The sequence below is a fragment of the Homalodisca vitripennis genome, chromosome 3 (genome assembly GCF_021130785.1).
Source record: "Homalodisca vitripennis isolate AUS2020 chromosome 3, UT_GWSS_2.1, whole genome shotgun sequence".
Lineage (NCBI taxonomy): Eukaryota > Metazoa > Arthropoda > Insecta > Hemiptera > Cicadellidae > Homalodisca > Homalodisca vitripennis.
Genome location: NC_060209.1, coordinates 170,136,035 through 170,280,213, shown reverse-complemented (window position 1 = coordinate 170,280,213; position 144,179 = coordinate 170,136,035).

Genomic DNA, 144,179 nt, shown 5'->3' with positions numbered 1-144,179 from the left:
TTTATTTTGAGAATAAAGCCCAGATTCATTAACGAAAACAGTGTTATTTTGGAAGTTTGAAGGTAAGCTATTTATAGCCCCCCTTATATTTAGATTAAAATAGAAGTTTTTATCATCTTCGTCAACGTTTATTCTGATCGTTTGCATAGTATTTTCATATTCTAGAATTTTTGCTACGTCTTTAGCCTTAAACCAGATCACATTGTTTTCGTCAACAATCGTTAAAGATATGTTTGTTATTGAATTTTAGTTGATTATTAAGTAGGTCTACAACTGACTCCATTTAGATAGAAATAAAATTTAACAAGCAATTTTTATTTTGAGTATAAAAGTCCTGATTCATTGATGAAAAACAGGGTCAGGATGAAGATTTTTGAAAGAGTCGCGATTCGATACCCTTGTCAGAATCTATGTTTTCAAAGCTTTTTTTGTATTTTTCTTTAACATTGTCTTTATTCGTATTTTTTGTGAATATTTGTGAGGTGGCCCTCGAGGGCTACCTTATCTTTTAGATAAAAGTATTGGTATTTATCATCATTATCAACTCGTTTTGAAAGTTTTGAAGGTAAGAACGATTCGTTCCCCCCTTGATTCATCATTCTTTCGACAATCTTAAATATATTGTTGTTTTACTCTCATTATTTATTAAATTTCCCTCAGAGTCTTGTATAGTTAGAACGATTTTTTGAATTCTTTTAATATTTTTTCTAATTGGAATATAATCGATTTCATTCGGTTTTTCACTGATTTTTGATCCATAAGCAACATTTGGGAAAAAAGTGTACAAAAATTTCAGATTCTTTGTGTAAATGTTCGGTTATGATTTTCAAAACTAGGTTCAACGAGATTACAATGTACTTCAATTACATCAAACGGTCTAAATTTTGGCGTTTTATTTCCTAAATATACCTGATTTGGCTCAATAGTTTCTTGAACAAACCCTAACAAATCTACAATAATTGCTGAAAACATTATTCTTACTGGTGATTTTATTTGAATTTTATTAGAGAGATAATTTTTTTGCATTTCAAACTTGTTTTTCGTCAAAGTTTAAAGATTTATCTGATTGTTTGAATGTTTTTAGATAATTTTTTAAGGGAATTTTTAATTTGATCGAAAGTATAATATCCTTTGTTTAAACCATAATATTTTGTTATGTTCTTCTCACTAAATCCTATACAATAAGGAGAACTTTCACTAATATTTATTACAAAATTGTCAGAATAAAAACCGCTTAAACCGATGAAATAATTTGATTCTTCCTCTAAGTGTATAGGATGTTCCAAGTTTAAAACTAATTTAGAGCTTTCTGAAGTCAACTTGAACAGCTTCATTTTCGCAAAGCGTTGCTTCAAGATGAAAAATATTCTATTTAAAATGGAGAAATTTTTTAAAAAGCAAAAAGATCAGATAAAACTTCAAACGTTTGAAGAAAATAAGAAAGATCAACCAATCAGATTGTTAATTGTTGGTTCAAGTGGATGTGGAAAAAACAACTTTACTATTGAATTTTATCTACAATAGGTTGATTCCTTATTCCAATTTGTATGTTTTTAGTAAATCTTTAGAACAAGACGCCTATAAAAAATTACAAGAAAGATTTGAAAATATTGAGAAAAACTTAAGCAAAAAGGTATCACATTTTTATAATGCTTCTGAGGACATTGTTCCGTTAAGCGAATGTAAAACCCAATTCGTTAATCGTTTTTGATGATTGTATTTTAGAAAATCAAGACGTTATTAAGGAATATTTCGTAATGTCCCGTCACAAAAACATATCTTGTATCTATTCTTTCCCAATGCTTTTCAAAGGTTGATAAACAAGTTATTAGAAATAATTTGAATATGTTGTGTGTTTTTAAGCAAGGACGATCACTATTCGAGAAAGATTTACAACAATTATGTGGGATCTGATATGAGTTTTAACCAATTTAATGAGCTGTGTGATAAAATTTGGAAGGAAGACTACGGATTTTTAACTATTAATCTAACTTTGAAGCCTAAAATGGTAAATATTTGAATAAATTTTCTAATATAAATGCTGCTCAGTGGTCTGGCAAATCTACTTGATAAAATATTTGTTACAATTATTTTTACATTATCTTTACTTTTTATTTACATTATGAAAACAACTGAAAAACGGTAAATCTGTTCACGTTTTTACGTTCCACGTTCACGTTTTTTACGTTCCACGTTCACGTTTTTACGTTCCACGTTCACGTTTTACGTTCCACGTTTCGTGTTCCACGTTTCAAAATTTTCCTAAATAAATGGTGAACGTAACTTCTGAAGAAGCGAAAAAACTTGATCAAATCGAAAAGAAATTAATCAAAGAATTTAAAGAAACAGATTCGAATTGATGAAGAAGAACAAGAACTTATTCAAAAAATTAATCAACCTGTAACATCTGCAATAAAAAATGTTGAGGGCAAAATTGAAAATGTTTTAAGCGATAATCAAAATTTGATGAATTTGGTTCCAGTTGTACGACAATTTGCTGATATTTCGATACCAGAATCTGAGTTTGAATTGCCAAAATTACCATCTTCAACACCATTTAGACCTCGAATCATTGAAGACTCTACCATAGTTGAACCAATAAGTCCTGGAACAACGGATATAATAATTGGTGAAATTGGTAAAAAATTTCTTCCTAGAGCAAAGGATGATAAATTTGGTTTGTATTGGGACAGAAAAAAGAAAAGTTTTATGATTGGAAATTTGCCCGTGAATTTTGAGCATAATGATATCATTATTAATGAAAAAACATATGAAGGAACTCAAGGTTTATGGAGATTATTAACAGGCACTGATGTTCCAAAAGACGGTTTATATTCTGAAGAAGACTTGAAAAAGTATACTGAAATTTTATGGAAAATCTGATTCAATTTACAAAAATAATGATCCATCAACTAAGAAACCAAAGTCAAGTAAAGGTAAAAAATATTCTCAATTTGATTAAACCAATTTGGGAAAAACGAATCGAAGGATCAGGTGTGAGAAAATACAGTGATAATAAGATTGAGTACAGATATATCAACGATTTGACAAAACTCGATGGAATTATTAATTATATTTATGCTCAAGAGAAGGCTGGAAACAACAATTTTTTGAATGAAAAGAAAGCGATTAAAGATTTTATTTCGAACAAACTTGATGAAATGATTGAAAAACCTGATGGAATTAAATATTTAAAACGAGTTTTGCCGGCAATAAGTTCATCTATGATTGAGGGTAGTGGACTTTTGAATGATTTTATCAACAATTTACCTTTTGAATTACACGTACCAACTTATCAGTATCTGGGGCCTGGCACAAAACTCGAAAAAAGACTAAAAAGAGGAGATCCTGGTATAAATAAATTAGATCAAGCTGCTATGGAACACGATATTTTTTATGCAAAACATAGTGGACACAAATTCCAGACATATAGCAGATAAAGTTTTGCAAGATAAGGCAATGGATAGATTTTTATCAAAAGATGCTAGTTTAGGTGAAAGATTTGTTGCACTTCCAACAGTTGGAGCAATGTTTTTGAAGAGAAAACTAGGAATGGGAATTGAAGAGAACTTGAAATTTTAACTATATAAATGGAGGTGAACGTAAATTTCAGCAAAAATCAGAAAGAAAAAAATAAAATCCGCTTTTAAGAAAAAAATACCCGTTAGTATTCAATTTAAAATAGATCAACTAAAAAATGGCGAAGATAAGATATTTTTAACAAATAGACAATACAATAAACTCGAAAAACATAAGAAAAACAATAAAGGAACCAGAATAGAATTTTCTTATAATCAGTTGAAAGAACTTAAAAATGGTGGACTTTTGAAAGATTTATTAGATTTTGGAGAAAATATTCCAGTTGTTAAAAATGTTGTTCCTTATGTTCGTAAAGCTGCTCCAATCGTTAAAAAAGATGTGATTCCTATTGTTCGAAACATTTTAAATTGGTTAGATAAAGAGTTGGAAGATGTTACAGGATCTGGATTAGATGAAAAAACTTTGAATTACGTGAAATCAAACATTAAAAAAAATTTGAACCCTTAACATTCGGAGAATTGGAAGAAATCTGCAAAAAATATTAAACATTTTAGAGGAATTTTCATGAGAGATACATTACCCGAAAAAGTTAAGAAATTTGAATGTGGAATTGTGAATTTAGACTCGATTTTGGGGAGTGGAACGCATTGGGTTTGTTATTATAAAAATGATAAGATTGCGTTTTATTTTGATTCGTATGGAAGAATTGAGGATAAACCACCTATAGAATTGATCAAATATTTGAAAAAATCAAGCGTCTACTACAATGACTCTCAGATTCAAGACTATAAAGATCCCCCAATTTGTGGACATTTGTGTGTTTTTGTGTTGAATGAACTGAGTAATGGTAAAGATTTTAAAGAAGTTGTTAACAAATTATTGCTTAATAAATATGGATTCATAAAATATTTTTGACGTATTTGGAACACAAATTATTCAAAATGTAGATAATAGTTTCAATTTTGATAGTTTGAGAAATGAGTTTTGATAACAAATTAGAAAATTTATTACAAAACCTTCCAGATTCAGATATGTTTGCTGACGAGATTGAAGATTTTAAAGCAGAATATGATAACAAACTTGCAAAATTTCATGAGTTCAAATTGAAGTTGCTGATAAAATAAAAACATTGGAAAAAGAAGTTGATGATGGTGTAAAAAAATTATTTACCAATTTAATGTCTCATATCGAAAAAGCTGATGAAATTACTGAAGCGATCAAAGTTGAAAAGAATTATGTTAGTTTGGCTAATAAGAAAAGAATTGTCGGTGTTCGACCTGGTATTGACAAACATGATGTTGTTGTTAAAGAACAAAATTTTAAAACCTCTAAAATTATCAGAAAACATCGATATTGTTGAATTACATGATCCGAATGTTAAAAATGCCTTAGATTTTAAAGGAAAAAGAATTAGCGGTGTTAGTAAAGGAATTAATCCATTTGATGTTGTTGTAATGATTCAATTAGAAGATCCTATTAAAATGTTTAATGAACTAAAACAAAATTATGAGAATCATAAACAGCATGTTAAAGATTTTACAACAGAAGTCTATGACAAGTTAGAAGCCAGAAATAGAAGATCAGTAGACGATGTTGGTGAAATTAATGAAAAACTTACTAATTTTAAAGAGTCTTTTGATAAGTTTAGTTTAGATGCTACGAAAACTTTTGAGAATATTGGTCATAAATTTGTTGAATACAATGATTCTTATGCTGTCAAATTTCAAAAATTAGAAAAAAAACTTAATAATATGGAGGAAGATCTTACTGAAATAGGTATTCGCGTAGGGTTTTATGCATGATAAAATTTCCTTATATAAATGGCGCTCATATATTGTGTGAGATGTAAAGAAAAAACTGCAACAAATGATATAAAATACTATGCAAAACATCAATGGAGTTAAAAGAATTTCGGGAAAATGTGCTGAATGTAACTCAAAAAAGAGTCAATTTATAAAAACTTGAAATTTTTTCTTAATAAATAGAGATTGGCGGGACATTACAGTGCTTTCGATCTTTTTATAATGCAACACGAAAGAGATTTGAAAAAAGAACATTGGGATGACATTTCTCAAAAATATGAATTATCCGAAGATATGATGAGATTATACGTAAACAAATTGAATTGGTATAACATTGCTAAATATCAAAATCTGTCCCCAGAGTTCATTCAAGAAAATATACATTATTAATTAAAAGATCATATGTCTGTTCTTTGTCTCTATCAACACTTGAGTCTAAAGTTTTTGGATGAAAATAAAGATACAGTTGATTGGAACAATATTATAGATAGCGGTTACTATCCTGTGCAGATTTTATTGAAATATGTGACCGAGATCGCAAAATTTAAGGAACAGAATCCTGAATATGACGAAGTAGATCATTAAAAAATGACTAAAATCTTTTCTTATCGACTTATACATGATGTTTAAAATTTCTAAATTTTCTCTTATTAAATGGTGGACTACAAAAAGTATTCAGGCGATATTGAAAGGGCGGAGTTTAAAAATTTCTATCCAATTAGTAAACAACATTTGAATGAACCGAATAAAAGAACTGAGTTTAATATTGATTTTGGAGATAACTTTTGCTCGTCTAACTTCCAGTTTTATATTTCTGGAACTTTAACAAAACAAGATGGTCAAGCATATCTTGGAACTGATAATGTTAGATTAATCGATAATTTTATACCGTTTTTATTTTCTAAGATTGAAGTAAGAAAACACAATAAATTGATAGAAGAAGTCGAAAACTGTGGCCAATTAAGCACTATTAAAGGAACCATTTGTTATTCCAAAAGTGATGTATTTTTCAAACAGTTTTGAATCAACTTTTAAATTTGGACAATTTGAAGCGGTCGGTGATTTAGCACATTTCGGCTTAGGATTTTTTGAAAATGTTACTATTCCGATCTATAAAGGAGGATTTTATCTAAGTTTTATAAGAGCAGAAGACGATGATGTGATTCTGAAGACTGCAACTGGAAATGTTATGCCTGTTGATGGAAAAATAACAATTACAGATTTTTTTATTAGAGTTCCAATGATTGATTACAAAACCACGAGTAAAATTCAGTTGATTGATGAAATTATAAAATCTCAAAACATTATGTTTAATTTTCTAGATTGGCAATGTATTGAACAAAAAGGTATTTCCGGAACAACTTATTCGTTCGATATCACAAATATTTATAGAAATATCTTCAATCCCAAGTTCGTTATCATCGGTTTTCAAACAGATAGACAGAATAATCAAGAAAAAAATCCTTCAAAGTTCGATAGTTTGGATGTAAAAAATATCAGAGTAAAATTGAATGGTTCTTATTATCCAGATGAATTACAAAATTTAAACATTTCCGGTGGTCTTTTCAGAATCATGTATCAGATGTATCAAGATTTTAAGAAAGTTTACTACAAAAATATGGAAATGTATTACAACCCCAAAGAATTTATAGCAAATAGACCCATTTATGTCATTGATACAACAAAGAGTTTGACAAATATTTCTAGTTCAAAGAACGATATAATTATCAATATGGATTTTCAAAATGCTGTTACAAACGCGATTTGTTATGTGGTTGTGGTTTCTGAGAAATTTTTAGCCTATGATGTGATTAAGAACGATATTAGAGAAATTCAGTAGTTAATGATGTTCATATTGTTCTCTTTCATTCCTTCTAAAACTTCAAAAATATACTCTTTCGCTGATGAAAAATCTCGATTTCTTCCGGAATAATCTTTGTAATCATAAACAAAATATCCTAAATAGTTGTACAATAGAATGAAATTATTTCTTTTTATCTCGGTAGTTGAAATATAAACATAAACATTTGCGCTGAAAAATTTATATCTCGGCAGACTTAGTTCCATAGCTTCCATTTATTCTTTTTGTAAATGGAAGAGTATAATGCCAACTGTTACAAGTGTTATAATAGAGGAGAAATTATTGATAAAAGATTAGTTTGTAGAGATTGTAATTTAATTTTGTACGAAAGACCTAAACCTAAGAAATTTCGAAATAAGCTAACACATTTGAATAATCTGCTTAGAAAATTACAATATGGAGATAAGAAGCAAACAAAATTTGTCTCAGAATTTAGAAAAAAGAACAAAAAATTTTTACTTATCTCTTGGAACCGTTGACAAAATTATTTTCCTTTTCAAAGAATACATTAGGTTTGTAGGTTTAAATACACACGTTTATTATGAGAAGATTTTACCTGTATTTTTTCATTATCTGGATGTTGAATTTGTCTACGATTTTAAGCCAGAAATCCTCGATGATTTTATAGTACATTTGGAGAAAGTAAATGAAGAACCTCGTGAAAAGAATGCGGTTTTACTCACATTCTCCCCGGTTTCTCGAGTGATTGTTAGCAAATTTCATTATTTCCGTTTATAGATTTTTTATTAAGATTTCTGGATTTTTTCATTAAAACAGCTTAGAAATTAGAAGCCTACAATGAACAGTAAAAACAGCTATAGATTCGGTTAATTTTTCATTCGTGAGTTACAGATTAGTTTATTGTCCTTTAAACAGTATTTTACGTTGATTTTCTGACTGTCCCAAAAGTGAGCTAGAACCGCCTTACTGTTTGATTTTACAGATTCGTTTATTGTCCTTTAAACAGTATTTTGTATGGAATTTCTGTCTGTCCCAAAAGTGAGCTAGAACCGCCATATTCATATCTACTTATATATATATATATATTATATATATATATATATATTCTATCTATATTATATATATATATATTATATATCAATATATATATATATATATATATATATATATATATCCATATATACCATTTATAAAATTTTAATGCCACAATTAATTATTAATTTGACATAAAACTATTATTTGATAATGTATTACTGATAATAGATTTCCTAATATAACAAGTTACTATTTTCCTAAATTTAATCCAATTATAAATGCAGTTTAAATATTATGAAACTACACTACTACTGGACACCACTTTATAAACATTATCTAAACACTATCTAGGAAATTACGTATGCTGCAATCGTACCATTACAAACGTACGTAATTATGTTCATTGAAGAATAACAAAGCATTTATCAACTGTTGTTATAGAACCATGTCCGATACAAACCTGTTTACATAAACTTTACGGAAAGATCAAAGTACCGGATACATTGCGTCATACACTAGATATATAACCTCTCTCCTCGGTATCGTAACAGTGTAGACGGCCGCTTGAATAAAACATGACACTAGCCTGGGAGCGTGAATACTCAAACCTCCATACATTTCGTAACCACACAAGCACGTGTACAGCTTTTGACAAGATCCCTCACGTCGTATACCCTAATTTTAATGCACGAAATTATGACTTGATATTAAAATATTTTTTCAAGATCGTAACAGTGTAGACGGCAGTTTGAATAAAACATGACACTCACCTGGAAGCGTGAATACTTAAACCTCCATACATCTAGAAACCACACAAGCACGTGTACAGCTTTGACAAGATCTCTCTCGTCGTATACCCTAATTTTAATGCATGAAATTATGACTTGATATTAAAATATTTTTTCAAGATCGTAACAGTGTAGACGGCCGCTTGAATAAAACATGACACTCACCTGGAAGCGTGAATACTCAAACCTCCATACATCTAGAAACCAAACAAGCACGTGTACAGCTTTGACAAGATCTCTCTCGTCGTATACCCTAATTTTAATGCATGAAATTATGACTTGATATTAAAATATTTTTTTCAAGATCGTAACAGTGTAGACGGCCGATTGAATAAAACATGACACTCACCTGGGAGCGTGAATACTCAAACCTCCATACATCTAGAAACCACACAAGCACGTGTACAGCTTTGACAAGATCCCTCACGTCGTATACCCTAATTTTAATGCACGAAATTATGACTTGATATTAAAATATTTTTTCAAGATCGTAACAGTGTATACGACAGTTTGAATAAAACATGACACTCTCCTGGGAGCGTGAATACTTAAACCTCCATACATCTAGAAACCACACAAGCACGTGTACAGCTTTGACAAGATCCCTCACGTCGTATACCCTAATTTTAATGCACGAAATTATGACTTGATATTAAAATATTTTTTCAAGATCGTAACAGTGTAGACGGCCGCTTGAATAAAACATGACACTCACCTGGGAGCGTGAATACTCAAACCTCCATACATCTAGAAACCACACAAGCACGTGTACAGCTTTGACAAGATCTCTCACGTCGTATACCCTAATTTTAATGCATGAAATTATGACTTGATATTAAAATATTTTTTCAAGATCGTAACAATGTAGACGGCCGCTTGAATAAAACATGACACTCACCTGGGAGCGTGAATACTCAAACCTCCATACATCTAGAAACCACACAAGCACGTGTACAGCTTTGAAAAGATCCCTCACGTCGTATACCCTAATTTTAATGCACGAAATTATGACTTGATATTAAAATATTTTTTCAAGATCGTAACAGTGTAGACGGTCGCTTGAATAAAACATGACACTCACCTGGGAGCGTGAATACTCAAACCTCCATACATCTAGAAACCACACAAGCACGTGTACAGCTTTGACAATATCCCTCACGTCGTATACCCTAATTTTAATGCACGAAATTATGACTTGATATTAAAATATTTTTTTTTCAAGATCGTAAGAGTGTAGACGGCCGCTTGAATAAAACATGACACTCACCTGGGAGCGTGAATACTCAAACCTCCATACATCTAGAAACCACACAAGCACGTGTACAGCTTTGACAAGATCCCTCACGTCGTATACCCTAATTTTAATGCATGAAATTATGACTTGATATTAAAATATTTTTTCAAGATCGTAACAGTGTAGACTGCCGCTTGAATAAAACATGACACTCACCTGGGAGCGTGAATACTCAAACCTCCATACATCTAGAAACCACACAAGCACGTGTACAGCTTTGACAAGATCCCTCACGTCGTATACCCTAATTTTAATGCATGAAATTATGACTTGATATTAAAATATTTTTTCAAGATCGTAACAGTGTAGACTGCCGCTTGAATAAAACATGACACTCACCTGGGAGCGTGAATACTCAAACCTCCATACATCTAGAAACCACACAAGCACGTGTACAACTTTGACAAGATCCCTCACGTCGTATACCCTAATTTTAATGCATGAAATTATGACTTGATATTTAAATATTTTTTCAAGATCGTAACAGTGTAGACGGCCGTTTAAATATATTATGATACTAGCCTGGGAGCGTGAAAACTTAAGCTATTATACACATACTACAATGACGCTTGCAAACGCAATATTTAATGTCCAACAGCAATGAAGAAATTGGAACACTCATGTACATTAATTGCCTTCGCTTTTTCTTTGTACAATATTTGGAAAGATTACGGAGTGTATGAAGGTATTAACCAGCTTATCGTAAGAATTAAGGTTCGGTCCTACAGTTTCTTCCAGGATAATAACATTGTAAAGGGATGCACTCTAAAACTTTCAATTGGCGCCATTTTATGCTGAGTTAAGATTGAGACCTCTAGTTTCTTTGTTAGTTTTATTTCATCACGTCTTTAAAATTAAGGATCGCTCTAAGGGGCTTTTCAATTTCAAGATCGGAGTTGCCCCCAGAATCCTCTGTTTTGGGTTTGTGAACGAAGAAGTAATCATGGTCAAAGATTACTTAATAACATAACGTACCTTATGGCATAATGTTAAGAAGTTGTTTTTATAATATCAACCTTTGCAATATTAACAGGGGGCTTCCATAATATTTATTATTCCTGTATATGGGATACATTTAGATGAACATATTAATACCAATTTTATTACGCTACGACAAATAACAACCGAACTATAATGTGTTTATTGAGATAGTTAATAATAAGCTAATTTATTTGTACGCTCACCAGCAGAAAATACCAGCTTGTTCACATTTTCTCCAATTGTAAAACATTTGTTTTAATGCAATTCATGTTTTTTCCTGAATTCCAAAATTAAACTTTGTTTTGTTTATTAACTGCAACCGAATTTTATTTCTTAAATACTAACAATTAGTCGTGGTTTTTGCGCATGTATAAGCACTTCTGGTTCCAGTGAATTATATTTACGACAACAATGTTGAATTTGTCTTTTCGCCACTTGATAAGGAAAAAGCTGCCAAAATTGTATAATAGCGTTTTAAAATTTACAACTGTCTTATAATTTTCATACCATAGATGGGTTTTCCTTGTTTTCCCGATCAAGAAAATATACATATATATGCAGGTTAGAGAACATACTTTTGTCAAAAGTATGAGTTGTATAACAGTCTTTTAATTAATATTAAACATAATATATTGTTTTTTTTTTACCTGTATTACAGCAATGCATACTAAATATTTGCTAAATATTACAATAGAAGTATATTTTAAATAAAACTTATTTTATCCTCTTAATATTCTCTTACTCTGTCCTTAACACCGGTTGGAGATAAAGAAAGTTAAAATGAGAAGTGCTGTTTCAATTAAGCTTACTCTATGCTTTCACACTATACATGTAAACAAATTGAAAAAAGGTGGTTTAATTAATTAAACTAATGATTGTGCTGTCTTAAAACAATGTTTAAACAGATCAACTAATTACAGGCAGACTCCTATGTTACAAGCGTCCATAAAAAATTATAGTTTCTTTTAGAATACACTAATATTACACACTAATAATAAAACACTAATATTTTTAAACAATAATATATATTAAAAGAATAAATTTTAAACCTATTAGACTTGGAACTAGCTCATACACGTTATATGAGTGTTGGCTGTGTTTACAAATGTGTAACTGTGTACTTGAAAAAAAAAAAAACAATTAAGCTAAAACTTTTTCTAGTCGAATCTGTTCGGCGTGTCAGGGACCTGGTCTGCTTAGTTTACTCTGGAATATGTGTGACACAAACACTCTTTACAAATAAAAACTTTGTTGGCTAGAAACCTGTGACAATTATACCGTATCTCAAAATAAACAAAACTTTTTCAACTTTTATGCAGAAAAATGCGATGCACCCCTAAAAAGGAATGTATATTATTCATTTCATCGTTAAATGCGACTCGAATAAGAATGTTTAAAAAATTTTTAAAGTATAAATTATGATTTAGGAAAGAAGAGCAACGTTGTAGCTATAAAGTAGACAAACATAGACTCATTGTTTTACACAAATCGCATCTTGGACTAATAATAAAATTAAACTAAACTGAATATTTGTTTCATTTTTTTATAGAAACATACTGTGTACACAAGACATTAACAAAAATAAAATCTCTCACAAAACTTTTTATGATAACCACCAGAATATCATCCATTCTAATTTTTTAATACACCCTCAATTTAACTTGTATTTTTCCTTAAAGTTTATTGTAGAAAGTATAAATTTTAATCCTGTAAAGTATAGGCCCTGACAATTGGCTTTAAACTATTACACGAATAAAGACCTACTGATATACGGTATATTCCTCAGGCAAGACCTAAAAAAGAAGATATCAGGATATTGAAGAAGATATAAGACGGAAATATTGGAAAGGCAAACTAAGTTTTAACTCTTTAAAGCCGTCTGAAATGCCTCAGTTATTGAAGAATTGGAAATATAATTGAAGGCACAAGAACTTACTAAACTAAAAAGGGGGCACAATATAAAAATTATGTTTATATTGGTTTTTAAACTACTGTCGCAAATTGTTTAGTAATTTCTTTTCAACCACCGCCATTCTGTTGCCATCGATTACCATACGTGACAAACTTGTGTTGAGGTGTGTCTTTATTGACTAAAGGAAACGAAAGTTCACACGCAACGATGATTGGAATGGTTCATATTTTGTTCCCTTATTAGAACGAACTACATATGAACAAATATCTTTGGAAGGACGTTAGTTTAGCACAGGAGAGTGTTGAAGTTTCAATGCAGCGTTATTTATCACCAGTGCAGTTAGCATGTTTTGCGACGGCTGAAGAAGTTATAGCGATGGGACAATGCTTGGTTACAATATTTAGTGTTTCCTCCTATTAATGGTGTTGAAAAATTACTTTGTTTTAAGTAAATACAAATTCGCACTGCAACTGTATGGCGGACAACTATGTCCATTATTCGGCCAGGAACGATAACGTGAACGAGGTTGTGGCGAACAAGTTACTTCTTTCACCTCCATTTTGATTTGATGGACTTACACCTTAGGCATCTATTTTAGTACTTTTTCCAAGTCAAGTTCTAGGATTCTAGATATATTTCGTTCGTGATCCTGATAGTAAGAGGTAGTATTACGTCACACTAAGTATCACATAAGATGCAAAACTTGAAGATACCAATAAAAATGGTGCAAAGAAAGTCACACAAGTTTAACTTTGTAGACTGGTTCTACAATTAAACCACTATACTGACTGGTTCTGTAGTTAAATTATATCTGGTTTGACACATTTAGAAGCTCATTTGACTAGGATCAAGTCATTTGTTACTATGCTATAAGAATCTAATTGTAGTTTATAAGTTTGTTTAGTGAGGGATTTTCTCGTTTCCATCATGGTTCCCAATAAGACTAATTTAACAATATTATCTAACGCTAGCCAGATCCCATGGAGTGACATGAACTATCATAGAACTAGACGTTGCTTTTACAGACATTTAGCTTCCCATAAAATTCCAAGCCACACACACACACACACACACACACACAAATATATATAACTTCTGCAAAATAATTTCCACATTTGCAATTTCCGTTTTCCACCATAAATTCTCCTTCTTTATATTTATTACATAAAAGTGAGATGCATTACTGCAGCTAGTCTTCTACACGCCAGAGGTCACAGTTTATGCACATCTCTGCTATAAACAGTAGTATTGTGGCGGCCCGTAGATGTGCAGGTCATGTTCTCCCCTTTTACTGCTTAAATTATGTCTCTCACTCCAGCATTAGGTGCTTCAACTGTCTTTGAAAACAAACTGTAGGAACAAAACTGATATGTTTAAATTTAGAGCGAGGCCTACAATATGGATCGTAGCACAGTAATAATAGGCTCCCTAAAGAGTTCTAAGTTTTCAATCAATATTACGATATTTGCCGTATAATGGACCTTATATTGTATGCGGTGTTTATTGAATCATAACAACTATGTACTGATTTTTACAATAAAATTGTTTGATTAATTTTTGTACTACAATGGATATATTTATATTAATATAAATGGAGGGAATAACTTAATTTAGGAACAATCTAATGTAGGAAGTATTTATGCAATATAAATAGCAGGGTATGCGTATATAAGTAATAATAGTTGTGTGAAATTTAGATCGTCTGGATGTCTAGTAGAAAAATTATAGAATAAATCAATACAAAAATTGTGTAGCTATGTACTTTTCGTATTCATCAATTTGATATTTTTACATTCTGTGGCTTCCAAAAATGTGGTTCCAACTCTAGGATTATTTTATACCTTTACTTTGGTATCTATCTAATCCCAAACATAACTAAAATCTTTGATAGTCCTCAATAAGTAATGTTTTGCACCCTTACACCCCCCCCCCGCCGACAAAACCAGTATCATGGCTTCAAATATTATCCACACTTTCATCATTATAAGAAAACGTAAAAAAATTTCAATTAGTATTTCAAGCTTTTTATCCAATATTTACGAAGTGTTGAGTCCCCGTGTGTAATATCACATGTAATATTAAGGTCTCTCAATTGCTTAAAAATGAAAAAAGTGTATCTATAGTCTCATGGAGGATCCTAATAGCAATTTTGATGTATTAAAAATTGTAAATGAAAAATCACGTATTTTTACAAATTATCCACGATGAGATGAGAATTATCCAAACCCATTTTTATATTAGGCGAAATATGTAACAAACATTCCATCTAAATCAATTTATTAGTTTTGGAGATTTTGTGATGATTCAGTCAGTAATATTGACTTTGATGTATATGTATTGGTTGATAAATATACGCCACGTGTGAATCATAAAAAGTATTTAAGTTGTTTTTAAAAGTTCAGCAAATTTCGTCTGTATTGTACAGAACGATGTTGGGAAACTGGAATCTGGATAATAAACAGATGATACTAGATGTAGTTAACAAGTTAAACTACAACATTATGTTTCTAACTACAGTGTATGTGAACTACTTAAAACGTAATAGAGTTGGTCGAAACATAATAATGTAGTTATGTCGTCCCACAATTTATACAGTTTCATAATGCACGAGAAAATACACTGATAGGTACATGAGGATTTTTCAGGTCGTTTTATAATAGCATAAGTTGTTAAGAAACAATTGCAGCGAGCAGCACAGCCAGTCGACATTAATGTACAATAGACACGCAATGCGCAAGTGTGGCATTGTTTCATCTTATCAGACTACGCTATCAGATCTTGCTTAACAACACGAGAACATGATTTTCCCGTTTCATCTGTTTAACTGTGTTAAATACGATTACCGTGTTTAGTTTGTACAATAATATAACTGTTTACAGTATATATAATAATGAATTAATAAAATCAATGACTGTTCATATCCAACCATTCATAGAAACTATATTACTGATTCTTTATTAAACATTGGTTTGATAATAATGAATAATACATATGAAAATACTCCAATATCACACATTTATACTATATTAATTAAGAAGAGTAACAATATGTCTTAAAAAAAGAAATATGCTTGAATAATGCGTAATAATCGATAGAGACGTTTCGTTTGATTAAATATTATACACATGTAATGTATTCACACTGTATTATTTACACACACACAGTATTAATTGGACATATATTTTTATTTATTTATAGAGATGAAAATATTCAATTTATGCTCGTTTGCTTAAAAACATTGGTATGCAGAAGTTAGATGAAGATAACAGTAGTTGCAAACTGTTGACGAGTCCATGCATCTGCGGACCGAATATATAACATCGAAGTTGGGTGAGCTTAACTGATTAGCCAGTGAACTCACTACAACAAAGATATGTAGTTTACTGTAGCACCACTATGGTTTAGAAATTGAATGTAGTTAGCAGTTGTTCCAAACTGTTGATGAGTCTATGGATATGCCGGCCGAATATATAACAGCTGAATACATTGAAGTTGGTTAGGCTTAACTGATTAGCCATTGAACTCTTTACAACAAAGATATGTGTAGTGTACTGTGGCACCACTATGGTGTAGAAATTGAATGTAGTTAGCAGTTGTTCCAAACTGTTGATGAGTCTATGGATATGCCGGCCGAATATATAAAAGTTGTATACAATGAAGTTGGTTGAGCTTAACTGATTAGCCATTGAACACACTACAACAAAGATATGTGTAGTGTACTGTGGCACCACTATAGTGTAGAAATTGAATGTAGTTAGCAGTTGTTCCAAACTGTTGATGAGTCTATGGATATGCCGGCCGAATATATAAAAAGTTGTATACATTGAAGTTGGGTGGAGCGTAACTGATTAGCCATTGAACTCTCTACAACAAAGATATGTAGTTTACTGTAGCACCACTATGGTGTAGAAATGGAATGTAGTTAGCAGTTGTACCAAACTGTTGACGAGTCTATGCATATGCCGGCCGAATATATAACAACTGAATACATTGAAGTTGGGTGAGCTTAACTGATCAGCCAATGAACACACTACAACAAAGATATGTAGTTTACTGTAGCACCACTATGGTGTAGAAATTGAATGTAGTTAGCAGTTGTTCCAAACTGTTGATGGGTCTATGGATATGCCGGCCGAATATATAACAGTTGTATACATTGAAGTTGGTTGAGCTTAACTGATTAGCCAGTGAACTCACTACAACAAAGATATGTACTTTACTGTGGCACCAGTATGGTGTAGAAATTGATGTAGTTAGCAGTTTTTTCCAAACTGTTGATGGGTCTATGGATATGCCGGCCGAATATATAACAGTTGTATACATTGAAGTTGGGTGAGCTTAACTGATTAGACAGTAAACTCTCTACAACAAAGATATGTTTAGTTTACTGTAGCACCACTATGGTGTAGAAATTGAATGTAGTTAGCAGTTGTTCCAAACTGTTGACGAGTCTATGCATATGCCGGCCGAATATATAACAGTTGTATACATTGAAGTTGGTTGAGCTTAACTGACTAGCCATTGAACTCTCTACAACAAAGATATGTTTAGTGTACTGTGGCACCACTATGGTGTAGAAATTGAATGTAGTTAGCAGTTATTCCAAACCGTTGACGAGTCTATGCATATGCCGGCCGAATATATAACAGTTGTATACATTGAAGTTGGGTGAGCTTAACTGATTAGTCGGTGAACTCACTACAACAAAGATATGTAGTTTACTGTAGCACCACTATGGTTTAGAAATTGAATGTAGTTAGCAGTTGTTCCAAACTGTTGATGAGTCTATGGATATGCCGGCCGAATATATAACACCTGAATACATTGAAGTTGGTTAGGCTTAACTGATTAGCCATTGAACTCTTTACAACAAAGATATGTGTAGTGTACTGTAGCACCACTATGGTGTAGAAATTGAATGTAGTTAGCAGTTGTTCCAAACTGTTGATGAGTCTATGGATATGCCGGCCGAATATATAAAAGTTGTATACAATGAAGTTGGTTGAGCTTAACTGATTAGCCATTGAACTCTCTACAACAAAGATATGTGTAGTGTACTGTGGCACCACTATAGTGTAGAAATTGAATGTAGTTAGCAGTTGTTCCAAACTGTTGATGAGTCTTTGGATATGCCGGCCGAATATATAAAAGTTGTATACATTGAAGTTGGGTGAGCGTAACTGATTAGCCATTGAACTCTCTACAACAAAGATATGTAGTTTACTGTAGCACCACTATGGTGTAGAAATGGAATGTAGTTAGCAGTTGTTCCAAACTGTTGACGAGTCTATGCATATGCCGGCCGAATATATAACAACTGAATACATTGAAGTTGGGTGAGCTTAACTGATCAGCCAATGAACACACTACAACAAAGATATGTAGTTTACTGTAGCACCACTATGGTGTAGAAATTGAATGTAGTTAGCAGTTGTTCCAAACTGTTGATGGGTCTATGGATATACCGGCCGAATATATAACAGTTGTATACATTGAAGTTGGTTGAGCTTAACTGATTAGCCAGTGAACTCACTACAACAAAGATATGTACTTTACTGTGGCACCAGTATGGTGTAGAAATTGAATGTAGTTAGCAGTTGTTCCAAAACTGTGTGATGGGTCTATGGATATGCCGGCCGAATATATAACAGTTGTATACATTGAAGTTGGGTGAATTTAACTGACTAGCCATTGAACTCTCTACAACAAAGATATGTTTAGTGTACTGTGGCACCACTATGGTGTAGAAATTGAATGTAGTTAGCAGTTGTTCCAAACCGTTGACGAGTCTATGCATATGCCGGCCGAATATATAACAGTTGTATACATTGAAGTTGGGTGAGCTTAACTGATTAGCCGGTGAACTCACTACAACAAAGATATGTAGTTTACTGTAGCACCACTATCGAGTAGAAATTGAATGTAGTTAGCAGTTGTTCCAAACTGTTGATGGGTCTATGCATATGCCGGCCGAATATATAACAGTTGTATACATTGAAGTTGGGTGAGCTTAACTGATTAGCCAGTGAACTCACTACAACAAAGATATGTAGTTTATTGTAGCACCACTATGGTGTAGAAATTGAATGTAGTTAGCAGTTCTTCCAAACTTTTGATGAGTCTATGTATATGCCGGCCGAATACATAACAGTTGTATACATTGAAATTGGGGTGAGCTTAACTGATTAGCCAATGAACTCACAACAACAAAGATATTTGTAGTGTACTGTGGCACCACTATGGTGTAGAAATTGAATGTAGTTAGCAGTTGTTCCAAACCGTTGACGAGTCTATGCATATGCCGGCCGAATATATAATAGTTGTATACAATGAAGTTGGTTGAGCTTAACTGATTAGCCATTGAACTCTCTACAACAAATATATGTGTAGTGTACTGTGGCACCACTATAGTGTAGAAATTGAATGTAGTTAGCAGTTGTTCCAAACTGTTGATGAGTCTTTGGATATGCCGGCCGAATATATAAAAGTTGTATACATTGAAGTTGGGTGAGCGTAACTGATTAGCCATTGAACTCTCTACAACAAAGATATGTAGTTTACTGTAGCACCACTATGGTGTAGAAATGGAATGTAGTTAGCAGTTGTTCCAAACTGTTGACGAGTCTATGCATATGCCGGCCGAATATATAACAACTGAATACATTGAAGTTGGGTGAGCTTAACTGATCAGCCAATGAACACACTACAACAAAGATATGTAGTTTACTGTAGCACCACTATGGTGTAGAAATTGAATGTAGTTAGCAGTTGTTCCAAACTGTTGATGGGACTATGGATATACCGGCCGAATATATAACAGTTGTATACATTGAAGTTGGTTGAGCTTAACTGATTAGCCAGTGAACTCACTACAACAAAGATATGTACTTTACTGTGGCACCAGTATGGTGTAGAAATTGAATGTAGTTAGCAGTTGTTCCAAACTGTTGATGGGTCTATGGATATGCCGGCCGAATATATAACAGTTGTATACATTGAAGTTGGGTGAGCTTAACTGATTAGCCGGTGAACTCACTACAACAAAGATATGTAGTTTACTGTAGCACCACTATGGAGTAGAAATTGAATGTAGTTAGCAGTTGTTCCAAACTGTTGATGGGTCTATGCATATGCCGGCCGAATATATAACAGTTGTATACATTGAAGTTGGGTGAGCTTAACTGATTAGCCAGTGAACTCACTACAACAAAGATATGTAGTTTATTGTAGCACCACTATGGTGTAGAAATTGAATGTAGTTAGCAGTTCTTCCAAACTTTTGATGAGTCTATGTATATGCCGGCCGAATACATAACAGTTGTATACATTGAAATTGGGGTGAGCTTAACTGATTAGCCAATGAACTCACAACAACAAAGATATTTGTAGTGTACTGTGGCACCACTATGGTGTAGAAATTGAATGTAGTTAGCAGTTGTTCCAAACCGTTGACGAGTCTATGCATATGCCGGCCGAATATATAATAGTTGTATACATTGAAGTTGGGTGAGCTTAACTGATTAGCCAATGAACTCACAACAACAAAGATGTGTGTACTTTACTGTGGCACCAGTATGGTGTAAAAATTGAATGTAGTTAGCAGTTTTGCCAAACTGTTGATGAGTCTATGCATATGCCGGCCGAATATATAACAGCTGAATACATTGAAGTTGGGTGAGCTTAACTGATCAGCCAATGAACTCATTATAACAAAGATATGTGTAGTTTACTGTGGCACCACTGTGGTGTGAAAGTTAGATTGTAGTTAGCAGTTATTGGTAACTGCTGGCGAGTCCAGCAACTCTCAGCCGAATACATGCATGTTATATCTGCCAATAGGAAATATCCTCTACTTATGAGAAAAACAAGTATATGATGGTGAGATTATTTTTTCTCTGTTCATAAGATCATGGATCTGTTGACTAACAACATTAAAACTGATGCATCTGAAATCCGGTTAGCTCAGATGAAATGTAACATATCTGAGTATATTATGCCAGAACTGAGATGTTCAATAAGCTTTTAGTCGCAATTGTTAAAACAGCTGAAAAGTTGTGTGTCTGTGAGCCAAAGATATACAAATTGAACTATTAAGCATTCGGTAACCTGACCTAATTTTGTGTGATATCTACATAATATCCATATAAGTATATCCCGGCAACAGTTATATGCAAGTGCAGTTTTTAGCAATTGTTACAAACTCCTGACCAGTACTTGTGCCTACTGCCTGAAACTGTTACAGCTGTTATGATTAGTTGGTTTGCTCAGGTAATAAGTAGTACGGTTCTTCTATCTAATACATATACAGCCGCACGTGTTACTTGCTCACGTATACAGTGAGATATTCACGAAAACTGATTTTCGTGACGTTTTGACCCTTATAACCTTTTTTAGCCGGCACGATATCAATGTCGATTTTTTACGCCTTCATTAAAACGCTATAATGAAGGTGTATACAAAAATTCAGCTTAATAAGAATTTTTCCGCAGATAAAACCTTAAATGACTGGACTATATTCAAAATTTGTTTTGCAAGAATTCAAGCCGACGGTTCCGTTACAAAGACTTGTGCAAATTATCCAAAAACAATCTGGTTGATGCTGACTGCTCTTTTGGATATGGATGGCTTTGATGATCTTAAACCATTAGCACATTTTTATCATTAAAATATTTTGCATTTGTGTGAAATTTATAGTAAACGTTGTAGGCCTACACACTTTGTTATTGAAAGAAAATATTTAGTCACTCCTGGCATAACCTGCGGATAGTTTCTAAAACTGCCGTTCGATATTCTAACATTCAGTTAAAGCACATGATTTAAGGCAGTTGTTCCATAACGGATTAGCACTCATGGAATATTGCAAAAATTATGGTTTAGAGAACTGGGTACTCTACACTTCGTAGCTTTTACATTCTTGAGTTGTACCGTAGTCTAACAAAAACGTGATTAGCAAGAGCAAAAGAGCACGCTGTTATTCAATGACGTTTAATTAGAAATGAAAAGTCTCCAATTAAAATTTTATTCTTTGAAAGAAAAAAAAAACACAAATAATGAAGCTATTAGTTTTATTTGGGTTACACAATATGTAGTGGGGAAATTATATAATTTTGAATATCAACCGTTATATATTTATTTTACTAAACTTTTTAAAATATTTGGCTGGCGTACAAGATTTGTTGCATATGAACTAGGATAGGAGAAGCAAAATGAACTTAATAAAAATAAAGAAAATACCTGCTATTCAGCAATTATGAGCGGTAGTCTAGAGTAAATATCTAAAGAAATGTGAAAAATGTAAGTGATGGGGTAGGGACCATTTATAACATCCTGGTTAATTTATTCCTATTTTAATGATATAACAGTTCTGTATAAAGAACTCGTAGCCTCCAGGTGAAATTGCGAGTCAGGTATTAATTACGAACTTCGTTTCCGGTGCTCATACAAAGAGCGTGTTTTCACAAGCTATGTTTCCAGCCTTTGTCAGGTCATGGTCTATATAGAGAATACTGCACTGATATTGAACACGGTACACGTCTTTGATGTCTATACGCGCTCAGGCTGACCTCTACCGGTGATTTCCTGACGCTTTAAACCGAGCAACATCACTGAAAACAAACCAAACAACGAGGTTCAGTCAGGCCATTTTCTTCTGTTCTCGTCAATTCAGATTTTAATGAACGTTATAAAGGGGTTTAAAAGACACAAATGCCCTGTTACTCAAAAACTAGTAAAAGTTGTGAAATTTAAAATATTAAATAAAACTGCGGGTTATAGTAGTCAATATATTTACATACATGCCCAGCAGAAATGCAACTAAAACAACGGGTTATAGTAGTTAATGTATTTAATTATGCTCAGAGAAAATACAACTGAAACTGTATGTCATAGTAGGAAATATATTTACTTATGATCAGCGTAATTGAAACCGTACTGTGGGTTATTGTAGTTGTATATTTATACACCGAGATAGATTTGGAGGATGGGAAGAGGTGATTCCAGAAATGATAGATTATTCACGAACAGACCTTACCATGTTCAGGATATTATGTCGTAATTATTAGGACATGCTGTGTCACTCCCTGATCGACTGTGGAAGTATGGTTCTATTATGTCACGACATGTTATTTGATCCTGAATTGCTTCAGTCACGCGACCAGAAACGGTAAATTTTAATGTGGTATTAACAAAAAAGTTTATAGAGGTATCTATTACGGTTGTCACAGCAATTTCATCTGCATGAATAATACATCTGCAGACTGGTTTAACTTTTTACTAGCAGTAAACACCTGTATTATTAAACTGTTATTTTAATGGAACATATTACTTATTTTCAATACCTATTTAACTGTACATTGCGCAGTTTCAAGAAAATGTTTAGTATTACTTTAAATAAACTCTCCAATAATATAAAGTTTTATTGACAATGAGTCCGAAGATGTACTCATTGAGTACGAAAGGCCTCACAAGAATAAAAACTTTATATTATTGCAGAGTTTGTTTAAAGTAATATATAATTTCCAATAAGACATGAGCTTCAAGAATGTATGTTTAGTATTGTTAACTCCATTGCAATATACATTATTAATATAATATGTAAATTTTATGAGATTTAGTCTTTTGATGTATATCACGTGGACTGTATTTAAAAATAGATAATAATTCACAGATCGTTAAAAACCGCACAAGACTGAGTTCGTGTAATTTAACGTCCTCATTAGGCCTGATTAAAGTGACGCAGTTTTATGCACTTGTAGCTGATCTTAAATGGTACAGATAGTTATACGTCTCTACGTCTCGATGAAGTTAGTAACTGAGGCCAGTCAACAGAAGTCATTAGTAATGCGTTGGGTCTCTTCATTGGCAGTAAGACGCGTAATTCTTAGATAGAATTGTCAACAATAGTCCCAGAGAGAATTCTGTGCATTCTCCTTTGTTTTTTGTTTTATTTTTACCTTCCTGTGTTAGTACAAGTCGCTATGACATTCCTCGTTACCAATAAATATACTTTAAAAATAAAATAAAAGCTTGTCGCATTCACAAACTGATTAACGGTACTTAAGATCGGTTTCCCCGGGTTACCCCATTTTCCTGAATTAATTTTGCATTTAATTCCATTACAAGTACCCAGACAACAAAACACACACACACACACACACACACACACACACACACACACCATTCGATTTGTAAATACTAGTGTAGATTGCTATTACTGCTAATAATTGTTATATGTATTTTTAGAAGAATTCAATGTTCAGAGATTATCTAGAGAATAAAATAACTTAATAAAATGAGGTTCCAATAATGATCGACGGTAATTACAGTTAAAATACACTAAATAAGCTAAACATTACTTATATTTTGAAAATGACAGCCAATAGTGATAAAAGTTGCAGTGGTTATAACAGAATTTAGCAGAATGGAGATGTTTGCTTTCCATGATTGTCGATGTCAGATGTCTTGAGTGTACCTGCCGAAAGTGGAGCAGCAAAAGAGAGAGCGGATAAACCGTTTAAGAGCCAGTGAACACTGCAAATTGGTTCTCAGCTCTTAAATTGCAAACCTTTAGTAAACTCCGGGTTGAATTCATCGAGAATGCAAACCCTTAAGTTTAAAAACGTAAAGTGTGTCTCATACTTGTAGCCAGTACACGAATTATTTTAAAAGGAAAGTCAATGAGGGGAAAAACCAACTATGGGACGTTGTTCGGTGTACCTGGTTTGGATAACATATACACAATACAATATACAATATTGGACATTGGACCACAAGGAGTGAGACAACTAACGTTTAGACGACTATGAAATATCGGACACTACTCTAGCATGGGTCCTTTTCAAATCTTTAAGTTTCATAACATACACAATTATTAACACAACAGTATGCTAGTAAAAGACATTTTTATTTTAGATGTAGTGCAGAAAAGTACTGATTTATATAAATATAACCAATTCTATTAAGCAATGCAATTTTAATTTAAATAAAATAGTTTTCATTAATTAACAGCCGAGATATTAATTGGAAAAATGTGTTTTCAGCGTATTAGTGTCAATACTTTGTAAATTGTACAACGAAACCTTTGTAAATATTAACTTTTTTAATATCACATATTTTTTTCAAATTGCTGTTAACTTTTGAACATCGATTTAAAATTCGAAATCGAAATGAATACTTGTTTGGAATAAGGTATATATTTTTTATTAACAATTAGCCTTTATTTTTAATTTTACTTTTTTCTTCCCTCCCTCAACCAATCCTAATCAACTCCATCCTCCTCTGATCATGGCTGAAGTGTAAGTGCTATTATGTGCAACGAGTTGAACGTGTACAGACAATAGTTTAGTGACCTAATTCCTGTCGAAATAGCTCATTCCATTAAAAGTCCTTAAATCACTCAAACTTTTCTTAAATGATAAAACATAAACTCATGTTGAAATAGTTTTAATTCTCTACTGGGTTAACTGATTGTTTCATGTATGTGTATATAGCGATTCTTAAACCACAATACGTTAATGTGAAGTCAAAATATTCACTATATAATAGCTTTTTGTAAGCTATTACGTTTTCTCAGTATTAAAAATAATCATAACATTTGTAAATAGTAAAAATTAAAATATCTATCAACGATATGTTGGAATTTATTACTGTCTGTAACGTTTTTTTCGGTATTTCGTTTTCTGTAATAGCTGAAATAACGCATTTCATGACTATATAACTTAGACAAACCTTCGCAAAGTTTTTGGCGGTCAGCATCAATTCATATTTATATCTGAATATTATTACAATGTACGGCAGACTGCCTCTTTCCTGTACACTGGTAGTCTGGATAATACATTTTTACATTTTGTGCCTAGCTGTCAGCCATCTCATCTTGTACGCTGACAGTATGGATTTCTAATAGACTACAGAGTCTGCTTCCATTTTCTTTTCACAATGTTACTTTAATTGCTAACTTTGTTGTATGTACTACTATTCTAAAATGTATAAAAGTTTCACAAGGCTTTTTAATAAGTTATACAAAAAAAATAATAATATTAGCAATATCAAACGTCTTAATAAAAATACACAGTTTATACTAAACTAGAAGAAGCATGGGTTGGACTATTATATGAAACAAATATTTTCAAAGCGTTGTAGGTATACAGAGTTGTCCAACGATCTATTGAGCAAAATGGAATACCCACAGCGCTAAGTGAGCAGTTTATTTTTGCAACTCCTTGGAATAAAATGCCTAAACCAAATTTAAGAAGTGGTAAATCCTGCTATCACAAGTAACATATGCATCATATTTGAATCTTAACATTGAAGCACTTTTCCTGTTTGATATCTTTCCGGAGGAGTTGTGATATAAATTTCTTCACTGTTTATCAGTTTCTTCACTGGTTTTAGGGCTCCCATACATCAACTAAATATTGTTACTTTAAATTTGCTGTCAAGAAATATATCTTATCAGTCAAACAAAATTATAGTCGTATAAAAGTATAACGTGACGCTTGGAAAGAGTTTGAGATCTCATTGTAATGGACATAATATCAAAAGAATATTCCAATACCTTTTCCTCGCTAGAGAATCATTTTACTTCAAACTATTGGCGGATGTAATTTTCCCAGTCCAAGCTAATTATCATAGTTGGATCTTTGCTCTAAAATCTCCTACAACGATCTCTTAGTTTAAATCGGATTAAAGAAAAATCGTTGTATTGTATCTAATAATCTGCTGAATTCATTTGTACCACACGTGCGTTTCCATCTTGTTTGTAGTAATGTTTTACTAATTTAATTTATATTAACTTCAAAATATCAGGGCCATTATAAATGAATTAAGTGCTACAATACGGTGAATTGTACAAATATACGAGTTTAAACGTGATTAACCGAAGTTTCAAATTTGTCAATGTTGCATTTCAAACGTTTTAAAATCTTCAAACTTAAGGATGCTAAATGTTATGTATCGATAGTTGTGCCAATCACGTTGGAGTTTAATACAAACATTAAAACACAATTGAGTACTGTTTTTTTACTAATTTTTACGACAGCATTGTAATTTATACATCATACAGCGAATCTAAATTTACCAAAATGTGTGTACTAAATTTAAATTTGACAGAAAAGAATCATAATTAGCACTAGTTTCGTTAAACGTTATTTATACATACAATGGTTATAACTGAGAGGAATATGCAAAGCATGATTTGATCAATAGACTTGAAATGTTGTAAACTTGCCTATGCTGCCAAATGACAATGCTTTTTTTTGTGTCTGTCTGTCTAATTGTTTATCTCTTCTCCGCACGTAATCTCGAGGACAAACTATGGAAATTTAAAGCAACTTCAGAGAAGCCCTTGTCGTATGTTGTCTATCGTGTAGTCAAAGCAGAGATTCCTTACGTTTATCTGGAAGAGAATGACTGTAATCCTGTGACTAGAGTATCAAGATAACAAAGGTATATCTATCCTATATATTTGTAACAAATTGTCATAAAAGCGGAGGTTACTTACGTTTACTACTCAAATTATAATGATAAATCATGACTTTTCACTGTGTCAAGTAGTTTTACACCAAATTTAATACTTTTTAATACATACAATATCCATGCACTTAATCTACGAGTAATATGTACATAGCCAAAACCGAAAAGTAAATTTAAAGCAAAAGTTTTCCTGGCAATGCTTTATGAAAACATGCATATATAAATAACAAAACATATATATGTATGTATTACATCGTGCGTTAAATATTATTATGTTACATATAAACCAAAACCACATAATTTTGTTTTTTCATTAAATTACTTAGATTATAATTTTTATGCTTAAATTAGAAATTCAAGGCAATTTAATTACAGGAGTATAATGGATTTATTCGTATATTAGTTTTGATATACACAAAAAAACATAGGTTGCCTCAAAATAAATTTAAATAAAAATTTATTTACTACGTCAAAACAATATTTTAAACTATACTGCTCAGTTTTCTGTCAGTCTGTTTGTGTTCATTCAATTCGAATTTTATATTTACTAGCAGTTACCTTAGCCCGTAATACCCTGATGAGTAACAGATGTAATAGGCACATCCTTTTTTTAATGGAATACCACACAATTGCAACTGAAAGATATTCCAAACCTTTTATCCATTTAGTAACCTGAAGATTTTGAGTTTAAAGACGGGTGTTTGGAAGAGAAATAACGTGTTCGAAGCAGTGAAACACCGGTGACTATGACCATTGAATGACTGGAATTTCTCTGGTCAAACATTCCATGGTATTTCATTGAAAGTCTTCAAAAATTTCACTAACACTCGAAACATTTTAGGTCGTTATCGAGCAATCCTTACCTCTAGTCTGTATATAATTCTTAAAAAAATTACTTAAACTTTGGATATGAATAATATGTACCTCTACATTTGACTTACATATTAATATTTTGCAATTATTTTAATTCTCTAAAAGGACACATATGACTGTTTTCGAATATCTTTTCAATATTGCTGTATTAAATTTAGGTATTGTATAAACTTGTATATCCCTAATAAGTGTAATATCCCTAACATTTAAGTGCAAACCGGACCAGCTGTCCAGTGAAAGTAAATTCGAGGTGATTTCTGCGTAGTGCCTTACAACATCTTATTAATCTTACAACAATAAATCTATTAACAGACGAAGAAAGATTTAAATATCGTCCACTATTAGAAATAACACAATTTTTTAGAGCTTATAACAGCTTTGTTGCAATAAGTTTTTAAAAACAAAAAAGCATTTATGGCACCTTTTATTTTAGGTGTCAATTATACATACAATATATATATATTTTTTAAGTTCAAATCTCACATCTTATAGCGAAAGTCTAGTATTACAAATAACAGCAACTTTATATATTACCACATCTTTGTTGCAATAAGGTTAAAAAAAGGATTTTTGACACATTTTTTTTTGTAGATTACTCATACACTTTATGTGTATATTTATGTTTGTGTATAACTATCGAATCGCATTCGGTTTCAAAGTTTAAGAATCTAAAATATAAAAAAACAAAGAAAAGTTGGGTCACATGAAAAATAAACGTCTACCATCAGAGCTGGGCAGCGAGACGGTCAAGGCGATACATCATACATGTACATATTTCATATCTTACTCACTCTTTATAGCGAGCATAACATTGCAAATTTATTTATATTCAACTTTCACTAATTTTATTTTATTATTATCTGATGTTTCTGTATAAAAAATTTAAGATTTTTATACATATATATGTTCAACCTTGGCGTCGGAAATGTAATTAATTCCAACCGAAAGTTCTAACACAAGCAAAATGCCTTAAATAAGGGCAATTAACAATTTCGATTAAGATCTGAAGCTGTTGACCATGACCACTGACATAATCATGTAAAGGTATTTACAATGTTATGATGGACGAATCAACAAATTCAAACTAAACGTAAGTTTTGGAAAAATTATTTGAACTTGTAACTGAACAGGCTGAATTTATGTAGCTGTTTCTACCATTTTAGTTTAGTAATTGTGTATTATATAAGTTTTTCGTACTTTATGCACAGAATAGCATATATGTAAAATATATATGAAAAGATAAATATTCTTGTCCCTAAAAATACGTTTCATTACGCATTTTGATGTATACATATTCGGAAACCCGAATCAGTGTACAAGATGGCTGACGGCTATCCATCCATTCAAGGGAGTTCTTCGAAAAGAAGCAGTCATCAACGGGACTTCATCAAACGAACATTTTTTACCCATGGAAGACAACTCACAGAGCTCAACCCAAACCGAATGCTAAGACCGCAGTCTCCGGATGACATTCCAAGGACTCAAGAAGATAACAACAGTATGAACTTAGTGTTTTTAAATGTCCAAGGCCTCAAGGATAAATCTGTTATATTGGAGGGTTTTTTACTTGGTCTAAGAGTGTCTGTTGTTTGCATCTCGGAGCATTGGCTACAATATGATGTGGTTAGTTTTTTCAAATCCTATAGGCTACTCTCTGATAAGTTCCTTTTGTCGTTCAAATTTTAAAAGTGGTTGTTCTCTAATATTTGTGAGGAATGATCTAACTTCTAACGCCAAAGAGCTAGATTTAGGTTTCCTATGTGACGAAATGCATTTTGAAGTTTCCGGGATATTCATACAGGTAGATAAATTTAACTTAATTGTTGTCTCCGTATATAGGTCACCCGATGGCAACCCCACGGTTTTTTAGAACAGTTAGAGCGTTTACTATTGTTTCTTTCCAAGTGGCACAACTCCACGTTTGTGGTGGGAGGAGACCTTAACGGAGAATTTGACATTATTAAATGTACTAAAAATAGTGTTAAAACATTTTTGAATTTATTAAGACAACATAATTATCACTGTGTGAATTATTTACCAACCAGAAATCAAAATTGTCTGGATAATATTTTTTATAATAGACTTCCAGCTACTGAAAGGGCGATCTGTGAAGTAATCTCCTTCCCTTTTTCTGATCATATGCCCTACTATTTAATTTGAATATTAAGTTTATTGTATCTGAAGGAAACAACATGCAGGAGAGGTCTTTTGGCTTCTTTAAAATGGTATTACCTGTGAGGAAATTTAGTTGTGTGGCAGAGATGCTTCTCTGTACTTATTGGGACCTAGTATTCAGCAATAATTTCAACACCACTGATTTATTTTCAAAAATTGTTCTCAAAATTACCTCAGCAATACATTTTTATTGCAATCTTATTAAATTAGATTCCGGCCCAGTAAAATCAAAAACAGATGGTTTTCAAAAACAGCCCTGGTATACAAAAGAATTAACATGTATGAAAAATAATTTGATTGTTTTGAGCCAAATTTTGAAAGATACATCTTCGTCCAATTTGATACAACAGCTTGCCAATTCTAAACTAAAGTACAGAAAAGCTATTTCTGAAGCCAAGCAGGCTTATTACAGAGAAAAAATAGAAGGTAGTAAAAATAAGTGTAAGGCAGCTTGGGATTTAATAAAAAAAGACACTCAAGGTCATACTAGCAATAGTAGAGTTGGAATCTCACCCCAAGAATTTAATGACTTCTGCATAAACTCAGTTAAAAAACTAAGGCAAAGTGCCACTAATCCTAATATAACACCCCAGTGTTATATGTCAAAATTAAATGTTACTCCTGCTCAGTCCTCTTGGAAATTAGTTACTCAAGAAGATGTTTTAAAAGCAGTTAAAAGATTAAAAAATTCAAATAGTTGTGATTTTTACAATATGTCAAATAATTTATTAAAACAAATAGTTCCATCCAGACTACTTCAATTGACTTTTGTATTCAACATATGTTTGGCCAATGGTGTTTTCCCTGCTGAACTGAAAATTTCTCGGGTCTGCCCAATTTACAAAAAGGGTCCAAAAAAACCAGCCGGAAAGCTATAGGCCAGTCTCAATTGTACCTGCTATATCTAAGTTGCTTGAACTTCTTGTCTTTGATCAAGTTAATGAATTCTTAGAACATAATAATCTGCTTTGCACATTACAGTATGGTTTCCGTAGTGGCAAGTCAACCCTATAGATCACGCCATAGATGACTTGGTGCGAAATGTGATTGAAGCTTTTGAAAATAAGGCTTTTGCTCAGGCCGCCTTTTGCGACCTGAGCAGGGCTTTTGACTGTGTCGATCACCAGGAATTGTTGTTAAAATTAGAATTTTACGGTATTAAAGGATCTGCCCTACAATTTTTTTAATCATATTTAACCAATAGAGAACAGCTTGTTTGTATTAATGAAGATTGGTCAAACAGGGTGAGGGTGGAGCATGGAGTACCTCAAGGTTCTGTGCTTGGACCCTTAATTTTTTTTATTTCAATAAATGAATTACCATCAAATATTTCATATCCAGTTAAATAAATTTTATATGCGGATGACACCACCTTTTTTGCAGCCGCTGGCATGATGGGTGAACTTTCCCACCTAATAAACAGTACTGTAAATGATGGGGAAATCTGCTTTAAAAGCAATAATTTCAAGGTGAATTCTGATAAAACCCAACAATTAGTCTTTAGTTTGAGGCCTTTTGACCAAAATTTACAACCCAAGGATGCGTGTGTCAAGTTTCTTGGGATGCATTTAGATAGCAAACTTCAACGGAATTCCCATGTAGATCATGTGTCAATTAGGCTATCTAGAGTTGTCTATCTGATTAGACGTCTTAAAGCCCTTGTTGATGTGAGATATTTAAAAATGGTTTATTTTGCGTTCTTTCAAAGTATCTATAGATATGGCTTAATTTTCTGAGGTGGTTGCAGTAGAACAAAAGAGATTTTAATTATTCAAAAAAAGGTTATTCATATTCTCGCAAATTCAGTAGATGATGCCCACTGCAGGCCGCTGTTTCAATTATTAAAAATTCCAACAATAATTAATTTGTATATTTATGAACTTTTATCTTATGCACTGAAACAATGCCCACTTTGAATTTTTCAAAATGATGTGCATTCTTATCACACCAGAAATAGTAGTAATATTTCAAGGACGCATTCCAGGCTAGGGAAAACACTCAATAGCCACGTAGAAATGTCTTTCAAAATCTATAATAAAATTAATAAATATATTAAAATTAGCAATTACTTAAACAATCAAAAGTTCTTATTAACAAAATTTTATGAATGGCTGTTGAATAATAACCCAGTCTATTCAGTTCAAGAATTTTTGCTTTTGGAACAAATAGATATTTTTTAGATAACTGTATGCCTATATTTATACTTGTGATACATTTAAATTTCTGAGCTGGTGCAATATTGTTGTATATGTTATATTTAAACTTTTATGTGCAGTTTTATTTGTTATTTGACTTCAGTGTTTTTATGCTATTTTGTCTTTCATTATAATAATTTTGTCTGTGATAATTTATTCTTATGTACGTTACTTTTATGTGCAATATCTATTTGTATGTGCAATATTTATTTATTATAGCCTAGTAAAACTTAATACCCATGCCTGTTAGCTAATGATATATTCAAATATTTATAATTTTTTATGTAATAAATTATTGAAGAAAAATTGACTGTAGCTAATTCAAGCTGTAATATGACTTTGTCAATGCATATGTATTATGTCAAGTACAAAATAAAGATTCTTGATTCTTGTACAAAGGTATTAAAATCCAGACTACCAGTGTACAGGCAATAGGCAGTCTGCCGTACATATAATAATATTCAGATATAAATATGAATTGATGCTGGCCGCTGAAAAGGTTGCCAAGGGTCGTCTGTCATAAAATGCGTTACTTCAGCTATTACAGAAAACGAAATATCGAAAACACGTTACAGGAGTAATACATTCCAAGAACTCGTTGATGGGTATTTAAATTTTTACTAGTGATAAATTTTATGATTATTTCAATTACTGACAAAAATAATTGCCTACAAAATGCTATTATAAAGTGGGTATTTTGACTTCAAATTAACGTATTGTGGGTAAGTCACAAAACGAATCTATACAATTATAAATCCAATGAACCACCTGTGATTTACAATACATATAAGAGAAGAGGTGAAAGTCTAATGTCTACTGCCCCAGCTTCTGTCAGTCACAAACCCAATCTATACAATTATAAATCCAATGAACCAACTGTGATTTACAATACATATAAGAGAGAAGAGGTGAAAGTCTAATGTCTACTGCCCAGCTTCTGTCAGTCACAACCCAAATCCGTACAACCCTTAGTCCAGGGAACCGCCTGTGATTTATAGGCCAGAGAGGAGAGTATATGGCACCCTAGGGTATACGGTGCCCTACATCTACCACTGTTACTGCTTTTCGAAATAAAAGGTTTGATTAAAGTTTTAATCTCAGATCTAAATTGTGTTTACATATTTATAATAAACTGAAGTTCGTTGTTAATAATATTCTAAACGTTAATAAAGTGTATAACTTACTTTTTTATGGAAGAAATATTCAGGTTAAATTAATGAAATAATAGAAAATAATCTTTTCCTATTTTTCTATTATTTTATACCAAGAGTAATTATTTAAAGATTTGTCGTTAAAAAGTAAATTAAGAGCTCTCCCTTTTTTAGAACTTGAAAACTCACTTGCAATGAATGCAGTTATAGAAAAATATTTTAAAATACGTGATTACTTTAGTTTAAAAGATTACATTTTCATTACAATTTACGGGTTAATTTCAAATATTTTTGAGACATATTTGGTAGTACTCAACTATATTGAATAGTTTCTTTTAGGAAATTAGTAAATTATTGTACGTGCAATCAAATCCAAATCTCAAAGATGGACTTTTCAAAGATTAGTGTACACAATAATGAACGTTTTATATAATCTTAGGATGAAAAATATAACATGACAAAATTAGTGTACTTTAATTAAGTATATTGTAATTTAATAAATATTACAAAAACTAGTTATAATTAGTGTAGTCTATATATGTAAAATCCAAAAACTATTGACTAATCACATTTTCTAAAAAACCACACGGCTTCGGACCATGTATATTAGGACAAGTATTTTTTATACAGTTCCTCATAATACATGTACTACCTAGGAAGCTGAAATTTGCCATAAATAATGTTCTTAGTTGCAAAATGAATAGTATAAATATGAATTACAAATATCCTTTTAACATCTAAATATATAACACAAATAGCTCTTTTATTTTACGAGATAGAAATTAATTAACCTCGATAATCCAAGATCAGCATGGGGTTTGTTACAGCGAACGTTTCCACTACCATTTGATTTCAGTTGCCTAATGGCAAAATACAGTTGCCTATGTATGTAGAAGTATATTTTTAACATAAATACTAATAGTATAATTAAACCTAAAACATGATTAATTCTCACAGCATCAGTTTCAAAGTAAAATACTACAATTCCCAGTCAAACTCAGTGTTTCTATGACAATGAATAAATCTCCAGAGAAATCGTTGAAAATGGCTGGAGTGTCCTCCCCCCCCCACTTAAGTGCCCTGTTTTAAGTGGGCTAGCACACAATAATAGTTGTCACATAAAAAAATACGTGAAACTAGTTTATGCGCAGTTATTCAGTTAGTTACTCATACATATAGATATTGATGTAATTGTTTGTATTTATTTCATATTACAATTTATTAAACTTAATACATTATAAATTGCATAATAATCCAACACAGGCTACTTAAATTTAAAAAATTTAGCATGTTTACTTAGATTACATCTACCTCTACAACTTAAGTGATATTTGAAATGTCTTTTTATTTTTAAAAAGAGTATTGTTTAAAATCAACATTAGAATAGCCCCAACATAGAACACGGCGGAATAAATTAGCAATATCGTTCAAGAGGCAGTTACAAAATTCATGACCGTATTGTGTTATGGGTAAGGAAATGTTTTATTCAGGCAGTCTTGTGTACATTGTTACTTTTGCCTGCGTTTTTGTCAGTACAAAATTAAAATTCAACTAGTTAATATTATTCGTTTATATTGCATCTCTACGGCACATAAAAGAGAAACTGTGCCTGACTAGTGATAAGACATCAATGACGCTCAACCAAATTCTATGGTTGGACGTGCACATCAGAGCAATAATTATAGTCTATATAGAAATGAAATTTATTACAAAACAAGTCTATTATTGTAATACTAGAGGTGGAGTTAAACTTGATATACACCCAAATGTCTGGCTAAAACTTTCTCAACTAAACCTTATTAATATTTTTAATAAGCTGCCTAACATAGTTTGAATTCGTCACTGCTGCCATCAATACTGAAAGTTAGACAATACTAACCGTCATACATATTTGCAGCACAATACGTCAGATGAAATGTTTTGGGCATGCAAATGTAAAATTCTCGAATAAATATGTTATAATATATTGTATTATTCCTGATTACAAATAGATATAAATTTGTGCATGTTTCATCGTTATATCTAAGCAATATACATTTGTGTATAAATCTGCCCAATAGATTTTGGGTGATTTGAGTACCAAATATTCAAAAATCTTCACAAATTTTTATAATAACAGGATGGCTTTTATTACGTAAAACAAACTATAAATATTCTTATGGAATGAACTTAGCCTTAATATCTGTCCCTTATACCTGATGTATGTTAAAAGCATCGGCAGTAGATTGAAGCAACGAAGAAAAATAAAATAAAAGTCAGAAATAGATCGGAAGTAGATTAAGAAAAGGCCAGTTGTGGACGCTTTTAAAAAGAAGTTGATTTCGCCGACTTACATGTGTACAGAGTTTCTTTATCGGTATAATAACATAAAGTACATTGTTTGAACGTAAATAAATGAGATCAGAAGTGAATTTAAACGGCCGAAATAGACATTTGTGACCGCAGTAGGCTTCTCAGTCCTTTTTATGTAATACGGTGAATTTTTAAACTATCCAATGTTTAGATCTTAGAAAGTATAAATCTGAGAGCAAAATTATAATGAGGAACTTTAATATATTTTACAGACATCTAAAATAGGTGTTCTAAACTTTTACAACTGCTGCCATTTTATAATATTGCACAAGTTGAAATACCCGTGCGTTAATATTAATTTTGAAAAAAAAATCATTTTAAAACTGTTTCATTCTTGGCAATACTTATTATTTTCTTTCATAAAGAAGATATGAGAGCTCAAAGTGTTGATACTTTTCACAGAGGTTAATATTAAGCAAAGCTCTTTATAAACAGGCGTCGTTGAGTATTGTAAACTTTAAATCTAACATCCAAATTTTGGGTATTTTTCCTTGAGAAAAGAAGTTTTCAGTTATACTGAAATTTCTGTTATTAAACTCGTTAAAACAATTTTTTAACTCTTAAACACGATTTTAAATAGCAACGTTTTCTATGCATTTAGTACTTCAGTGAACTATAACCAGTACTAACCCAGTATACGGTACCAGTGAACAACGTCTACATTAACATACAGTCCTTAAAAATAAAAATGTATTAATTTTTATAAAAATATTATTTTAACCGTAAGGAGCCAAACAGCATATAATAGTCCAGAACTCTTTTACCAAACACAACAAAGTACAAACTTATCATTATGAAGTAATTTTATAAAATTATAAAGTTTAAAACAATTTTAACTGAAGGAAGAAAACTATTTTTGAGAGTGCTTTGAAAATAACACAATTTCATTGTTAGTAAAATAAACGTAAACTGTGGTAAATCTGTGATTTATACTTTTAGACAATATTGAATTACGAAACGGTTAATAAAAAAACGGATAATAATATTATTAAATTACTAAACACTTAAGAAAACTGATCGGCCCCGCCGAGATGTGTTTACGTGTAGGAAATTAAAACTTTCTCTGCTCTCCTACACTCTCTTGTAAGTCTCTCTCGTTGTATTTCATTTCAAATATATTGAGTTAGTAAAATAATGTTACCTTTACTATGCAAGTCTGATAAGCAACTACAGACACTACATTATATGGTTGTTCTGTTAGGTTATGTGGATTTATTTTAACATAGTCCATTATACGTAGCATCGTTCACAATCAAACTTACCTTCAACGAGAAACCAAAAGCAAAAACTCCAAACACAGGGGCTTTTGTGATTTTACTCTTATATTTATTGTTCAAGACATTATCTTGAAAAGCTCTAGGAAATTTTTGCGATAGTAAGATTCCTAGAAAACATATAAAACGTTGGAACTGCTTTCCCCATAAAAGTATGATCTTATCGGCAATAAAAACCTGTCTCTGTAAAGGTCTTAATACAGAGTGCACAACTACAATTCCGACCTCGACATTATATTGCATAAAATCTGGATACCAAGCAGACAAGTTTACTCCCTTACCAACAGTATTTCTTTATATCATTGTATAATGTTTTTTAATTGAGATAAAGATATTTGTACAAATTCGCGACTGTTTTATTACACAAACATGACTTTCATACTGTACACTACAGAGCTATCTAGAATTTACATAACGCTCAACCTCAAAGTAACAATGTACTCGAATTTTTGTCCCAAAACGTATCGGTAGTCAGACTCTAAAAATATAAATAAAAGTATAAATATTTGGAAAGTTAACATTTCTGGTGGCATATCTTGAATGAAATGGGTCCCATGATATTATAAGTATAAACAAATGTTAGCCACTGAGGGAACCAACACGTTGTGACCACTTGTGACAGTTTCGATTGATTAATGAGGATACATGCGTTTTGTTGGTGAATTCTGTTTTATCAAGCATAATGCGGCTACACACACACACAAACACACAAACACACACACACACACACACACACACATAACACACACACACACACATATCTAAATATAAAATCATAGATACAGGATTAAATTATGGTTTATTTTCATGAGACGGGTTGACTTTAAAAATGAAATAGATCATGTACCTTCGGAGAAAACTGTTTTGCAGCATATTTTACAATCTTTGTTGATCAAAAGTGTAGCTAAGTATTTACACTTTCCGTCTCTGAATGTTACATCCATACATACAGTTTTTTCTAGAATATAGAAGGATGGAATACATTATGAAAGTTAATAGTGGGATATACGTATTAACGAGATTTACATAAAAGCAAAAATACAGTGTCAGAAAGTATGAGTGGCTGTTAATGTTACTGTATTCGTTAATATGTTTCAAATAATTTAGGTTAGTAATACAATAAAACTGTCTAAACCTTATTTATATAATTGTGAATTGACCTCCACTTTTATACGTAGTTTATATTTTAATATTTTTTGCCTAGAACCACCCTTGCAGGCTATACAAGATTAAACGTTAGTCGTAACGCCATTTAAGCGTTAAATCCACGTAAAATAATATGCATCATAAGCAATTCTTTTATCTTTAGAAATGCTCCTAGGTTTCTGACAAACACCCTTGTACTAAAATTAAACTTAGTTCCTTAAATAGGAGGAAAACTGAATATTTTCGATGTTGAGTTTTTGAGTGTTACAATAACGCTTTTTTTGCTTTAAGAATCTTTGATAAAACACTGTTATTTTTTATATCCTCAGTGACTAGTCTACTACGTACATTCAACATTTATGTTCTGAACACTCCACAGTTTTATTTATCTCTCAGCGTATCCCTAAATTACGCACTCAGGTCAGGTTTTTTAAGCCTTATCCATTCCTTATGTTCTTTCCGTGACTTGCCTTCTGTCTTGGTATCCAATCATTTGGATTAATATGTTGATTTCTCTCTAATCGTTTGATTGAAAACTATATTGGATTTTAAAGGATTAATAGCGTAGTAACATCAAGTATACTCATACATATGAAATTTAGGATTTATATGGTTATGTTTACAAATATTAGACTATACATGTTCTACAGTTATGTTATTATACATTATTGATGTCCAAATGAATAATGAAATGTTCTTAAAGATCCGATTTTCACGAGGAAACTGATCACATTATGAGTGATTGGTACTCAAGATACTATCTGAAGCTATGAGAAGTTACCAATCGTGACACGAGATCAGTCATACAAAAATATGTCTACATAATTTATTTATAAATTAAATTTGGATGATCTCTAAAATGTTTTGAATGAAGACTGTAAATTGAACCTTATAACTTTGCTAACATAGTCGATTAGTTTTCCATATGTATGTATATATATTTTTGTATGACTGATCTCGTGTCACGATTGGTAACTTCTTATAGCTTCAGATAGTATCTTGAGTACCAATCACTCATAATGTGATCAGTTTTCCTCGTGAAGATCGGATCTTTAAGAACATTTCATTATTCATTTGGACATCGATAATGTATAATAATATAACTGTAGAACATGTATAGTCTAATATTTGTAAACATAACCATATAAAACCTAAATTATTATATTATATATATATATATATATATATATATATTTACAAAGTTTATATACATTTAATTTATCAGCCGACCAAAAATTAATCATGCAGTTTTTTATTTTATATATTTAAGAAATAGTAAGTAATATAAAGGGTACAATGATACGGAGGAATACAGTTTTGTAAATTATGATACGGTAATTGATTGTCTACCTTGCTTTTTAAATTTTTAAAATCAAGAATTTTACAGTTTTCATTTGCTATAAAGCTAAATAAATTTTGGTTTTGAAATCTAGATTCTCAAATATGTAAATAAGAAATAATTGGGGTTACAGATTTCTGTTTCACCAATAAATGTTTCAAATTATATTTAGCTGATTGTGCAGCTACGAAAACTCTAAATCTTATAAGTTTTACCTCAACTTTTAACCAACTCCAACTTCTCCCCTTCAGAACCACTTACTTGATTGGTCCATTTCTTCTTCGAAAATCACTTCGATTGTAACTCACTCTTTTCCTCACATGGTCATATTTCAATGGGAATCATGTATTGGTATCGAAAGAGGTTTATTTTATTGGGATATTCAGTCTTATTTCTAATTATTAATTTTTATCACATCTAAAATGGACTATCTATTTTTATTTCTGAATATGACAGTTTAAGAAAAAACATTAAACTTAGATATCAAAATTATTATATACTGAACCTTGGGAAAAAAGTTCGTATATTTAATGGTAAATATTGGGTAGTTGGAATACTTCCAGTAGGAATCGATTTTGGCCGGGATAAAAAATCCTTCCTACCAGTAAGAATATTGATAAGTTAGAAATATAAATTTTTTGTCCCTACAGCTTCTCAATGCGAGCAGGAGAAAGGTTCTTACCGGAATGCTTCTTTAACTTTTTGAGTCCCAAATATTTGTGCCCAGATATTTTGCCTGGATCGCGTGCAAATTATGGTGGTGCGAGAAGAATCGGATCTAAATTACCCATATGGTAATTGTTTTATATGTTTTGTTTCATTGAAAACGTGAACACGGATTTTTCTGTCTCTTCATAACTCCGACCTAGTTACTATATATATATGAACCATTTTGTAATTTGTCAATCATTTAATTAAGACATGCAATGTAAAAATCCACCATTTGTTACATTTTTTATTGTTTTTGTATATATATATATATATATATATATATATATATATATATATATATTTCTGTCACTTTAAAGCTATCGGCGGCAGTATAAATGTGAATGTTCATGAAACACCTGAGAAAATGTTGCTCTATAATATAATGTTCTCTTTATAATGTGACGCATTGTTTACTTTAACTGTCTGCAAAAATTATAGTATTGAGAGAAAATGTGTATTAACCTAACTGGTAAATTATACACCTATCAGGCAATTACCCGTGGCTTCGCTCCAAATTTAATTTTGAAAGACAGGGACACAATAAGCATGTTCTAAATGGCAGTCCAAACAATCATGAGTTCAGTAATAGTAACTGAAAACATATTCCTATCTCATCATAAATTTTAAATATAAGTTCAAAGATGGAACTCTGATGTCGGAGAGTGAATCGGTTTTATAAGTACTTCTGAAATGTTCTGAAAAGTTTGTCTGAAAGCTTAATACACATTTTCTCTTAATAATATAATCTTTGCAGACAGTCAAAGTAAACAATGCGTCACATGATAAAAAAGGACATTATATTATAGAACAACATTTTCTCAGGTGTTTCATGAACATTCACATTCATACTGCCGCCGATAGCTTTAAAGTGACAGAAATAAGTTTTGACATTGTGGATGTAACGTCTACCAGAACGTAACCGTGTAGGCAGCTGATTGAATAAAACATGTCGCTCGCCACAGGGCGTGAATACTCAACTCCCATTCATCTCATCTTGCTTCTATATGGGTGTCGCATTAGACTTGTGACGAGGCTTGTAGCAGACAGATCCATTAAAATTTAATGCTTTACTATTATCGTCTCTATACAAAAATAATATTACACATAATAATATTTTGTTTACTATTTTTGATGTATCAATAATGTTTTTGTAGTGACTCGTGTAAATAAATAAGATCTGATAAATGACATCTAGTAATAACTTAGTATTAAGCCAATAGAGAAATTCATTATCATGTTATGACTATCGACACCGGCTCTGCAATTAATTTTGGGTTTGAAAATTAATACTTCGTGTTTTATTCTATATTTTTATATAAATTTTATGAAAATAATATAAAATATGTTTTTACACACAACATTGATTGCGATATATATATATACACACAGTGTTAAAAATAGAAATTAAACTACTGGTAGTATTTATAATTATTTAATACCTTTTTAATTACAAGTATTAACTGTTTTAATTATATATTTTCATCTTTAATTTTATTTATCAGTCAGTCGATTATCCCATTACAAATTTTGCCTTACCCTATATTGCATCCCTATTTTCAGGAAAAAAGAAGGTAACTGTAACATTGATCATAAATATATCGTCGGAGAAAACATGACATTTCTCAATCATTAAAATATTAAAGGGGAGAAGTGGAAGTTGTTTGGGATACACGGCGTGTTTGTCTAGTTTTACGATATTGACCTTATTTAAAACAGTAATATTTCCCACTAAAACCACAATCGAGTCACTAGTGTTTAACTGCAATAGCACTGCAAACGTAACGTTCAGTATTTTATTTAATGAGTAATTTAGTTAGGGAAAGTTACTGGTTTCTTAGTGTGTGTATGATCAAGAAAAATATTAATATGTAAGGTCTTCTACAAAGGTGGGAATGAAAATTTACCCCCTAACCTGCAGTAAATATTATAGTTGTATGTCCAACCTTAGTTTCATTGTGCATTTTCAAAAATACACATGTACAGTAGTGTTCAGACATTCTGTCTTTCTAACAAAATTAAGATTATTAACCCATAAAAATAATCATATTTGATACTAATTTTAAAATTCATTGTCATTATTTGATAGTCCAATCTTTCTCGTTTAGTCAGAAAACTCAAATGTAAAGTTTTACGTTACAAAACTCAGTTACCACATCCAAACACACGTCATTATGCCATACAACAATAAACAGGGGTAAAAAGCCGCAAGTGTCCCCTATCCAATTCCTTTCAGTCCCAGTCCTCATCCTGTAGTCTGTACAAAACACTAGTGATATTCGTGCTCCTGGAAACTTAGCATTGAGGAAAATAAAACTTTTTGACAAACAAAATTATACTTATCTAATAAAACATTGTACTACTCAGTAAATGTATAACTTAACCCTCTCCCTTATTGTTTATTTTAGGATCGCTTTATTATATGTAATAGCCGACTGTTGCTATTAAGAAAGTTCAAAATACTCGATTTACAATCATATTAGTAGGAACAAATTTAGAGTGCAGTGGCTATAATATTATTTCGAAACTAAATTTTAAGTTGTACATTCAGGTTTTTTTCTTTTTTATTATTTATTTATGTTTTATAAAATTTAAGGTGGAGTTATATTGTATTAAGTATCTATAAGTATTAGTTGATTACTTTACCAGAGAATAAATTAGCGTAATTAAATTAAATTGAGCTTTATTTATTTAATTTATATATTTAGTTTCAGATTTGGTTTTAATACGGAGCATGCGTTATTAGATGTTATTACAAAAATATATGATGGTATACCTGAAAGTAATTTTGTTAGTGGGATTTTTCTAGACGTAAATAAAGGTTTTGATAATTTTGACTACAGAATGAATTATGTTATAAACACTATTTAAATGTGGTATTAAAGAAGTTATTCATAACTGGTTTGAAAATTAATTAATTGGTAGGAAACAATGAGTCAAAATTAAAACGGTTGTGAGTGAAATAGGAGAAATTAAAATCTGTGTTACACAGGGATTTGTTTTGGGAGCGATTTTCTTTATTATTTATATAAATGATCTTTACAAAACTAGATTTGAAGGCAGTGCAATATCTTTTGCAAGTGATACAGCTCTGTTTCACTGTAAAATAAATTGGACAGAAGTTTAAGTAGCAATGAATAAAGACCTTGAGTTAATACAATGATAGTTTACTTTTGACTATATAGTGCTAAGTACTAAATATGTTACTTTTTGTCTTAAACAAATATTTTTGATATATACATTTTTTTATCAATGTGCGCATTGTATAGAGGAAACCAGATTCTGTGATGTGAACAAAAGTAATGTAAACTTTTGAAAAACACTAATGCAATAAAGTGTTTAGGTTTTGTTTTTGATGGTGAATTGAATTGGAGAGTTCAAATCGGTAAACTTAAAATTAAAAGAAACTACAGTACAATGAGAGAAATTATTGCATTTATAAGACCATAATTTGTTTTCTATTATCAAAATTGCTAGTACAATAATTTAAGTAAACAGGATAATATTTTTTTTTTCTCAAAATTGTATTGGAGTTGAAATAATCTTGGCCAGGTAATTTATTTTTTCAGCTTTGTGTTGGTTTGGATTTACGCTTATCCTTCATTTTTCAAATTTAACATTTGCTTATTTGTAATTATTATTTAGTTCAAAATATAACTATTTAATTCATATGTCGTTTTGTCATTTTTTGTTTAAGTTTTATTATAAGCGTGGACATTTTAATTTGTGTTGTTGTTCTATTATTTTAAATTTTACATAATTTTTCTAAGTTCAAATTAGATAGTCTAGCTATAACAACAAAGTAATTATTTATAATAAATGTTTCTAAAGAAGAGTAAATTAAAATATCAAAAATGATGAGACTTTCTAGGATATTCTTAGCATTTACAGTATTTAACTAATATTTCAATTTATAATGTATTTTTTAGGTGGAGGCAAAAAATTTCAAAATCTGAGTTTTTAGTAAAATCTAAAAATATTATTTGCTGACCGAATATATTTAGACACAACAATCAACAGCAGTATAGTAATTTGCAAATTATAACGTATCTAGCCGATTTTATTTATATGCTGCTAAATTTAAAACAAGTTTGTTTTTAAAATAATATGCTACAAAAACCACTTTAACTCAATTTTAAAATCACCATTATCTAATATTTTGCCTTATCCCTCAAAATGGCATATGGGTGCTACAGGTAAGTATGGACATAACCTTACAATAAAATGCCGGTCTGAATGAAGTGCAATGACAACTATTATCTTTTTTAAATTTATTTTATATATTTAATACCCCTGACAACTAAACCACTTTGTTTAAGTTAAAATCCCCAGTGTTACTTCTCGATAAAAAAACCAGCCAACACAAAAATAACATTTGTATCAAAACATTTCTGAATAGTTGGGTTGTAGCACTACGCCATGTATGACAACATATTAATATTTAACGCCATGAAGGTATCTAGGCGGTGGGATATGCAAGGAATATATCAAACATAAACCTTCTCCCCGAATGTGGCACTTTTTATACATTCCCATGTACCATTCGCTCTCTGTAATTATGTTTGTGAAACTTCGATAAAGTGGCGTTAAAAGCAACCCTCATTTACATTCACAAGACTTAAGTTTTATAATGAAACACGCGTATCACACCACGTAAATAAATTCTCACTCGGGTTAAAATTATAACATAATTAATAATGTAGCATTTCGGTTAGTTCATGAAAACTTGTTAATTCAATAATTAAAAGAATAAATCGTGACGAACGCAATACCTAACATTATTTTTATTATTAATTTTGATACCTTGTTGCTAATCAGCGTGTCAGTTTCGAATTGAAATCAAATTCTGCAAACCGAAATTTTCAAGGAATTATCATAATTATCTTTCATCTTATTTTTTAGTTTGTTTTAACAGTTTATACAATAATTAGGGCACGTTCATGAAGGCTGAGAATATTATCTGGGCATTTAATAGTGCTGGATCTGCGCTACGGGTAACAGATCGTAGGCTTCATTAGAAACGTATTCGAGCACCTTACTTTGTATTGATTGAATTCTTAACTCACCAGAACTAACTCCGCCGAGCATGGAACTTCCTCACTCAGTACATTGTTAACTCCCTTCCTCAATCCAACTCCCTAACTATCCGACTTTGTACGTTGTTTGATTCTGCATGGTCGAATGACAAACCGGGTTGGACAAGGGTTTGAAGTATGTACGCAGTAGACAGCGAACCACACAACAACAAACCGGTGTCAGCAAACATAGGTCAGTTTTGCTTCTCAATTTGGAAAATTTCGAAGATATATATTAAATTCGATTGCATTTATCACGAGCCCTGACTTAAAAACACAGAGGAAAACCTATTTTTGGGATGAAAAATGTTTAAAAAAGATTACAGATGCATGAATTGGAATAAGATACGTTCTTCATAACATTACAAACAATTTTTGTTCGTACGTGTGTTAAAATGGTGATTTTTGAAAAAGAAATTTCAAATGATAATTAATTTGTATGCATTCATAGACGCGTAATTGGTGTACACAAATTTCAATAATATTAACTAATTAAAACTGTGTAAAATATTAGTTAGAAATAATAGTATATTTCGTTACCCGAGGTATTAAATTAAAGTTTTTACTAAAACCAGATTTTAATTTATTTGACACCAGTATAACACGCAAATATCGACATTTTTAGCAATTAATATTTTTTTGAACGATACATCCTTTCATACAGGAAAAGAAGTATCTATATGCCATGATCAAGAAAGTGGAATCTTTAATCCCTCTTTTATTTTATAGATCCAGAACTCTTTTTGAGTGCTTATAAAATATGAGAACAAAGGTTGATTGGTAAAAATGTTTGAATTTAAATAGAGATAGTAACTGGGCAACAAACAATTGAGCAAAATCTCGTTTATAATAGGGCAGACTATGATGTGCCTTAAGGAGGGTTGATGAGGGATGTGAAGAGTTGTTGTGAACAGAACAATCTCTGTATCTGATCATCTGTCAACACTCGACATGAGAGCCGTTCATGTTCAACAAGTACTCTTCCCTCGTGATTCCACTTTATCATCGGCCACTTTAACTACTTTTGTATTCTGTTACTTCATATAACCCTCCTGATTATCTCTTTAATAATATAAATGTTATAATGTTTTGTCTCTAGTAATATAACTATTTATAACATTACCAAATTACAGAGTGCTTTATCACTACGCACTGCTTTGGTCTTATTTTTTACTTACCTTTGTAATATTCCGTAATATAAACCATTATTATATCTCCACAACCATTGTTTTTGTTCACTGATTAATTATATCTTCATAAGGTTATACTGTACTCACTGATGTAAGCAGTTTCAAAATTTCCACTCATATTACTTCTTAGATTCAGTGAGAAATATTTACACTATTTTGAGTAATCTACTTCCGGTCAAAGATGTCTCCAGTGCCATATGTTGAATTGGCCTTGTTTCAACTGCAGTCTGCGATTAGTCACCATAAAGTGCTTGTGTATATTGCTCGAAGCACATTCTACTTCCACAAAAACAACTTTTAAATATACATATTTAATGGGAATACTTTGAAATCAGCTCAATTTTAAATTATTCAAGTACGCATCACACTGTACCTGTTTCTATCTTTACTCGAGAAGCTTGAAGGTAACGATTTTATTTCTAATTTCGATCACTGTGTATTATTGTATAAAAAACCATTATCACAAAGGGTATCGTAGTGTAATCGATTGATGTAACTGTTCAACAAGCCAGGGGTGTTTGATATCTCAGCAAAGACAGCAAGTTTAACGATACTAGAGTCTCTGGAGACAAGAGTCTGTTATTAGCAACTCTGTTATCTTGTTACATTAATGTACGCACTTGGAAGAGCCATCATATCACCTATCCTTTCACCCCCTCCCATGTACCTCGATTTCATTGTTTAGAGCTTCCCTCTACCTGCTCGTCTCTTATATCTAAGTGTTACAATAAAACGTGTAGGCTAATGTCATGCTATAATATGATATGAAAGTAATTCACTATCAATGCTTTACACGATGTCTAATTCTAATATGTTCTAAAGATATTAATATTATTATTAAGTAATTATGAGATATTTAGTTATAATTTTGGTATAAATTCTCAAATGAAAGTGTCGCATATGCCTTACCTTATGTATGTGTAACGTGTCTATAGTAAGGTTGTCTACTATAAACCAATTACAACTATTTTTGGTTTAGTATAAGAGCGATCAATTGTGTTCTGAACTAATAACCTTTATTTTAAGAATGCACAAGTTACAATGGAATTCAATAATTAAACTCAGTATAAAATAATATTAATTTTAATGAAATTTTAAAATCAATAATACAGTAACGCCAAGCTATCTTTTTACTTTGAATTTATTCTCAATTATTTCATGTTTTTAACCCATCAAAAGTTCACAAGTCCAGTCTTAAAACTAACAATCAATCAATCATTCAATAATTGTGTCCTTCAAGTTCTCAGTGCTAATGTTTCAACACAAACTCAAAATAAAAATCTTCATTAAACTTCAAAATAAAATAATCTTCTTCTAATATAAAATAAAACAAATAATAAAATAAGACTTCTTCTCAAAATAAAAATCAAACAAATTAAGGTAATATTAATATTTAATTTATGAACAAAGACAATGTCCAACCAGTTAAAGTCAAAATTGTATCAGTTTCAAACTACTTATTTTCTGTAAATTTCCAATTTGTAAATTATTAAATTATCTAGAATTATCCGCTTGGCTTTGAATGTTAAATTTAGGAACTTGTTAAGATATATATAGAATCTCAGAAGATTAAATAAATTTTCTTTTTTCAGTAGGTTAATCCTGATTAAACCAAATTGAACAGGAAAATATCATCAAGTAATTTTCTATTTCAATATTAAATTCTAACTTTCACAGTACCTCGCACTTCTCCTGAAGACTTCACCTAGTAACCAAAATGACTATTATAGATTAATTAATTCAAACTTGAGACTTAAATTATGAAAAGAAATTTTAATCTTACAACTCAACCTTCTTGCCGAAAAATCAATACGGCAAGAGTAGGCTATCACTTTACCCGAACATTTACTGGCCGTGAAATAAGAATTTCTCAAATATATTCCATTAATCCGTAACTTCCACTGAAATAATTTATTCAATTGTATTCATGGAAGTAGTAACCAATAAAGACAAATAATATTTGCTATCAGCGGAAGCCGGCATCACTGATAAGCCTGAGGGCGAGGCGGGTGACAGTTTATCTCCGCACAATCCGCTTTGTTTAAGCCTGAATAATGCGTTATCAACGTGATAATACTGACGCACGTTTCATTTCCGAACTGTGAAATATCGTAGATAGTGAAAATATTAGTTTAAAAGATTTAACTTTAAATGAAAAAATAAGTGAGCAAATTGTTCGGATATTTATACTACGGATATAGTTTGCTCGATATTCCTGGTGAAGTTGGATTATGTAAAGATCCAAAATAAATAAAAAAGATTTCTTTATAGAGCAATCTTAGTTTTTCAGTGTACATTGTAAATTAAGCTCTGTGTTATATACGTATTAATCAAAATAAAGTGTTAAAATTAAACTTTCAATAAATAATAGAAGTTTTGTTTTGCGTTGAAATTATAATAGTTACAGTGAGATTTTAATTATTCCTAATGTACAAGATAAGCAAATTTAAAACATCCCATGAACCAGGAAATATTAACAAATACCCCATAGTGTTTTGCAAAATATGTAATAAGATTCAGGCTAGATGACCAAAAAAAACTTTGATTGTGTAAGAAATTCCACCAAATTATATCAATATAGTTTTGTTAAGTATTGCTCGTTAATTATGCAACCCAAATCCATATAAGAAGTTAAAGCACCTGTTTAAATATTTACAATATACTAATTGGTTAATTAATATTGTCTATAACATTCAATTTACTAATTGATGTTTTTTTTTCCTATGATCTACCACTTCTAGTCTTTACGTTTAACTTTCCCGTCAGTGGGCATAGGTAAGAGAATAGTTATGAAGTCGCGTGTCACCGCATCGTTGAATCTCCACTAGTAGGTCAACAGGATTATTTATAGAGTATAAGTAATAGATTAAAGCGGATCATACATGTTGTAGAGAGAAAACACTTTAACAATGCTATTTGTCTATACATATGATATCAGTTAGACTTAAAATATTTGATCCGAATATTTTTTTAGTATCTTCTAGTAACGAAATAAAATTTAAATTGAATTTTCTCTAGGTTTAAAAATAATGATCAATCAAATGTATTTTTGCTTAGATTACAAAATCCTATATCCCGACTTATATGAGCGCCAACAAAAACACTGTATGGTTTTGTTCTCGCAGGGCTTGAGTCAAAGCCGTATGAGGGAGCCTTCATTTGCATGTACACCTTTAAGACCGCCTGACTTTATTAAAATACTTTTGTTCAACTTTTCCATCAACATTTTTCTTCTCTTTGTCTAAAAATAAGTAACATTTATAGTAGTAATTATATAATTTCATTATTAAGAATGCGATGTTTTGCTATGTAGTGTCAGATATTCAGTAGTAACAGGAAACATTGACATAGAGCGAGTAGGATCCTCACCTAAATCAAGTCATGTTCCTGCCCTATTGTACAGCGCCGATCTGAGCTGAGAGTGATTACCGTCATCACCGTTAGAGCGCAGTGTAATCAATCTTTCATTACTACGGCAGCCGAGAGGCACTCAAACTTACTTATGGTCTTTGACAACAACTGAGGAACCGGTCAAATTGTCACTTACCGAGTTTAGACCGTGCCAATATACCAAAGTTTATAAATCTGCTCCTGCGTAGTGATTAAAATAGTAAAAAAAGTATATATTAGGTCAGGTTGTTATATAATTACAATTTATTCATTTTAGTTCTAAAATTTATTCAATTAAAATTGATTAAAAGTAAAATGTATTCAATTTGTTTTGAGATTTCCATGATGACATTTAAACACACAGATAAATATGTCAAACATATTGTAATAACAAGGGTTTTAGATATTTAGAGAAATAATTTAGTGCAATTTTATAATAAGACCCTACGAAATCGAAGAAAAGTAATGAAGTTTAGTGAATTTTTATAGTATATGTATATGAATTAAAACTTCAGGGACATGATTTTTAAAACATTTACCACTTAAAAAGTGTCAATTAAAAAGATGTTACTGCTCCGTTTATCTCTATACGTATGGATAATATCTTAAATTTATCTTCGGCCGTTTTGTGTGAGGGTCCAATAACAGGTTAGTTCCAAGAACGGTTTAATCTTTCAAACTCCTTGTGTGATAACCAATTTTTATTTACTCTTATTTTTTGAGATCTATGACAAAATTATTTTGCAAGATTGAAAAATGGCGCAATCAAACGCAGAATGTCCCATCTTAACCACTCATAGGATTGGCACTTATTCTAGACACCCATATTTATTAGCTTAGCATTAAATAACCCACGAAGAAAGTCCGCACGATTCAAACGCCTTGGCAATTTATAAAGGCAGAACAAAGAGATACAATTTTGACAGCGATTCTTACAAGCTAACACTTAAGGACTGTGTCGTTCTTTGTAGAATCATCTCTCATGTTACGCCGACGAAAAATCGATTGTGTTCGCATTCAAAAGGCGTTGAACACAACCCTATAAACAATCTGTCTATGCTGATGGGTTGAAAATTATGGGTTAATGGAAAAGCGTCTTGTCTCCATGACGTCATATCGCCACCGAACTCCTAGTGTGATAATAGCCATAGGGATGCTCTTATGAGACTAGTAATGTTGAGAACTCTTAATAAAGTAATTACTTTATTTAGATATATATTTTATTATTAACAAAATTGTCTTCCGGATAAAGCAAGATTATAAAGAAGGCAGAAATTCCGCATACCATCTTATTTACGTTGTCAGTCCAATATGATACTAATCCAAAAGAACGTTTTGTCATATGTATTATTGTCATTTGATTATCTATAAAAATGTAATAAAATATACTTAACTAGGGCCCAAGATATTGTAGTTTACTCTTAAAAGATGTGAAAGTCTATTACCACCTAAACACACATAAGATATAAGCCTCGTGTGATGGAGTTCTGTTCCAATACAAGTAGTTGCGGTGGATTGGCCAAGTCAAATCTGGCTCCTGAACAAGCGAGCAATCAAGGAAATTGGCGGCAGTATAAAACTGAGAGTTAAGTTTCAGTTGCCAAGTTCAAGTTGTGTTCCCATCCCTCCGATACTCTTACTTGGTCTGGACGTCCATGGGATTATTTGTTTTTTTTATCATTCCCAAAAATGTTTTGATGCACTGACATTTTTAGAGTAATTCGAAATATTCCATTTTAATTTTGTATATTGAATAACACAATTTATTATTTAATGTATATATATAATGTATATATATATATAATTATTATTATTGACAATAATACATGCAGAAGTTAAACAGCTTGACTTCATACAAATTCAAGTTCTCAAATGATTTAACATGATAGAATAGATCAGATTGTTGGCACTTTGGGAAATATCTTAACAATACAGTACGTCACAAAATGCTTTCAGACTCATTCAATTTGTGTTGTCTCTCAGCATTTCCCTGAGCATTTTCGATTCTCCATCATAAAGTATTAATCCCTAAATCCTGATGGTTTATTCATTCTTTCACATGTGCTTGTAGGCTTATAGACGAGTGGTATGCATGTCTAGTTATTATCTATATTAAATCAAATATGGAATATATTTTGAAGGGTTCTGTAATTTATAATTGCTACATATGAATACCATATAATGAATGGATGAGTTATTTGTTTGCATAGTTAAAACCCATGCTGAAATAAAATAAACAATTTGAAAATAAATTGACAATTGCTATTGTTTAATTTAAAAACCAAATTTAGTTAAATTAGCCACACTCGAGAAACGTATTGCCGCGATCGAAAGTTTAACAACGTCGACTGCCACAGAAGATTAGAAAAGTTTGCAAATTACACATAACAATAAGAATTGAACATCTGGGTCTTGGGACAGTTGTATGTTTTAAACTGATGTCTAGAACGTCGTGTATTTATTCGTTGATGAATGTTACCCGGAAATAGATTTTAACTACCAAATTTATTACAACGTTACTACATCTATTTGAATCAAGTTAAATCTTTATATTATCTGTTATAAGAAGTAAAGGTTACTCATGCAATGCTTAATAAAACAGAAAATCATTTGGTATTGCTTTAAATAAATGCGAAAAACAACATAAAATTACAATAAACCGTTTTTACCGTTATAAGATTGATTTGCAAATAATTATGTTACCAAAATTCAATCAAGGACAGATTGTTTAATACTTAATATGTGTAATATAACTAACAAATACTGCAGTCTTACTATTAGTTACATTAAATTTAAGTTTTTTCCAATTTCTCTGAAAACCTTCATTTAATATTTTCTTTAACTTCAACTGTACTATCTACAACATTGCGAATAACAGTTTCAATGTTACCTTATTCATAAATGTTTATGGTTAAAAGAGCAGTTTAAACGACATGGCTTGACGTCTTTACTATTTCAAAAGCAGTATTAATGAAAAATGCCTGTTCTTTAAAGAATCCAGTTTATATTTCCTATAGCCAGTGAAGAGGTTTTTTTTATTTGTTCTCCATATTATAAGACTTTGGAATCGATTAATACAACAAATTATCGAGTACAAAGTTACACTTTAACTCTTATATCGTTTATTAAACTTAATATGAAATGCAATTTTAGTTCACATATATATTTAAAACGATTCAATTTTACAGATCCGGCTAGCAAGGCCGGCTATGTTTGTAATCATGGGCAAAGCTCGGCGTGATTAAATGACTTGTTTTGACATTTATTTTGGTTCGACTCGGTATCATGGATTACATTCGCTCTCAGAATCACCTCCATCACCAGTAATCCTTGTATCATTGTATCGCAGCCGTCAAATTGAATATTTTACCACTTTTCTAATATTTTACGATTTTTATATTGTTAATGAAATATAAACTTAATATAAACAGTGTAAGGTTATAAACAATTTCAATAATTATTGTTTTGTATTTTATAACAAGTAGAAACTTCCTAAAGCAATAGTAAGCGCATTTTATAATTCTATAGTTTAATCTCGCCTTTAAATCAACTTCTTTCAAGAGAAATTATTCACAAAATATTAAATTAAATAAATAATAACTCAAAATAGGGATTAGTAAAAAACACAGATTTTAAGTTTGAAATATATTGTAGAAAATTACATTTAACTTCTAGTTTTTTTCCGACGAAATAGTATATTAACTGGCATAAAATAAGAATTCAAAGTTCATAAAAGTCACAGTATTTAAAAGTGATGAAATTACAAGTATATACCAAAAGCATGAGAACCGAAGTGCGAAAACAGAGTTCAAGTATATAAAAAAAACAGTGTAACATAGCAGTAGGGGTGTGTACACACGCATCGATTAGCAAAATGATTAATCACGCTCTGTATACTCCGTACCCTGACGGCATTATACAAAAAATGGAGATGAAGTGGTAAATGATGTGTTATCTTTCATTAAAAAAAAAAATTAAACATGGCCTTTTAGTACTTATACAAGGAATATCCTACTTTTAAATTGACAACCCATTACTAGATTGGTACATAGCTCGTAACTGTCCGGCTTAGTCTCTTGTACTGGTGACCTGCGGCTTCCATCATGGTGTCCCGCATACATCGATCCACCTGTCATTTCTGACACGACCCACCACGTCTCATCCTGTCGTACGCTGCAGCCTTACACTGTATCAGTTCTATAATACCTTTACCACAACGTAGCTCGTCACTGTCCGGCTTAGTCTCTTGTACTGGTGACCTGCGGCTTCCATCATGGTGAACACGCATACATCGATCCACCTGTCATTTCTGGCACGACCCACCACGTCTCATCCTGTCGTACGCTGCAGCCTTACACTGTATCAGTTCTATAATACCTTTACCACAACGTAGCTCGTCACTGTCCGGCTTAGTCTCTTGTACTGGTGACCTGCGACGTTCATCATGGTGTCCCGCATACATCGACCCACCTGTCACTTCTGACACGACCCACCACGTCTCATCCTGTCGTACGCTGCAGCCTTACACTGTATCAGTTCTATAATACCTTTACCACAACGTAGCTTGTCACTGTCCGGCTTAGTCGGATGTAACGGAATTATTTTTACTTGATTTCGTTTATGTAATTGCTAACTAAAATATTTAACATATGTGAATAACAACTACATGATATAGTAAATTATTTATTATGATGGAACATTACAAGTTTTTTAGGGCTGCATACCGTTTTGTTGTGATACAATTTTTTTTACAATCACTTTTTTTCTAAATCTGGTTGTTAAGTATTTATTGTGTTGCATGATTTTAAAAATATATAAGTTATTAAAAATTTGTAAAGAATTTATTTCATAAAAAGACTAAACAATTATTACAGTTTCTAAAACTTTATAACGCGCAAATTACAACATCTTCAGGGTAGGGAAATATGGTTACTAGTAGAAATGAATCTAGATTTTGTAATCTGTGTTATTTCAAAAAACTGAATTAGCAATGTAAAACACTTTCCGAGTTCTCAGTTCTCAGAGTTGGATCTCAACAAATGAGTCACTTACAATCCACGTACTAATCGAGCAGCTACTCTACGCTATTAGCAATGCAGATCAAACTCCAGTTTTTCAGTTCAGTGTGATCCTTTAATATTCACGTGGTTAACCCCTCAACCTAGTTATAAAGTTTCTAGTCTCCACTTTGAGACTGCTTATCTATAAAAGAGAGTGAACGACTATTTGGGATACTTGGTAAAATGTACTTACTAAATAAATGTACGATTTAAAAATATTAAAATTAAAATTTAATTAAATTTATTAAAATTCACTCGGCAGAACCTTATATATTTGGCAGTTTATTTAAAAATTACGTTTAAAGGAGTGGTACAAAAATTTTAGAGTACTATATCTCTAGATCTTTATTTTGGATCGTTTTTGGAAAGTTTTTTATGCTAATACTAGGTGAAAGTCTCAGGTTACGTTTTCTTAATTTGGGCATATTTTTCCATTATATGCCTTATTAGCTTAAGGGGATTCACCACTGAAAATAAGGAAAAAATATGAAGTTTTCAAAAAAAGTTTTTTTGTCATATTTTGTCATTTGGAACCTACTGAACAAAAACATAGTATCCTAAGACCTATATTTTTAACCCTAAGTATGAAAAAAATAACGTTTTTTTGCAAGCGCGTCAATGTCCAAAATTTCACATTTTTACTAGATACCTTATTTTTTACTAAAAAAAATCATAATTTCTTTTATATATTTCATTATAAATATGTAAACCAGATATTTAAATCTAGTTTAATACGCATATCAATCATTGTACTGTTTTATTTTCATTACTCTATGCTAAAGAAGAAGAGGAAGTAGTAATAGAATAAAAACAAAACAATTTGTGTTCTGTCATCTGTCATTCTACTGTTGAGTTTCAAGCTGTTTGTTTTTGAGTGAAGTTTAGTTCATTTTTATGTCATGAAATATGGGAAGAGTCAAGAATACAAAACAAAATGTTGCTAGAAGAAATAAGGACAATATTGCAAAGCGGTATGAGGTGCAACCTGCAACCTACGTCACCGACCGAACTCTGTTTTTATTTTACAATTTATATATATATATATTTGTATTTTATTGAACACTGACATAATAATATGATCTAATATTGATGTATAATACAACCTTTTGACCTAATATATTGTGTAAATTTATTTCAGAACAATAAACTAAAAAATATACGTGATATATTAGTGTTGAACCTACGTTTTACTTTTATTGCAGTTTTCCAAAAGTTTGAATTTCCATAAATTTTTCAGACAAAAATCGATATATCTTGGGAACTAATTGAGATAGAAAGTTCATATTTGTACCACATATTAAGTAGATCTTTTTCTAAATATTTAGGTAGAATTAGATTTTTAGGTATATATGATGAATAGAAACATAATTTTATATATATGCATGTTTTTTTTTTTTAAAGTCTAAAGTTTACAAAATTATTTTATTAAAACGAATAATGCTACCATGATAAATCTACCTAAATATTTAGATTAGATCCATATCTTCAAAATTAGACCATGAGTAGTGCAATATATTGGATAGTTTCTTAGATATATCAATTTTAAATATGGTCTGAAAAACGCGAAAAACCCCCGTTTTTATTCGCTGTAGGCTGTATGTGACAACTATTTGGCCGTTTTATATTTTTGTATTTTTTGTTAGCCTACTAAACACTAGAAAAAAAATGGTTAAGATATTTTTATTGTGTATTTAAAAAAAAGTATGTTTTCAGTGGTGAATCCCCTTAACAAGAAGACATAATAATTACTAATTATTACAGAAAATATTGAAAAAATAAGTAATGTTATTTTTATGCTTACTCGATGCTTTCTAGTCTATAAATATCAATGCATTTAAAATGGCACTGAAATAAATTTAACATTTGGTTGTTCTGAATAATTGATAAGTAATTCATAACACTTCCTTTTTAAGTTTTGATAAACTAAATAGTTTATAATGATTCAAAATATGTCTTTTTTAATTCAATTCTGCCTAAGATATTTCCAGTACCTAAAATTTTAGAGTTTGCCTTGTGCTGTGCTCAAGAAAATATATACCAACGAAAACAAACTTCGATCATAAAACGTCTTCTTTCGGCTATTTTCATTAACTTTCGATCTAACCATATTCGATTACATTTGCTGTTGTGTACATCTAAATTCACAGTTTTTTACATTAATGTCCTGTTCGAACGGCGTATAAATAGTATTTACATTGCACTAGATGGTTTATTGATCATTGGTGCAATCTAAATATAAAATTTAATAATAACTTCGTCCTCACAATCTGCATTACACTATTGATCAAGCAATTTACAATAATTTATTATTTTCCTAAAATTTAAATGTATACAAATCTTTCTGTCTATTTCATGAAGTATCAGTTCACTTTATATTACGTGTCGTAGCTGTATATGATATTAGAAATGTTTGAGAATGGTTTGTGTCTTTTTATCAAATAATTAAACGACGCTAACAGCAAATTGATATAAATTCTACGAGCCACATTCGTATTGTGCCGAACCATGTAAACATTATCTGCACCAATCATTGAACTGGTATTTGACGGAAGGTAAGAACCTAATTTTAGTCATGGGTTTTACATGAAACATGTTTCTGGCGAAAACTTGTAAGTTTGACAATTAGCAATTTTTATTAAATATGTTTGTATATAATATATGTGTGTGTGTGTATATGTATTCTGCCGATCTATTAGGTCTTGGCTCCAAGGCTCTATGAGGAAGGTTTACCTTAGCAGCACGTCGTAAAACTCATGACTGGTGTTGTCTTGGTGGTCTAGCCGATTTGACGTATAGACGAGATGGCTCTGCCCAAGGTAGATAGACAAAACCAGGAAAATTAAATAGGTGTTAATAGTAATTTAAAGTAACACAATGTTTTGAGTTTGTAACTCTATAATTACACACCCAAAAACAGTATACTTGCGCCTATCATGTAAATAAAATTTGCTCTTAATCGAATCACAAAATTTAAATTTAGTTTAAAAGCGAAAAAACTGTATTTTTTAGTTTTTATTGACATAAAACTGGAATTTATTGTTTTTAAATAATTTGCTTGATATGTATAATTACACAGAGAAATAAACTATCTCGTGTTGTCGTACCTTGTCTGATTAATTCCTAGTTAACTTTCAGACTCGAGACCACTTTATGATCAAAGAGTTTTTATATAACATTTGTATTTGCGCACGTGCCATGAAAAGCCAGCCAAACATTGAACTCAGCATGAGCTTCTACAGGTTCATCGCACCTCGGCGCGAGTTCAATTGCAATCATAATATTCTCCGAGAAGGACCTTGAGTTACACTCAGAGTCTAAGCGAGAATCAATCAATTTAGTAACGTTTTATTCTTTAAGCAGAATAATAACTAAATCTAATAACTAAAGAAAAGTGACTTTATGGAGGAGAAAACCCCAAATTAGGAGAGAGAAAAGTATCAAAAAGTTTTCTGAATTTGGTTATGTGTGTTCTTTGTGGTTACATCTGAAGGCTTCATACATGCCTGAACCCAAACTATACATGAGACAAAATACGCGGCTGTCTTATCCCATATTTAATTTTTCAAATTCATTTTTTTTTGTAGTTATGATATACCATAAAGAATGTTATGGCTTTCGACAATGTTAATTACATCCTCAATTAGCGCTAAACAGAAGCATGTTTTGGAGAATCAGAAACACACTGATGACTAACAGTGAGCGTGTGGTACTCGATTAATTACATCATATTATATGTCTTCATAATATGAAGACATGTGTTTGTGCATATTATGTGTTTCAGCCGGATCTATTTTTTTATTTTACAAGCAAATAATACAGTTTTATTAGTTAATTCCACCATTCTAGAATAAACACTACACTGGCATGTTTGATAACAAAATAAGATTAGTACATATTTACGATATCAAAAGTGGATGTGATTAGAAAAGTGATTGAATAAAATTTGTTTTACTTAAGCATCTTTAATTATATTTATTCATATACACAATGTACAAAACTTTTACCCACAATTTATTATTAATTTGAAATAAAACTTTTATTTGATAATATATTACACAATATCTTTAATCACATTTTATTTTATAACAATGTTATAATTTTACGTTTCGCCTTGTTTTATGTAACAGAATAATACGTCTCCTGAAGTTAATTCAGCTATTTATTTTGTTTAAATATGAAACTACCTCCTGAACACCACTCTGTAAACATTAGGTAAACTAGATTCAATATTTAGTTTGTAAACGTTGGGCACAGGAATTATTTATGTTGTAATCATACTATTACAAACGCACGTATGAATATTCATTGAAGAACAATAAACTATTTATTAGCAATTGTTCTAGAACCATTTCCGATAGAAACCTGTTTATATAAACTTTACGGAAAGATCAAAGTGCCCGATACATTGCTTCATACACTTGGTATCTTGGTATTATAACCTTTCTTCTTGGGATCGTAACAGTGTAGACGGCCGCTTGAATAAAACATGACACTCGCCTGGGAGCGTGAATACTCAAACCTCCATACATCTCGTAACCACACACGCAAATGTACAACTTTGACAAGATCCCTCACGTCGTATACTCTGGGCTTTTAATGCAGGAAGTTGTGACTTAAATATTATAACCTTTCTCCTCGGAATCGTAACAGTGAAGACGCTTGCTTAAATAAAACATGATACTTGCCTGGAAGCGTGAATACTCAAACCTCCATACATCTCGTAACCACACACGCAAATGTACAACTTTGACTAGATCCCTCACGTCGTATACTCTGGGTTTTTAATGCAGGAAGTTGTGACTTAAATATTATAACCTTTCTCCTCGGAATCGTAACAGTGAAGACGCTTGCTTGAATAAAACATGACACTCGCCTGGAAGCGTGAATACTCAAACCTCCATACATCTCGTAACCACAAACGCAAATTTACAACTTTGACAAGATCCCTCACGTCGTATACTCTGGGTTTTTAATGCAGGAAGTTGTGACTTAACCTTTCTCCTCGGAATCGTAACAGTGAAGACGCTTGCTTAAATAAAACATGGTACTCGCCTGGAAGCGTGAATACTCCAATCTTCATACATCTAGAAACCAATCACGTACACGAAACCGTTTGACAAGATCACTCATGTCGTATAACCTGAGTTTAATGTACGAAATTGAGAATTGGATATTATGATCTTTCTCCTTGTGATCGTACCAGTGTAGACGGCCGCTTGTCTAAAACATGATACTCGTGTTGGGTCTTGAATACTTAAACCCCCATACACATATACAATGACGCTTACAAACTCAGTACATATTGTCCTACAGCAATAACAATGAATTATTATTATCAGTAAATCTTGGAACCACGCACGCTTATGTACAACATTGACTGCCTTCGCATTTCCTTTCTGAAAAATGTGTATAGTGTTTTAATATTGCACCCAGCTTATCGTATGAATTTCGCTTCGTCCATTCAGTTTTCTCCAGGACTCATGATAGCTCGTTAATCAAGACGGGACTAAACGCATGATGACTAAACCATAGTCAAAACTTACGAATAGACGGACAAAACTCTGCTTAATAAACACTGCATGAAAAAGAAGTTTAGAGGTTGGTCACAGATTTATAATTAACACTTCGGCAGGGCAATGCTCTATGGTGGAATGCATTGATTACAGGTAGAGCACTCCTAGCGGTTCTAAAAATAATAATTATTTCTTTAGTTGAGCAAACACGTTATGCAAAGTTCCCCACAAAGTACAATATATTACTAAGGAAGTGGAAAAATTTATTTAGTTGTATAAATACTAAAGAAACTAAATTTTGAAGTTTGTCTTGCTCTAACCGACTAATGCATGTTGTGTTGTGTGCGTATGAAACACTGCTTGTAACGCTGCAATAATTTGATATCATGCCATATAATTTTATCCACAAATAATACGAAATATGTGAGGATTGTTAATATACAGCAATTATTTAAGAAAAACAATATAATGAATGGAGTTGTCATATGGTAAGGAATGTTTTACATAGATGAACCTGTCTTGTGTTAATTATTAGCAGCAAAAAAAATATCCAGGGCATATTTTGAATACATGTTTAAAATAAAGACAAATAAATCAGCAATGATTGAATTCTGAGTTTTATATCATCATTCATTAACATTTCAGGTAGTATGTAATTTAATTGAATGCAAGATATGGTTATTTTAAACTAATCAAAACACATAGACAGTAATCGTCATTTCCTGCATTATTTTGTTGTGTGCCGTGTAGTTAACCACATCACAAAAGTATAGGAACTGATAGAAATTATAAATTTAAAAAGTATGCTTTATATACTTAGTAGTTAAATTGCATGCTCTTTACTGTATAAACCGTCGAAAATACATTTTTCAAGCAGTTTCATCATGTTCATTCCAATCCAGTTTGTTAGTAAAAATCAATTCTAAGCTTTTCATATCGTCGCATAGTGTAAAATCTATCAGTAACCTCTACGTTTCGAGATCTGCAACCTGATGTCTTCCTCAGGTGGATAATAAATACCGAAGTGTATTTATCTCTAAGGGTATCGGTCTTCTGACTGATGGAATTCACAATAACCGTTAGGGAGTACAACAAGTTACAATAGGTCTGGATGGAATAACCAACTACTGACACCTGACCAGTGCAGTGGGCAATTGCAAATTGATATAATCACGGCAGGGACAGGATAGCGGTAAATCAGGGACAGAGATGTGCCTCTTATTATTGGTTGATTAAGGATTTTACTGTTGTTTTACACACTGTGAATGCGCATTGATTAATTGAGGTAGTAATAGTCAATCACTAACTCCACATACTATCCTTTAGCGATACAAAACATCTGTACCACTACATTTATAGATCTGAAATCTCTCATTCTTGGTATTTTATTACATCAATGAAACGTTCTGATTATTGTATTATATTTAAAATAAAGATAAATTTAAATTTAAACTCCAACTCTGTTAAATTATTTAGCTTTTCTGTTTCGTTCGTTTTTCAGTTTTGGCAACCAAAGCGGCCTAATATACACGGATTAATTTAGGTCAAAATGGTTGATTTTGTCCATGTATTTTAATTCTTTTCAATTGTTGTAATCTGTTTTATGTGATTTAAGAGCTTCAATTATTTTTTTAGCAAAATAAATTAATTTCCTCAACGAAGACAGGGTCGGAGTAAACCGCTAGCAGCAGATATCTCGTAGCCGAGTAGAAGACACCACACACGCTGTTACGTCAGCGGTCCCAGTTGTAGTAACAGGTACACGTCATACAAATACAAACTAGGTTCTTAAATTAAAACAAAATGTACATTTAAATGTAATTAATAGTTATTCTTCGTGCAACCAACAAACTTTCTACATTTCCAATTTAATTCAGTCACTAAATAAATATAGTGGTTTCATATTTATATTGTAAAGAATTAAAATGAAATGTGTAATAGCTAAAAAGAGTTTATATTTACAAGATGTATGGATTTATCTTAATAGATACCCTTATAAAATTGAATAGGGAAATTAAACACAAGCATTCGTAGTAATTAACATAAATATAATTTAATTAGAAGATGATTATTAAAATTGTTGCAGTGTACTTGTTATAAAATTTCCTGATAAAAGATCCTGATAAAGTTAGGATTTCTAAAGAGAAAATTCCTCCAAAGAGTACATGAAAAATTAAGTTGTTTTCTTACTGAATGCAAATTAGCACTGGCCTCCCGGACTAGACGTGTTTATCTAATTAAGTCATACACATTCATACCATTTAACTTTGGATTATAACTGAGTTTTTCATGTACTTTGATTGTGCGTACCATCCTTTGGGGATAAACGGCAACTAAAACACTGTAACAGTTTTTTTTAAAGGTCGAGCGTTAGTGAGGGTTGGAAAAATTGTTTATCGACCTGTTCTCACGATATCTCGACAAGAAAATGGCCTGATAGACCTTTTCATGAAAGTTGGCTTCTACGTTATACAAATTTCTGTTCGTTATAACTGTCTGTCTATCCGCATGGTACTTCAAGATCGATATTAGCTACAGAATTAAAATATTGCTTGCAGTCTTAACGAATGCTGTTCAGCAAGACTTGGTTTGGACGTACAACATGCCTTTTAATAATATTCATGAACATTTTTTCAAACTGTTAATATAACCTCGAGCGAACATACAGATCGGTGCTGTTTCAGTTTCTTGTAATGCACAACGATCCTACAGACGTTTGACAAGTAGTGAAGTACTATACAGCTTACTACAGCTTTATATATGTGCCTTCCAATCTCATCAATGAGAATAATTCAGTTCGCTAGTTTCCATGAGAAATATTAATTGTATTTGTTATTATGTTTAGACCCACCCCGACAGGGTCCCAAGCGACTATCAGTAATACAACCTCTATCTACCGATTATTGGGGATTGACGATTATTGTTTTAACGAATTATGCAACTCGGTTTGTTTGACTGCTAAAAACTCTGCACGAGTGATCGAAATACCCTGTATGTATATGTATCAGTAGGATAATGCGGTTAATAAAATTTACTGCTTTGTGTTTCATCACAGTACGTTATGTATTACGCAGGATGAGTTTCTTCCACACATCTTCAGATATCAACTTCGGACTATCGCTAATAGATTACCAGCGTAATGAAATGAACTATTTTTCAATTTGAATAACATTTATTTTAATTATTTAGACGATATTGTGATAAAGCTTTAATTTACGCCTTTCGAAAACTTGAGTACTGATACGATGAAAGTACCAAATTTACATTAAAACAATTAAATCTAATTCCTAAATAGGGATCCAAGATAGTCTTTATAAAGATAAAATAAATACTTGCTACTTAACAATGATGAGTGGGGTATTTCAAAACTAATATCTCAAGAAAGAATAGGTTGAAGACATATAAAATATCCTATTCAATTGATTCCTATTTTAATGATATAACAGTTCTGAACGAAAACCTCGTAGCCGCCAGGTAAAATTACGGGTTACGGGTCAGGTATTGATTACGAACTTCGTTACCGGTGCTTGTGCAAAGAGCGTGTTTTCACAAGCTATGTTTCCAGCCTTTGTCAGGTCAGGTCTATATAGAGAATACTGCAGTGATATTGAACACGTTACACGTCTTTGATGTCTATACGCGCTCAGGCTGACCTCTACCGGTGATTTCCTGACGCTTTAAAGCGAGCAACATCACTGAAAATAAAACAAATAACAACCAACGAGGTTCAGTCAGGACGTTAACTCGGATTTTAGTAAACATTGTAGGGGATTTTTTAATACAATGTGACGCTTACTTAAAAAAATCAAATTTGTGAAATTGTATTAATTCTTTATTTAATATTTGTTTTAAAACTATTAAAGTTATTAGTATTGCTAGGCGATCGTGAATGATTAAATGTTCTGTACTTTGGGGCACGTGATTGTTATGTTTGCTCAGAATAATTAGGCTACATGAAGTGACAAAACTGAAGCATCCATGTAACGTTATTATTCCTTGTAATGAAAAGAGAATAATAGTTAAACCTAATATAACTTAATAGCTTTACGGTGTCACAATAAGTCTAGTAGAAATGACACCATCTTCTGAGATTTCTGGTTCACACCAAACCACGTAAAACCATTGCTAACACTATTATTATCTTCGTTCAAGATATGTTAATATGAAACAAGTAAGCTTTATCCCATATTTCACAAATCGATATCTGGAAAATTATAGCGTTACATTTCTCTGTCAGCTTAGTTTAAATAGCTTGTTTTGCACAGGAAACTTAAAAGACATACTAAACACCGATCTCGGAAACATACAACTATTATTGGATTTGAGAAAACTAGTATATTAGTAAATAAAAACTGTTAAGTTATATTAAACAATATATTTACTCATGCTCAACGAAATTAAAACTAAAACTGGCTTAAGGAAGAAACACTTGTAAAACAAAGTAGGATGATTAGTGAATAACATGATGTACAAGAAAAACCTTCTTTTATAACCTTTATAACCTTCTTTGAAATGAAAAACCTTATAAACATATTCAATATTCTAGAAACTTGCATTTTATTTTTTACACTAAGGATATATTACACGCAAAATTTCAATATTTTGATATGTATTTAGTTGTTTTGGAACGGCAGTAAGAACTATATATGAACTACAAGATTGTTTGAATTACGTATGTATATGTTACGTATGCTCATGCAGTGTCAATTCCGACCATTTTTAAATTTTTAAACATTATTTATTACACCTATATGAAAACAGCTGTGAATTATTAAAATGTATAATTTTCAATAAGACAAAGAACGTGTCCAATTCCTACAATAGGCACTCCTTCCTTATAAGATTTCAGCATCCATATGAGGATATTTTTATAGGAGTAATTATCTATTCTCAATAGTTATTCAACTACATATTGCACTGTTTTATGTATGTCACGTTGAATGTGTTTAAAATAGATAATAACACACGTAACTTTCAAAACCGACCAAGACAGAGTTGGTGCAATTTAACGTCGACATTAGGCATGATTAAATTAATGTTGTTTTTATTATGCACTTGTAGCTGCGGTATCTTAGATAGTACAGAAATTTCGATCTTTCTACGTCTTGATGAAGTTGGTAACTGAGATCAATCAACCGAATTCGTTAGTAATTCGATGGGTCCCTAAACTGGCAGTACTAGGCCATATCCTCAGATCACATTGTGAATAGCGGTTCCACAGAGAATTCTGTTGTATTCTCTTTTCTGCGATCTGACGCCTTAGAGCATACAGCCACCGTCTCACCATCCGAAAGGTGCAAGAAATTTCCAAACGTCAATAAATAAAGAAATATGCCTTTTTTGTGAGTGTTTATCAGAAATATATATGGTTTACAGAACAATTAAATGTAAAATGTACTGATAGAAAAAATTCTTCTTTCAAATAATAATAAAAATACAAAGGGGAAACCCAGGGAAGTAAACAGTTTACTATTTTAATTCTTAGATAGAATTTATACATCTTATCCATATGAACAACTAGGAAATACAAACTCAGTATAAGTAAGTTTTAAAACTATTTAAATCCGTATAAAATGTAAAAAAGTATACACAATGTATAAATGTATGACTTCCTCAATTGGTGCAATTCCCTATGGCATTCTTTATTATCAATAAAAATAGATTAATGTGGAGTAAAATACAAATTTATACATTTGACCGATCGGTTTTCTATGTTACCACATTTACCTGAATTAACTTTGCGTCGAATTCCATTCCAAATATTCCAGACAACACAAACAAAACACACACGAACCATTAATTGTTATGTAATAGTATACATTGCTGTTATTTCACATGCTATTTTATTTGTCAGGTGTAAAATTACTGCTAATAATCGTTATTTGTACTCTTGCGAAGATTTCAATGTTCGGAGGATCAGCTAAAAACTAAAATAGCTCAATTAATTGAGTATCCAAAAATGATCAATGATAATCGCAGTTAAAAGACACTGAGTAAGTTCAAAATTACTTATATTATTAACAATATGACAGCTAATAGTAATACAAGTGCCAATGTCTAATATAGCATAGTGGAGGTGTTTTTTGACTATGATTGTCGATATCAGGTAGCCCAGGTGAGGGGGAGGGGGTCAAAGGACAAAACTTTCAAACTAAACCGGATAACATTTCCTATAACTTTTTCTCTTATTGTTTTTTTCTATTTATTTGAAATGAAATGATAAATCCTTTATTAAGGAGGCGGAGTTAAGGCTATCAAGCCCTCTCTACTACTCAATCTCAAATCTCTGTTACTGTCAATGACACATAAGCACTTGGAAAGTAGTAATTTTGGCTAACATTCTTTTCAAGTGCCTAAGGTTTTCCTCCCACAGCAAATTTGGTCAAAGAGGACGTTGTAGAGAATTAAATTTACTTCAACATGTTTATCATTTTATATGAGTTTAATCAAGAGTTGTTGTAGTTTAAACAATTTTTATAAAAGGAGCTATTTCGGAAGTAATCGGCACTTAGTAAAAAATTATTTTCTGTACTCCTAGTACATGATAACACTTACACTTCAGTAATGATTAGAAGAGGGTTAATTTGATTAGGATTGACGGAGGAGAGGAGACAGAAGTAAAAAAATGAAGAGTAATTGTTAAATAAAAAATATTTTATATTTAAAATTGGGTTTCATTTCGATTACAAATAGTAAATCAATGTTTACAAGTTAACAATAAACTTAAGTAATTGTGTGACGAGAAAAACAAATGGAAACTTCGTGGTAAAATTTACAAAGTATTAACACTAGTACGCTGAATAAAAATTGCTCCAATTAATATTTCGGTTATTACTTCAAAAAGCTATTTCATTTCAATATATAAAGAGTTAAGTTTATTCTTTCTTCGTTAATTAATGTAGAGCAACAGACAAAATAGTGCCTAAAATGCATAATATAACACACGGCCTGTTCAAAGGTTATACTTAACGTTTTTAACTCGTACATCATTATTTAACTTTTCTTTATATAACATTTTATATAAGAAACTTTATGTTGTGAAATCTTTATGTTATGAAACTTGACGTTTTGAAACAGACCCATCATTGACTAGTAACTTGTCAAGATGTTTTAACATTGTCCGTTTTTTTCATTGTAGTCTAAAATGTTAGTTGTCTTACTCTTTTAGCTCCAGTTTCAATACTAGGAGAATCGTGAATGGTTATAAATTTATGCCAACATTATTTTCAGAGTTAAAAAGGTATCAATTCCGTGACTAAATAGATAACCCTAGATATAATATAAGAAGAGAAGACAGGGAAGTAATAAGAAAAAGTAAATCGTGAAAAATTAATGTGGGTAATAAAAGTCTAGGTATTTTAAATATTCACGAACCTTGAAGGAGGAGATCTTTCAAAGAAACTCAATAGAAAGAGCCTTTATGTAAAACTCACAAGCTCTGTCAAGGAATTGTAAAGAAACAACTGGTTTATTCATTCAGTAAGTTCCATACACATGGAAAACCTTCGGCTACAGCCATGGCGATGTCCACAGCAACTATATAGAAAGGTAAATCTGTCTCTGTGTGTGTTTATTCAAATGGAATTATATCTTTACTACTAGTTACCGTAGCACGCAATTCTCTGATAAATAAGAGATTTAATGGGCACATCATTTTTGAATGATATATCAAACAATGGTAACTGGAAGATATTCCAAACTCTTTAGCCATTATTTAGTATTTAGAGTTTAGGTTTAATGACGGATGTTTAGGAAACTTTTTATAAAGGTGTAAAAGCCGTGAATCGCCAGTGAGTGTTACCATTGAATAGCTTGAACAATTTCTCTGCTCCAACATTCCATAATATTTCAATCAACATCTCCAACGATTTATGTAACACAAACAACTTTTAGGCCAGTGTACTTGAATCCTGAATTCGGAGTCCATATATTTTTTAGTAAAATTACTAATGACGTAGATTCTGGATATAAATAATATGAAGCCCTATATTTGAGGCACATTATTTCAGTGTTTACTCTAAATTTCCAAACAAACATAGATAGTAGTAGTATTTGCATGGTAGAAGCACCCAGATCCAACAATCACATATATTATGATTTAGTTTGATTCACTAAAGACACATGCCTAAACTAGCAAAACAGCTATATAAATATAATTATTTGAGCCATAAGTTCAAATAATTTGTCCGGAACTCACGTTTAGTGCTGGTTACCTCTGACATTTACTATATGGATGCGTTCATCATGACAGTACATTGACAGTGCATGACAGTCTTATAGACTACACAGCCTACTTCCACTATCTTTTCAAAATGTGTATTTAATTGATAACATTCTTTTTTGTTTCGAAAATGTATGAAAGTTTACTAAAGAAAGTTCATACGTACAATAATAAAAATTGTAATATATTAAAGGTCTAATAAAAATACACATTTTTATACTGAACTGAAAGAAAGATTGTTTGGACTATTATGAAATATGAAAATATTTACAAGCATTGTGGTTATATAGAAACATAGTGGGTATACAAAACAATCTGTTGAGCAAACGGAATGCCCACAATGAGTATTGAGCAGTTTATATTACCACTGCATCAAATAAAATGCCCAAATCACCTTTGAGAAGTGGGTGAAGCCTGCTGTCGTAAATAACATGAGCGTTATATTTGAATCTTAAGATTTAAGGACTTCACCAGTTTATTTTATCTTTCCGGAGAAGTTGTGGAATAATTGTCTTCACCGTTTATCAGTTTCTCCACGGGTTCCCATACAGCAACTAAATATTTTACTTCAATTCTGTTGTAACGCAATGGTTCATTTCAGTCAAAAACAATTCACAGTCGTATATAAGTACAACGTGACTTGGAGAGAGGTTTAGGTCCCATGGTAGTTGACATAGTTGCAACAGACTCTTCTAATACCTCTTACTCGCTAGAGGATCGTTTTACTTTAAACTATTGGCAAATTTAATTGTCCCTATCCAGGCTAAATGTCCCGCAACGATCTCTTAGTTTAAATACTCATATATTTAGAATTAATGAAAAGTCTTTGTATTGAATCTCGAACTCTGCTGAATTCATATGTACCACATTTGCCGGGTTGACCTTATTTGTTGTAATATTTTACTACTATATATTATATTAAATATTCAAAACTCAGTGTCATATGTTCTGTTCGTGAACCCTATTACACAATTAAAAAGTAACAGATTGATATTATTATTTGAGATATTACAGATCCAGCTGTATATTATTTGAGTTTTTTTTTATTCAAAATATAAAATTAAATATTATAAGAAAAAAGTTGTAGAATTTTCTATTTTAAATGAAAGATGTATCTTTACAATTTATTTCGTTTATATTTTTATATTAAATATAAAATAACAAAGTAATTAGTTAAATAAAATAAAAGTTAGCGTTTACATGTGTCTTAACGGTATATTCCATATCTTAACAAATAAACTATCAGAACATATCTTACACTTGTTATTTCAGAAATGGGTCCTCTCAGGATCGCCTCTCCCTCAAGACATGCATGCGTCGTACCTCGCTTCCCCGCAGATAGCTGATGACCGGAACCGCCCTAAAGGTTGCCAAGATTTGTCTAGGTTATACAGTATTGAAACGCGTTACTTCGGCTTTTACAAAAAACGAAGTTCCCGAAACAGTTTATGGGCAGTAAAAACATCCTACAAGTCGTTGATGGATCTTTTAATTTTTACCATTGACCAAATTTCAATAATTATTTCAAATAATGAGAAAACGCATTTGCCCACAGAGTACTATTACAAAATGGGTATTTTGACTTCATATTACCGTATTGTTGGTAAGAATCTCGATCAATGAGCATATATAATATATTGCTAATATTTTAAAACCGCGGTACTCCAAATCAATATTTACATATCGCGCTGATTATTTTCTCTTTTAAGTAAGAACAGAGATAATGTGCTGTGAATTATTCTTCATCCTTGTCCAGCTATGGGACACACAACCTTAAATAATAATGGAAATTCAGACTGGAACTTTTTGACGAGATCTTCTTTAAATTTCAGTAAACTGTCTATGATTCAGTAAACTACTTATAATGCGTGAAACAATAATAAATATCATGAACGTGACTCATGTATTTTCTGGGATCTTGGGTTGGGGATAGTATATGATATTTTGGAGTCATATACTAGCAACTGTCAGTCACAAGTCGAATATGTACAATTATAAATCCAATGAACTGCCTGTAATTAATAGGACGTAATAGATGGCACTCTAGATGTATACTAGCAAGATTTTGTCAGTTACAACCCAAATCATTTCAACTATTACTCCAGTGAATCATCTGTGATTTTAGAGATCAGAGACAATTCTTGATTCAGTAGGTGTCAACTGCCAAGTATACGTCAGACACAACCCGAATCCTTACAAACCCTTAGTCCAGTGTATCACCTGTGATTTATAAGCCAGAGAGGAGAGTATATGGCACCCTAGGGAATACGGTGCCTTTCATCTACCACTGTTACTGCTTTACGTAATAATAGGTCCGATTACAATTTTAATCTCAGATCGACATTTTTGTGTCTTATTTATAACAAACTTAAATTCGTTGTTTATAATATTGTAAAAATTTAGAAAGTGTATAACTTTTTTGGAGAAATATTCCAGTTAAATTAATGAATTAAAATCTCAAAAACATGTTTCTCTCATGTTTCTATTATTTTATTCGAAGAGTAATTACGAATTTGTTGTTTAACACCTAAATGAAGGATTCCCTAATTATTTACAAACGCGATGATTTAAATTCTAAAGATTCAATTTTTATTTTTATTAATGCGTTAAATAAAAATATTGTTTGAGACATATTTGGTAGTACACAACTATATTGAATACTGTAATTACTTTTATAACATTAGTAAACTATCGTGCAATCAAAACCAAATCTCAAAGTTTAAAGTTGAATTTTTCAATCGGAATGTGTGGACGAAATAATACGTTTTATTCTCTTGGGATGCAAAATATAATATCACAAAATTAGTTTACAAAATTAAGTATATTGTAAACTAATACATATTGCATAAACAAGTTATATATAATTATTACAGTTTACATATGTAAGAGCTAAACATTATTGACTAACTGACTGGCTAATCACATATTGAACACAGCTATGGACCATATTTATATACGCTCTAGATGCATAATACAAAATTATTTTATAAAATTCAGCACATAAGTGTGATAAATACTAAAAACTTAGCTGATGTGTCAATATAACCTATCTTTTCATGTGATTGTTGGGAACGGCCATCTACTGAATCCTTTTCTCAAATATAGGTATTTAGAAATATCTTATCTTATCTTACTGATTCGGTTGACTTCACATTATTATTGTGTTATAAATGTATTTTTATAACCAACTTTGGCAACAATACATCACTTCTCCAGAAATAAAAAATGTCAGGCGTTTTAGTAATTTACCACATGGTCAATTACTGAAGCATTATGTGGTCAATTTTTAAAACAACACACCTCTTAGAACTAAACCTAAAAATGTTTCAACTAATATGTAACATTATAAATGTTGATTTTTAAATATTCATTTGTTTAATGGGAATAAATCTGTATAGCCTATATACTTTTCTTTTTTCAGAGGAAATATTATTTTTCAGATGGCTGGAAACAAGATCGCGCTTTTAACCTACAGTGAATATGCTATGAAAGTTATTCTTTTCGTGGTTGGGCATGCGTCTCATTAATATATGAAAACAAGCTAATTTTGTGACAGAAATGGGATTTTTGTGGCTTTGTTACGGAACGGAATCATTTGCACGTACGTATGTTTTAATTTCGGTACTGGTAAACATCGTAATTAGTGAAAATCTCAGTTCAGGGGATTTAATTTGTAATGATAAATAAGTGAGCAAAATGATGTGATATCTATACTACGCATATAGTTTGCTCGACATTCCTGGTGAAATTGGATCTACATAAAGATCCAAAATAATAAAAAATGAATTTTATATAACATATTTTCTTTTGTCCTGTGTACAACATAAATTAAACTATGTGTTACATTCTTATTAAACCAAAATAAAGTATTTGCTTGGAAATTTCAATAAATAAAAGAAATCATGTTTTACATTACATTTTTACCGTATATGTTTAACTTTTTTAATCAATCCCACTCTACAAGCTAAAAAACTTTTATCATCATATGAAGAAGTACGTGTTAACAAGAACCCCACTATCTGTAGTGCAGTAAAAATCACAAAACAATTTTGTTGAAAAGCTTTGCAAAATATGTATGTGATTCAGGGAGGACAACAAATATTTTTTTGTTTGTAAGTAATTCAACAGAGTTACGATATAGTGGTTTTTTAAGTATTGCGTATTAATTATGCAACTCACAATTATCTAAGAAAATAAACCACCTTTTTGTACCGATTGTATTAAATTGTAATTCTGGGGTAACTGGATTACCGCTGGAAGGAGTAGGCCCAGAAGAATGATAAGGACTGAACTGTAGAAAAGAGGCTGCTATCAGGGAGGCGCGCATCGCAGATGGGAGAGTTTGATAACGAAATTGAGAGGTGGGGTGAGGTAGACGTGCCGTACCTCCCGTCTCAGTTGATCTGTAGTAGTGGTAAGGATATAAAGCCTTTGAAAGTGTTTACAGTTGTTTCTTGCTTATCGTCATCGAACCTGCGGGTAAGTGAACTTTTAACTGGAGTGCAGTCAATATTCATTCTTAGTTATTTTGAATAATCTTGGGGAAAGAAATATTGTGAAAATTAAATTTAATGGGAATTTAGGAACTTGTCCTTTTGATCTGTGCAATATAAAACTTGTTGGTGCAGTGAGCACATGTATATAAAATTTTATGTAAAAAAATACTAAAAGAGTTTTTTGGTTGTTACAGATGCTTTCAGCAATTTAATTCTCCAACACAGAAGAATTTTTATAATACAAATATTGTTGATCTTTAAAGTACAGTAAAGAAATTAGTAACAGAATAAAATTGAATTTTGAAGATAAATTAAAGTGAAGAATTGCCAGATCAGATTAGAGTGTGAAAGTTTTGAATTTTGAAAATTGAATAAAAGACAAGTTGTGAGAACTTTGTACATTTTTTTGAGTGATGAATATATTGCAAGTTTGAACTTAAAAGTCATCAAGAAGTTTTTATTTTATTTTTAAATTCACTGATTATTTTCGAGAAGAAGTTTTATTTTAGTTTGAACTTTATTAATTTCAGAAGATTTTTGTTTCCTTATTGAACCTTCACATAACTTAAATTTCAAAGCTAATCCCTCATGTGCCAGTAAAACGGTACATTTTTATATTTATAATATACTAATTGCTCAATTAATATTGACTATAACATTGAATTATGCTGTATGATGTATGTTTTTGCTATGATGTACCACTTTATAGTCTCCACCTGAACCTCTCTCGTCAATGGACATGGGTAAAAGGGTAGTTGTGAAGTTACGTGTTACGTCGTTGAACCTACACAAGTAGGTCAACCGGAATACTTAATTAGGTAAAAATAATGAGTGGATCATACATGTGGCAGAGAAAATAACACTTTGGAACTAACGGCACTTTGGCTATATCCATTAAATTCTATACTGGTTCGACTTACAAGCTATTTGATCTGAATATTTGTTTAGGGTCATTTGATAACTGAGTAAAGCTTAAAGTAAAATGGTTTTAGTCTTAAAAATGATTTAAATAATGCATTCTTGCTTAGATTATAAAAGCCTGTATCCCGACTTCTGTGAGCGCTACATCCTTATTTCAGAAGATTTTTGTTTCCTTCTTGAACCTTTACATAACTTAAATTTCAAAGCTAACCTCATGTGCTAATAAAACGGTACATTTTTATATTTATAATATACTAATTGCTCAATTAATATTGTCTATAACATTGAATTATGCTGTGTGATGTATGTTTTTGCTATGATGTACCACTTTATAGTCTCCACCTGAACCTCTCTCGTCAATGGACATGGTAAAAGGGTAGTAGTTGTGAAGTTACGTGTTACGTCGTTGAACCTACACAAGTAGGTCAACCGGAATACTTAATTAGGTAAAAATAATGAGTGGATCATACATGTGGCAGAGAAAATAACACTTTGGAACTAACGGCACTTTGGCTATATCCATTAAATTCTATACTGGTTCGACTTACAAGCTATTTGATCTGAATATTTGTTTAGGATCTTTTGATAACTGAGTAAACCTTAAAGTAAAATGGTTTTAGTCTTAAAAATGATTTAAATAATGCATTCTTGCTTAGATTATAAAAGCCTGTATCCCGACTTCTGTGAGCGCTACATCCTTATTTCAGAAGAATTTTTGTTTCCTTATTGAACCTTTACATAACTTAAATTTCAAAGCTAACCTCATGTGCTAATAAAACGGTACATTTTTATATTTATAATATACTAATTGCTCAATTAATATTGTCTATAACATTGAAATTATGCTGTGTGATGTATGTTTTTGCTATGATGTACCACTTTATAGTCTCCACCTGAACCTCTCTCGTCAATGGACATGGTAAAAGGGTAGTTGTGAAGTTACGTGTTACGTCGTTGAACCTACACAAGTAGGTCAACCGGAATACTTAATTAGGTAAAAATAATGAGTGGATCATACATGTGGCAGAGAAAATAACACTTTTGGAACTAACGGCACTTTGGCTATATCCATTAAATTCTATACTGGTTCGACTTACAAGCTATTTGATCTGAATATTTGTTTAGGGTCATTTGATAACTGAGTAAAACTTAAAGTAAAATGGTTTTAGTCTTAAAAAATGATTTAAATAATGCATTCTTGCTTAGATTATAAAAGCCTGTATCCCCGACTTCTGTGAGCGCTACATCCTTATTTCAGAAGATTTTTGTTTCCTTCTTGAACCTTTACATAACTTAAAATTTCAAAGCTAACCTCATGTGCTAATAAAACGGTACATTTTTATATTTATAATATACTAATTGCTCAATTAATATTGTCTATAACATTGAATTATGCTGGTGTGATGTATGTTTTTTGCTATGATGTACCACTTTATAGTCTCCACCTGAACCTCTCTCGTCAATGGACATGGGTAAAAAGGGTAGTTGTGAAGTTACGTGTTACGTCGTTGAACCTACACAAGTAGGTCAACCGGAATACTTAATTAGGTAAAAATAATGAGTGGGATCATACATGTGGCAGAGAAAATAACACTTTGGAACTAACGGCACTTTGGCTATATCCATTAAATTCTAATACTGGTTCGACTTACAAGCTATTTGATCTGAATATTTGTTTAGGATCTTTTGATAACTGAGTAAACCTTAAAGTAAAATGGTTTTAGTCTTAAAAATGATTTAAATAATGCATTCTTGCTTAGATTATAAAAGCCTGTATCCCGACTTCTGTGAGCGCTACATCCTTATTTCAGAAGATTTTTGTTTCCTTATTGAACCTTTTACATAACTTAAATTTCAAAGCTAACCTCATGTGCTAATAAAACGGTACATTTTTATATTTATAATATACTAAATTGCTCAATTAATATTGTCTATAACATTGAATTATGCTGTGTGATGTATGTTTTTGCTATGATGTACCACTTTATAGTCTCCACCTGAACCTCTCTCGTCAATGGACATGGGTAAAAGGGTAGTTGTGAAGTTACGTGTTACGTCGTTTGAACCTACACAAGTAGGTCAACCGGAATACTTAATTAGGTAAAAATAATGAAGTGGATCATACATGTGGCAGAGAAAATAACACTTTGGAACTAACGGCACTTTGGCTATATCCATTAAATTCTATACTGGTTCGACTTACAAGCTATTTGATCTGAATATTTGTTTAGGGTCATTTGATAACTGAGTAAAAGCTTAAAGTAAAATGGTTTTAGTCTTAAAAATGATTTAAATAATGCATTCTTGCTTAGATTATAAAAGCCTGTATCCCGACTTCTGTGAGCGCTACATCCTTATTTCAGAAGATTTTTTGTTTCCTTCTTGAACCTTTACATAACTTAAATTTCAAAGCTAACCTCATGTGCTAATAAAACGGTACATTTTTATATTTATAATATACTAATTGCTCAATTAATATTGTCTATAACATTGAATTATGCTGTGTGATTGTATGTTTTTGCTATGATGTACCACTTTATAGTCTCCACCTGAACCTCTCTCGTCAATGGACATGGGTAAAAAGGGTAGTTGTTGAAGTTACGTGTTACGTCGTTGAACCTACACAAGTAGGTCAACCGGAATACTTAATTAGGTAAAAATAATGAGTGGAATCATACATGTGGCAGAGAAAATAACACTTTGGAACTAAACGGCACTTTGGCTATATCCATTAAATTCTATACTGGTTCGACTTACAAGCTATTTGATCTGAATATTTGTTTAGGGTCATTTGATAACTGAGTAAAGCTTAAAGTAAAATGGTTTTAGTCTTAAAAATGATTTAAATAATGCATTCTTGCTTAGATTATAAAAGCCTGTATCCCGACTTCTGTGAGCGCTACATCCTTATTTCAGAAGATTTTTGTTTCCTTAATTGAACCTTTACATAACTTAAATTTCAAAGCTAACCTCATGTGCTAATAAAACGGTACATTTTTATATTTATAATATACTAATTGCTCAATTAATATTGTCTATAACATTGAATTATGCTGTGTGATGTATGTTTTTGCTATGATGTACCACTTTAATAGTCTCCACCTGAACCTCTCTCGTCAATGGACATGGGTAAAAGGGTAGTTGTGAAGTTACGTGTTACGTCGTTGAACCTACACAGTAGGTCAACCGGAAATACTTAATTAGGTAAAAATAATGAGTGGATCATACATGTGGCAGAGAAAATAACACTTTGGAGATCTAACGGCACTTTGGCTATATCCATTAAATTCTATACTGTTCGACTTACAAGCTATTTGATCTGAATATTGTTTAGGGTCATTTGATAACTGAGTAAAGCTTAAAGTAAAATGGTTTATTAGTCTTAAAAATGATTTAAATAATGCATTCTTGCTTAGATTATAAAAGCCTGTATCCCGACTTCTGTGAGCGCTACATCCTTATTTCAGAAGATTTTTTGTTTCCTTCTTGAACCTTTACATAACTTAAATTTCAAAGCTAACCTCATGTGCTAATAAAACGGTACATTTTTTATATTTATAATATACTAATTGCTCAATTAATATTGTCTATAACATTGAATTATGTCTGTGTGATGTATGTTTTTGCTATGATGTACCACTTTATAGTCTCCACCTGAACCTCTCTCGTCAATGGACATGGTAAAAGGGTAGTTGTGAAGTTACGTGTTACGTCGTTGAACCTACACAAGTTAGGTCAAAACCGGAATACTTAAATAGGTAAAAATAATGAGTGGATCATACATGTGGCAGAGAAAATAACACTTTGGAACTAACGGCACTTTGGCTATATCCATTAAATTCTATACTGGTTCGACTTACAAGCTATTTGATCTGAATATTTGTTTAGGGTCATTTGATAACTGAGTAAAGCTTAAAGTAAAATGGTTTTAGTCTTAAAAATGATTTAAATAATGCATTCTTGCTTAGATTATAAAAGCCTGTATCCCGACTTCTGTGAGCGCTACATCCTTATTTCAGAAGATTTTTGTTTCCTTCTTGAACCTTTACATAACTTAAATTTCAAAGCTAACCTCATGTGCTAATAAAACGGTACATTTTTATATTTATAATATACTAATTGCTCAATTAATATTGTCTATAACATTGAATTATGCTGTGTGATGTATGTTTTTGCTATGATGTACCACTTTATAGTCTCCACCTGAACCTCTCTCGTCAATGGACATGGGTAAAAGGGTAGTTGTGAAGTTACGTGTTACGTCGTTGAACCTACACAAGTAGGTCAACCGGAATACTTAATTAGGTAAAAATAATGAGTGGATCATACATGTGGCAGAGAAAATAACACTTTGGAACTAACGGCACTTTGGCTATATCCATTAAATTCTATACTGGTTCGACTTACAAGCTATTTGATCTGAATATTTGTTTAGGATCTTTTGATAACTGAGTAAACCTTAAAGTAAAATGGTTTTAGTCTTAAAAATGATTTAAATAATGCATTCTTGCTTAGATTATAAAAGCCTGTATCCCGACTTCTGTGAGCGGCAACAAAAACTCTGGTGGTTTTGTTCTCGCAGGGCTCTAGTCAAAGCCGTATGAGGAAGCCTTCATTTGCATTTACACCTTTACGGACGGATGACTTCATTAAAATACTGTTGTCCAACTTTTTCTCCCACATTGTTCTTCGTATTGTCCGAAAACATGTTAAATTTATAGTTGTAGCGTATTTATATAACTTCATTGTAAACAAAACGTTCGGATTTGCTATGTAGTGTCAGAGATTCAGTAGTAACAGGAAATATTGACATAGAGCGAGTAGGATCCTCACCTAAATCAAGTAGTGTTCCTGCTCTATTGTGCTCTATCTGAGCTAAGAGTGATTACCGTCATCACCGTTAGAGCGCAGTGTAATCAATCTTTCATTAGTACGGCAGCCGAGAGGCACTCAAACTTGCTTATGCTCTTTGACAACAACTGAGGAACTGCTCAAATTGTCACTTACCGAGTTTAGATCGTGTCAATATACCAAAGTTTATAAATCTGCTCCTGCGTAGTGATTAAAAAAGTAAAACTTAATTGAAATATGAAAATAATAAACTGTTGGATTGTTGGGTAGTTACAATTTTTTCATCCGTGGACACTTTTGGTGGTAAGCTGTTGCTTTATTAAACGTATAATATTTGTACAATAATTTACATTACATTGTTTTATAAATTACATTATTATATCCCAACGTAACTGATAAAATAAAAAAACGTAAAGTTAAAAGGAAGAGTTACCAGTGAAGAAATTTATGATTGTAAAGTTCTGGAAATAAGATTTTAAATTTAACAGTGTTGTATTTTGCAAGCTTGAGGTCAATTTCCAAGAGAAACGTTTAAGAAACTTTTAAGTATATTTTAATTAAAAAGGTAAAACGTAGTTATCAAATAAAAACTTATTTTCGTATTGAGTAGAGATCCTGATTCGAGGAAAGATATAACACTAAACACTACTAATCTTGACATATTTACCATTGTTATACTCGTACATATATCTATATCGATAGAATCATTCCCTTAAAGGGTTATCCCAGTCATGCCCTCAAAACAACAAAATACAACGCCTACCGCTATGTTTCCTTGAGGTGCTTGGATTCAATTGCGTAATATTAGAGTCATTTGTTTTATGATTTCCATGACGAGAGAATAAATATTTCGAACATTTTGTACTCACAAGGTTTATAGAGATAATCAAAGAAATACTTTAGTGCAATTTTGTCAGACACAAAGTAACCGACTAAAATTTTGATCCGACTTTTTTATGGAATATCTATATGAATTAAGACTTAAAGGATGGCATCTTTTTAACTTGAGCCATATATAGTACCCTTTAAAAACTGGCTGTCCCACATATAGCAGTTCAGTTCACACACACACTGGAGGGGATGGAGACATAAATCACGATTTGAACATAAAAATGATCAAACTTGACAATAAAAAAAGTTATTAAATTGCTCAATTACACGCCAAACAATTATTTCCCTCAGGAGACGAATTAGAGTGTTGTACTTAGTTAAAGTAAAATTCAAGAGTCCATTAAAAAACTTAAAACACACGTTAAATATAAGCGTCATGTAGTGGAGTTCTGTTCCTATACAAGTAGTTGCGGTGGATTGGCTCGAGCACAAGCCAGCAATAAAGGAAATTGGCAGCAGGATAAAACTGAGAGTTAGGTTTCAGTTGCCAAGTTCGAGTTGTGATCACCATCACTCTGATACTCTTACTTGGTCTGGTCATTCATGGAAGTATTTTCTCTTCTATATCATTCGCCTCAAAATGTTCCTGAATTTTAAAAACTAGTTCTATTAACAACGAAAACATTAGAATGAAATTATACGTATGTATATTAAATGTAAACGTAAATTTGTGATAGTTTTATACCTATAAAAGTGAAAAAGCCTGACTTAACTTATAATTAAAGTTAGTTTTGATCCTTCTTTGGGTATTACTGTTATATAATGCTTATCGTATAGATTCTATTACAATACCCAAATGCTCATGCACATTACCTGCTTTCACTATCGTTGTGTTTCAATTCTTTGTTGTGTTGTTGACATCATTATTTAATTTTTATCATTATTAGACACATTGTAAGGACAACATTTATTTATATTGGTCTGATAAATTTTGCTTTGTAATCTTCTTGACATGTAGGATAAGAATACAATCTTAAACTTAATTCTGCCTACGAGCGCGACATGTAAGACGTCAACAAAGATTAGTATAAAATATAGATTAGTATTTTTACTCTTTTAATCTTAATAATTTTAGCTTAAAACTTCAACAAAGCCAGGTGATAATTCACATTTTGTATTTTTACAAGGACTTATTATCGGTGGTCATGAAAGTTATAAAAGGAATATTATTAATTTTGAAATAGTACGAATACATAAGTAAATGTCTAGAATTAATTGATTTATAGATGTCTTTATTTATGAGGTGAAACAAGGAGTTAATAAGCACTCTCCATTGGTTGATCACCTACATTCTTGAACATGGTGTCAAGTTGGCAATACAAGGAGTGAGCTTCATGAAGTTATCAAATTTCACCAATATCAAAACAAAAACATTTTTTTACTAGATAAAAGTAAAGAGCAATAAGGTAAGAGGCTGTAAAAGGGGCCCGCTATATAAAATATGACAATTTTATAACGAAAAACTATAACAATATAACCAAAAAACATCGCTTAAAATGTAATGAAGGGAGTTGTAAAGGAACCCATCCTCTTTAATAACAATAGAAAATAAAATGAAAAAACAAAGGTTTCTAAAATAAATCACGCCCGTATTTCACATTAGATTCATGAGATAAGGGATGTTCTCAAGATTTAAAAAATGTTCATGATGACGGACTCGTCACTTTCAACATCAACATTACAGATGATTGAAGGGTGTTACCTATCTTTTATTTTGGAAGAAATAAACTCATTACGAAAAATTATTAAAAATGCGATTTTTATAACATTTAATAATACAATTTCCAGTTGTAAATTAATAAACAATTTGCCACTATCTGAAGGTACAACTTGTATCTACATACTGTAAATATTACATTTTTTTGTCTTCAACAGTTTTTTATCTACGTCTAATTACAGCAATGCCTAAATTTCATGACTAAATGTTTTGACTTTTTCTGTCTCCAGGAAAGTTTCCTTAAAGGTATATGAATGTTTTTCCAACCAAAAGTCGATTGCATAAAATTCAGGTTGGCTCAAAAAGTAAATCTCTATTCTTTGTTTGAAGGTTATCTCTATGTTAACTCTTCTAAGAACCGTTGGTCATGCAATGCTTACAGCAACGGAGATGACACAAAGTCACGGGTCACTCGTTATCATTTGGTTTTTTTTTCAAAGTAAATTGGCAAAATAACATAAAATTACACAATTTTTATATGAAGATTCTACCTGTCTTGATTTGCAGTAAATAAGTCTGTTACCAAAACCCAATCATGGACAGATTTTTCTTAATACTTTTGAATGTAACTACCCTAATGTACTACCCTTAGGGTAAATACCCTAAATGTAACTAAGGAATAAAAAGAACATAGAAAACTGCGATCTTATTTTTTGTCAAAGTAAATTTAAAATTTCGTAATTCTTATAAGAAACCTTCACTTAATATATTCTTTTAACTTCACCTTTATTATCTACAGCATTGCGAATAACAGTTATTATGTTACTTTTCTTAGGCACAAATGTTTTATACTAAGAAGAGCTGTAATAGTTTGTTGTCTACAGTTAGGCTGTTTCCTCAGCAATAAATTTAATATATAGCTTATAAATGTTGATATTTATATTTATTCAATATGGAATGCACAAGAATTGTTACCTAGTTTACATAAGTAAACTTTTGGTGTAGAAAAAATAATATACGTGCATATAATTTTACTACATAATAAGTGTACACTATATACATAAAGCATGAAAAACTATAGAACAAATTAAGGTTAATTCTTTCTATTCGTAATTGATAAACATAAATTGTTAAGTAAGTTACTTCTGAAGTATATTCACTAATTGTTTGTGTTTGAAGTGCGATCTTAAAAAGTGTACGAAACAGACAACAAAGCAAACAAACTAAACTTACCTCTCAGATCTATTCTCCATCATAAAGAATTAATACCAGAATCCCGACGGTTTATTCATTCTTTTTTGTGTGCTTGTCGGCTGGTAGACGAGATGTATGCAAGTCCAGTTATTATGTTATAAGAGTTCTGTAATTTATGATTGCTACATATGAATATCATATGATAAATGGATGACGTACTTGATTGCATACTTAAAAAAACATGCTGAAATAAAATAAACCATTGTTAAATAAATTGAGAACTGCTATGGGTCGATTTAAAAACCGCATTAAGTTAAATGCACCCACACTCGAGAAACGTATTGCCGCGGGCGAAAGTTTAACACCGCCGTCTGCCACAAAATTTGCAAATTACACATAGCAATAAGTATTCAACATCTGGGCCTTGGAATATTTATATGTTTAAAATGATGCCGAGAACGTCGTGTAATTATTCGTTTGATAAATAATACCTGAACATAGATTTTAACTTTCAAATGTGCGAATAACAGTTTCAATAACTTTAGGCATAACAGTTTTATAATATAAAGAGCAGATCAAACGAAATATCTTGTTGTCTTTACTACTTCAAAGACAGTATTAAAATACATGCCTGTTCTCTGAAGAAACCAGATCACATCTCCCATCTCACGTTGATGAGTTTTTTTATTTGTACTCCATATTAGAAGGTTTTCGAATTTATTATTAGAACAAATTAACGAGCAAAATGCTACACATTTACTCTTTTATCGATTACTCCACTTAATTTGAATGTTATTTTAGTTCGAATATTTATTTGAAACGATTCAATTTTCCAGATCCGACTGGCAAGGCTGGGTATGTTTGTAATCCTGGGCAAAGCTCGGCGTGATTAAATGACTTGTTTTGACATTTATTTTGGTTCGACTCGGTATCATGGATTACATTCGCTATCAGAGTCACCTCCATCACCATTAATCCTTGTATCATTGTATCGCAGATTCTGTGGCCGTCGAATTGCATGTTTTACCACATTTCCCTAAATATAATTTGACAATTTTTATGCTTTTGGTGAAATCTATAAACTTTTTTACAAGTAGTTTAAAGTTATAAACAGTAGAGTAATTCTTGCTTTGTAGTTTGTAATAAGTATAAAAGGCAATGGTAATGTGAGGTAAGCACGTTTTATAATTCTGCAATATGATCCCGTTATCGAGTCAACTCCGCCAGACGAAATTAAACCCATATAAAAAAAATAAAGAAGCCTTCACACTAGCTCTTAGTCATACCGCGCGTAAAAGTCTCAGTAGAAAACATAAGTTCAAAGTTTATTCTAGTAAATTTTATTAATTTCTAGTTTTGTGTTTTTCACGCAGTATTTAAAAATTACGAAATTACAATATCTAATCTTCCAAACGCATGAGAACCGAAGTTCGAACACAGAACACTGATATAACCAAACTGTAGCAGCGTGTTTCCGGTATGTGATACACGCATGGATTAGCAAAATGTTTATTTACGATCTATGTACGACGTACCCTGACGGAATTTTATAAATTATGGAGTACTGTATTCGAGGAAAAGGTTCTGTTATCTTTCACTACAGCAAGAAAACAAAACTTTGGCTTTAGTAATTTTAAAAGCCATATCCAACTTTGAAACCTACAACCCATTACTAGAGCGATGTATACCTCGTCACTGCCCGGCTTAGTCTCTTGTACTGGTGACCTGCGGCGTTCATCATGGTGTCCAGCATACATCGACCCACCTGTCACTTCTGACACGACCCGTCACGTATCATCCTGTCGTACGCTGCAGCCTTACACTGTATCAGTTCTATAATACCATTATCACAACATAGCTTGTCACTGTCCGGCTTAGTCTCTTGTACTGGTGACCTGCGGCGATCATCATGGTGTCCCGCATACATCGACCCACCTGTCACTTCTGACACGACCCATCACGTCTCATCCTGTCGTACGCTGCAGCCTTACACTGTATCAATTCTATAATACCTTTATCACAACATAGCTTGTTACTGTCCCGGCTTAGTCTCTTGTACTGGTGACCTACGGCGCTCATCATGGTGTGCCCGCATACATCGACCCACGTGTCACTTCTGACACGTCCCATCACGTCTCATCCTGTCGTACGCTGCAGCCGTACACTGCATCAGTTCTATAATATCTTTGCCACAAGGTAGCTTGTAGCTGTCTGGCTTACCGCAACTTGACGGAGTTATTTTCACTAGATTTCTATTAAAACTTTATAATTAAAAAACTTAACAAAACTAAATGATAACTATATTATGTAGTGGATTATTTATTGTGTAATCAACATTAAACTTTTTTGAGGACTGCATAGAGTTTTGTTGTTACAATATTTTATACAACCACATGTTTATTAAAATGTTGCCAGTGAAGACAAGTATTGTTGCGTATTAATTTTTAAAATATATAAGTTAGTAAACATTTGTGAAGGATTTATTTTATAAAGAGACTGAATAATTATTATAGTTTCTAAAACGTTACAATGCGCATATTACAATATGTTTAGGCTACAGAAATATGGCTCGGGATAGAGACGGATCTATATTTTGTAATATTTGCCATTTCAACGAACTGAATTAGCAATGTAAAACACTTTCTGAGTTCTGATGACTTGGAACTCAACGAATGAGTCATTTACAATCCACGTACTAACCGAGCAGCTACTCTGCGCCATTAGCAATGCAGATCACCTGCAGGTCTTCAGTTCAGTGTGATCCGATGATATTCACGTGGTTAACCCCTCAGACCTAGTTACAAAGTCTCTAGTCTTCATTTTGTGACTGTTAACTTCAACATTGGTAACATGGAGTAACAACAAGCCTCGCCAATTGTTTCCTCTAGTTGTGGAACTAAAGACCTTATTATCAAATTGACCGAAGATTTATTGTTTTCCTATGTAAGCAGGTTGGCGCGCGCGCGCACGCGCGCGCGCGCACACACACACACACACACACACACACACACACACACACACACACACACACACACACACAGTTCTTTACTGTTTTGTCAATTTCAGCTATTGATATGTAGCACACATGGTATACCACATTTCAAATTAAAAAATATCTGATATCTATTACAGGTGAGCAAATTTAAGTACAATTTTAGATACAAATATTTTTTCACTCAAATAACCCCACCGTTTTGTTTTCTAAATTAAATTGAATACGTTTTAAAAAAACAGGTCTTTTGTTCAACTTGTAAAATCTTAAACTACATCAGAGATTCTGTTGTGTGTTAGAATTGTAAAGTTTTCCACATGGAAATACAGGATCATCTTTTATCCATTTTAAAATGGTGATCGATGATATTGTGTTAAATCTGTCGTTACAAATTAATTTGGGAGCGTAATAAACGAATTTAAAGTATACATTTGGTTATGCTGCACTTTAAATTAAAAATTTGCAATAAACGCTTTTGTATCGAAACGACTTGATTTTAAATTTAAATATATTTGATACTAAAAAAGGCAGGTACAATTTTTTTACTGATTAATTTCCAGGTAAAGCGGAAGATACAAAGAATAAATATTTTTCCGTATTACGATGAAAAATGAACCAGATCAATATCATGTTACGTTATTGTAATCGTTGAAATAAAGGACTCCTTATTCTTTTTCTGGTAATACTAGTTAAAAAGTGTCAGTTTATTTCTTCTTACACCGTAGTATTTTTCCTAATCATCAATGTCTATGAGTCTAACAAGGTTTATAATCATTAAACTTAATAATATTACAAATTTTGTTGTAATTTATTCGGTAAAATGTGAGTAGAAAGCTTTTAATTATTGCATTACAGCTATTTTCACAAAGAAGTCGCCGCTACATAAGAGTCCAACTTTCAGGAAAAACTGATGAACTTAGTTTATTAAGGTTAAATTAGAAACAAATTCTTTTCTTTTATTGGTCGTGTAACTTTCTGTATGTAATAAAGTTACCATTTTGTATACCACTTAAACTACCTAAAATTTAAAATAATGAATAAAGAATGCTTTGAAAAGGCAAAATTTCGAACAATGATATAAAGGGGATTTGGCAGAGCCTTTGTAAAGTCATCATAAAAATCCTACACACGACAGTAATATCGGTAATATCGTAGGTATCAATAATGATTCTTTAGTTCTGTATACAAAACAAAGTTGGTCCATAAGAAAAGTACTAAACCTTAAACACCCTATTTAAGGTTGTAAAGGTGTTGAAGATTTACAGCTATTTCATAAATACATCCAGAAGCTTTATGTGAGTTTTATGTTTATTTTAGTATTCAAACAATGAAGTACATAAATGTTTAAATGTTTTAAACAACTAATTTAAATTTCACACAATCTAAAATGAGTTTGGATGCATATTGTTCTTATGGGGTTAATAAGTCCACCAGTATACATTTGGCGATTAATGTTTATTTTACGTTCCTCTGGTCAAGATTTCTAAAAAGGAACACTAAAATATTTATCAAATAGCCATCATTATTATGCTAATATTATTATTATAAATTCAATGACTCTTAGTCATAAAACAAATCTAACTGTACCCCGACAAAAATGTGTAAAATTGTGTCAGTCGTTAAATACAAAAGATGATATTATTTTCTCGCAAACTATAATACTAGCTGAGATTTGTACGACATAACGCATTGCGATGAAGTGTCAGAACTGGAATTTAACATATCAACTTGAGACAGAAGGATTTAAAGGATTGATACAGAGATTATATAACACTGTGTAGATGACTATCTTGAATAAAATATCGGAACGCGCTCTCGTGCAGAGAGAGACTTGAATATTGCAGAGCCACTTGATGTGCAGACAGCTTACTGCTTCTATACGATCACAAGATGAAGCAGTGGCTCAGTTTGCAATGCATTAACAACTACACAAAGGTTGACATCTAGCTTTAAGTTTTTTATCGATGACTGTAGTCATTACTAAGTTTTACTTAAGCAGGTTGCCGACAACTCCTAGGGAAGTTCAAATTTAAAATACACAGTGGCCAAAAATTTGGGTAAATATTTTAGGATATAGTTATAAGGTGAAAATATACAGAAAGGTTGTCTGCCTAACACTATGGTCAAGTTTGGCTCGTTATGTCTGTTTTCATGTTTTTTATAAAACATTATAACTCAGAACTGTTTAAGTTAAGGCGTTGTAATTTGGCTTTATTATATTAAAATTTAACTTTCGTATAGACATTTATTATGTCTGTATACGCCGATGATGCTCAACTGTGTGTTTCATATGAAGCCGGAAGAGCTGACTCAGCAGTTTCCATTTTGAATGCTGACTTAAGCATTGTCCATGATTGGTCTGAGAGGCATGGGATTAAACTGAACAAGGAAAAGTGTAGTGTGTTGTCGATTCCTTCCAATGTGGGTTCGGAGACAGTGGGTGAGGTGTTGCTTGGCAGTGTCAGACTGAAGGAGTGTGAATTCTCAAGGCTCTTGGGCCTCATGCTTGATAGTGGCCTCACACTATCTGGTCATGTAAGTGCTGTTTGTCGGCGAACACTTGGTCGCCTGAGAATGCTATACAAGCATAGGCACATGTTTCCTAGAGAGACCAGGCTTCGCCTTGTCCGGGCTCTTGTGCTCTCTGTGATCGATTATTGCCTCCCTGTCTATGGCAGCATTGTGTCTAAAGGAGATTTAGAAACATTACAGAGGGTCCAAAATATGTGTGTAAGGTATGTATGTGGTTTAAGAAGGTTTGACCATGTTTCGGAGGCTCGACGATCGCTGGGTTTGTTGACTGTAGCTGATACTTGTACCCTGCGCTCCTCATGCCTGGTTTACAGAATCCTGACCACTGGCAGGCCGGGATATCTGAGAGAAAAACTAAAAAGCAGGTCTCAAGTCCCATCTCGCAGTACTAGACAGGATCAAGTGTTGGAGATGCCTCGCGTTCGCCGTGAATTTGAAAGAAAGCGATTTGCGTACTTTGCTCCCAAATTATATAATGAAACTGTCCTCCAGCGTAACAGGCCAGGGTTTATCTGAAACGACATACAAAGAAAATATATACAAGTATTTAATGTACAATACAAGGTGATATAGCCATATATAACTGTATGTCTAATATTATGTTTTATTTATTAATAACTATAAAATAAGCTTTTAATTTTTTAAGAACTATAATAAGACATGAGTCGTTTTGTAAACCAGCAATTATTGTTGCAAACCGCTCCAAAAAATAAAGTCCTTATTTATTTATTAAGTAATAGCTTAAAAATTTGGGTATTTTTAAAATCAAAAGCACAATAATATAGAAGTCGACAGAAAAAGAACATTCTTCATACATAAAAACAGATTGTATTATGACAAAAATGTTCATACATTATTTGTTATGATCGAATAAAAAATGGCAGAATAAATAAGCTCGAAATTGAAAAATTGAATATAATATTTGGTAAGGGGAGATAAGAGAGTGGTAGAAAGGTATTAATAAGAGTAGTATGAGGGTCAACCACTGCTGAAAACCATTATTTTCAAACCAAGTTTGATGCCATTTTGTATATTTGAAAGGAGTTTTCCAGCATAAAATAAAAATTGTGTCATAATGGAGTAGTAGGAGTTCAAAAATAGCAACGACTAATCTTAAATGAAGGTTTATTCTCTATTTTTTTAATATTGTGCGATATAAAAAACTACTAGTAAAAAAAGAACGAAGAAATGTATTAAAAATGTATATAATAAGTGTCAATCAGCTGGGCATATCAGCAGTAGGAGTACTGTAAGTACAGACAGGCCTCGGCTCCTCCCTTCACCACAACATTAACTTCTAACATCACTTATGTGGTGGGAATGACCGTACAGGGATTACGAGATGTGTTTGGGTCTACTGTGATGAAGACACGCACAATGGGGAAGGGATAGCCCTAATTACCCAAGCAGTGAGATGTCGCTGTAACTGTAATAGCCATACTAACTGAACTCTATTATGGTGTAGTAGGTACACAATATATTGTAGTAAACGTGTACTTTTGTGCCTGCCATTAGTGCATTATTTATAACCTGGGCAATTTGTTTCCACATTCATTTTAGTCGCTGAATACATCTTTAAGGTAGGTAATATATAGTATCAAAGCAGCCATTTGAAATCAAAAACACTAAAAGAGTACAAATTTAATTTTACAACACAGATAAAAATATTAAACCAGTTTCTTTACACCTGTTATTTGTAACGTATTACAAAGTATTAAGTTTCTGGTCTTAATTTGGAGTACAAAACTATTGCATACGTTTGCAAACATTTCTTGATGTTTTTAATTTAATGACATAAATGACTTGAGTATTGAGCGCTGTAGTCTTTGAGCCTTTAACAGGAGAATATGGACACGTATTGAAAATTACTTTTTTATAAAAACCAACCTATTTTATTTCTGAACCCCTAATTTCACGTTTACACCATCTTAATCTTAAGATCTTACAAGAAATCTTGGCGACGAAACCACGTGATTTCGGCACTAGCAGCACTAATCTGCCAACCATATCTTCCATCCTAAGTATACAGTAATTCCAGAAGCTTCGTACAACGTATTTTAGGTTAAACAAAGGTAAGAAGTTCAACGGGTTTTTACCACACAGTAAAAATACTTTTTTTTCTGGTCCTTAATAAAATTGTAATTTGCCATAAACAATCGCAAAATTTGAAAAATTATAAATCAATGACTATTTACGCAACTAATGCTTCTTTATATTTCTAATTATTCAATGAGCAAAGTGCTAGACTCTAGTGTTCTAACACAGCAATTTTCAAATTATTTTTTTCCCAAGAAAAACACAGAAAAATAAACGAAGTGGATAGAACGCATTGCCAAAGGAACCTTTTTATTTGCTTTAACTCATTTAATCGTTTACTGGAATTTTTTGCTCACATTTTGCAAACATCCTGAATAAATATCCGGACGTTAGGCGAAGTTTTACAGTACTCCCTCTATATGGTGGATCCATCTAGATTTAAAAAACTGCCTACGAATCGTTTTTGATATAGTAGCATAAAGAATTCAAGGTGGTTGGTACCAGTATGGTGAAAATATTTCTGTTACAATTTTCTTAGAGTACTACTGGATTTAATTAGAAGAGTCACGGAACTATTCAACTTGACTCAAATAGCCATTTAATGTAATGCTGAACTGCAGCTTTGGATTAAATTTAACCCATTAATCAAAGGATTCCAATTACGCTTCGCCCTTATACTACTTCTCAGTTATAATACTCTCATAGAAGTTTACACCATTGGAACACATAATGTACATGATATGGTTTTGTGGTTACATCACTGTAGTAATAAATATAAGTTCACTACATATCACTTCACTACTGGAGCTCAATTTATTCAAATGTTGAAATTTTTTCCAAATTTATCCAGAGTTACCTCAACATACCAAGAGTAATAATTTGCTCTTTACTGTCCAACAACCGTTGCTTTACAGTTTTACATGTCATCTTTCTCCAACTATTCAGTTTCTTCCATAGCTTTCTTCCAATTTTGTTCCAGCAGACAGTAACAGCCTTAATGATAAATAGATGAAAGACCAAATCCACAAATTAACCTTTTCTGAGTTATAATTTCTTTATTGAAAACACAAGTATACTCTAAACGAAACGGAATACTGTAAGAGACATTATTTTCGTTTAATAAACCATATCAAAAAATATTTATTTGCCCACATTTCACCCTGTGCACATTTTCCAGTATGGTGATCAACCCAGGAATTTATTTTTATTAATTTTATTACTTTTTTTTACTCTCAAAATTTTATTGATATAATTTCCTCAATAAGGGAGATAGGAGGGCTCAAACTATTGAGATTTCTTATTGAGTTTTAATACAAAGAAAACACTTTTTTTATATCCTTCATTTGAATATTCCAAATTGTAAATCTAACATTTCAAATTTTGACATGATTCATTTTATATAGATATTTATTAAAGTGTACACGAGAAAGAAGATATAACAGTGATAAGAGCGTTTTCAGCGTTTTCATACTTTCAATAAGTCTGAATAGAAACATACAGCGATATGCACAATGAAAGTCTTTTATTTACTTTTAACTCAGCATATGCTAAACGGTTGACTATAAACTATGCCGGTTTTTTAATGCACATTTACATGCACTGAGTAGTTTAGCACCAATACAAGTTTAGAGGTAGAAACATGTTCCCCCTCAATTTAACTTAGATTTTATTATTAGGTACCAGAATCGGAACATATGAAAGTTTTACGAAACAAACATTAACCGTGACTTGAATATTGGGAAGAAGGAGGGGACGGATAACTTTCAAAACCATTTTCTCCATAACAATACTATGGGTGCACTATATTTATTAAATATATATATTTATTTACCTGAGGGGGCTCTAACCCCGCAAATAAGTGCAAGTCTATTGGTTTATTGAGTGGGATGGAACTTATTTCAATCAACAGCAGCTCCACAGTGCTGATGTAGCCAAGATTATACTGCTCAGGCCCAAAAACAAACTTTTACACTACAATGGAAGCCTTATAACTAATTTAACATTATTTATATAATGTTAAATTAATTAATATCTTATTATCTAATTATATTAATTAGAATATTCATATCTTTTTATAAAGATATGAATATTCTATGTAATAATTTGAAATTATTATTAGGTAACGAATAAGAAATGGGTAACGATTGAATAGTATGCCTAGGAACCATAGAGGTTGAAACATCGAAATTGTGTTAGCAAGTTGCTCAAAATACGGTAAAATAAAGAAAACTTAATTAATTTAAAAGAAGGTTTTGGAATTTTACTGACGTTTATAATGAAATATTGTATGAATCTATGAAAAGTTTTAAATCCCTATGTATCAAATTATTAGTTCGTACTAAAGTTACCTCTTAAACGGCCGTTATATCCTTAAAAGCTTCTTAAAATTACTTTCATATTTTTCCAAATGAAAAATCAACTAAAAAAAAAGTATGAACATATTTTATAGTTTATTTAATTAAATGAAGATTGAATCACAATTGAGTTGAAAGAAGGTAAAGTTAGACTAGTATAAACGTAGTAAGGTAGGAAATGTTTTCTCTTTTAGTTTTTTTTTAATGGGTGCTTTAATATCATATATTACCTACCTCAAAGATGTATTCATCGGATAAAATTAATATGGAAATCAAATTGCTACTAAATTGCCCAGGTTATAAATAATGCACTAATGGCAGGCACAAAAGTACACGCTTACTACAATATATTGTGTACCTACTACACCATAATAGAGTTCAGTTAGTATGGCTATTACAGTTACAGTGACATCTCACTGCTTGGGTAATTAGGACTATCCCTTCCCCATTGTGCGTGTCTTGAACACAGTAGACCCAAACACATCTTATAATCCCTGTACAGTCATTCCTACCACATTCTCTTAAGATGTTTCAAGTTAATCCTGTCATGAAGGGAGGAGCCGAGGCCTGTCGTTAGTTTGTATACTCCTACTCCTGGTTGGATTAATGGTCAATCACTACGGAGATTAACCATTACATATATATATAAACTCACAGTATAAACCAAACCTTAACGGGAGGTTAGCTGCTGCTATGTTTGCACTGCTATTAAAATATTACTCAATTTTTATTTTATCCTTTAAACCATCTTCCTAATATAATAAATGGCTTTCAAACTCGAGTAATTTCAGTTGTGTTTAACCCTCATACTACCTTTGTACCATTTACATATCTCCTTTATCACATATTTTATACTTTTCAAATTTGAAGTATTTTGAATAATTTTATGTGCTGTTTTTTAGGATTATGTATGTACAACTAACTACAATTTTATTATACTCTTTTAGTTTTTTCGGATGCTACCGACACTTATAAAACCAATTTAACCAAATTGAGTAAAATATAGAGCATGGCCATTTTCGTCAAAACGCGTGATCTACGCGTGCTTTTAATTCAGTTATTTTTATTCCTTAATACCAAATGAGGTATTAGCCGTTTTGTATTATTGCAAGCTGTTTTTATTTGTTGAAAATATTCTTACTTTTCTATTGGCTTCCATGCAATTTTCGGTTAGCTTTTTAAAAATACCACAATTTTTAAGCTATTATTTATACATTTTGTTAGAATAAAATTTAGTGTTAATTAAATAATGCAAAATTTAAACGCCTTAAGCAACAAGTCTATTCAAAACAGGCTCTATTCTGGATTCCCATCATTACATTCTAAATAACTGATCTACGAGTATGTAACCTACAGTAATCTACGGTAGACTCACATTGAATACGTCGATAAACAGATTAGTCACTCTCGTATAAATTACTAGAAAGCACTTAATTCTTACACATTTCACTTTCAAAGAAAAGCGTCATAATCTAATAATATTGATTAGGCATGTATTTCATTACACTATATGAGATGTATTACTTTCTGCATAAGTTTATCCATCAAGTTAATGTAATTTTAGTTATATTACAGTAGGAAAGCAAAATGTTTTACAAAAGATAACAAATGAAGAAGAAATTTTTTAAAATGAGCATCAAAAATCAAGTTGCTTAAAACATAATAATGCATAATACAACTGTACTTTCTTATAAAAATGGGTGATAATATAATAATACTCATAACGTAGCTGTGGTGGTTGAGGTTGATTTAACTTAAGTTTAGCTCCAATTTACGTTCTTTTTAGTGCAGCTACTAGAAAAACCCTTAGAAAAAAAGATTGTAGGAGTAAAGTTGGTAATATCATCAGATCTGTAGACGGTTCCCTAAGCGGAAGGCGAACAACAGTCAAACTCAATATTCAAACCGCTTAATGTAGTCATTTCGTACCGAGTAAAAATATACATTTGTACACATAATGAGATAATGGGGATATCTCTTGTCTTCTGTATGACAATAAACGCTTATGGTGTAGTTGTCTCTGATGTTTACACGATGTAAATAGTTCATTTTGAGCTTCCTCGTTGCCGACTTTTTTATCTATTCAGACTCACATGACTCCAGATTTCTGGAGTATCTGACAGCATCAAATTCTACACGGTGATTGCAGTTCTTATTGATGTGGAAGGTGAACTGAATCTAAACTCATCAATCACATAAAAATACTTTTCCAACGAACATTTATCCGTTGAAGTAAACATAAAACTTAAAATTACGCTTAAAAGCACGATACACTTAACGATGTAGTAAGAAAATTTACTTCGTCCCCTTATAAAGAAAATTAGGATGATTCGAGTATTTGGAAAGCCTACAACTTAAAAGTTACATTAATAACAAGTGGAACGAAATGAACTAGGATCAGTTACGAATTGAACATTTTTAAAATTATAAATCATCCAAGAACACGTTGAACATTGTTCTATGTTCACCAAATGAAACGTCCTGCCATAATCTAAAGGGAAAATGAGGGCGTGTCCAGTAGGTTTTACATCCATACTCGCTTGGTGCACTATTTCACAGAGGCTTATTGCTGGTTTTCTCGCTAAGTGGGATACTAGAGCTCTTGTTCAAATACACTGCGTCAATTATAGTTGAAACATATTTGATGCAGCTATTTCAAAGCATAAATCAAGATGGTTTAACGCCTGGAATATCAATCATTTTCCTCTACAGCAGGACGAGTACTCTCTACTATACTCTCTGGTATTGTCCCATACTTGACTCAGACGAAAACGCCAGTATTTTGCTACTTTAAAGTTCAATCAAATACTTTGTTCAGCCATGAAGGTGGAATTAGTAAACATAACACCGGTATTTCAAGCCAACGAAGAATTTAAAATATTCAAATGCACCTGAAAAATACTTTTATATGGTATTGCTTAATCTGTATGAATTATAACTCACTGGACGTGCGACGTAAAAGACGTCCCCGATGTCGGCGCAGATAATTAGCTATTGATTTAGTGTCAAAACTATCAGCATACTTGAATTTTATTGTTTCTCTTTTTTTTTGAAAATAATTATTTATGATTTTACTGGGTACAAAATGCTATTTTTAACTATGAATATTACAGTAAATAATACCTTTATATTGAAGTTGTTTCTTAGTTTAGCCTACTTATTAAAACTACAAGTGTAATAAAGACCAAATAATAATTTAAAGAAAATAATATGATGTAAACCCTAGGTTAATAGGATATTCGATAGTAATGTCCACACACTCTTTCTCATCGTTGATCCTATTTAGGTAAAATAAATATTTATTTCGTCTATTTTATTTTCACGTGGGAGCATCCTATTATAACCATTTATCATTTTAATTGTTTTAAGTTTGACCACAATCAATAGCCTCTTTTAGCTTTCTACGCCTTGTATAAGCTTATTAAAAGTGTACATGAATAAATTACAGTTAAGTTTAGCGCACATATAGCAAAATTATACAGAGTGATCAGTTAAGAAATGTATTCCAATACTTTGGCATTTTGTTCTACTCAAAAATGAGCAAACAGGTTCATATGAAGGTATTTCCTAAAACATTTAGTTTTCCATCTATCTTTCTTTGTGTGCTTTTTATATTAAAAAAAAATATAGTTGTATTGTAAGAGTTAAGATAAAATTTGAAACTTGAGAATTGTATTAACCTATGGTAGACACTTTTCAAAATAAAATATTAACAGAATCTTTTATCCGTTTCAAAACTGAGGACATTTAAATTATTCCAACCAAAAAAACTCAAAGTTGACTAATTTTACCAAAAATATCGAGGAAAACTTTTTGTTTCTTCAAAGTGGTGGATTCAATTTAAAGTGCAGGCAGCCAAGCGCCTCCTTATTGACTGTAAAACTCTTTCACAAATGCCAGGTTATTGCTAGATTATACCAATACCATTTATTATCTTTGCTCGTAAATCTTCGACTTTACCTGCGGGAGTGACATAAACCAGTGACTGTAGGTGGCCCCATAGGAACATGTCTCAGGGATTGAGTTTTGGGGACCTAGCAGGCTAAGGAACTGGGTTTCCACCACCGATCCACTTTATGCTTTATGCTCCACACAAATACTTTCTAACAATTAAACAAAAATGGGCTGGAGATCCGTTTTGCATAAACCACATATTATTGCGGGTGTTCTGTGGCAAATCCTCAACATTAGTTGGAAGGTCATGTCAAAAACTGTAAATTTGTTTGCCGTTACGAATATCAGGAAAAAAAAACCACAAATTATGTCAATCCAAACATTTAAAGAAAACCGATATTGGTGACGATCCTGTGTATTTGCATGTGGGTTATCAATGGACTAAATGTGTGGGTTGTAAAAATTTAAAATAATTTGTCTTACAATTTGGCCTCATCCGTAAAATCACATTACTCAAGAAATTTGGATTCGCACATTTTTTGATAAACCACTGCTAAAAATGTGTTGTGTTGTTTTTTTTCGTTTAAACTGGATTCGATGATGACATTTACGAGGTAACGCTTTACGTGCTAACATTGAACTGCAGATTTATTATTACTTAAATAATTCGTTATTACTTAAACAAATTAATGAAAGTGTCATTAGTGATTCAGGAGAAAATACACATTTTTAACCTATAAATAACCTACACATAGGTGTAAATTTCAACTGTTTGAAAGACAAATTCCATCTTAAACTAACACAAAAATTTAACAAAACTGCATATTTTATTCCTCTTCTATAAAAACGTAATATGTACAAAAGACAGTACCAAGAAAGAAAAACTCTTACTTTGAGTTTCATGGTAACCGCAAGAACACCATTCATAATAATGGTTTTAACACAATATCAATTAAACTTGTATGTTTTATTCCTTTAAATTATATTTCTAATCCTTCCTTATTTCAGGATTAGAAAGAGCTTTAGTGATATTTTCAATAAAATTTTATTCTCTCTAAAAGAAACTTTAAGGACGGATAACACTCAAATAAACGCGAGTAATGTAACATTTGTGTTTCAAACAGATTTTACACTTTTGTCGCAAACCGTCCAACAATCTTATTTTTCAACAACCGACCGCCATTCCTGACTCTAGTCTGCTGCCATTGATTACCATGCGAGACAGCCTTGCTTTGAGGTGCGTGTTTATTGACTATGGGAAACTAGGTTCTCCAGCCACGAATATTGGAATGGTTGATATTTTGTCCCCGTATTTTCACGGTAACGGCCCAAACAGATCGAGCTGCAAGGTTCAAGCCTTAAACAAGTATATCTCTAAAAGTATATATATATATATATAAAGTATATATATATATATATATATATATATATATATATATATATATATATATATATACCTAAGTATATATATAAACCTTTTACACAAAATATTATTGAACCAACGTCTTTTATATATATTATGGAACAATCCGTACTATTTTGTAAGTCCAGTATCCTGGGCTCCTATTTTTCCAGCCCTATTGCTACTTGGATTGTGAAACAGTTGGCAGGCAGACATTTCTTTGTTTACTAATTTTATTTAGTTAGTTTTAAATTAAATGTCAGACAATAATTCTGCCAATTGGTTTGTAATTAGCGTACATAATATAAATCTAAAATTATGTGTTGTAGTGTTTGGGACTAAATAAAAACTCTGTTAATTTTTAATTATACTTAATTGATTCAAGAAAAAAGTTGCGATAATTACGGTTCTGACGGTTCTTAAAGTTTTTTTAGACTAATATGGGTGTTTTGTTAAAGTCGATTAATATAAAAACCTAAAAGGTGTCGGACTGTAATAGAATTCGGGCCACTCAATCATATGCTTATCTCCAAAATATTCACTCATGCCTGATTTCTGTCGTTTAAAATGAATTTTGTTCGTTTTATAATTGAATAAAACTCAATGTTGAGAAATAAAGAATTCTACAAATATCAGCTGGTGTAAATAGATGCTCATCCAGAAATGTGCGCTCTGAAATATTAGAACGGAACGGTCGATCTAGGGTTCAGTGTGGAGAAGTTACGTTTAGTACTGCAAGGGACTCTAATATTTAGTGTTAGTCCTAATAATAGTGTTTTAACATAAAAAAAAATCCTGAAACTGTATGGCGGAGTATTAGAATCCATTTATTGGCCAAAGACATAACTTTCCAAGCTAGGCTGCCGGTCTTGAGGCCTAGTACACGATAACCTGAACGAGTTTTTGGCCAACAAGATTCCTCTTTCATTTCCATTTGGTATTAGGTCCTAGGCAGTGGACAGCGATATTAGCATCTAATGTATTTCTTTTACAAAATCAAGTTATAGGCTCCTAGATTTATTTAATTTCCACTTATGTTCCTGAACAGAAGTTCCTGAAGATGTAGTACGTCACACCACATATCGCGCAACAGGCTTCACTGAGGTTCTATGCAAAATTTCAAGATTATCGTTTCGTTAAGATCATCTGTTACTGATGTAAGATTTCAATTGCTGTTTGTAAGTTTATGGAGCAATTTTCTTTTTCCCATCATTGTTACTTATAGGACCTATGTAAAAATGTTAGCTATTGGTTCAGCCACATCCCATGGGGTGACATACACCATCATTGAAATCGTTGTTGTATACAGAATTAATCTTGACGCAAAATTCCAAGTCAGTTCAGTTCGCTCTCGACATGGAGTGCTAGGCAGAAGTGAAGTTTTCATTTCTAAAATTGATAGGTTTAGCGAAACCTAATGCTAATGCTCAGCCAATAAAATAAGTATCAACTCGGTTCTTAAATTAACTGGTGTTTAAAATTTTTTTTACTATTAGGAATTTTATTACATATACTCAAATTTTATCCCTTAAAATTTGAAAATTCGTATAATTTTCCTAAACAACTTTTCTAAAGTATTTTCCGTATTAGAAATGTCTCTTTCCACCATACGTAAAATCTCCTTCTTTTAATTTGTAACCTACAAGTGAGATGCATTATTACAGCTATTATTATTCTATGCGCCAGAGGTCACAGTTTATGCACATCTCTGCTATAAACAGTAGTGTTGTGGCGGCTTTTACCGTTCTTGAAAACAAAGTAAAGAAAACAAAAGACGGAAAAATATTTATCGTTGCACATTAATAAATGGATTTTTAAATAAGTCACATTAAATTATTTAAAGTTTAACATAAATGTTTCGATGTTTGTCATATGTTGGACCAATGAATCGTAAACATTCCGTATTGGTTATTAACAATACCATGTAGGGATAATGTTTAATTTACAATGCAATATAATATTAATAGAAATGTTGAGGATGGCACAGTCTTACTTAGGGACCTTTTGTGCAATATAAATAACACCAGTATGTATATTTTTAGTATTATTGGGTGCGTTAACTTAGATGTTTCATATAGGTGTAAAGTAGAAAAATAATAAGACGCTTTCATTTGTGAGGTATATTTTACAATTTTATATTTCAGGAATGTTTAATGTTTACGAAGAGTGTTGATTTTATGTGAGTAATATAACAGTTAGACAGAAATTCTAGTGACTGGTTATAAAAAAGGAAAATAAATATTGCGATTGTATCTACAACTTCAGGTGGAGCGTTAATGGTATTTTTGATGTATTTACAATTATACACATTGGTAGTTTTCATACAAATATCCACGGCTAGGCTGAAACTTATACAAACCCGATTCTACTTAAGGCGAACATATAAAAAATTGTCCATGTAAATCCGTTTAGTAGTTTTTAGAGATTTGTTATCATCCAGTCAGTGATATTATGGACTTTTATGCATGTATATTAGTTGTTAAATATACGTCACGTGTAAAATTTAAAAAGTATTAAGTTTTTTTTTCCAAGTTCAGCACAAATCCTTAGCATTGTACAGAACGAGGTTGAGAAACAATCTGGATAATAAATATATGATAGTAGATGTAATCAACAAGTTAAACTGCAACATTATGTTTCTAACTGCAGTGTATGTGAACTAACTATTACAAATTCAGTTGAGTTGGTCGAAAGAACGTTTATTCCTAAAAACGTGTAGTTGTGTACACAAGAAAATGCAATGATAGGTACAAGAAGATTTATTTCAGGTCGTTTTATAATAGGATAAGTTGTTGTTAAGAAGCAATAGCACAGCTGGTATCACAGCTAGTCGGCATTAATTCGCCTTAGAGCAAACTAACAGCGATTTGAAATATTTCATTATATTTTAATATATTTGTTGTAAATATTGTAAATACTTAGAGGAAACATAGCGTATACTAAAAAAGTTTATTGCCAAAATTTTTGTGGGATTTGTAATGTGGTTAAATATGGCAATACTTTATACATGGTTAAGTGCTTAGTGGCACATTGGGTAATAAAGTAAGAGACGTTTTCGTTACATCAAAATATCTCACGCTAACTTAACATTTAACAAAATAAAACAATTTTTGTCATAGTAAAAAAGCACAAAATTGAAAATAACCTGTTTTTATATAATTAAGAACTGTTTCAAATTATTCCACAAAATATTACTTTTTTACTTTGAAAGTAAGCTTTCCTTGGAAGTTAATGGTTCTTCAAAATGTATTCCTAGAAGACATTATATAAATTGTTTAGAGGGCTGTATAAGACGACCTCGATCTTTGCCATAAAACATCTTTGTCATAAAAAACAATGTTTAACTTTAAACACATGTATGCCCTTATTGTACGTCATATAATTATAAGCGATGTCTTACCTTTAAGACATAGTTTAATATGCATACAAACGCTATTTTAGTTTTTTCTAGTTTATAATATTTTAATATTCAAGCAATGAGTATAGCAAAGTTTGAGTTTTTTTTTATTACTTGCAGTGAAATATATCTAAAATAATAAACAATTTAAATGTTTAATAAAATCCTAAAAATAAGACATCTCCCATCACTATGTGACTAAAAATAAAGTCTTACAAGGGTTTGAAGTTTAAAATTTTGCTTATGGGGCGAAATGTACCGCTAATGTACTACCGAAAGTAATGAAATAAACTTTTTTCAAGTAAAATAAAACTTCTTCCTTTTTTAGAAAATATTTCTGTCAAGCTTTATTCTGTGCTTATCGAAAACTGTGAATAACTGAATGTCATAAATAATGATAACAGTACCTCAATATCTCAAAAACAAATAAAGATATTATAAGACGATAGTGGCATCCACGTTCAGTGTAAAGTAATACATTGAATTTATGTATTAATTTATATACTACAAGTTAAACCATTTTATTTGATTCAAAAATAGTGGTTCCAAGATAAATATCCAAGATAATTCAAATATCCTGTTTAATTTTGTTCCTATTTTAATGATATAACAGTTCTGAACAAAAAAAAACGCGTAGCTGCCTGGTAAAAATGCGAGTTGGGTATTAATTACGAACTTCGTTACCGGTACTCATACAAAGAGCGTGTTTTCACAAGCTATGTTTCCAGCCTTTGTCAGGGCACGGTCTATATAGAGAATACTTCACTGATATTGAACACGTTACACGTCTTTGATGTCTCTACGCGCTCAGGCTGACCTCGACCGGTGATTTCCTGACGCTTTAAAGCGAGCAACATCACTGAAAATAAAACTTTCTTCTGTTCTCGTTAACTCGAATTTTAATGAACGTTGTAGAGGTTTTAAAGATAAAACTTTCCGCGTACTAAAAAAATAGTAAAAGTTGTGAAATTATTTTATTTTTGTTTTTTTAATTATCTACTAATAAATTCGTTAAAATTGCTTAGGAATTATGAATGATTAAATGTTTTGTACTTTGTGACACGTGATTGTTGCGTTTGCTCAAAAGATTTAAGTTAAATTAACAGACTTAAAATTTAAGTATTCATGTAAAGTCACTATTCTTTGTAAGAAAAAGAGAATAATAGCCAAGCCTAATATAAATGAATATAAGTGTCAGCATCTTCTGAGTTTTCTGGTTCACACTATACTACGTAAAAACATTGCTAACACAATTGTTATCCTCGATCAAGAGATGGAAATATAAAAAGTTTAAGCTTTTGTTCTAAAATTAACTATTTGAAATCTGAAAATATGTATGTTATATCTGTCTAGGTTTTTAGTTAAAATCTCATTTTTGACATGGAAAACTTTATTTACAAACATAGCACTGACTTTAGAAGCATACTGCAGTTATAATATTAGTAATAACTCAAGTAATCATACAAATTAAAAATTATGTGTAATAGTAGGCAATATATTTACTTATGCTCAGCGGAATTTCAACTCTAGGTTATATTAGGCAGCATATTTACATGCTTAAATAAAAAAAATTATGTAACAATTTTAAACAGTTCTGCCACCTCGTGTCGTCGTAACCTGGATAGGGCATCTTATCAGAGGACTAATTATCTCCCGTAGATCCGCCACTATATTTACCGTATCCAAACCTACTAGCTTTGATAAGGAAATAATAATCTTATAATTTACATATGGTTCAGAGATTTCCGCACAACGACTCCGAAACAACCACCGCTCTCCGCTTGCTATCCTAGGCAAGAATAATCCTACCAGAACCTGTCCAGGAGAATTACAGATAGTAGGAGGCTCCCATTTTTTAAGGTATGACCTAAAGGTCGGTACAGCTGGCTATCGTGTTCACGGCTACTGATAGAGTTATGTGCCATATTCAAATCTAAAGTGGCACTCCCCGCAAGTAGGATGTTTATATTATGACATATCAGCTTTTATAACTTTGTATAAAATAGAGAAACATGACCGTGTAATACAACGTATTGACAACTCGCGCCTGTTCTTTGTATTCAGGGTGTATGAAACGAAAAATTGAAATATTTTTATCGTGTATTGTGTCTGAATCCCAAACCGATACTTTATGAACTAAAATATTACTTTAATTATGTATGTTTATGCTACGTATGCTCCTGAAATGTAAATTCAAATCGTTATTAAAATCATAAAATGTGTTTTAATTCAACTATATGACAACAGCTTTGAAATACTAAAACATATAATTTTAGATTCGGCGGAGAACGTATCCAATTCCTACAATAGGCACTCTTTCCTTATAACATTTCAGCATCCTATCTCCATATGAATAAAAGGTGGTCTAAAACTGCTGATCGAATACAATTTTGTAGAGAGTAGAGGCTGCAGGAGTATAGATCGATATACATTTTAACTGTCTATTTTTGTTAACTAATTTGCTCATTAAAAAAGTTAGGTCGGAATGTATATGGCCGGTGCGGTGATTAGCTTAATGTAGTAATCGTGCACTACCGTTTTATCAAATCGAAATCCACATTAGCTATTTCCTGCATTCTTTACTTTGTTACTTTCATTCTGGTCAGACCATCACGATTTCTACTTGAACATTGGAATAAAGTTCGAGGTGGGTGTTGATTCCAGAAATGATAGACCATTCACGAACAGACCTTGCCGTGTTCAGGATATTATGTCGTAATTATTAGGACGTGCCGTGTCACTCCCTGGTCGACTGTGGAAGTATCGTTCTATTATGTCACGACATGTTATTTGATCCTGAATTGCTTTAGTCACGCGATGAGAAACGGTAAATGTGAAATCAGCATAAAAGTTTAAGGAGGTCTCTATTACGCTTGTCATACCAATTTCATCTTCATGAATAATATATACATGCAGACTGGCTTCGTTTATGACTAGCAAAATCGTATTGTTTGTTTTACGGTTATCTAAATAGAAGTTATTATTTATTCACAATAGTTTTTCAACTGCATATTGCACTCCTTCATAAAATTACTGAGTATGCATATATGTTCCAATATAGTATAAAAATATGGCATGAACATTTATGAGAATTTTAGTCTCTTTTAAAATCTTTTCATGTATGTCACGTTAGATGTTGTTAATAGATAGATGTTTGCTGATCATGATTACCGATGCCAGGTGACTCGGATGTACGAAAGTAGAGCAGCAAACGACAAAGCGGGAGTGCATATCAACAGAAGGGATGTTTTTCGTTTAAGAGCCAACACTGCAAATTGGCTCTCGGCTCTTAGACGCAAAGTTTTAGTAATATCTGGGTTAATAGATCGAGAATTCAAATCCTTGTCCAAAACGTGTATCTTACTTGTATCAAAACGTGTTAAAGAATGATTTTAGCGTCAGAATACAATATGCGGCAAAACCAACTCTGGGGCATTCTTCGGAGTACATGGTAATGTAACATACTAAAAGTCATCTAACCTCAGAGTGGCGTAGGTGAGGGGGAGGCGAGTCAAAGGTCCCTTTAAAAAAAATGTTTACATACATCTCCGTAAGAGTTGGTCTTATAAAACACATATATCAAATTCAAACCGATAAACCTTTCTATATATTTAACTCTTTAAAAAGAATCTTTACAGGAACTGGGGGGGGGGGGTGGGGGGGGGGGGGGGTGGGGGGGGGGGGGGGTGGGGGGGGGGGGGGGTGGGGGGGGGGGGGGGTGGGGGGGGGGGGGGGTGGGGGGAGAACACGTAGCATCAGTGCTACGACAGTTATAAACTAAAAGAGAACAGGCCATAGTAAAACATGATATAAATAATATTTTGTTTAAAGCTGAAATGGGAGAGTACGCTTATGGATGTGCGTTTTGATTTCCATTACCCACCGCCACGGTCGACTTCAGCAATTTCTAACCAAAGTGGTTGTACTACAAAATCTGTCTCAAACGAGGATAATTCCAACTCTCTTGATGTAATGCCACCTCAAAATGAAAATCATGAAGAAGAAAATGTTTTTTATAACTTTTCTTAGCGTATCGATTAACCTGTTCTAATTGGTCATTAATAAAAATTATACTAAACTCAAATTGATTTGTCCAGCTTAATTTATCCAGCACTTACTTACCTTAATGTTTTCTTTCAAGCACTCTATTAAAGCGTCACACACTTCAGGAACTATTATTGAAATTGTACTTTTAGAAACTTTAAACAAGTACTGAAAACTAGCATAGGAATCGCCTGTAGCCAAAAACCTCAAGGTAATAGCAAGTCTTTCTTGGACGGGTATTGGTTTCCTAAAATTACTGTTTTTCCTTCCTATTTTGTGGCCAACACTAATTATGAGAAACTCAAAATCTACACTTGTCACTCAAAAAGTCAAAATTTCTTTATTGCCATAATAACATAAGTACATGCATAGGTTTGCGTCAAAGTAAATATAACTAAAAACTACTAGCAATCTATGTATGGTACTCTATCTACCTTTAATATACTCTTCTATAGAATAAAAACAATTTTCAATTAGAAATGACTTGAGCTTTCTTTTAAAATAGTTTAGATCCAAGTTAGATTTAAGGTGATCAGGGAGAGCGTTAAACAATGATATGGTACTGTAATAGGTGTGATGCTTAAAGAAGGAAGTGGTATGGTAAGGAATATTCAGTTTTTGTTTTGTTTCGCAGGATATATCCAGATTGAGGGACAAGAGATTGAAAAATACCATGGTTCTGCTTAAAAAACATCAAAGTGTAAAAAATGTAAACACAAGGAAATGTCAGAACTTCAAGCTTTTTAAAAACAGATTTACAAGACTCTCTTTGACGAATGCCAGAAACAATTCGCATTGCCTTCTTCTGCAAGACAAAGATACAATGCGTATTGCATCTCAAGATTCAAGATCTTTATTGGTCTTTAAACACATTCAATAGTGCAATGGACTTCGTCAAGTTACTAAAATATTCTAAACTAATTTCCTCTTTTGTGCAAAGGCTTTACGATAGCTAGTTTTAACACATCTGGAAAGATTCCACTTTCAAAAGAACAGTTAACGAGATGCACAAGTGGTTCAGCAAAGGATTCCCAACATGACTTAAGCAGTTTAGATGATATGTTGTCATAGCCTGAGGATGTCTTTGCTTTTAAAGATTTTATAATGTCTGACATTTCCTTCCTACAAACAGGAGTAAAAAATAAAGAATATGTGTTATAGCAGGGAAGATAATCTGAAAAAACTCCCCCAGTAGAAGTGAAACCATTATGGGAAACATTTATAAAGAAGTTATTAATAATATTTGAGACCAGCTTTGGATCACTCACATCAACGCCCTCTTCATCCTTAATGGTTTGAGGAACGAAGCATTGGTGCTTTTTCTTTCCCCTATTTTCGTTCACTATATCCCATACAGTTTTTGCTTTATTTGAAGAGTTCTGGATCTCCTCAAGCACTTTGGCTGATTTTGCAATTCTAATTTTAGACGTACTGCCGTTTTAATGATAAATAATGCTGTCTTCTCACATCAGAAGAATCCAAATCTTTAGTCAAGTGATACCACTGGATGACCTTATCACGAAGTTTCAGTAGATCAACACTTAGAGACACTTTACCTTTAGAGACATTCTTACGAATTCTAATTTTCTTCTCAGGAAATACTTGATCAAAATAATACGATATGGATGATCCAAAAATACGCATTTCATCGTCCATTTTATCTGCCTCATAGACCGTGGACCAAGTTTCACTCATGAGTAAATACCTGAAAATACGGATATTATCCTCCGAAAATGATCGCCTAAGTAAAAACCTGGGGTGGTTAGCGTTCCCAGGAAGTGATAACTGAACAATTACCACCTGAGCATGGTGATTAGACAATGGCCGTGATTAAAACAGAGGCATTACGAGTGGAATCAGGAAGATCAGTGTAGGCATGGTCTATCAAAGACTGAGTTTTTAAATTCTCTAGTGTATGATGTGATTTTATTTCCCAACCCATGAGAGGTCATCATGTACAACAAGTTGTCAGCTTTAATATCAGAAACAGATAAATCGACATTAAAATCACCTACAACAATTGTTTTACCCTCTGAACTCATCACTTTTGCAAGACAATCCGATAGACGTGCATAAAAAATGTCGTGCTCCTGTATTGAGGAAGAAAATGGCTGTGGTTTATAAGCAGCGACAATAAGGAGTGTTTGATTGTTACCAAACTGAAACCTTGCTGCAGCAAGTTCACACTTACCCTCTAGACAGTAACGTGAGACATCTATGGCCTCAGATTTTATAGAAGGTTTACTAAATATACAAACCCATCCTTTTTGAAGAGATTTACGACAGAAAACTGTGATGCCATTAAAACCCTGCAAAGATGTTACTTCAAACTGATAATCTCTTAAATGGTGTTCAGATAAACAAACAATATCTGGATCTTCGGAATCAATAAATATTTGAAAACTGTCTATTTTTCCAGAGAGACCCTGCACGTTGTGATGAATTAACTTGAGATTGCGAGTTGATCGATTATTATCTACACAGTTCCCCGAGACATTGCCTCTAAAAAAGAACTATTGGCAGTGGAAGGCACAACATAGGGTTTAGATTGGGGCGTCTTAGATAAAATAGTTTTATCACTTACCAAAATACTTTCATTAATGTCCAAGTTTGCATCAACAGTGAGAAACCCCTGAATCCGGTCACCAATTGCAGTAAAAACACTCAAAAACAACTTCCCCAGCTGGTAGTTTCCTGTTTTTTTTTAAGATATCTTCCATCCTTTGCAAGATGATGTCTCTTCACCCAACAATTAGCCTCAACACACACAACATCAAAATTATTGCACATCAGTTTCACTTGTTCATTAAAGTCAAAGAGAGCTCTGTATGTTAAATCAGATCTTATTAATACGCTGTTAACAAAAACCATGGTATTGGGGAAATGAGTTTTTGTGGTGAACAACAGGTCAGCCAGGTCGTGGAGAACCTCCCTCTTACCATGGCCGCCGTTGTAACCCGCCCGTCCCCTGTACCACATTTTGAGATTATTCGTTCCAACATGGAAATATATTACTGAAGATTATAGTTGGTATACTTCAATAGTTTCTCCTTTATATCTTTTATTTTGCCACCAGGGCAACATTCCACCATAGCCCCTCTCTTACAACTTGAAATACTAGCATATCGGATCATAGAGTCACCTATCAATAACATATTGTTTAAATTAGTACAACCACTTTCACTATTTATAGTGTCACTGTCAGAACTGCCAGTTTGATAACAATTATTACAAGGTAAGTCAACAGTTTCATCAAGAGCAATTGAACCATTTTTCTCAGACACACTTCGAGTTTTGTCCTTACACTTGAATTTTACATTTTCAGCTATAGAGACACTTTGTTTACCTGTACTAACATACTGATTTCTTTGTTTCCACAACCCAGACACATTTCTCATATAGGAAACCTGCGAATCCTGAGGCTCTGAACATAAACCAGAGAATCTATTGCTACATTCAATATGAGTTGACTGCTTTAGAACTAACTTTGATTTATCTCCTTTTTTCCTTTTATTTAATTTAACCAAGCTCCATTTTTCATTCGAGGATTTTTTATCATGAGAGGACTTACTACTTGAGTACAAGTAGAAGAAGTGTCTCTAAAGCATTCAACTCCATCACATGCAGACTCCCTATTTACAATGCACTTAGTAGCTAAAGTACTAATTATTGAGCCAGCATGCTCACGGTCAGGACTGGGGCTGTTATAAAACCAATCAATAAACGATGTTTTAACCTGTGGCAGACAAAAATAATTAAATATTAACTTAGCATGCACAATTACGTTTATACCGCACTCATACCCGTTCTTTTGCTGAGGGCAGTTTACAGAGAAGCAATTTTCAGAGGAAATATTCAAATTGGTTGCTGTACACTCAGCAGGAACAGCGTTTAGTTTTGATACAGAATCCAGATGATATGCCGTAAGACTAGACTTATCAATAAATAAAAGTGAACAATGAGAGTCCTTCCCTTCGCAAGTTACATTAGTGCCGTTACTGACAGCAACAAACACATATTTACATGCTTGATAAGCTGGGGAATTTAGCACATCAGATATAATTACTTTGTTGCCAGATTTAATAGCATGAGAGACAGCGGGACTAAGAAATAAACATTGACCCAAATCATTAGCAATATTTTGCATTGACTGAAAGTAGTCATCGATGATATCGTCCTCCAACCATTTATCTGTTGACATTTTTTTTTTAGATTAATAATTTCTTTTTTAGCTAAGTCAAACTTAACACTAATAGTCTCTATTAATTTCTTTTTGTTTTCAATGTCAAGGTTAAGATTCTTAATGTTATTATACATATCATCAAGCTTACTTTTATAAGAGTCTTTTTCAGCAGTGACCGACGCAAAGTGAAGGTCCCGTTGCCTCAGTGCCGCTTGCAGAGACTCGATGCGTTTGTTGAGAGAGAGAATCTCAGACGTTTGATTGGTCCTGGACTTTGAACGACGTATCCATCTCCTCCTGTCGAATATCTTTTTACAAATCAAGTCGTGACTCCAAGATTTTAATTTCAGCTCCTAGTGTTTAAAGTTCCTCCTCCTTGCTCTTAAATTCCGAATTTAAATGGTCCATTAAGAGGAGCAAGTTTGAAATATGGAGAGATAATCCTTCAAAATCAATTCCGGGGTTATTAGAAACCAGGATATTTATTTCACTCGTCAGAGCGACTATTATTTTTACTCGACAAAAATATTTAAAGCTTCCATCACATCTTATTTCCCCACCCAGATCCACGTCGTCTTTTTTTAAGGTCTTTCAATAGGTCACTTCCACTATAAACACCTCGTGACGCAAGTGCAGGCCTTACCCAGAACCTCCTGGGTTCTCTGTCACATAAAAAAACACATGTAGCGGCAGCTAGAAGAAGAACATCATCCTCGTCAGACGACATCTTCAAGAGTTGCTGTCCTAAAATGTTTAGGAAAATTGTGTGCAAAATAGTTCATGATAGTAGCAAAATATGAACAAAGTTCCAGGAACATTGTTCCTGGAACAAAAGTTCCAGAAACAATGTTTATAAACATGTTTTGTTTCCAGTGTAAACGCGGCCTAAGCCTATCCAGATATTTTTGGTTATCCTGTAACTAAGAAGATAATTAATTACTAGTACACACAATCCACTTACCTGTTTACACTCTATAATCTGATTTCCTTCAATTGATTCCTACATTCTTTTCCCTCTGCCGTCATTTAATTTCTTAATAAAATCATCCATTGTTTGAATAATTATTAAACTTTGATGGTCACACTATTACAACAAACATCTAACATAACCAAAGAAAGCACATGGACAATACAGTGATATTTTGACATGTTACTGTTTTCAACAGAAAAGAAAAATCAGCTGTTGGAGCAAGACTATAACATCTGCGAAGTTTCAGTATGTCCCAGAAAAAAAACTACACATAGCTTCAAAGCCATAGTCAAACTACATGCCAAAAAACACTATTCCTTATTAATATGAGTTGTTACAGTGTTTCACTTGAAAAGAGTTTGATCTCCAGAAGAATAATGAATCACTACATGAGCACGCCATGGTGAAACACATTGTTAACACGACATCCGTTACTCATGCATAAACGAGTGGTGACACACTTTTTTAGCAACAATATATAAATGTATTGCATGTGTTACCTACGTAAAAGATATCAAACTTAAAAGAGCAGTTTTTTATTCAAAGCTAAACTTGCTAACCCAGTTATACTAAAAATTATTTATAGGAAAACAAGACAAATATTTATAATGGGAAATCGACTAGAAAATTCAGTTAGTTTCAACCGAGTAGAAAAAGTCGAAAATCTTAGCAACTAAAATGATAATACCGTTGTTCAAAATAATTGTTAAAAATGCCTCAACCGATGGTAGGAGTAAATTTGAATGTCTTTTTAATGTTTTAGAATTTGAAAGGATAATCGAGATGCTAGCGTGTCAAATTATCTAAAAACATGGGTAACTCCATTAAATCCGATGATACACGAATTTGGAAATTAGAGCATCATATGACACCTGCTTTCAGAGAGGAAAAAGTTAAGCCTTTGAGGAACAAAGTGACATCTGCACACAAAAATGTATCTCGTTCCTTGAAGTTTTTAGATTTTCGTTGATGGTCATCCAGTAGATAGTGGGTCCTTCGTGATCACAGTGAGCTATTTCTTTGTCTCAAATCACAATATCGAATAGTTGTATTCTGAATAAAATCTTTCTGTCCACAGTGCATTCGATATCGTGAGTATTCTTATCGCCTCAACATATTGTTGAAACATCTAGCTGAAAGGTAATATGCCTTCGGCAAATGTGACATAAGCGCCTTCAGTTCCTCAACTAGAGAGAACGCCTGAAACATTCTGAAGAGTATCCAACATTTAGGTTATTCTAACGGTAGGCGAGGCTAAAACACAACATGTTAACAATAGTGAAGTTAACAGTCACAAAGTGAAGACTAGAAGCTGTATAACTAGGTCTGAGAGGTTAACCACGTGAATATTATCGAAGCACACTGACCTGAAGATTATTTGCATTGCTAACAATCACAAAGTGAGTACTTGAGGCTTTATAACTAGGTCTGAGGGATTACCCACGTGAATATTATCAGATTACACTAACATGAACACCTGGAGATTATCTCCATTCCTAATGGCGCAGAGTATCTGCTCGGTTAGTGCGTGTGAACTTAACAGTCACAAACTGAGGATTTGAAACTTTATAACTAGGTCTGAGGGGTTAACCACGTGAATATTATCGGAGCACACTGAACTGGAGATGATCTGCATTGGTAATGGCGCAGAGTAGTTGCTCGGTTAGAACGTGGATTGTAAGTGACTCATTTGTTGAGATCCAGTCATCAGAAATCGAAAAGTGTTTTACATTGCTAATTCAGTTCGTTGAAATGATACAAATTACAAAACCTGGATCTGTCTCTACCAGTAAGCATATTTCTTTAGCCTGTGTTATTGTAATTTGCACATTGTACAGTTTTAGAAAATGTATTAATTTTTTAGACTTTTCATGAAATAAATTCTTCACAAATGTGTACTAATTTATATGTTAAAAAAACTATAAACCTCAATACGTCTCTTCACTACAAGAGATTGAGTAACAAGTGGTTGTAGAAAAAATGTTATATCAAAAAACGCTATGTAGCCCTTGAAAAAATTAATGTTGATGTCATAATAAATTATGCTTTATATCATATAGTAATGATTAAGATTAAGATTTCCTAAATGTATTAATTAGTAATTAAATGAAATCTATTGAAAATAAATCCATTACGTTGTGGTAAAAGTATTATATAACTGATACAGTGTAAGGTTGCAGCGTACGACAGGATGAGACGTGGTGGGTCCTGTCAGAAGTGACAGGTGGGTCGATGTATGCGGGACACCATGATGAACGCCGCAGGTCATCAGTACAAGAGACTAAGCCGGGCAGTGACGAGTTATATACCACTCTAGTAATGGGTTGTCAGTTTCAAAGTTGGGTGTGTCTTTTAAAATTACTAATCGCCAATGTTTAGTTTTCTCTCTATAACGAAAGATAACATAACCTTCACCACTTCACCTCGAATACAGTATTCTATTATTTGCACAATTCCGTCAAGGTACGTCCTACATAGATCGTAAATAAACATTTTGCTAATCGATGCGTGTATCACATACTGAAAGCCCGCTGCTACAGTTGTGTCATATTAGTGCTCCCGCTTTGGTTCGCACGCGTTTATAAGAAAAAATATTATAATTTCGTACTTTTTAAATACTGTGTTACAATGTTTTTTTTATTAACTTTTCATTCTTTTTTATACCTGTTATGGGTTATTTTGTTGAAAAACACAAAACTAGAAGTTTATACAATTTACTACAATAAATTGTTAACTTATGTTTTATACTGAGATATTTTCGTGCATTATGACTAAGAGCTAGTTTTAAGCCTCCTGTATTTTTATTTAATAATTTGGACTTAATTTCCCGTGGGAGAAGTTGACTCGATAACGAGATTATATTGTAGAACTATAAAATGTGATTACGTCACATTACCATTGCTTTTTATACTTATTACAAACTACAAAGCAAGAATGATTGAACTGTTTATAACTTTAAACTACTTGTAAAAAAAGTTTAAACATTTCAACAAAAGCATAATAATCGTCAAATTATATTTAGGTAAATGTGGTAAAACATTCAATTCAACAGCTACAAAATCTACGATACAATGATACAAGGATTACTGGTGATGGAGGTGATTCTGAGAGCGAATGCAATCCATGATACCGAGTCGAACCAAAATAAATGTCAAAACAAGTCATTTAATCACGCCGAGCTTTGGCCAGGATTACAAACATAGCCGGCCTTGCCAGTTGGATCTGTAAAATTGAATCGTTTCAAATAAATATGTGAAATAAAATAATATTTTAAGTTAAGTTTAGTAAACGATATAATAGTGAACTTCTAGTATTTTACTCTTTAATTTTTTTGTATTAATAAATTCCAAAACCTTCTGATATGGAGCACAAATACAAAAATATAATTGGGTATAAGAGATGTGATCTAAGTTCTTCAGAGAACAGGCATGTTTCTTTAATACTGTTTTAAAGTAGTAAAGAAAACAAGCTATTGTAATTAGCGTAAGGTAACATTGGAACTGTTATTCGCTATGCTGTAGTGGAAAAGGTGAAGGTAAAGAAAATATTAAGTGAAGGTTCCGTAGATGAATTGGACAATTTAAAATCCAATGTTAACTAAAATGAGACTGCCATTCTTCTATGTTCTTCTTACTTATTAGCTACATTGAACGTAATAACTATTAAAAATCATGTCCGTGATTGGATTGTGGTAACAGAATCATTTCCTGTAAATCAAGGCAAGTTGAATTTTTATACAAACACAGTTTAATATAATTTTTATGTTTTTTTCCCAATTTATTTTCAGCAATACCAAAAGATATCGAGCGACCAGTTTCTTTATGGCATCTCTGTTTTGTTTCTGTAAAACCTCTAAATCTTAGAACAGTCAACATACAGATTTAACTTTTGAGTCAAATTTAATGTGGTGAAACTATTATATTCTTCGTTAATTCTATTTAAAACGTGTTCGTTTACTTGTATGTCTAAATTACTCATTGTATTGGTATTATTGTATTTGAGTAGTAAAATTTTTTGTATTCATATGAAACTTTCCCTATAACCTATATATGGTTCTTTTAGACAGTAATATAGATAGAACTTTTATTATCCCAAAACTGGTTAACGAATGCCGCACTAAGGTAGTAACGAATACAACATAATTAAGGTTGTAATTTATCTAGCGTTGTAAAAGATTTAAAGTTAAAATATATTTGCAGGTAACATTTATCTACGAACAAATACTTCTAGACATCAGTTTAAACATACAAATGTTCCAAGACCCAGATGTTCAATTCTTATTGCTATGTGTAAATTGCAAACTTTTCTAATCTTCTGTGGCAGACGGCGGTGTTAAACTTTCGCCCGCGGCAATACGTTTCTCACGTGTGGTGCATTTAACCAAATTCGGTTTCAAATCGTACAATACCATTTCTTAATTTATTTTACAATAGTTTATTTTATCTCAGCATGACTTAATTTTGCAAACAAATAGTCATTACTTTATTAGCTTATATTCAAATGTAGCAATGGTAGCAGTTTAAAAAACCCTTTAAAATATACGAGTACTCAATATTTGATTTAGTATAACTAATAACTGGAATCCAACCTTACATACCTCTCATCTACCAGCCTACAAGCACATGAGAGAGAATGCATAAACCTTCGGGATTCAAGGATTAATACTTATGATGGAGAACCGATCAGAGAGGTAACTTTAGTTTGTTTGCGTCACTTTCGTACTCTATGTAAGATGGTAAGTTAATCATTAACATAGTGACTTATAGCACTTATGGCAGCAAAACTCTATTTAATGTTTGCCGCCTTGAGATGTCATGGAATTGAAAACTATGTATAATTTTAAATTGTAAACTAAAAGCTTATCACTTGACACGGATAAAACCTGACAAGTCTGGCTATGCTCACGGAAATGCTGAGAGACAACACAAATTGAATAAGCGTGAGAGCATTTTTTGACGTCACTGTATTTTTAAGATATTTCCCAAGTGCCAACAATCAGGACAGTTGTTTCATGTTAAATCGTTAAAAGAACGTTGAATTTGTGTGAGGCCAAGACGTTTAATTTCCTAATGTATTTATATAAATTAATTATACTGAAATGAGAGATTAACTGAGTGGTGCTTAAAAGTGACAGTTTTTAGCTGCCCCAAAAGTTACTTATTCCTATGCTGTAAGTAGTTTATTCTGGCTTATACAATTTTCAATTGGCAGTCATTTTTTACTGGGTTAAGATAGAGACCTCTAGTTTGCGTTGTTTGTTTTCTTTTATCAGGGGCTTGAAAATGACAGGTCACTTGATGGGGCTTTACATTTAAAATTTTTGAGCTGCCCCCAAAATCCCCCATTTTGGGTTTGTGAATGAAGCAGTAATTATGCCCAAAAAGTACCTCATAATATAACATAAATGTGTGGCGAGTTTAGTTTTTCTCGTGTGAGCCGTTACAATATTAGTCGGGGGTCTCCAGACTTTTTATTAACCCTGTACACACACACACACATAATCTGTCTAAAAATCAGACTATTGTACCATATCCCACCAGAAATATAGGGCTACAAACATGAACAATTTGAAAATCTGATTTAAAAAAATTAAAGAAATATGTTTTAAGTTTAAAATTTTATTTTATGTTAGTAAGCTATACCAACTAAGTGAACAAAAAGTTTGAGCTATAATCAATCCGCCCTCTTTGTTTTACAAGCTACCCAAAACTTAGATTTCTCAATTTTAAACACCGAAGTTTTGGAGTCTATGTTGGGAGTAAAACTTTGCATTTAAACCTATAAAGAAGTTATTGCAGTATAGTATATTGCAGGTTTTTTAAACGAATGGGGTTGGTTTCAAAGCTCTTACATAATCCAATCCAGAGACAATAAATGTAATACTAATGTCTACAAAGCCGAAAATCGCCGGATTCTCGTGAACAAAAATGGCCCCATGCATAAATCGTAATAGATAACATTCACACATTTAAAGTAATACAAATATTTAAACGTGATCAAGCAAACGTCCTTCATACAGATTGACCTATAACTGACTTATGAATTTGTCATCGTTCAAGAATATACAAAAACAATATTTTTTTATACTGAAATACCGTTTAGTTTCATTCTGCCCTCCCTCTTAGCAAATATACAGAGTGACCGGTACTACAGGTCATCATCCGTTATATATTCTCAAATTATTATCATTCTCGCGTTTGATTTATATGTAGTTGAAACGTTAATATTCAGGGTGAATTTCTATAAGCAATGCCCTAGTTAACTAGTCTCAGATATATTCACAGTTATAAGATGTTTTCCTTTCAGCTTATCTGTATCATGTGTTTAATTTTAACCTTTTAAAACTAAATTTATATTGGAATCTCATTGCTTTACATATTTTTTAAAAGAAATTTTTCCATTTCGAGATTTTTATGTTTTCCGTACTTTAGACAATGTTATGTATGTCAGGATTGATTGATGTGTTTTAGAAAGAGAATAGATATGATTCGTTAGCCGTAACACTTTTTAGCCTTATTCACTGTTATCAAGATATTGCTATTAATTTCAGCTAAAAACATTTAAAATTGTTAGCCTTTCAGCAGTAAATCTAAACGGGAATATCTTGATTTTTCTTATTTAATAAAATTCCATTTCAAGGATTTTACGTGTTTCGAGATCAAACAACCGAGAGGGCTTGTTAGTTGTTTTCATCTCATAAATAAAGACATCCATATCAGTTCGTGCCATTTCTAAATACCTCAGACATAATAATCCTTTTAACCCTTTGGTGTCCAACGGTAGCGTGTGCTGTGAAAATCCAGATGTTTTCACATGACGTCTTCGAATGGACTAAAATCAACAATGTTAAAAAAAGTAAAGTACTCATCAACATATTATGCTAATCTTTGTTGATATCTCGAAAGCTGCAAGTAGGAGAATTAATTTTAATATGATATTCTTATCTTACCTGTTCAAGAAGATTAGAAGGCTAAATTTATCGGAGAAATATAAATAATTGCAAAACAATAATTGGTACACCTGTGTTTGAACACTTGACCATTCCAGAAATAAAAGAACAGTGACAACGAAATAAATAACTTCCACTAGAATTTGGGTATTAAAATAGAGTTTATGTAATGAGCATTAAATATGAACAATGACACCCAATCTAAACAATAACACCCAATCAAGGATAAAAAATAACTCTAACAGTCAGTTCAGACAGCCCTTGCGCTTGTATATGTATGAAAATATCACAAATGTACGTTGGGACTGTATAATCATTTTATTTTACTGCTAGGCGAATGATATAAAACAGTAAATAATCCCATGAAGGGCCAGGCCAAGTAAGAGTATCAGAGGGATGGAGAACACAACTCGAACTTGGCAACTGAAACCTAACTCTCAGTTTTATCCTGCTGCCAATTTCCTTGATTGCTCGCTTGTTCACGAGCCAGATGGTCTTGGCCAATCCACCGCAACTACTTGTATTGGAACTTATTGGAGGCTTATATTTTATGTGTATCTGACTTTTAAATGTTACATGACCTAAGTGTGTATACCCTCTTTCTTCTTCTGAGGGAACTAAAATAGTTTTACGTCTATTTGAGCATACTTTTTGACATTATTTAGATTGTCAAAAGGAAATAATACAAAAAGTACTGTTGGGTTAGTATACATACATTATTACAGAGAAGACTGGCAACGTTAATAAGATGGTTGTCCGAAGTTTCTGCCTTTATTCTAATCTAGCTGTATACAGAATACACTTATGTGATGTAACCGTCTGCTTCCTTTGGAAGTTTTTTGTTCCAAGTGACGGTACCGTTATAACACAAAATACAAGTTGACCTTGTGACCGTCGGTACATGAAAATCATGTCACTAATAAACTACACTAAATATTAATTTTCGAATGTTGATATACATTTATAATGCAATTTAATTGTCTTATTTTTATACAATACCAAATTTATTGCTACAGCCTTTAAAAAGGCTAGCTCTCGTTTGTTTGTTTTTGATGATATTTGCGCTTGTTAACCCTGGAACTGGCAAACGCCCGATATCGGGCGTTTTAGTCACATCCTAGTTGGCAGCGCCCGATATCGGGCGTTTTAACATGTCTTTTATTTCTCGATATTACGTACTTAAAACACGATCAAAGAGTATCGGTATTGATACCAATCGAAAGAGGAAGGTTCAATTTATGTAAATAATACACTAATAAATAATTTTATCGTTTCGTTACACGTCCATGCGTTTTATAATCTCTGAACTGTTTGTTTACATTCTACCGCGTACTGGGCCAGCTGCACGCGCAGCGATGAGTCAACTGGTTCATTCGGCTATTGTTATGTCGTCAGCTACGTGGTGTTCTGTATGGATTATTATTTGCTTGAGTTTGTTGTAATGATGGTTGTGTATATGACTCAGTAATAGTAAGTTTTTTGTGCGTGTTTACGTAATGGATCGTAATTTCCGCGATCGTTCAAGTGACATTCGAGAACTAGTTGAACATGAAATAAGCAACGATGAGGATTCAAATTTAGACATTCAATTAGAACATAGTAATGACGATTCTTCACTGTTTGACTTCTCTTCAGAAAGTGATGAAGAGTATGTTCCTGATCTACAAGAAATTGCCGAGAATTCCGACTCTGACACAGATGAAGTGGTAAACCAAAATGAACAATCTGACCTGTTAGGCCTACCTACAGCAGACAATGTTGCTGGTCCTAGTACATCTGTACCAAGACCTAGGCTTACTGCTAGAAATCAACAATCTAATAACCTTAATTGGAATATAATTACTCCACCTGAAAATGAAAAAAATATTGAATTTAAAGTGAGAGCTTCTACACTTGGAATAAAAAACTGTCCACCCAGAAATGATTCTCTTTTGCACTATTTTTATTTGTTTTTTACCAGATCTGTGTGGGAAATGATTGTCAGGCACACAAACATTTATGCTCATGAACAAATTAACAAAAAACAAAGATCTGGTCGTTGGAGGAGATACAGTAGGTTACAGAACTGGCTTGACGTAAGTGTATCTGAAATAAAAAAAGTGATAGCTATGATTATAAATATGGGTTTGAGCTTTCGAAACAACATTGTTGATTATTGGGACACAGACCCATACCAGCACACTAGATTTTACTCTGACATGATGTCTCTCAGAAAATTCCAGCTCATTTGGTCAATGTTCCACCTAAATTCAGGACCAGCTGCTGAAAAAAACACTCCAGGCTATGACCCTTGGCACAAAGTGCGGCCATTTTATGATGCAATGAATGTAGCCTTCCACAAGCATTTTATTCCGGACCAACAAATATGCATAGATGAATCAATGATAGGGATGAAAAATCGTTGCACATTTATCCAATATATGCCAAATAAGAGACATTCCCGTTTTGGAATAAAGAAGTTTGAAGTTTGCGATAGCAAGACATCTTATGTTCTTCATGTTGAGTTGTACGATGGCAAAGATTTTTTGTCAGATGGTGACTCTCCTTTCACTCAGAAAGTTATTTTAGAATTACTAAACAAATCTCAGCTTCTGGACAAGGGATACCATCTGTTCACCGACAATTGGTACACTAAAATACCTTTGGCCCAAAAATTATTAGAGAAGGAGACTGGAACTATAAATAAAAAATCTAAGGGTTTACCACCAACTTTGACCACAAAAAAGTTACAGCCCAGAGAAAGCATCTATGTTCGAAATGGTGAGATGCTTCTTGTTGGATTCTGTGAGAAGAAAACCCGTGTACTGTCTAACTACCGGTTGCCATGCAGAAGACAAAATTGTACGAAGCCGTAGTGGTAAGGAAGGTCTTAAACCAGTTCTTATTGATAAATATAATCGGTACATGGGGGGCGTAGACAACAAAGATAAGTGTATTTATCACGCAACTTGTGACCGTCCAACAAAAAAATTTTGGAAAAAGATTTTTTACAATCTAACTGACATGGCTTTGTTTGACGCATATGTTTTGTATCAAAATAACACTTACAAGCCCATGAGTAGGCGAAACCTTATGTGTAGTATTGTAAAAAGCTTGATAGAAGAACAAAACACATTGCCTCTAACAGACCTCACTCCAGGTCCTGCTGGTGATTCTGCTCACTCCCTTGCTAAGCTACCCAATGAAAACAACAGACTATGTGTAGTGTGCTTGGAAGCAAATATAAGGAAGAAATCGACTTATTGGTGCCCAGGCTGCAACAGTGGCATCCATCAGAACTGTTACCACAAATTAGAGCACTTCTGGAGGCCAGACAAGCGAGGTGCTAAAAGGAAGACCCATGATGAAGATAACGGCTGAAGAGTTTTTGTACTTCATAAATTATGATACTTGTGTAAATAATTTTTTGTAAATAGTTTTTTTGTGCTTCAGTAAAGTTAGCTTGTTATCCAATATTGTAAGATAAAATTAATATGAACTAAAAGTTACAAGATTGTACAATTCCAAGTGAGATTTGAAATTCTTACTTTTTTTGGTAAGTAGCACTTTTGAATGTCAGTGTATGATTTTTGTATCGTTTACCACATGTAAAAATAGTATACCTTATAAACTAGGTTTTGTTTTGTTTTTACTCAGAATTAAATGCTCTTTCTTTTCTATATTTTGGATTTTGGATATCACAAACAAGAGCAATTTTACAAGTCAAAAACTTTGAACTAACTTTTCTTTTTTATAAATTTTTTTTCATGAAGAGGTAGTGTAAGGATAATTTTTTTTATTTTTTACTATTTTATGTGAAAAATGTTCCTTGAACAATGCTAAATAAAAAAACATATAATATGACATAGGTACTTTATAGTAAACATGTAATAATAAAATAAATATAAGGCAATGTACGTAGTACTAAAAACACTCCGCCACTGAGAGAAATATGACCGCCAGTTCCAGGGTTAAGTATCGTTTATCTTATTTTTCAGATACTTTCTAAATATTTGATAAAATTTCGCAAACTATTATTGGGGTAAAAAGTTAGTTTGTCTAGTGGAAAAGCTTGGAGATGAGTCATTAAGAAAACGGCTGTGGGCACCTGAGAGTCCCAGGTGATGGCCAGGACCAGTCCCTGGTAGTGTAGGGTCCAGGAGACAGGTTACATCATACATACAGTAGTTTTTACGTTCTTAGTGTAAACAAAACAAAATATCACAAAACAATAAACCTCCTTGGATTACAAACTGTACATTAACTATGTACTGTTAGTAAAGTCATAGCTAAAGAGTACAGTGTAAGTCTGTAAATAAGAAGGTTGTTCACGTAAATAATGATACTAGAAAATAACAAGTTGTTTTCTTTGGGTTCAACTTCTGTTCAATCTACACCAAAACTTTCTTCGCTGACCGTAGATACCTTTCGTGAGAAATTTCTCCACCGATTTCAAGGATAACTAGGTTTGTGTGCTTATAAAATGAAAATTGGCTCTCAGTTTCTGGACTGCAAATATCAGACGATTATTATGTTTGCTATTCAGTGTATTTAAGTTTGCATTATTAGTCAATGTTTTGAAAAATCATGTTAATCTATTGTTTCAATTTATAAATACAACATTTAAGCATCTAATATTATTACTTTTTCATTAGACTCTATTAATATAAAAAATGTTACAAAAGAGTTAATGTTGTCATTTAGACAAAGTCGTTAAACTGTCACTGCATGGCATATACGTAAAACCAATGTTTCGACATGAAAGATAGTTAAACACAGAATAATAATGTGCTGTGACGTATAACGAGAAAAGAAATTTGCCTGTACATATTTGAGGTTGACAATAATTCTAATGCGTTTACCGTTAAAGGTTACAACGTAACAAATGTGGAATCTCGTAACTATCGTAGAATAATAATGTACTGTGACGTATAACGAGAAAAGCAATTTGCCTGTACATATTTCAGGTTGACAATAATACTAATGTGTTTACCGTTAAAGGTTACAACGTAACAAATGTGGAACCTCATAACCATCGTACCAGGATGTATTGCTGAGCTGGCCTGACAAGTAGAGTAATGTCCAGGTCGTTATGTATGTTCCCGTCCCCTTCTGTGTGTGAACTAAACAGTCATATGTGGGACTGTCACGGTGTAAAGTGTGCCATAGCTGACTCAAGTTCGATCATTCTTATGTCCAGGTCGTGATGTATGTCCCCGTCCCCTCCTGTGTGTGAACTAAACAGTCATATGTGGGACTGTCACGGTGTAAAGTGTGCCATAGCTGACTCAAGTTCGATCATTCTTATGTCCATGTCGTGAGGTATGTCCCCTTCCCCTCCAATGTGTGGACTAAACAGTCATATTTGGGACTGTCACGGTGTAAAGTTTGCCATAGCTGACTCAAGTACGATCATTCTTATGTTTGGACTAAGCTATTATATATGGGCTGTCAATGTGTAAAGTGTACCGTAGCTGACTCAAGTTCGATCATTCTTATGTTTGGACTAAGCTATCATATGTGGGCTGTCAATGTGTAAAGAGTGCCATAGCTCAAGTACGACCATGGTTATATTTGGACTAAGCTATCATAAATAAAAGCCCATTTCCAAAACTCGTTATGTCCGCTGGAGTAAATTTTGCAGGATACCTAAAAACTTGTATTTATCTTCCTAAAAGAGATACAATTATGATTTATTTTGTGAACATGTGACTTAGCATTCTGATTTCATTTTTTTTAAATAATAATCACATTAAGTTGGACATAGTGAGTGTTGGAACTGTCGTTGGAATTTAATGAGTTTTGGAACTGTCCTCGTAGTACATTTAATAGAACAGCAGGGATTTTTGAATGATGAAAACAACATTTGTACATTTTTGTTTATTATATGAAAACTTTACATTACCTTCAAAGAAAACAAAGTCTAAAATTTCACATGAAATATTTTAGTAAATTAATATTAAAAATTAAATTTACACGTGAAGGTCATCATCAACAGGGATTTCATCATTGTCATCTTCAGCTTCGGATATGTCATTGATTGTTTCTTGAGTCTGGATCAGAGATTGATAGAACTGTAAGTTCTCAATCATATTCCACTGTGAACCAAAATGGGAGGTCAGAAGAGATTTGATGTCCTTTAGTTTAGCGCTTTTTAGTTTAACGCCTTTTTAACCCTAGAACTGGCGGTCATTTCATCCTGTAGTGTCGGGCTGTTTTGGAGCTTCGCGCAAGGTTTTTTTAAAAAAATTATTAAAAATATAAAATAAAAGCAATATAAATAAGAGTATATATTTTTGTGTTCAGAATTAAACGTAGAAGTGCACTATATTGTAAAATTAACCATTAAAAATTTTCTAATAAACACTTTTTCTAATCAAATATAAAATTTACGAAAAATATTTCTTAAATTTGGGGGGGGCCATACCTAGCAAATGAAGTTATAGTGAGAAATATTTATAAGTGAGATAGCCATTCTGTGTCAAATTTTATCTAGTTTCAGAAAAACATAAACATTATACACATTTATGAAAGCATCATAAAGCTATAGAACAAAAAGCAGCGATGCGTATAAATTCTGAAAATCGGGTGTACACGTACGACTTTGATAAAACAAGTTTTTCAAATACATTTATCTATGAATACATGTTATTTTGCATATTTTATTACTTAGAATAAAATAGAATATACAGTAGTAATGAAATAATTACCATAAATTATTTTTTGAAAAGTAAAAAAAGTTAAATTTTGCCATTATTCAAAAATTTGGCGAAAAATTTTCATTCAGCAAAATATAAAATAGTTTCTAAAGCTTGTACTATATCAAAATTTATAAAATTATGGTTTATAAGTAATAGGAAATATTATGTAGTTAGAAAACTATAAATATAACTAAAGATATTAAAAAAATAGAGAATAACCCAAACAGTTATTATATATAACCAAAGAAATTACAGGAAATATATATTTTATTGTGAAAACTATCTATTTACCAAAAATAAATAGTTACTTCAGAGCTAAAAGAGTGCTATAAATAACGTTTAGTAAGTGAAAACAATAACAAACTATGTGAAATGAATTTTAGCCAAGTCATTTTGCCATAGCCTACACAAAGCCGGTAATTTCTCAAACATATTTCAGTAAATAGAAATTGATTTATTCTAAAATATATATGTTTACACTACTACGACATCAAACAACACACTACACATTAAATACGACACTAAAACTCGCGTAAAACTATTAAAACTTACAAATATCCACAGCTCGGCACGAAAGTGATACAGAACGGCAGCGGCAATATGGCGGTCACAACAAACGGCGTCGCGTTTTCTTTTACGTTCAAAATAACAAGCTTGCTACGTCATAACCATAATACAAAGAGGAATAAAACTCATCTGTTCCTTAGCATTTTTCTTCCCGAATCCAATGGTGCATGAATTATATCGATACGTTACCGGAGTATATTATAAAAAGTAATTATAGGAAGGAATGTTTGATCGACAAAATTTTGACGGTTAACACCACAAAAGCGGCATTAACCGACATAATTATGTCGATTAACAGTTCTAGGGTTAAATGACTTCAGGATTAGTTTCCCGCCACGATTTTTCTTTTTTACAAATAGTCCTGGGCTGTCCAATATTAAAATTGTAGTCTACTTTTCCCTGAACAGTCTCTTACGCTTTGGAGTTTCGACAGTTACAAAATTTGAAATAAATTCGTTCTGCACTTGGCGCGCAAGCTTGGAATAATACTTTTGGTTCATTTTACTTATGTCCTGCATGCCAAGCTCACCACATCTGAATGAACCTCCATTGTGGTTGCAGGAAGGCATTGTTTGCAACTTCTTGCAGCTATATCTGAAAAAGAAGGAAATTATTAGTCTTAAACTAATTAACATTATTTTATACCTAAGTTTGTAAACAAAACTAGCAAGTGCAGGTTAAAACTGGAATTTTAAAGTGTAACAATTTTTTAGTTGTCTGAAATAGATAGGGATATATAGTGTAATATTATACTAACCTCATTCTTTTGGCAACTGACTTCTTCCATGATTCCTGGTATCTTCTCTTTTTTCTTCCTTTTCCAGGTGGTGCTGATGTTATCAATTCACCTTCAACAATTCCGTCTTCATTTTCCATTATTGCATGTTCTACAAAATCCTTGTAAATCAATAATTAAATAAAAACATCTGATTGAAATAACACGCATACACTTTGTAACCACCTACAAAATCTCCAGCTAGAATTTGTTTACTTTCAGCTGTTCATGTTAACATGTCAGGTCTACCAAAACATGAAAACGTATCTTTACTGCTATTATCACACCGTATGATTTATAATCATCTGATTTTTAATCTAATAAAATTTATAAAATAATATGTAAATCTACTTATGGACATAACGGATTTTGGAACTGTACCTTGCAGCAGTCATTTCTAACAGTACTGGACATAGCGGCCTTTGCTGTTGTACTCACTGATGGATATAACGTATTTTGGAACTGAGCTGTTGTGGACTTTGACGAGTTTTGGAACTGCTGCAGATCTTTACAGATTATTTTAAAGGGGAAAAGACGAATTATGTTATGTTATTATCTGTTTAAAACAGCAAAATGGTGGCTAACCTTGTCCTCTATAAGTTGGCACCAAAATCTCAATTTTCATATTTGGTGGACATAACGAGTTTTGGAAATGGGCGACTCAATGTGGGCTGTGAATGTGTAAAGTATACCGTAGCTGACTCAAGTTCTATCATTTTTATACTATAATAATTTTTACTCAAACATTTATGCATAAGATATTTACAGTAATATATAACTTCATTCTAAACTCTATTTAAGTTCCTTTTCAGACAAATACTCTTGTCTTTTTTTTTACATTTAATTTTTCAAACTCAACTGTATCTTGTATTTTTACTTTTCTTCAAATGTAATCCACTTATTAGGCCATGTTATTACAAACATTACATATGTATTTTTTCAAATAGAACAGATACATTGGTAATTTCACTTATAAAACCAAAACAACCTATATTTTAAATTATTACCAATACTAGTAATTATTACATTACATTAGATATTACAAGTTGTAACACCATTACATGTAGTACGTGAAGTACAGGATAAATATTGTAATAAATAATAATATATTGAAAGATAACCAAGTTTGCGTATTCGATAAGTTTAATTTATAGACCTAGTGGAGTTTGGAAATAATTATGCCGTATGTGTTTTGCTCGGTTTGACTATTAACTCTAGATTACATAACCTGTTTTGGAGTCACATGTTCACAAAACCTTCGTAAAATTTACGACTAGCTTTGTTATTTTTTTTCTCATACTGTTACACTAATTAAGTAGTTTTAAAGGTACTTATTACATTCTCTGTGTATTATATGAGACGAATTGATTAATATTTGTGCTTAATAAATCTTATATAGTATTCCTATTCACATATTTTGAATATGTGTTAAATTTGAACAAGAAAAATGAGGGTTTTGAAAAAAAATTAAAAATGTGAGATAACTATTGTATTTGTTCAAAAAATTACGTAAATACAAAAGTTTACTATACATACTTATAAAAAAAGATAATACAATCAATATTGGGTAAAAAAATCATCATTAGGTAGAACCACAAAGTTACTGTACTTTACGAGGCCGTACAATCGTTCATTGTCCTTCATCACATGAAATACAAGTTGTAGCTTTGTGTTGGGCACAGATAGGGTGGCGGCAATGCTTACAATACGTTGTTGTCATTCGCCTTAGGTTAGAGGGACAATAGAAACACACTTTCCTTGTACCTGGAGGTGGGGCAGCGCCGGGATTGTCAGGGATTCCTAGAACGCCACAAATCATCGTGCGCAGTCCTCGTCTAAGGCTCGGTATCTGGAGGCGGTTCTGCATGTGAGGTCTACTAAGGTCCATAAATAGTTCTTTCATGAAGGTTCTTCTATTGGCAGGTTGATTTCCTTTTTCAAGATTGTTTGTGCAATATATCACATATGAATTTACAAAGCTAATGTTCATAATGCCAAAGAACACAGCTAATGGCCAGCGTTGGGTCTTCCTACTGCATGACATGTTGTTACACAATTGGTCCATGGCATCGACTCCTCCTTTCGTTTCATTGTAAGTATGAATTATATCTGGCTTATGTGTTTCTTCGTTGATATGGTTACCTTCATGCATGGTTGAGAGGAGGAGAACGACTTTGTTCTTTTTTGGTTTGTACGACACAAGTGTTTTTTCCCTATCAAACAAAAATAACGAAGTGTTCACAGGTCTTTCCTTTTTGTTCATCAGTTCAGAAGGGACACCTTTTCTGTTTGCACGTATGGTACCGACTAAGGTCAAGTTGTATGGGTCTCTTAGCAAATCTTTGGCCAGGCTGACACTAGTGAACCAATTGTCCATAGTGACACTTCTGTTTGTACCATGAATTGGTCTCGTAATTTCTTTTACAAAGAATTCTGCAAGTGGTTGCCCTCCGGTTTGAGTTTTTTTACCAACATAGGGAATTCCATTGATCATGTATTTAGTGGTTGTATCACACGCCATAACTATTTTTATTCCATACTTGGAAGGTTTGTTTGGGATGTACATTCTAAAGGGACATTTTCCCCTGAATCCCAATAACTGTTCGTCAACAGTTACGTACGAGCCTGGTCTATATTTTGTCTTACAGTTTAGAACAAAATCATCCCATAACTCTCGTATGGGCGCAAACGGATCACCTCGTTGACGCTCCAAACGCGTTTCTCTATCGTCGAAACGAAGGCAGTTCAAAATGAACTCAAAACGTTCACTGTTCATCACACACTTGTATCGACAACCACTCCATTCATTATCAAAAAGTTCTCTTGTTGTTACGTGGTTATCTTTGCATGCTGCAGAGTTTACTAAAATTCCTAAAAACGCCCACAATTCATCAATTGTCAAGAGAGAATGTGTAGCGGTCAGATTTGCATAATTTACTCTTACACGAGTTATTTGGTTATTTGTGTGAAGAATAATCTTATTTAGAATAGCTTCATTTATAATAAGTTCGAAACATTCGCGAGCAGTGATAGCATTCCCGTGCTGTACCAACTACTCCTCTCCTGGAAAGAACAATATTTCTTGCTGGATTTCGAATACTCCCCTGTCTTGGTTTAGTACTCCAAACATGGCCATTTTTTGCTCGAACTACATTAGTTCTAAGTTTGTAAAGGTAAGTGTCAGGTTCATCTGTACCTCTAGCCGGTGGTGTGGCTGCTGGTGGCGTGACAGCTTGTGATGTAGTGTCCTGTGGTGTAACAGCTCGTGGTGTGGTGCCTTGTGGTGTAACAGCTCGTGGTGTGGCGGCTGGTGGCGTGAAAGCTTGTGGTGTGGCGGCTGGTGCTGAGGCAGGTCGTGGTGTGGAGGCTAGTTGTGTGACAGTTCGTGGTGTTGATGTACATGGTAGTATATTGTAGTCAAGTCGTTGCCTTTTTCGTTGCCTCCTACGAGAAAAGTCATCATCTTCATCATCATCCGAAACATCACTCTGCTCGTCTACTTCAAAATTTGGGTCAGCATCTGTATCGTCTGTATCCTCAAATACATCTATTTCTAACTGGTCCTCTTCATCCTCACTATTTTCGTGAACTATATCATCCTCTGACAAAGTCTCGTCCAGTAATTGTCTAATCCTGGCTCCCTCGTCGTCATTCATTCTCACAAAATAATAATTGCTAAAATTTACACTTTCACACACACACTAAGTATCAGATATAACTATTATATACACTTCCGGTAATAATTCACTGGTATATGAGCTCCTATAGTAAAATATTCACATAAAAACTAAAAGTTGCCTCAGCAAAAAAAAAGTCACGCATTCACAAAACCTTCGTAAAAATGACGACGCAATGCTAGAAACGCATAGAACAACGTGCCGCAGGCGACTGACAGACAGACACTGACCTTGACTGGCATCTTTAGGAAGGTAGGGGGAGGGGGGTGGCGCTCCGAAGCCACACTACCCAAATTCTATTGTTTTCGATAGGCCGTGTCGTAAATATTACGAAGGATTTGTAATCTAGGGTTAATGACAAAATCATAGTGAGCCACAAGAGAAAATCTCTTACCTGTCCAGGACACTTCCAGGAGGTGGACTTGCTGTTTAAGGTTGCTTCAAAATGCATTGTAACACTGAAGGTGCATTCCAGCTGAATTATCCTGTAAAACACGATATATTCAAGTTACTTCTTAATGTTACCTAACTTTTAGACGTTAAAAGGTCCATTTATGGTTTTAATAATTTTAGAGTACAGAGGAAACTTTTATCATTTTGAATTACATGTTGCTTACATCCTTAGTTGAAACTATGCCCTTGGTATATAATCTAAGATTAAAATAAAACAAGTAAACCTGTTGCAGGCTCGCACAATATATTAGTTTGTAAATACCTGATCTTCCATTCACCTGTTATTGCAGGACTAATAAACTAGATATTATGAATTATACAGTAATATACATGATCAGTTTAATAAAATCAATGTAAAAGACTCACTTTTCATTTATTTATTTAGTAATTTACATATTAAAAGTTCGATTGTTCTGCTGATAAGTATGATCAAGGCGTACCTATCGCAATATCTTTTCATGTTAAACCAAGACATAAAACTATTTAGTTTTATAATTTTATGTGTTTTTCAAATTTAGGATTTGAAAAAAATTATTAAAAATATAGTAAAAGTTATTTTAGATATTACGATGGCTGCAATTTTAGAGTTCTTTAACAAATTACTTTTAAAGATATTTTATGTTATGAATAAAAAATATTATCATTATTGTTTGTTTAATTTACAACTACATTGATAGACTATAACTTAGATATCTTCATGTGCACGACACAATATTCAGAAATAACTATAAACATGTATGAAGTGCAGAAGAATCAGATCACGGAATGTTGTATCCCCAAGGACATACATCGCTGTGTGACTGTTCCACACTCTAACGTGACTTGAGAACAGAGGCGGACTGAAATTGAGAGGTTGCTAAAAAATTCCTATGGTGCGCAATCCATTTCATGCTTGTATCTGACCTTACGCTGATATAGTTTCGACCGTAACGGATTTTGACGAGAGTGGTATCAAATAAAAGTTTTCCTATGTTAATGAACTGCCACAAAATAAGTATCGTTGTGCCACTTCTACCACAAATAATTAGTGAGTGTTTTCTAGAAGACTTTTCTCTTCCTATTAACAGCCTTATAGATAATATAATAAATTATTATATAAATTGAATGGGTGAGTTGAAAAAGAAAAACATTCCAAAACCGTGATTTTCGGAAAACTAAATTAAATCTTCTGGCAGGTTTATTAATTAAAATAGACGAAAACTTCCAACAAATACTTTGTAGAGCTGTGTAAGTTTATTGTATTTACGTTTATATATTTGGACACTTATTTGGAATTTTATATATTTTTTAACATAAATGCTAATTAAACATTTGGAATATTTTCCTTTTTCAACTCAAAGTAAAAATATAGATTTTAATAATAAATATTTCAATATTAGTGTTTAAATAGACATAATTTATTATCAAAATTCAATAAATTTTCATATTTAGTAGTACACATATTTTTTAAAGTACCTACACAAAAAATATAATGCAGTAAAATAGGCTATATTTTTTTACTACAATATTGTGATTCAACTTAACCTTTTACTTTAAAACAGAAAACACTCTTCAATGCGTTTAATTTTTAAATTAAATTTAAGGAAACTTAAAAACACACATAATATGAGTAGTCTTACAAAATAAAATTTACTTAAACATATAAAAAATGTTTAAAAATAAAGGATTAGGTCCATGAACGTTTCTTTTAGTCTTCTTCATTGTCGGAGTTGTTGCCTGTAGGCCAGGCTAATCGCTCTTTATAGAATCCACGGTACTGTTCGGGAATGTAGTGTGTCACTTTTGAAATGTCATCTAGTTTTTTCTTCATGATGGGCACTGGACCTCCATATGCTTTTGCACTAGGAAGGGAAACCTCTCCAGTCTTGGCCAGTCGGAACGTAGCTGAAACTATTCCTTGAATATATTCATATGTCTGCACGTAACCTTTCTCCTGGCTATTGTAAATAATGTACCTATATTTACTCAAAGAAAATTTGTCAGATACATTTTGCACACTTCCAGGTGTTTTTTTTGAAAAATAGAGGCCACCAGGTCTTAAAGTCCGCGATATCTTCATTCTGTACTGCAACCACTTCATAGGTGGGGAGTTTCTTCTTTGCATTGCAAATGATAGAAATATACTCTTCAGGTGAGTAAATTCTGTCATACCTTCGCACAGCCCGTTTTACTACACCGAAAGTCCTATCACATGCCATGAAACTATGCCCTCTCACTGGATAGTATTGGTGAATCGTCTTAAAGCGACCAATCATTGTTAGGGCTAAAAGAAACCTGGTCATGGAATGGTTCCTATTCTGGCCCCCACATGAGTCACTGAAAACATGGAGGTGTTCCACAGTTTTACGTATGTAGTTCTCTATAAAACTAAGTAAAAAGGAACATACTTCGTTAGGGCCCTTTTTAGCCGTTCCTTCTGGATACACATAGAAAACTGATTTTTCTGTTTTTAGATCTTGAACGTTGAACACAAAATACCATAACTTTCTCAAATAAAACATTTCTTGCACAGGCATGAAAGGAAGGGGTAAGTTTTGCATAAAATCAAATACTATACCGGACACATCTGGCCTAACTTTGCTTAACTCTTTTATTTCTTCGAGTTTGCGGTAAAACTTTTTTCCTCTACTTTTGTGAGCAATTAATTCTCCTACAGCAGCACGTTTAGCAGTATCACACAGCACAGTTGATTTTATTTTGGTATTCAAGTCTTCGCAGGTAGAGCATACATCGATTTGGGGCCTGCCAAATCTGTATGAGAAATTGTCTCTTAAACACTTCAGGTGAAACGCATACTTAACCTCACCACTCAAATGTGGATATTTGTTTATAAAAAGGTCGTGCATTTTTGAAACTGTCAAATGAGCATCTAAGTACGTTTGTGGAGTTGTAGTGTAGTGGGAGATCTTGGTAGGAAATGAGGTTATGTGGCTATGAATAATACCAGTTATTTCTGCAGATTTGGCGTTCACTCTTTTGTCATGTTTTCCCCTTCGATCTTCTGGGGTGTTATTTGCTTCTTTCAATTGAGTCAATCTATATAGGGCCTTACTTGTAATAGCGTGCAAATTAATAAACGCTTTGCGACAAACAGGAACACGAGTATTGTCCTTCATTGCAAAGTATTTATAAGATGAAGTGTTTTGTTTGGAGCTTCCGGACACTGGCCTATGCCTTGCTACCTCTACTCTATCAATAAGTCCCATTAAGTAGATGTCCTTCTCATTTTTTTGCTGACTTTTATAAAGATTTTTAATAATACACTGTTTATGTTCATAAGAAAATTCAGCCATGCACAATTTCTTACAAGAACAATCAGGTCCACATGTTTTCTTTTCAACCAGCTTACCTTTATCAGTTACAAATTCTTCGCCCTTACTTCTTGCAATTTTTATCATTTCTCTTACATGAAGATGCTTGTTGACTTTACCTTTCTTCCTTCTTGGTTCGAGTTGGTCATCACTGTCTGAATCTGACATGGTTAAATATTGCTGTTATGTGCTTCAAATACAATAAAGATTCACATAAAACATCACGACACAGCAGTCAATAACTAATTATTAGTAACAGTCAAGAAACAGTCACATAACCTGAAACACGTTTTTAATCACAATACTGAATCCACAATGTGACTTGCTTGGTTTATTTGTTTGGAGAAATTAAAGAATGAATCATAAAAACAGCTGACTGAATAGACGACAGTAGCGCCAACTTGCAGCTGTGTTTTTAAGGTTATGTTTGACCAGCTTAAAGTAGTGGAATATTTCCCTTCTTGAACTCAGATATGCACTGCTGTCATTTGACAACTTTGGCTATCTCAGTTTAATTTAACATTTATTGGAATGTTTTCCTTTTTCAACTAACCCATTCAATTATAATTTATAATTATTAACACATTCACTGTATTAAGAATTACCAACATTGCCAGCCTCATGAGAGCATCCCTATGGCTCTTATCACACTGGGCGTTCGGTCGCGATGTGACGTCACTGAGACAAGACATTCCTCTTCCATTAATCCATCATTTTCAACACATAAGTATAGATAGATTATTTATAGAATTAGTTTCAACGCCTTTTAAATGCGAACACTATCGATTTGTTGTGTGCGTAACACAAGAGATGATTGTGAAAAGAACAACACAGCCCTTACAAGTGTTAACTTGTAGGAAGCGCTGTCAAAATTGTGTCTTTTTGTTCTGCCTTTATATTTTACCAAGATTTTTTATTAGTGTAATCTTTTTTCATGGCTAGTTTAATGTTAGGCTAATTATTATGGGTGTCTAGAATAAGGATCATTCCCAAGAATGGTTAAGATGGAGTCTGATTTGCGTCATTTTTCTATCCTGAGAAATGTTTTTGTCACGGATCTCCAAAACAAAGAAAATAATTGTTTTCACACAAGGAATATGATGAATAAAATTAATTTTTTGAATTGACCAGTTATTGGGCCCTCACACAAACGGCCGAAGATAATATTAGATAATTCATTATTCATACATATATAAATAAACGAAGCGATTAAAAGATTTTCAAATGACATGTTTTAAGTAATACTTAACATTTAGTTTTTTCTTAAACACTTAATTAAATCCCACTTTTTAAAGCCATATATCATTTAAAAAATATTTCACTATATTATAATAAGTTGCATAATTATTTTTCGTCGATCTTTCATGGTTCTTTTTACAAAGTTGCACTAAATTACTTATTTTAATATACAGGTATATATAAACTTTTAATTACAAAATTTTTGAAATATTTATTCTATCATCATGGAAATATAAGACAAAATACTCTAATCTTTAAGGAAAGGACTCTAACCATAGATCTACATGTTTATAAAGGTTAAATAGAGGCGGTAGCTGCTAGAAGGGCCTATCTCAAAAAACCATGTTTTGAGAAAACTGCATTTAAATGTGTATTATTGGATAAAAGCCATTTATTTGGTAATTTATTCACTTATTATATTTTTTATTTTACAAACAGATTTCTTGTTTATATTTCCACAGTGTAACTGAGTTTAATTACTTTTAATTAAATTAATTAATAATTTAATTAATAAAAATTTAAAATAGGTTTTATATTTCATTTGCAGAGCATTTCCAGTTTTCTCCATGTAATACTCGGAAAACAACTTGTAAATGCATATGATTGTGATAGTTGGGTCTTCAAAATACAGCCTATTTGACTTAGTATAATGACTAGGCCTATGTGGAATTTTCTTTAAATGTTCAGTAGCAAGTTCAGTAGTTAATGAAATCGTATTAAAACTGTAAAGTCTAACTTACTATTAATAAGAACAAGAGGAACTGGAACTACAATATAAGTTTTCACTACAAGAATACTGCCACCTAGCTGACCTCATTTACACCATTAGGCAGCATATGATAAGAACTAAGTAATAATATTGTTCCAACAATTAATATATTATCTTTTAAAGAGAAATATGACACATTCAGTAAACATTTTAAAGAAAGAAATTTTGAAACACTCTTAATAAATTGCACTATAATTTGAAGCCTACGTCACTAAGCACTGACGTCACAACAACTACGTAACCATATGTGTGGAGTAGCATATCACTTCACTGCCAAGCTGTAATACAACTGGTAGCAGTTGACTAACACAGCTGCTTGGCCATATGGATGTCAGGCCGCTGACCTACACACCTTGTGTCAGCATTACTACAGCTCTAGTCTGACAACAGTTTGTTTTGCAAGCATATTACAAAACACATCTGACTACCACATCTGGCTACCAATTAATTGACAAAGATTGTTATCATGTCTAAGCACCCCTGTAGTGTTTGTAATATTGGAGTTAAATACCAAGCTATACGCTGCTCTGGGCCCTGCAATATGTGGCATCATTCACGATGTTTGAACTGGTCTGACAAAAAATTTAAAAATCTAACGACTCAAGAAACTATGCCTTGGGTATGTGATAAATGCAAACCAAACTTAGAAACTACTCAAACCGACATTGAAGATCTAGAGAGTAAGATACATAATCTCTCACAAAGAAATAGTCTGGACCATGAAACATCTCTAACCCTAGCTGCAGAAGTCGGGAATGCATTACTAAGTGAAAATAAGATATTAAAGGAAAAACTACATCAGGAAAAAAATAAAAAATCTGAATACCACCTTGAATTAGAAGACAAAGTAGCTGCTGCAGAAGACCTTATTAAGGACATCACAGATGAAAATAAAAAACTACAAACTGAAATAAATAATTTAATCAAGAAACTTAACAACGAAAAGAAGCTTAGAGATGAAATGACTAATCAGGCTGAATCTGAAAAAACACAGTTTTTATAGCAGATAAGGGAACTGCTGTCATGTAAATCGACCTTTAAAGACCAAATCAATAAACTTGAGGAACAAGTTCGGTCTAAAACATGTAGCACTGACTTACTTCAGGAACAAAATGATATTTTAATAAGAAGTACAAGATCTCTTGAACAAGAACTAGGAGAAAAAAACAGTTTGATTAACAAAATATCACAAAACTGTGACCAACTGACAGATAAGCTGTGTGAACAGGCTCGAACTGCAAGAGAACATCTCCAAGCTCTCTTAAGGGCAGTCCGACCTCCATAAGAAACATAATGTTAACTTGGGAACCTATATCTCTGTAATGGTTATAGATAGAGTCCTGATTTTTTATTTTACTTATTAAATAGCTTATAATCTAGGTCTTATCATGAGGGTTTTTAAATTTGAAAAAAAAAATTAAAAAAGTTATAATTTTTTTTTATAATTTATTGTTTTTAACTAACTTTTTTATAAGTAAAAATGTTTACTGTGCCTCATTGACAAGAGATATTTATAAATTCCCATGAGGGGAACTAGGCAATAGTAAGTAGAATACTGTATAAAAAAATTTGACTGGGGTAGGCCTAGTAGTTTTTGAGTTATAGGGCCCCAAAGTTAAAAAAATAACAAGTTTCGGCAAATCAAGAAAAAGCAAGAAGGTAGCATAATTTTTGGACTCATACCTTGGTTTAATGATGGCCTGCACTGTAGGAAGGGTTGTCTGGATCCTCTGCTTCTTGATACAGATCCTCCAGCTTCCTTTTGGCTAAAGTCCTTGATTGCCTGATTTTTTTTTTTCAATGTCGGTAGTAGCCGCTTTATCTGCTTTGCGAATCCGCTGGGTGTCGAGACGTTTTAAAGCTAACCGCATATTCAGTCCTGGTTCTAGGCCCAATGTGCTCTAAAACTTTCACTTTGGAGCTGTACCCATCATTGAATGATAGGACTGCCTCATAGACACCTAGCCTAAGAGCACCTAGTGTAACAAAGGTGCGTTTAGGGAGCCGAGCCCAAATGACATTATTCATAGACTCATTAGGATTTTGAGATTTTCCTTTGAGACATTTTCTGAGTAGTTCTAGGCTGCACAAAGATTTAAAAATAGGTTTGATTGCTTTTCATTAGAACAGGTTGAGAGGTGAAAATGCTGGCTGTGGTCATATTTAGTTTTTTTCTTTGGCGGCTTTGTTATACTTACACCATGTGGTCTTCGGTGTCTGGGCATAAAATATGTAAAGGCGTATCGTTAGTAGACTGAACATGACAGTACAACGCCCAAACTGCTCGCCTCATGGCTTCCACGCTGTGTGTATTCTACGGATGGCTAGTCCCATAGTATATTTGGATTTGTTGGATCGCCTTCCCTGTTAGCCTACCTTTCCCAGAAAGAGATTTTCCGTCAGAAAGCTTCAAGCCTTTATTTTTCATGATAAAGTCCCTTATTCTTGTCCCCATCCTCTTCTGGACGTGTCCTACACATTCCAACTTCTGAATGGACACATCTGGGCCATATGGTGCTTCTGCCACAACTGCTGCATAGCCATTGGAGTCACCATCTCCAAGGTACTCCACATAGCGAACACCGTATTTAGTCTCGGATCTTTTGAACATTGCAGTCGCACCTTCAGCTTCCATACCTCCACTGCACCTACATATATTTGCCTTGCATATTTCTAAGTGTTGGTTGCTTGTTCTCTGAGGGCAGTTACAGTATTTTGACATTGAATAAATATCTATTACTTTACCCGTATCTGCTGAAGTAATTGTGACAACGCCATTTTAGCGAGGTGTGGCCTCGCTTTTGCCAGCTTCCGTCAACCGCAACACATAAGTCATTAGAATTTCCATTTTCAATAACTGCTTCTGTCACTGCTCTCACTTCATAGAGTTTTCACACACACTTTCTACATGGCTGGACAAAAAACTGTTTCATGTTGATTGAACTTGCTGGGCGGAGCGGGTAAAATTCATCATGCCGCAAAGAGTTTGGGCAGCAGTATAGCCCTTTCCTATTACAACGCAAGCCGTATACTAACCTTAGGTTCAAGTCATAGTAGCATTGTGAACTTTTGCTTGGTGCCTCAATAGGCCTAGGCCTAATATCTGTTGCTTTGGGACAGTTGTCAAAAGCTTTTGTCATGCCACAGCTACAGGAGACGGAAATTTGTACTGCGAGCCCCTGCTAATGGTTTTCGACTAAATGATAGGTTGCCATGACAAACCCTACACACTGCAACATCTTTCAAAACTGATTCTAGCTGTACAATGTTTACTATGTCATACTGTAAGGTATCAGTTGAATTATCATAGCAGGCTAGGTTAGGGCTCAATTTCTCATTGGATGTGGAAACAACTTTGGGTGTTCTAGGCCTATCCTCTTCATTACCTGAAGTTACTACTGTTTTTCTTGCTACGAACAACAGTCTTCTTCTTGTAACATAGTTTCTTAGTTCCTACTCTCTTCTTATTACCCATTTTAATCTACATTCAATTACAATAAACTCCTTTACAAATAAAAACAACAGGGAAACTTGCAAATCACAAAACACAGTATTTCAAAACTTCACAATAAACCTCCAACATAAAAATAATAACAACAGATGACATCTGTCATATTGCTGACAGTGTGTGATATCAGCTAAAACCAGACTAAAAGCAAAACAGTACCAACATAACAAAACCAATTAATATCTATTTTATAGATTGTTGTTTACTATAAGTGTGGGGTGCTCAACGCCAAACAACAGTTGCAAGCCTTTATATATATATTTTTTATATAAGGTTAATATTATAGTAATAAGGTATATTATATACCATTTTAAAGAGAAAATTCTAAAGAATATTAATAAATAAAAAACCAAAATTCCCCAAAAAAAAATTTTTTTCATGTCAGACTGCCCTTAAAAGCCTGTAAACCCATCTCCAGCACTGTCAGCTCATCTATCAAAGAAATTGACAATTCAGGAAAAACCATACTGCCAGACAACCTAATGCTTGATTTGACAGAAAGAGCAAGCCAGACTTCCACACATGAATTTTATGACCTGACCAGGAGAGCCAGCCAAACTCCTAGAAAAAAACTGAATCATGATTTGACTAGGATAGCCAGTTATACTACTATAAAAAAATTGAATCGTGACCTGAGTAAAGAAAAATACAAAGTTTCCTCCAATGCAAAAAATATTTCTTCTAGGCGGGGTGTGAAAAAGAACATATTCAGTATTTCCCTCCAAGTCTCAAAGAATCAAGAAAGGTTGAAAAAGAAAGAACATACTTTCTCTATTGGCTCATCAATGTTGTGTAAGTCAGACAAACAAAAAATACAACTTTCAAAAATACCCCCGATGTATGCAAAACTGAAGCCTAAAAATCAAAGTGTGGATGAGTTTTTTACAAAAAATATTGAATTTTACCTTCAAATTATAAATAAAAATCAAAATCACACTAGAAACATTGCCTAACTAATTTCCCCACCTCCTGAGACACTGCCCCAGCTTTCACAAGTTTTTTTGGGAACGTTGGAACAGGAAATACTTCAAGCAGTCCAGGGAACATCTAAGTCTTACCCACCCATACCCACACTATCTCCCCAGGAACCTGGAATGCAGATCCTTATGCAGGCAGAAGTACACCAGCCCAATTCTTTTTTAGGCCAAAAAGAAACACTAAATCCAGGAAAAATACAAAGTCCACATCTATGAGAATAAACATTTTTCATCAAAATATAGATAGAATGGGGAACAAAATTGACATGCTAAAATCACCTACTACACTCCAACAGTCCAGATGTAGTTGTACTAACTGAACATGGCCTTAAACAGGACACAATTTTAAATGCTAAGCTAATGAACTACACACTTGTGACTGCCTACAGTAGGGAAAAACACATTAAAGGAGGTGTAGCCATATACAAACACTCTGGGTTTACCAAAGAAACTCATAGCCTGGATGTTGAAAATTACAGCCGAGAAATGGAGTGAAATATCTGCAATAAAAATAAAACTCAGTAGGAAAACACATTTATGTGTCCTAGGTGTTTACAGACCGCCAAATCTTTAGACACTTTTCATCATAGCTTGACAGAGGTATTGGACAAAATGGACGCCTGTCAGTGTAACATCATTATTGCTGGAGACTTTAATATTGACTCCCTGAAAGACTCAAGAGAACAAAAAGAGGTAACGGAACTCCTAGCATCATACAACATAACAAGAATGACTCTCCCACCAACATGCATAACAGCCAACTCTGTGACTTCAATAGACGCTATCTGTACAAACCTGGAGACCAACAAAGTGACTGTAGATGTTTCACATACTGGACTATCAGACCACACAGGACAATTTTGTACCATAGAGCTACCTGAAAGGTGTTCAGTCAAATCGTTCACAAAACGCAGACATCTGAATAAAGGTTTAGCCATCTCATCTATAATATACTTGGGGACCGGTGCGCGGTGGTTTATTCATTTCACATATTTCTAACAACTCGGCTTTTCTAAAATCTTCTGCAAATTGTATGTTATGCTCGCGAAGCCACGCCTGAATTTCCGCTTTTTTGTTACGTTGCGTTGGGGCCTTATCTAAAACCTTGGAGTGGTATGGGGCGTTGTCCATATCAATAACCGATGGAGCAGAAAGGTTAGGTAGAAGTGATTCTCTGAACCATTTTGAAAAAGTGTCATGGTTCATTTCTTCATGGTAGTCTGTGGTTTGCTTTGAAGCAAATAACAAGCAATAATTAGGAACAAACCCTCCAGATGTACCAGCGTGCAGTAAAATAAGCCTACCGCTTTTGCCAATATGCCTTTGCCGATGTGGCAACAGTGCCTGTTGCTATAGCAACCGCGTCATACGCTCCTCGCTCCTATTGGTCAGGTAGCCAACCAGGCAGTTCTCCCTCTCACTCCAATGTCAGAACGCCCCGCCCCGCCGATTCGGAAGTTATTTCTATTCGACTATAGTATGTTTTCCTCTTCTCTCTTCAAAGGACTCCCCTGCCATCAACTTAGCCTGGATTATTCTAATCCTTTTTTGTGATACTTGAAATATTGACAAAATAAGATTTCGACATACCTGTAACTGTTTTCCATTAAAATTAATGTGATACTTCCAAACAGCAGATCGATCAATTTTCTTACTCCCACTTTTAACCAAACACTCAGTTTTCTTATCCTGTAATGTCATGCAACTACTCAAGTATGAATCTTGACCACTTTTACCCTATGGATTTCCGTAAAATTGGTTAAAAATGTCAAGTTGTTCATCAAATGAGAAATTTTTGTAGCACTCATCCCTTTTGCAACAAGATTGAACTGTATTATTAACTTTCGGAGGAACATCTTTTCCCGAAGTGGAATTATAACCTAGGCCCGACTGCCGCTTTTGTTTCCGAACATTACGGCCCCACTGTTCAGTGCTAACTACTTTTCTCTTTACACCTTTTGAGTTAGATTTCAAAAGAAGTTCACCACTCATTTCTTCAGTATCTAACACCAATCTAAATAAAACACTCAAATACTACTTGTAAGCTACACAATCACAATACAAAACAACAAGAAGTGAGGTTATATTGTACAGCAGAAAACACAAACACACAGCCAGCTGATGCCACCATTTGTCTATGCTGTAAGGGCCTCTCGACACAGACGTTTAAATAAGTTTACCTTGACAACAAAGAGGAATATTTGAATGAGTGAGATGGAGGTTATACCTAAACATATGGAGAAAAAATATAAGCGATCTCCGCAAAAAGGGCCCATCTCGAGATAGGCCCTTCCAGCAGCTACCGCCTCTTTATATTAAGATTAGTAGTGTTTTATCTTTCTCAGAATCAGGATCTTTACTCAACACAAGAATAATTTTCTATTTGATAACTACATTTTAAATTCTTAGTTCAAATATACTTACAAGTTTGTAAAACGTTTCTCTTGGAAATTGACGTCAACCTTGCAAAATAGAACTCTGTTAAATTTAACTTCTTATTTTTATAACTTTACTTCCATAGTTTAATTGATAACTCGCGGAGAAATTATTGTAAAATTTGATACATTTAATAAAACAACAGATTACCACCAATAGTGTCCACGGATGAATAAATAGTAATAATTAAAAAAATAATAATAGTCAAAAGTATTGATTAAGTCGGGTTGTAGGATAATTATTAAGTATTAATTAATTAATACTTTTTACTATTTTCATCACTACACAGGAGCAGATTTATAAACTTTAGTAAATTGGCACTCTCAGAACTCGCTAAGTGACAATTTGAGCAGTTCCTCAGTTGTTGTCAAAGAGCATAAGCAAGTTTGAGTGCCTCTCGGCTGTCGTACTAATGAAAGATTGATTACACTGCGTTCTAACGGTGATGACGGTAATCACTCTTAGCTCAGATCAGCGCTGTACAATAGAGCAGGAACATTACTTGATTTAGGTGAAGATCCTACTCGCTCTATGTCAATGTTTCCTGTTACTAATGAATACTTTAAAATTAAATTAAATAATTACTATAAATTAACATAGTAGTAAAACGAATAAAAAACAATGTTGATGGAAAAGTTTAAAGAAGTACTTTAACAAAGTCAGCCGGCCGTATAGGTGTACATGCAAATGAAGGTTTCCACATACGGCTTTGACTCGAGCCCTGCGAAAACAAAACCACACAGAGTTTTTGTTGGCGCTCACAGACGTCGGGATACAGGCTTTTATAACCTAATGAAGAAACATTGAGCATTATTTTTATGTATAGACACAATTTACTTTAAACATTACTCAGTTACTTATCGATCCTAAAGAAATATATAGATAAAATAGATTATAAGTGTAAATGGTATAAAATATCATGGGTATAGCGAAAGAGCCCTTTCAAGGTTTTTCTCTATGCCACATGTATTATCCACTCTAATCCATTAATTTGGCCTAATTAAAACTTCCTGTTGACCTACTTGTGGAGGTTCAACGATGCGGTAACACGCGACTTTTCATTTTTCCTCTCACCATTCTGAGGGGAGGTTTAACATGTCGAGTGGTATATCTTAGTTAAAATATACATCATACAGTATAACTGAATTGTATAGACAATATTATTTGAACAATTAGTAAATTATCAATATTTAAACATGTGCTTCAACTCCTTAGATAAATTTGAGTTGTATAATTAATGGGCAATACTTAATAAAAACTATATTGTTCCACTTTTGTGGAAATTCTTATATACCCAAAGGTTTTTTTGTCATCCACCCTGAATTCTATACAAATTTTTCAAAGCAATATGAAAAAATATTAAACAAACATTTTTAGTGATTCTTTTACAGCACTATAGATATTAGACATATTGATATGGATTCTTGTTAATACACCCGGTTTGGTGGGATGGTTTAATTTTGTTTATCTTGTACATTTGGATTGATTAAACATTTCAACATGTACCGTAACTGGTATAATTGTTACAATTTCAACGTAAGAAATCATTTCCACTATGTATTTAAAGTGTAAATCAAACTCTTTAAATTAAAATTTAACGCATAGTTGAATATATATTGTATATATAAAAAGGAAAAGATTGTTATATGACAATTCTTTTTTTACTTATGCTTGATTTTTATGTACATCCAACTTTACCAGGAATATCGAGCAAACTA